At 43.1% G+C, this 144,179-nt stretch overlaps 1 protein-coding gene and 1 long non-coding RNA gene across 6 annotated transcripts in view; both read right to left on the bottom strand.

Annotated features, from left to right (window-relative positions):
• LOC138644879 (uncharacterized) overlaps positions 1–19,340 on the bottom strand; it is a 21,894-nt gene extending 2,554 nt beyond the window's left edge. Inside the window, exons 1-4 of the long non-coding RNA XR_011314677.1 lie at positions 18,952–19,340; positions 13,784–13,888; positions 2,430–2,543; positions 1–296 (exon numbers count right to left, since the gene is read on the bottom strand). The exon at positions 1–296 is cut by the window's left edge and continues 2,554 nt beyond it. This is a non-coding gene — a long non-coding RNA (uncharacterized lncRNA). The remainder of the gene's footprint in view (positions 297–2,429; positions 2,544–13,783; positions 13,889–18,951) is intronic.
• Positions 19,341–35,342: 16,002 nt separating this feature from the next.
• Positions 35,343–132,443, bottom strand: SYT16 (synaptotagmin 16). Of its 5 annotated transcripts, XM_069733745.1 has the most exons (8): positions 132,052–132,441; positions 79,655–79,834; positions 75,931–76,494; positions 55,555–55,767; positions 53,450–53,676; positions 49,377–49,811; positions 47,445–47,634; positions 35,343–39,201 (listed from the first exon to the last, which is right to left on the bottom strand). In XM_069733745.1, exons 3-8 carry the CDS (start codon positions 76,430–76,432, stop codon positions 38,888–38,890), a joined length of 1,881 nt encoding a protein of 626 aa, XP_069589846.1. In that variant the 5' UTR covers positions 76,433–76,494; positions 79,655–79,834; positions 132,052–132,441; the 3' UTR covers positions 35,343–38,887. The 5 variants fall into 5 exon arrangements, with proteins under 5 accessions (XP_069589846.1, XP_069589871.1, XP_069589855.1 ...); XM_069733770.1 differs by lacking the exon at positions 75,931–76,494 and having other exon boundaries at positions 132,052–132,443; XM_069733754.1 differs by lacking the exon at positions 55,555–55,767 and having other exon boundaries at positions 132,052–132,330.
• Positions 132,444–144,179: the final 11,736 nt, after the last annotated feature.

The following is a 144,179-nucleotide window of genomic DNA, read 5'->3' as shown; positions in this document are numbered from 1 at the left end:
ATAATATTTTCGGCAGCATAAGGCACAATATGATATGAGCACAACTCCTCGTAGTGCAGCGATTGGGAATAACAGCCCTTCACCATGAGCTTCACCCGTTTTCTAGCGTCTGTACTCCTGCTGCTGGGGCTGCCCTTATAGCAGTCATAGTTGTCTTTATCAGCTTCCAGGTGAATCTTCCTGAGCAAGTTATTGATCAGCACTGATCTCCTTAAGTAGATTTCTGGGTCTTCAAGAAAGCGAAGCTTTTCTAGAGACAGTTTGAGGATACAAGAGCGGTCTTCTGGTATCAGGTGCTGGAAAAATAAATATCAAATCAGCACAAATATACTGTAATAAGTAAATAACATTATCAATACCTCAACATAGCAGAAAATTGTCATTGACTTGTCCCAGTACCAGTGTCGGGTCCTACTCCCTTTTCCTGTGCCTGCCTCCCTTGGTTGTAGTTCACACTAAGTTTTATTGTTGTTCACATGTCCTGGCTCCAGTGCCAGGCCCTGCTTCGGTTTCCTATGATCGATTCCTTTTGTTGTAGTTCTGATCAGATTTCACTTTTGCTTACCTCTCTCGGCTCCAGCATCAGGCATTGCACACTTTTCCTATGGCCACCTCAATTTGTTGTTCTCACCAGGTTTTATTGTTGCTCACCTGTCCCGGCTCCAGTGCCAGGCCCTGCTTCGTTTTCCTATGATCGATTCTTTTTGTTGTAGTTCTGATAAGATTTCACTTTTGCTTACCTCTCTCGGCTCCAGCATCAGGCACTGCTCACTTTTCCTATGGCCACCTCCATTTGTTGTTCTCACCAGGTTCTATTGTTGCTCACCTGTCCTGGGTCCAGTGCCGGCCCTGCTTCGTTTTCCTATGATTGACTCCTTTTGTTTTTTGTTGTAGTTCTGATCAGATTTCACTTTTGCTTACCTCTCTTGGCTCCAGCATCGAGCACTGCTCACTTTTCCTATGGCCGCCTCTTTTTGTTGTTCTCACCAGTTTTTATTGTTGCTTACCTGTCCCAGCTTTAGCACCGGGCCTTGTTCTCTTTTTCTGCCTCCTTTTGTTGTAGTTCATGCCCGGTTTTACTGTTGCTCACCTGTCTCGGCTCCAGCACTGGTCCCTGATCCCTTTTCCTTTGGTTATCTCGCTTTGCTGTAGTTTGCCAGGTTACTTTGAAAAACTAGCGTAGACTACAGAAAAAAAAGGTGATCATAGCAAAAGGGCACAAAGCCTGCAGCTGGAGCTGGGACAGCTGAGAAACAGAAATGACATTAATGCTAAGTCGGCAGTAATTGCGCCCATTGTGGTATGATTGATGTAGATGGGTATCAGGTAAGAACATAAAATTTCATGCATACACAATTGTAGCCAGATGTGCTTCCTTCTACTTCATAGGTTCGTGGCACATCTTCTGCAAGCCTGGTGACGTACTGATGAGCTGACAGCTGCGGCAGAGCTGCCTACAGCACAGAAGAGCAAACCAATAGTCCACTATTAGAACATCCACTTAAGGCAGGAGTTACATGTCAGTGTTTCAGGGTCTGCATAATGACAGTGATCTACAGACCAGATGTGGGTTTCCTAACTGAATTCGACAGTCTCAAAGTCTTATATGAATCTGTTGAGTTTGGGTCAGTGAACCCATGATTGGACCATGCATTCCTATCCGTACTCAGACCATGAAACACTGGTGTCTGAATTTCACCTTAGCATGCATACACAGAACCAACCGTGTATACGCAAAATTTCAAGTGCCAATGAAATCATGGTCCATCTATCTCCATTTGCCTCAGAGACTTGGGGGAAGGTAATTCTGTACAAATTCAACAGAAAAAAAATGTGGCAAGCTCCACTGAATTCTGCATGTGGGAAGGTATATTCTCCTACAATCATTGTGTCTAGAAGAGAGTATCTCTAGAAATACAGAATACACTGAAGCCTATGCACTACAGTACAGGCTCTGTGTACACCGCTCTACTGTATGTAAGAGCCATAAGGCTTTATTCATATGTGCATTAATGTGTGAAGTGTGCTCCTTGTGAGTATAGCCTTAGGGCGCCTGCAGATGAGAGCAGCGAAAAATCATCTGAGTTTCATCTAGAAATGTCTTTTTCTAAGTTCGGTCAGATTTCATCCATGGGCAATCCATGTGTCCATTTTTTAAGTCCGCATGATGTCCATGTGCTTTTCACGTGTGATCCGTTTGCACTTGATGATCATTGCCGTTCTCACAGACAATGCAAAAAGTAGTAGACCGCATGTGCCACTAAACGCTCAAACAAATTCCTTCTGGCCCCAGTCTTGGGACCAGGAAAGAACTGGGAATGTTGGTCACCTATCTTGGAGATCAGTTGGATTCTTCTTTAATGCTTAGGGTTTATGATCAAGTGATGGGTGTTCCATTAAAATAATTTTTCTACCCTATGGGAACTTACTTTTGGAAAATACCCCTGGTAATCCTCATGTAAATTTTCTTCTTCTGCATATTTCCTCTTAAAGTAGGCTATTTTCGACGTTGTTGAAATGGATTTGTCTTTCTGGAGATGTGCCTGTCATGGAAATGGAAAACATTGTCAACGTAGTAAGGGAGTTCTCGGATAAAGATCAAAATGTACATACAGTTAGGGCCAGAAATATTTGGATAGTGACACAAGTTTTGTTATTTTAGCTGTTTACAAAAACATGTTCAGAAATACAATTATATATATAATATGGGCTGAAAGTGCACACTCCCAGCTGCAATATGATAGTTTCCACATCCAAATCGGAGAAAGGGTTTAGGAATCATAGCTCTGTAATGCATAGCGTCCTCTTTTTCAAGGGACCAAAAGTAATTGGACAATGGACTCTAAGGGCTGCAATTAACTCTGAAGGCGTCTCCCTCGTTAATCTGTAATCAATGAAGTAGTTAAAAGGTCAGGGGTGGATTCCAGGTGTGTGGTTTTGCATTTGGAAGCTGTTGCTGTGAGCAGACAACATGCGGTCAAAGGAACTCTCAATTGAGGTGAAGCAGAACATCCTGAGGCTGAAAAAAAAGAAAAAATCCATCAGAGAGATAGCAGACATGCTTGGAGTAGCAAAATCAACAGTTGGGTACATTCTGAGAAAAAAGGAATTGACTGGTGAGCTTGGGAACTCAAAAAGGCCTGGGCGTCCACGGATGACAACAGTGGTGGATGATCGCCGCATACTTAATTTGGTGAAGAAGAACCCGTTCACAAGATCAACTGAAGTCCAGAACACTCTCAGTGAAGTAGGTGTATCTGTCTCTAAGTCAACAGTAAAGAGAAGACTCCATGACAGTAAATACAAAGGGTTCACATCTAGATGCAAACCATTCATTAATACCAAAAATAGACAGGCCAGAGTTAAATTTGCAGAAAAACACCTCAAGAAGCCAGCTCAGTTCTGGAAAAGTATTCTATGGCAGATGAGACAAAGATCAACCTGTACCAGAATGATGGGAAGAAAAAAGTTTGGAGAAGAAAGGGAACGGCACATGATCCAAGGCACACCACATCCTCTGTAAAACATGGTGGAGGCAACGTGATGGCATGGGCATGCATGGCTTTCAATGGCACTGGGTCACTTGTGTTTATTGATGACATAAGAGCAGACAAGAGTAGCCGGATGAATTCTGAAGTGTACCGGGATATACTTTCAGCCCAGATTCAGCCAAATGCTGCAAAGTTGATTGGACGGCGCTTCATAGTACAGATGGACAATGACCCCAAGCATACAGCCAAAGCTACCCAGGAGTTCATGAGTGCCAAAAAGTGGAACATTCTGCAATGGCCAAGTCAATCTCCAGATCTAAACCCAATTGAGCATGCATTTCACTTGCTCAAATCCAGACTTAAGACGGAAAGACCCACAAACAAGCAAGACCTGAAGGCTGCGGCTGTAAAGGCCTGGCAAAGCATTAAGAAGGAGGAAACCCAGCGTTTGGTGATGTCCATGGGTTCCAGACTTAAGGCAGTGATTGCCTCCAAAGGATTTGCAACAAAATATTGAAAATAAAAATATTTTGTTTGGGTTATGTTTATTTGTCCAATTACTTTTGACCTCCTAAAATGTGGAGTGTTTGTAAAGAAATGTGTACAATTCCTACATTTTCTATCAGATATTTTTGTTCAACCCTTCAAATTAAACGTTACAATCTGCACTTGAATTCTGTTGTAGAGGTTTCATTTCAAATCCAATGTGGTGGCATGCAGAGCCCAAATCGCGAAAATTGTGTCACTGTCCAAATATTTCTGGCCCTAACTGTAAAAAACAACAATAATCTTTTGGATTAGTCAGTGGAGTACATGGAGGAAACATGGGTTGGACCCAAAGTAAGGATCAAACTGGGGCCTCCTTATTATCATCCAAGCATTGTCTGGAAAAAAAGCATAGTTGTTAAGATTGAAGGGTATCCAAGCAGTCAGACCTCCACTGACCACACATTAATAGCAAATGTTAAAGGTAACCTGTTGGCAAGATGAAACATGCTGACAGGTTCCCTTTAAGGACATACAACCACCAACTAAAAGAAGTCTCCCAAGAAACTCACTGCGGACCTCAAATGAAACCACTAGAGGTCCTCAAAAGCCAACAAAAGGGAAAAAACAGTCAAAAAAAGTCAAATAAAACAGAAAAGTACACATAATTGATGTTTGGAGAAGGTGAAAGGGAGTTAGAGATTTTTTAGTGGCTATATGGACTAGAAACACCACCACATGTCTCCGTGGACATTGTCCAACTGGGATAACCCCTTATAACCCTGTTTTATAGATGAACCCCCACAAGCTGAGATTTTAAAGATCTTGGATGCAATATCACCAAGTATTTGTTTCCCTCTTCCTGATGAGTGGTGTCCCAAGAGTCATGCTGCCATGATGCTAAAGTTCTTAGGAGTAGTCTAAGCGATGGGATGTGATGGTGTTGCGTTTGAGCTTCCTCTATGCATGTCCATTTATCAGGCATTCTTATCTTGTCTATTTTTTTGCATTTTTTCCTTCCATAAAGAGACTTTAACTTATTCTTTTTTTATCATTGTGTACAAGCACTTGCTAGAACATTCCACAGACTTTTACAAGATATCTTTATCTGATCCTAGGATGTCTATATAGTGACACCAAATCAGGTGTTTTTCAAGTGGAAGAAGACAAACTCTATCAAAAAAAAAAAGTCTACATATGAACAGCAGAGTATTATTATTGAAAAGAATAGGAAGAGTCTTTCAAGCATTTTTAGGTGGTTATTAGAGTGTATCCTCTCAAAAAAATAAAATTTAGTTTCAACATAGTCTTGAGTTTCCCCAAAATCGCAAGTTAGCCATGATCTATAGCAGGGGTCCCCAACTCCAGTCCTCAAGGCCCACCAACAGGTCATGTTTTCAGGATTTCCTTTGCATTGCACAGGTGATGCAATTATTACCTGGGCAAGACTAAGGAAATCCTGAAAACATGACATGTTGGTGGGCCTTGAGGACGGGAGTTGGGGACCCCTGATCTATAGGATAGGAGATAACTTGCTGACCGATGGAGGTCCAACAGCTGGAGCCCCAGCGGTCCTGAGATTGTGAATCTGCAGAGCCCCATCTTGAATGCAGCAGAGATATTCATGGCCAGAATCCAACTTTACTCCATTCACTCTCTATACTAGGAATGCCGAGAACGGCGAGTACAGAGCTCCATATTCCGGGAAGTCCTATAGACCATGCATGGTGCAGAGGTTGAACTTGGGCTTCTCTCCTTCACTCAAGACGAGACGGAACTCTGCAGAGCCTGATTCCCAGGATCTAGATCTCTGTTCTCAGTGTCCCTGGATGTCCCGACTCCCGGCAATCTGTCCCCACAGCAATCAACAATTTATTCCCTATGCTATATATGGGGTTTTCTCATATTCTGGCACTTGTGGTGTATGTGCAGTTAGCTGTCTTTCTGCCATGGATTGCGTGGGCATAGAGGCAGTTCCTGTGGAATCACCGTGACTTCACCAAACCTTTTAGTGCCTTCTGTCACTTATATTTTGCTTCATGTCACAAGAGGAACCTACGCAATATTAAGCAGGAGGCTTATTGTCATATTATATATTACATGAAATACAAAGAATATATACGGAGGACTTTACACACAGGTGGCTCCGCACTGGCGGTAAAACCCGAGATACTGCAAAAAAAAATATTGTATTTGCCAGAAGAAAAAAATCAATCTGTTGATTTTGGCTCTGGAATGGGACTTGGTTGAGAACCCACAGTTCAAGAGGAAAATCATGGCACTGCAAACAGTGTACACAGCGCAGAGGACCATCTGGTTTATGGAGCTCTCAGTTGTGTTACTATTAATATTACTATTGGGTGGGAGGTTGATGTGAGTTTTTCTTGCATACTTATCAAATTATTAACGTCAAATTACACTGTAAGGTTGTAAGAAAATAGCAGCTCTGACGTTAACTGGGAACTCCTGGAAACCTCCATTCTCTGGATAGATGGGGATCCCAGCAGAAATTCCCAGAATCAGTGACGTACTGCCAATGGTGGCAGGCCACACAGTTGCTATGGCCGTCATTGCACGTTCAACTGTATTGCATCCTGAATGCAGATAAAGTTGAAAGCAATGAGCAATCAGCGTGATGACATCACTACATGGCGCCCGTTGCGCTGAGATGTGCGGCGCTTCTACTGCTCGCTGCAAAGACTAGAGGGAACAAGGAGAAGTGCACTAATATGGAGGACTTTGGGGAGTGCATTATATTAATATGGAGCACTATGGGGAGTGCATTATACTAAATGGAGGACTATGGGGAGTGCATTATACTATATGGAGGACTATGGGGAGTGCATTATACTATATGGAGCACTATGGGGAGTGCATTATACTAATATGGAGCACTATGAGGAGTGCATTATACTAAATGGAGGACTATGGGGAGTGCATTATACTATATGGAGGACTATGGGGAGTGCATTATACAATATGTAGGACTATGGGGAGTGCATTATACAATATGGAGGACTATGGGGAGTGCATTATACTATATGGAGCACTATGGGGAGTGCATTATACTATATGGAGCACTATGGGGAGTGCATTATACTATATGGAGGACTATGGGGAGTGCATTATACTATATGGAGCACTATGGGGAGTGCATTATACTATATGGAGGACTATGTGGAGTGCATTATACTATATGGAGGACTATGGGGAGTGCATTACCCTATATAGAGGACTATAGGGAGTGCATTATACTGTATTGAGAAGTATAAGGAATGCATTATACTATACAGAGGACTATGGGGAGTGGATTATACAGTATGGAGGAGTATAAGGAGTGCATTTTACTACACGGAGGACTATGCAGAGTGCATTATACTGTACGGAGGTCTATGGGAGTGCATTATACTATATGGAGGACTAAGGCAGTGTATTATACTATACAGAGGACTATGGGGAGTGCATTATACTATATGAAGGACTATGGGGCCCGTTATACTAAATGGAGGTCTATGTGGGGGCCATTATAATAATTGCAGGACTATGTGGGAGCTTTTATACTTTATGGAGGTCTATGTGGGGGCCATTATGCTGTATGCAAGCAATTATGGGGTCCACCATACAGTGTGGAAAGCTGTGTGGAAGTCATTATACTGTTTGGAGGGCTTGTAGGGGCCAGTATACAGTGTGATGAGGTGTGGTGCCATTATACTGCATGTAAGTCCATTATACTACATGGAGGACTGTGTGGGGATCACAGTTCTTGGATCATACTGTATTGGGGTCACCATACAGTGTACAGGGTACACTAGGGTCATCATACTGTGCATGTGGAGGGTCCTGTGGAGGAATTCACTGTGGGGGTATTTTACAGTGTTTGTGGAGCACTTTTGTTCACATCATACTTTATGGGTGCAATGAAGGAATCTATACTTTATGGGTGCAATGAAGGAATCTAGGGCTTTAGTAGGAGGAAAATTAATTTGTAAAGGCTGCAAAGTTGTGAGATATGCTCTTCTTTGACCCCGCCAAAATTTTTAGAACATGTGCTAGGGGGCCCATGATTTCTATGTACGTCCCCGCCCTAAATTTATATATGCAGAGCCAGTATGGTCCATGCTATTTATTTATTAATTTTACTCCCTTATACAATGCAATTAATTCCACAGTGCTTTACATAAATTATTATCATCACTGTCCACATTGGGACTCATAACCTAATTTCCCTATCAGTATGTCTTCGGCGTGTGGGAGGAAACCCACGCCAACACGTGGAGAACATACAGGCTCCTGGCAGATGTTGTCCTTGGTGGGATTTGAACTCAAGACCCCAGCGCTGCAAGTGTTGTACAAATTGGCATAGAAGAAAGGAAGGCAATTTCTGAATTTCATGCAATGAGAAGGAATAGGCAGTGTTCCTAAATTAACTTATAAACATTGGCCAGGATAATTAGGGAATATCTCTCCTGGGGGTTGTGTGTTTACAGACACCTAGAAATACAGGATATTCTCATTGGGAAAGGCTATGTATCCAGGGTACAGGTTCAGCATTAGAGAAGAATTTGGTAGAATTAAAACCAGGCTAACTTGTAGATATTTACTATTACACAATGTATATGAACACATATTCTGATTCAAGAGATGATAATAGAATTGGAGAAAACCTGTTTCTAGTATATACTCCCTTAAAGGGACACTGTCACCTGAATTTGGAGGGAACAATCTTCAGCCATGGAGGCGGGGTTTTGGGGTTTTTGATTTACCCTTTCCTTACCCGCTGGCTGCATGCTAGCTGCAATATTGGAATGAAGTTCATTCTCTGTCCTCCATAGTACACGCCTGCGCAAGGAAAGATTGCCTTGTGCAGGCATGTACTACGGAGGACAGAGAATGAACTTCAATCCAATATTGCAGCCAGCATGCAGCCAGTGGGTAAGGAAAGGGTGAATCAAACACCCGAAAACTCCGCCCATATGACCCAAAACCAGTCCCGCCAAATTCAGGTGACAGTGTCCCTTTAAAGGAAACCTGTCATGTTGAAAATGGTATCGGCACTGCATGCCAGATGTAATAGGGCAGGTGAAGCTGGTATATATTTATAGGTAAAGACACAATATAACTTGTATTTTATTCACTCATATCCCTGGTGTATGCAGCATGTGAGTCCAGTGAGCGGTTCTGCTGAGTGGTTGACAGAGCTAGCTATCAATCACTACGAGGACCGACCACTGGACTCATATGCTCCAAAATACAGGGAATTTATTGAGTAAAATGCAAGTTAGGCCGGCGTCACACACAGCGTAAAACAATACGGTCCGTATATTACGGCCGTAATACGCTGAAAAGTCCCGAAAAAAGTGGTCCGTAGCTCCTCCGTAGGCAGGGTGTGTCAGCGTTTTTTGCGCATGGCATCCTCCGTATGTAATCCGTATGGCATCCGTACTGCGTGGTTTTCTCGCAGGCTAGCAAAACCAACATACCGCTATAGAAGTGATCCATGTGTCCCAAAAAGAAAAGAAAATATATATATACTGTCTATATATATATATATATATATATATATATATATATATATATATATATATATATATATATATATATGTCAGTAGACACATATATTAGAGAGAAAAGCCGGTAATTCAGTGCGGTGTACAGTAAAATCACACTGACAGCTTACAGTAGAATAGGTAGAATAAATGTGTACACAAAGAATAGGTATATATATATATATATATATATATATATATATATATGTCAGTGAGACACATATATGTATATATATTAATACTTATTCCAGCGCTATACAGCTTGAAAGCCGGTAATTCAATTACCGGCTTTTTCCTTCTCCTTCCTAAAACCCGACATGATTTGAGACATGGTTTACATACAGTAAACCATGTCTTCTCTCCATTTTTTTTGCAGATTCCACACTACTAATGTCAGTAGTGTGTATCTGCAAAATTTGGCCGTTCTAGCTCTTAAAATAAAGGGTTAAATGGCGGAAAAAATTGGCGTGGGCTCCCGCGCAATTTTCTCCGCCAGAGTAGTAAAGCCAGTGACTGAGGGCAGATATTAATAGCCTGGAGAGGGTCCACGGTTATTGGCCCCCCCCTGGCTAAAAATATCTGCCCCCAGCCACCCCAGAAAAGGCACATCTGGAAGATGCGCCTATTCTGGCACTTGGCCACTCTCTTCCCATTCCCGTGTAGCGGTGGGATATGGGGTAATGAAGGGTTAATGCCACCTTGCTATTGTAAGGTGACATTAAGCCTAATTAATAATGGAGAGGCGTCAATTATGACACCTATCCATTATTAATCCAATACTAGTAAAGGGTTAAATAAAACACAAACACATTTTTTAAAATTATTTTAATGAAATAAAAACAATGGTTGTTGCAGTATTTTATTCAACGCCCAATCCAGTCACTGAAGACCCTCGTTCTGTGAGTAAAAAAACATAATAAACCAACAATATACTTACCCTCCGCAGATCTGTAACGTCCAACGATGTAAATCCTTCTGAAGGGGTTAAAACATTTTGCAGCAAGGAGCTGTGCTAATGCAGGCTGCTCCTCGCTGCAAAACCCCAGGGAATGAGGCTAAAAATAGATCAATGATCTATATTTAGCTTCATTTGCGGTGAGGCGCCCTCTGCTGGCTGTTCATAGATCGTGGGAAATTACCTAGAAAGCTCCCTGGCTTTCTAGGTAATTTCCCACGATCTATGAACAGCCAGCAGAGGGCGCCTCACCGCAAATGAAGCTAAATATAGATCATTGATCTATTTTTAGCCTCATTCCCTGGGGTTTTGCAGCGAGGAGCAGCGTGCATTAGCACAGCTCCTTGCTGCAAAATGTTTTAACCCCTTCAGAAGGATTTACATCGTTGGACGTTACAGATCTGCGGAGGGTAAGTATATTGTTGGTTTATTATGTTTTTTTACTCACAGAACGAGGGTCTTCAGTGACTGGATTGGGCGTTGAATAAAATACTGCAACAACCATTGTTTTTATTTCATTAAAATAATTTTAAAAAATGTGTTTGTGTTTTATTTAACCCTTTACTAGTATTGGATTAATAATGGATAGGTGTCATAATTGACGCCTCTCCATTATTAATTAGGCTTAATGTCACCTTACAATAGCAAGGTGGCATTAACCCTTCATTACCCCATATCCCACCGCTACACGGGAATGGGAAGAGAGTGGCCAAGTGCCAGAATAGGCGCATCTTCCAGATGTGCCTTTTCTGGGGTGGCTGGGGGCAGATATTTTTAGCCAGGGGGGGGGCCAATAACCGTGGACCCTCTCCAGGCTATTAATATCTGCCCTCAGTCACTGGCTTTACTACTCTGGCGGAGAAAATTGCGCGGGAGCCCACGCCAATTTTTTCCGCCATTTAACCCTTTATTTTAAGAGCTAGAACGGCCAAATTTTGCAGATACACACTACTGACATTAGTAGTGTGGAATCTGCAAAAAAAATGGAGAGAAGACATGGTTTACTGTATGTAAACCATGTCTCAAATCATGTCGGGTTTTAGGAAGGAGAAGGAAAAAGCCGGTAATTGAATTACCGGCTTTCAAGCTGTCTAGCGCTGGAATAAATATTAATATATATACATATATGTGTCTAATGACATATATATATATATACCTATTCTATGTGTACACATTTATTCTACCTATTCTACTGTAAGCTGTCAGTGTGATTTTACTGTACACCGCACTGAATTACCGGCTTTTCTCTCTAACAGCGCTGCGTATTTCTCGCAAGTCACACTGCTTGTCCGTGTGTAATCCGTATTTTTCACGCTTCCATAGACTTTCATTGGCGTATTTCTTGCGCAGTACGGTGACAAACGCAGCATGCTGCGATTTTGTACGGCCGTAGAAAGCCGTATAATACTGATCAGTAAAATACGGCAAATAGGAGCAGGGGCATAGAGAATAATTGTGCCGTATTTTTTGCGAGTCTTACGGACGTAGATTCTGCGCTCTTACGTCCGTAAAACTCGCATGTGTGACGGCGGCCTTATACTAAATGCTTTCCCACAAACCCATATATCATTCTGCTCAGCTCTTCCTGCTCTATAACACGCTCTCTACAGATCAGATTGCATATACATTGGGACAGGTTTCCTTTAAGAAATGGTCCTACCAACATCGTGCTGAAGGTGAACCAATGTGCCAACTTATGGGCCCCTTTGATTCTTCAGCACTTCCTGGCCTCGTCAGAATCTGAGCTTAACGTATATCCACCTCTCAGCCCATTTCATGTTATTAACATGATTACTATAATATAAAGATGTTTATAGGACAGACCAAAGGTTTTCATATATTTAATCAATGCAAAATATTACTGCTCTAAAGAATTTTTTGAAATATTAAATGTACTTTAGTGTTGTGCTTTTTATTTTTGTTATATTTATTTATTTTACTCACTTATGTAGCGCCATTAATTCCGCAGCACTTTACAGACATTATCATCACTGTCCCCATTGGGGCTCACTATCTAGATTCCTCATCAGTATGTCTTTGGAATGTGGGAGGAAACCGGAGAACCCGGAGGAAACCCACGCAAACACAGGGAGAACATACAAACTCCTTGCAATGTCCTTGGTGGGATTAGAACCCAGGACCCCAGGGCTGCAAAGAGACAGTGCTAACCACTGAGCCACCGTGCTGTTATATAAAAACAATCTTGAAATCCTACAACATGTATAGTTAAAAACACAACCGAAACATAAAAAACACACATCAAGAAAAAACAATGAAAAAATTATAGAAAAAAAAAACCTCATGTAAAAACGCCAGCTATGGACAAGAAATCAATGGTGGGCCAATGGGAAGGCTGTTTTTGTTCTATATGGGATACATACACATGTATATATAAATACCCTAATTTTTCCTGCGGAGCAAAGGGATTTCAGGTCCCCCACAAGGGGCACGACAAAACAAATGCCGCAGCTTAAATTATTGAGCAGTTGGTGGTGGAGGGTCTTAAGATGTGGACCCTCACTGATCTACAGTACAAGTTAGGCCTCTTTCACACTTCAGTTATTTGGCGTCAGTCTAAAACCGCCATTTTCCTCAAATAAGTTAGCATGGGGGAAGATGTTACAAATATAAAGAGAAATTCCCTTCAACAGCCATTGATCTGTACATTTTATTGAAATCTAAGGCAAAATCTGATCTGAGTTGCACCTTTTTGCAGGGGCAAATTTTGCCCTGTAATACTCCAAAATATAGACGTTTTCCATGCATCATATTAGTGCTTGGCTGTATATGAAGTATTTTACAGACTGAAATTTTCCTCTTGAAGCCCTGAAATCATGGGAAACCTGTGATATATCCAGCCTCAGCTAGAGAAAATGTGGCTAGAATGTAATACGATGTTCTACACTGAATTGTATTCACTTATAATTTGGAAGAAAAATGCATCTTCGGATGAGCCTACAATGGACTTCTAGGGTTTTACCAGGTTTGATTCAGCCTCACAAATCATTGGATCTTTCTAATAATGATATATTGTATTAAAAAGATGTTTCTTCTTTCCTGGACCCCTAACAAAAAATCTACAACAGTTCCCCGACACCACCAACCATGTGGTAGAGGACGGAGTACCAGAAGGAAAGTGCGGCTGCTACCTCTGCACCCAATACACCTAGTAATATTTTCGAAAAATTGCCATTAATGGCAGTCTATAAAAGCGACTCCAATAATGCAGACGGATTCAGAATCTGACACACAGACGCTTTGCAGATCATTCCACGTGCAGGCGAGTAATGAAGCGAATGACCCACCTGAAAGTTACAGTTCACTCTGCAGCACGACAGGCACAGAAATCCTCAATGGTCCCTCTTAGCCATTTGCATCGACAGGTAAACATTTCTTTAAAAGCTCGCCTGCTGAGAATAAAAAAATGAGGTAACTGCAGATACTATATTAAACCAGATCGGAAAATGGTGATGCAACCGCCGCCATGTGACAGCAGGATAACAGCAATGAGCTGTGAAGCCGGTCCCTACCTGTGAACTAGCGTAGGTAATGACTGCTCAGTCACATGTGCGAATTATCACTGAAAACAACACTTACATTGGAATTATTACTTTAGTAGATCATCAGCTCAAAATAGCTCGAAATACCCATAAATGTATAAATTAAGAAGATCGGACAGCAAAAATAAACAAACTCCTATAATCAAATGTCCATTCTCACACCACTTCCCTGGTAGAGAAAGAGGAGGAACCTGAAACCTTTGAATTTTGCACCCCTCCTGATTTGTGGTTAGTGCTCCCGTGAGACCTCCTTATTATGAGGCCAGATGGGAACTTGTTTATTCATTGTATTTTCCTCTTCACTACTGAAACAAAAATGGCACATTTTGATTGGTTTCTAACAGAAGGAACCGCCCATGAGGAACAGGGAAAAGTCAACAAACCATCTTTTTCCTGTGAGGTTTGCTGTGGAGCTTCCTCCCGATTAATTTTACCACCCACCCCCTCATGAGATGAGGAGGAATAGGTACTAAGGTCGTATTTACTATAGACAGAGTGCTTGTGGCTGCTATAGGGGCCCCAGGAAAGTAGGAGCCCATGCAAATAGGTGGCATTTTAAGGATACTTAAAAAACCCATTCAAATAAATGGTTTCTGTAATTGAATATTTTATTTCCATTTCTATGCTCCTTAAACTGATCAAATAAATGAGAAACAAAAATGGACACGTGAACATAGCCTAACGAGTTGGACACCAAAGAAGGCTACTTTAGTGAAAGGAAAACTGGGCCTGGGAAACAGACATCCAATGTTAACGTATGTAATATGGCTACTTTTCACATTACCGCCAGTCTGTGTAGGAAAGAAAATCGCAGCTTGTGCGAGCATGGTCCGAATTACCGACCAAAATGCCGCGTGTAAATTGCAGGCGGCTCCTGCACCCGTCCGCAGTGTGAACTGACACATAGAATTGCAAGTGACGCCAGTCATGTCTCTATGTGCAGATGTCATCCATTTCTTACACATCAAGTATTAAAAAAATGTCCCCCGCCCAAAAAAAAAAAAAAGCTGTGCAGGCCCATAACTGATCCAAAAAATGGTAATCACTTGGGACACGTGAGCAGGTCCTTACTGGTGTCAGATTGCAGATTACATACACAGAGCTGTATAATAAGTGCGCTGCGTGTATTTATAGAGACGTTTTATTACACAGCCGGGTTTGCTTAGGTTCTAGCCATCCATGAACTTAGCAACCCCGGTGTGAACTGAATCTACCAGCAGCTGTGCAAATGACTGTATCTTGATAAAGCTCCATAGTCCAAGCGATAAAGTCCCAATGAATGGAAGAAGGCCCTGGTACAAATTTAACCCCTTAGTTCAGATAGTTCTAGCGCCCATAGTTTGTGTGTATGTACCATATATATATATATATATATATATATATACATATATATGTGTAATAAATATATATTTGCAAATTGTCTCTTCAGAGAAGAAGAGGACTAGAACTTTAGTGCCACCTATTGGAAGTAGCAATCCTAAAATCCAGTGTTGACCCTCTGACGAGCCTCGTCACATGACTTAGGATAATAGCCAAAACCAAATTTTCTATTTGCAGACACTGTGTTCCGGGGTACTGCCCCTCGTCAGTGCAAAGTGTGAGATGTGGTTTGGCTGGGATCGTTTCTCCTTGGGGAGAGTGACATGTCAAGCCTGAGGAGACGTCATTTCCCAGAGGAGCATTCCAAGGCTTAAAAGTCTCCTCACCTTGGCATGTCAAGCTTGACATATCACTCTCCTGCAAGGCTTTACTACATAAATGTGAAGACCAATTAATTCCTCGTAATCAAAGTTAAAGGGATATTACACAACTAAAATATAATACGTTATATAATGAAAATTTCTGTAATTTTCGGTAATATTTTGGATTTTCTGTAATCTGCCTTGGTATCAAATCATCACAGTATTTTTTTTTTAAAGATCTCTACCCACTGTCATTGAATGATGATTGTGTACTGACAGAGGATAAAAGTCTCTCCGGGTCATGTAATGGATGCACAGGCGCAGCACTTGTGAAACGATCTGAGGGCATTCATGATCATCGTTGCGATTTTGGGTCGCAATGCATGGACAACTGCTGTCACGCTCAGGTCTGTAGACGCGCGGCCACTCCATGCGTTCCAATCTGGGATTGGACTGACGATTACGGATGTCTGTAGGAGCCCTAAGGATACCTTCCCACAATGAGTTTTTGGTGAGTTTTTTTACACTGGGTATTTTCGAAAAAATCAAAGTAACCAATTTTACTCAATGAGTGCCGAAAATCTGCTACATCAAAAACTCACCAATAGTTGCTTTTTTTTTTTTAGGTTTTTTTTTTGCCTTTTGTATGCAAATTTTCAGCTGCGTATTACAGTACCAGCAAAGTCTGAGATTTCAGAAATCTCATGCACCTAGCTTCGTTTTTTTTTGTCATCAGTATTTTGTGCAATACCTTGTTTTTTTGCAAAATGCAGCATGTCACTTCTTTCGGCTTTGTTGAAAAAAACACTGCAAAAACACAGGTATCAGATTTTGCTGCTTTTTTGGTAGAATCAGATTTTTTTTTATGCACTAAGCTTTATCAGTATACACTAGAAACAATTGTACGCGGAAAAAAACGCAGCAAAAACGCAAGAAAAAGTAAGCAAAGCCTACTTTTTTGAAGCAAGTTTCTTCCTGCCTAAAGAGCAGGTTTTGCCTGCGGAAAAAAACGCATCAAAAAAGCAATGTGTGAACATAACGGTACAGTTCACTGAAAGGAGCGATGTGTATGCGTGATCATCACATGACCACAACAGATTTTTAAAGGGACACTGTCACCTGAATTTGGAGGGAACAATCTTTAGCCATGGAGGCGGGGTTTTTGGGTGTTTGATTCACCCTTTCCTTACCCGTTGGCTGCATGCTGGCTGCAATATTGGATTGAAGTTCATTCTCTGTCCTCCATAGTACACGCCTGTGCAAGGCAAGATTACCTTGTGCAGGCATGTAATACGGAGGACAGAGAATGAACTTCAATCCAATATTGCAGCCAGCATGCAGCCAGCGGGTAAGGAAAGGGTGAATCAAAAAACCCCAAACCCCGCCTCCATGGCTGAAGATTGTTCCCTCCAAATTCAGGTGACAGTGTCCCTTTAAGGGCTGCAAGCAGAGCTCTTGAAAGCTGAGGAAGTGATACTTACCCAATGATCCTACAGGTGAAGATACTGCTTTTCTGCACCAAAATACTCAATAGCAATCTGCTATTATTTTTGCTTTTTTTATGCACTTTTTTTCTTTCATGCAGTGTTTTTTTAATGCAGAAAAACAGGACTATAACATTAAAAATAAAATTACATTTTTTTCAGGCTCCTAATAGAAGCTTTTTTTGCTTGAACTGTTAAATGTTGAAGATCTTCTGAACACAAAAAATTAACAAAAAATGCAGTTTTATGGCATGTTGGATCAGGTTAGTTCATTGAAAAATTACTCAACACCCATCATGGCCAAATATGGATGAAGAAGTGGTAAAGGGCTGCCGCACCCCCCAGTACTGCTTAGACTGGCATGAAAAATCCGACTTGGTCAAACTCCCAGTGCCAACCCACTCTCGTTTTATAATGGGTATGGATAATTTTAGAGGATCATCCACAGGATTTGAGGACAGTCACTAATGTGCAAAGAGTCTGGGGGGAGATGCAGAGACTAGAAGTCACAGTGATCCATTCTGGGGGATTTGTAGCTATAACTGGAAGGCGCATGATCAGAGATCTCCCATTTAGGCATTTAGTTCAAACTGCCCGACTCCTTAGTTATTTCCAAAGATGGAAGAAAAGAAGAAAATTGGCCAGTCATATCCATTCTAGCAGACGGGAGCGACAATTAATAAGTGGAAAATCACAAATATGCTAAATACATTGGTAAAGGGCACCTATAACCATTTTTATGTACAGCTGCTGCAGAACATCTTTTTGTCGGAATAGGTTGGGGGGAGGTGAAAACTACTCAAGGAGAAACTTATACATTCTGCATCATTGCTAAAGGAAGGGGGAAAAGTCATATTATTATCAGTGGCAACTATTCTCCCACTGGTCATTAAATGTATGTGAACTTAAGAGAGAAATCGATGTTAATCACCTGCTGTCCATCTTCTGAAAATAAACCATATTAAATGGGGACATTAAAGAAGCTCTTCAGCAGCTGAACCAACGCTAACTGGAGGATAAAAGTAGCAAGGGCAACTACTCTTCCAAAAAAAGATTAAATATATGTGACATTTGATGCAGAATACCTGCTGTCCGTTGTAAGAAAGTAAGCATATTTAAATGGAGACATTAAAGAAGTTCTACAGCAGCTGTAACGGTACCTAAGTAAGGACTAAACTAAAGGTACTAAGAGACAGAATATTAGCAGGGGGCATTGGACAGCAATACTTCTTCCAAAGGGGATTCAAGCCAAGTGACATTTAAGTCAATTACCTGCTTTCTATCTTCTGAAAATAAGTCTGACTAAATGCGCTTTAAAGAAATTCTGCAGCAGCTGTAACAGTACTAAAGGAAGGGCGAAAGGCAGATTATTAGCAGGGGCAACTATTCTCCCACTGGGCATTAAAGATAAGTAACATTTGCATCAAACACCTGCTGTCCATCTTCTGAACATAAGAAAATGCCCTTAAAGAAGTTCTGCAGCAGACTTATTAGCGAGGGCACGTAATCTTCCAAAGGATATTAAGTATATGTGACATTAGACCACATCAACTACCTGCTGTCCACTTTCTGAAAATTGAATGGGGGCATTAAAGAAGTTCTGCAGCAGCTGTATTAGTGTAGACTTATTGCAGACCTGGACTATATTTATGATATAGATGGGCATCAATCAAACTGGGCACTTGCAATGGCCACACAAGTTAGGGGGCAGCAAGGAGTGGGAGTAGCAGTGCCCATGGGGCATTACCTGTTCTGTGGGCTCCTCTGCCAGCTCCTAGGAGACCCGTCCTCTCATCTCCCCAGCACTCACACGTGTCTCCTGGCTGCGATGCCTCCAGCTTCAGCCGCCGCTGCACGCTGTCTGCCCCTGCCAGCTGATTGGTCCAGGAGGAGGAGCTGCTGCTACAAGGTTGCTAAGCTGCGCTCATTCCAAGCGTTGCTAAGTAACGGTGACGCTCAGCGCATCCCAAGAGCATCTTCAGCAGCGAGGACCCGAGCGGTGGAGCAGGAGACATCATGCACATTGCCGTCAGATGCTGGGCTGCAGAAGAAACACATCCAGAAGAGCGTAGGAGGCGTTATCCCCAGAGGCTTAGAGGATTTGTCTTCTCTCACAAGATAGTCCCAGGTTTTGCCAAGTTTCACTTGTGTGCAGCCTTCACAGCTGCCTTATGGCTTCCAGAGCTCTCGGTGAGTCACAGCCCCGGTGTCAGGAGTCTGATCGTTTCTTTATACACATTGTTAGCGGCTGGGGACAGTGGAAGACTTGTCATTCCAAGGCAGAATGGGAGAAAAAGAGCAAAAACCTACACAAATATGTCACCGCGATGTCTGGGAAAAAAAGTACACTCCTAAAAGGGCTCCGAGCATGGAGTATGAAGAAAAGTATAGGATACACGTCTAATCATTGATAACAGGGCTTTCATTCCGTCCCATTGCTCCACAGTGTATAATATCCAACACCTCCCCCCCAGTGTATAACAACATCTGGCCTCTCACCCCCCGGTGTATAACATCCAGCCCCATTGCCCCCCGGTATATAACATCTGGCCACTCAACCCCCCCCTCCCCCCCCCCCCCCCCCCCGGTTTATAACATCCAGCCCCATTGCCCCCTGGTGTATAACATCTGGCCTCTCACCCCCCGGTATATACAGTGGGGCAAAAAAGTATTTAGTCAGTCAGCAATAGTGCAAGTTCCACCACTTAAAAAGATGAGAGGCGTCTGTAATTTACATCATAGGTAGACCTCAACTATGGGAGACAAACTGAGAAAAAAAAATCCAGAAAATCACATTGTCTGTTTTTTTAACATTTTATTTGCATATTATGGTGGAAAATAAGTATTTGGTCAGAAACAAAATTTCATCTCAATACTTTGTAATATATCCTTTGTTGGCAATGACAGAGGTCAAACGTTTTCTGTAAGTCTTCACAAGGTTGCCACACACTGTTGTTGGTATGTTGGCCCATTCCTCCATGCAGATCTCCTCTAGAGCAGTGATGTTTTTGGCTTTTCGCTTGGCAACACGGACTTTCAACTCCCTCCAAAGGTTTTCTATAGGGTTGAGATCTGGAGACTGGCTAGGCCACTCCAGGACCTTGAAATGCTTCTTACGAAGCCACTCCTTCGTTGCCCTGGCGGTGTGCTTTGGATCATTGTCATGTTGAAAGACCCAGCCACGTTTCATCTTCAATGCCCTTGCTGATGGAAGGAGGTTTGCACTCAAAATCTCACGATACATGGCCCCATTCATTCTTTCATGTACCCGGATCAGTCGTCCTGGCCCCTTTGCAGAGAAACAGCCCCAAAGCATGATGTTTCCACCACCATGCTTTACAGTAGGTATGGTGTTTGATGGATGCAACTCAGTATTCTTTTTCCTCCAAACACGACAAGTTGTGTTTCTACCAAACAGTTCCAGTTTGGTTTCATCAGACCATAGGACATTCTCCCAAAACTCCTCTGGATCATCCAAATGCTCTCTAGCAAACTTCAGACGGGCCCGGACATGTACTGGCTTAAGCAGTGGGACACGTCTGGCACTGCAGGATCTAAGTCCATGGTGGCGTAGTGTGTTACTTATGGTAGGCCTTGTTACATTGGTCCCAGCTCTCTGCAGTTCATTCACTAGGTCCCCCCGCGTGGTTCTGGGATTTTTGCTCACCGTTCTTGTGATCATTCTGACCAAACGGGGTGGGATTTTGCGTGGAGCCCCAGATCGAGGGAGATTATCAGTGGTCTTGTATGTCTTCCATTTTCTAATTATTGCTCCCACTGTTGATTTCTTCACTCCAAGCTGGTTGGCTATTGCAGATTCAGTCTTCCCAGCCTGGTGTAGGGCTACAATTTTGTTTCTGGTGTCCTTTGACAGCTCTTTGGTCTTCACCATAGTGGAGTTTGGAGTCAGACTGTTTGAGGGTGTGCACAGGTGTCTTTTTATACTGATAACAAGTTTAAACAGGTGCCATTACTACAGGTAATGAGTGGAGGAAAGAGGAGACTCTTAAAGAAGAAGTTACAGGTCTGTGAGAGCCAGAAATCTTGATTGTTTGTTTCTGACCAAATACTTATTTTCCACCATAATATGCAAAAAAAATGATAAAAAAAACAGACAATGTGATTTTCTGGATTTTTTTTTCTCGGTTTGTCTCCCATAGTTGAGGTCTACCTGTGATGTAAATTACAGACGCCTCTCATCTTTTTAAGTGGTGGAACTTGCACTATTGCTGACTGACTAAATACTTTTTTGCGCCACTGTAACATCCAGCCCCATTGCCCCCGGTATATAACATCTGGCCTCTCACCCCCCGGTGTATGACATCCAGCCCCATTGCCCTTCCCCCCCCCCCCCCCCCGTATATAACATTTGGCCTCTGACCCCTGGTGCATAATATCCAGCCCCATTGCCCCCCGGTATATAACATCTGGCCCCTCACCCCCCGGTATATAACATCCAGCGCCATTGCCCCCTGGTATATAACATCTGGCCCCTCACCCCCCGGTATATAACATCCAGCCCCATTGCACCCCAGTATATAACATCTGGCCCCTCACCCCCCGGTATATAACATCCAGCCCCATTGCCCCTCCGGTATAAAACATCTGGCCCCTCACAACCCCCCACCCGGTATATATGTGAAATCCTGCTGACAGATTCCCTTTAATTACCTCTGCATTGTATTCTGCAGCTGTGGGTGTAGGGAGCTGACTGTCAGACACAGCCAGGCTCCCCATAGATGTTTATTACCATCTTAGTCTTACTGATCGCTGTGTACACATTGCTAAGGCCAGTCTCACACGTTCAGATAATTCTGGTACCGGAAAAAATCGGTACCGGAATTATCCGTGTCCGTGTGCCCCTACGTTTCTGTGGCACATCAGTGTGGCACACGTGCAGCACACGTGTGCCGCCCGTGTGCCCACTGGGTACCACACGCACCGTGCTGGGTACCACACGTACCAGCATCTGGTGCTGAAGCCGCGATTCATATCTTCCCTGCAGCAGCGTTTGCTGTAGAGAAGATATGAATAATTGTGTTTAAAATAAAGATCTATGTGTCTACGTGTGTCAGTGGCTCCGAAACGTGAGGAAACTGTCACCTCACGTACCGCAGCCACTGACGTGTGAAACCGGCCTTAGACAGCGCTGTGAGTAAAGCAATTAGAAGTGCTAGAAGTGCTAATGGCTGCCTCCTCCAGACTGCAGAGACCCAAAGAAACTATACTCCCACAAAGTGACGCCACACCAGAATATTTCAAATCTGACTTCTTTTATTAAAATTTATAAATAACTTCTTAAAGTCAACTTCAATTTGTCAATTTTTCTCTTTTGGCTTAATAATTAAGGTCACAGCTTATAACCCGGCAACATTTTGCCAACCAAGCGGGTGTAGGGAGGTTTACTGCCCTCCGGACTCCCGGCGCAGGTATCTTCACCAACCTCATAACCACCCATTCCGCTGCTGCGACTAAAAGAAGAAACAAAAACATAACCACTCAAACAAAAGGGAGGGAGGGAGGGAGGGAGACAGGTCCGGGTGCAAGTGAGGGGATCCGGAAGGGCAGGAAGCAAAGCGCCGCCTCTTTTGAAGGGGGCCCCGCCCCCAAACCAAGCCCGGTCCCTTGGAGCTCAGCGACGTCACCCCGTGGGAGATCCGGTGAGAGCCATGCCGAGGCCCCGCAGTCAGGGGACATCGGCAATAGCCGTAGTGTCCCGCAGACTGCAGAGACCCAAAGAAACTATACTCCCACAAAGTGACGCCACGCCAGAATATTTCAAATCTGACTTCTTTTATTAAAATTTATAAATAACTTCTTAAAGTCAACTTCAATTTGTCAATTTTTCTCTTTTGGCTTAATAATTAAGGTCGCAGCTTATAACCCGGCAACATTTTGCCAACCAAGCGGGTGTAGGGAGATTTACTACCCTCCGGACTCACGGCTCAGGTATCTTCACCAACCTCATAACCACCCATTCCGCCACGGAGTAGCCCGTGACACGAGCTACGACCCACCCAACGAATGGAGCGCCTGAACTGCGCCCTCTCTAAGCCCATCCAGGAAGATGTCCTGACCCGCATCATTGAGATGCACCCCATCTGGCAATAGGAAACCGGAGTTATCTCCTTCTAACCGGTGGTGTCTCACCACCACACCGTTCTTGAATCTGATGAAGCGAGAAATTCTCTGGTTAAGCGTGCGTCTGGATCTTTCCATGGCTCCCAGTTCCCTGGCACCTCGCCAGACCAATCTAGGGATCATCTCGGACCACACCAAATGCATTACAGGAAAGAAGCCTGGAAGTTTGTCCAGATCGGATCTCATCAGGGTCAAAAGCTCAGCGAGAGGAAAAGAGGCCAAATCATTCCCACCAGCGTGGATAACCACCACTGTAGGCGAGGATGCTACTCTTGCGATTCGCACAATCTCCGGCAGGACTTGCGACCATGTTAGACCTCTTGTTCTGCGCCAGATGACGTCCATTCCTGTAAGGCCAAGCGAACGACCTCCTGGGCATAATTCCGCACGCCGTGCTGCCCAATATATATAAGAATGGCCCACCAGCCATATGCTGGGTCTAAAACCATCTGAAACCAGAGACAAACAGATGTTAGTAAATAAAAAACTCGAAACGGAAAGGACAGGATGGAGATCAACAATAGGGAAGACACCTACGAAAAGAAAAGCCACCTACTAGTGCATTCTAAGCGAAACTTATTGCAACACTAATTCCGGCCTGATATATCTAGTGAAACAGCGAGATCTCCATCTACCCACTCTCTGTATATCTGATTCAAACAGACCAGCCCTGGAGGCTTCTGTTGCTGCACCGATCCTAAATGAATGAGTACCGAATTCCGTTGCGGGCAAACCGAGAAACGTCAATGCCTGTCTAAGGATCGCTAGGAACTGACACGCAAACAGAGGGGAGCCGTTCTCATGGATGAATAATTGCAACCCGCTGCCCCTAATTTGCATGTAACTTCTAACCAATGATAGCGGGCAAATTGATCCCTTGATGGCAAAAAGGGGGAACCATACACCCCTGCTTTCTTGGTCGGTTTTGGATCTGCGCACCCTTACCCTCAGCCCGTCGTCACAGATCACCAGGTCTTCCAGCTGCAGGCCGCCTGCCCTGCAGCGGGACGAGGGGAGGATCTCGCTAACCCGCATAGCCCCAAAGAAAGCCAGGCTGAAAGCCGCTGAAATCAACGTAGCCTCGTACGTGGAGTCGCAAACCGAGCCCGATACCCTAACCAAATTGGACAGGAGAGTAAAAGAAATGGGCCTCCTTTGATCGCTGCGCGCGCTGGCCCGCCGCCAGCCTTTTAAAGCCTGTGAAACTAAAAAATGTTTGGTAGAATCCGGCCAACCGCGCAGCTTAAAATGAAACGCCACCCCCGAAATGCGATTGTGAGCCGCTGTTCCCGACACCCCCGAAGCCTGCAAGCGCGCCAAAAAGGCCAATGTAACCTGGAGTCTAAAACTATCAGAGCTACCTACCGGTTTTTCAGCTGCCACCAAACACCACTCATCCCATGCCTTACCGTATGCTTTCCATGTGGCAGGAGCGATGGAAGACCTTAGCAAAGGAATCAGCTCTCCAGGGCATCCCAAACCGAAAGCGGGCATCCCCGCGTTTGCTGCTGTTCCCACGGCTGCTGACCATACCGCATCTGTGAATCAGAACAAAGTTTAACATCCATAAAACCGACCTTTTCCGCACTCTGAGCGATCGCCTTTAACCATGTGTTGCTCTCCAAGCATTTTAACACTGTGAACCCGATGACCTTTATGACCGGCAACGAGGATGATGATAGAAAATTAAGGGCATGCGTGGCCTTGTCCGATTTCAGCCTAAAACACACACGTTTGTTGGCCAAAAACTGGCCCCAAAGCTCCATGGCAACCGCTAAGGGAAGCAGTTCCAGAAGCACCAAATCCTGAGTCCAGGCTCTGGTTACCCACGATTCGGGCCATGTGTCCGTGCACGTCTGTTCCCTAAAACTGACGCTGAAACCCACTGCATCCACTTTACCGAGCCTGAGCCCTAAGCTATCACTGTCACATTCATTTTCCAGAAAACATGTTCTCCCGTTGTAGGAAAAGAAAAAACGCTGCCATATGATCAGATCGCTGCGCAATTGCGGCGTGATCCTGATCCTGTGGTGGGGTTGTTTCACACCTTTCGTAGCCAAAATTAACCTGCGAGAGAAGATTCTGCCCATTGGCATTACTTTACAGGCAAAATTCAAGGATCCCAGGAGGGATTGCATTTGCACTAGTGTAACCTAACAGACCGATAGACATCCCGCAATTAGTTCTTGCAGTTTTGATATCTTGTCTTGGGGCAGCCTAAATTCCATAGCAACCGAGTCAATTTCGATTCCTAGGAACGTGATGACAGAGACGGGGCCGATGGTTTTCTCTGACGACAAGGGGACTCCAAAACAGGACATGACGTCCTTAAATTGGACCAGGGCATCGTGACACACCTCCGAATTAGCCGGACCTACAAATAAAAAGTCATCAAGGTAGTGCGTAATAGATGGCAAACGCGTAACCTTACGAGCTACCCACTCTAGAAATGTACTAAACATTTCAAAGTAATGGCAAGAAATTGAGCATCCCATAGGCAGGCATGTATCGAAGTAGTACTTGTCCTCGAACATGGCTCCTAACAGGTGATAGCAGTCCGGGTGAACCGGAAGCAGCCGGAATGCAGACTCAATATCTGATTTGGCCATGAGGGCGCCAGGTCCTGCTTTTCTAACCATTTCCACAGCTCTGTCGAAAGGTATGTATGTTACCGTGGTGTCATCTTCGGGAATACCATCGTTCACCGATCTGCCTTTTGGGTATGACAGATGGTGAATAAGACGGTACTTACCCGACTCCTTCTTATGGACAATGCCCAAAGGGGAAACTCGTAGGTTAAAAAAGGGGGGAGAATCAAACGGGCCTTGAAAGCGGCCTGCTCTAGTCTCTTTATTCAACTTGTCCTGTAAGATGGCCGGGAGTTCCCTGGCCGATTTTAAGTTCTTTGACAACTGGGGTTTTCTTGAAAAAATAAAAGGAATGAAAAAACCGAACGAAAAACCAAAACTTAGCTGAGCTGCAGCCGGTTTATTGGGGTATCTGGACAACCATGGTTCCATGCTTTTTACGCTCACCGGTGTCAGATGGCTCACCCCCCGCGGATGACTTGTTACTGACCGATTTTTGAGGGGTTTTTGAGCATTTTGATGCAGAGTGAGGTCCCCCACAAGCGGAACATTCGTGCTTATACTTACACAATCCGTAAAATTTGCAGTGGCCCTCGTTGAAGAGCCAACAAGTGCCTGGCCTACGTACGACTGCCGACCCAGCATTGCTGGCATTGCCGGCGGATGCCCCGGGAAAGGGCTGCATAGACTTCTGGGCCATCATCAGCCGCAGCCATGAATCGGTGGCTTTTGCCCCCCACCCCAAATGTGGATTGACAGCTAGCCTGCGGCGGAAATCCTCATCGTATTTCCACCAGGCCGAGCCACCATGGGACTTATATGAACTGTATATGCTGTCCATATAAATGAAAAGCTCTGAGCATCGTTCAGGGTGTTTCTCACCCATCACGCATCCTAGGACTGCAAAAGCCTGCAGCCAATTGTTGATAGTTTTGGCTACCTTTGGTTTTCTGTCATATACTCTCTCGCCTACCCGTCTCTCCTTATCCACCGAGTGTTGCTCTGTAGATATGAGGGACCAAATGTCTATGAATTCGTTCGCCCAAATTTGTTCCTTTACGGCAATATCTAGGTGTGACCCCAGGGGGGGACCCCACAAAAAAGCCCATCCTTGTAAATATCGGGGCGTGTGGGAGGTATTGTCTTAAGCTGCGCAGCGGGTTGCAACAGCTTGGGGTTTACGAAAATCCTGCCGCAGCCTGCGCTAACCGGGGCCGCATCTGCTATATTACCCGTAATTCCCCTATCAGTGCCCCAAGCACCAGTAAAGGCGTACTCACCGGGTTGTATACTGGGTTCTGAGCGACTCTGCTCCTGAGGTGCGTGGATGGTAGCACCTCGCTGCCCGATCCGTGAAGTGGACCTGCGTTCCGACGCATCGTGATGACGAGAACGACCAGATGAACTGCCCGAAGAGGATGGAGAGCGCCACCTTGACGCTCTAGACCGCCTGCTGCGACGGCTGGAACGGGACCTGTGGGAGCGTCTCCTGCTATCATAACGTTCCCTGCGCCTTTTTCTATGACGGCGGCCATGCCCGGATGACGACGACGATGACGCGCTGCGCGCGGAGCGGATACTCGCGCTCTGAACGCCGACCAAAGCCGAGGTGTCAGCACCCTGTATGGGGAGTCCCACACCGGTTGCCATCGGCGATATGCCTGCCGAGGCGTTCAGATGTTCCCCCACCCCCGACGCTAAGAGAGGTTGGGCTGTTTGACACCCCGCAGTAAGTTGGTGAGGTGTTGAAAAAATTACTGGGAATGCCGGGAAAGGGGACTCAATTCTCACCCCTGTGTGTCCAAACCCTGTCTGCTGTCCCATTATGGGGGCAGAATGCTCCTGTTGCTGGGCCGCTGTACCTAACTCCTGTCCCTTCCCAGTATTATTCCCACTCCCCCCCAAAGGCTGTAGAGTAGGAGAGAACAGATCCTGTGACTCCCCCGTCCCCTCGTTCTCCTGTGATGATGCAGAAGCCGCTGAGCCCTGAACCCCCCCATGCTAACTGCCCGAGACTCCTGTGCAGCTGGGGTGACTAAGTGCTGCTGCTGAACGTTCCCTCCCCAGGGGGTTAGAACCGACGAATGAGCGGAGCTGACCAACCCTTGTGTTCCCCCCTCCTGCCTCTGCCCGACTGCCGCCGTCGCGCTGTGCTGTCTGCCCACGTGAGAGGATGCGCGCGCGCTTGAGCCGCGTGCGCTCCTCTTTGAAATTACTGGCGGGCTCAGACGTGCCGGAGGCCGGGAGGCTCTGCCAGATCGCCGACCGACCGACGGCACCGCCTGGCTCGCTGCAGGGAGGGAGCCGCTCGCGGCCAGTAGCGCCGCTAGCCAACCACTACCCTCCCTGCCAATCTTCTCCCTCACCGCTTCCTGGAGCGGGTCCATTTTCCGGCAGCCCCAAGACAGGTCCGGGTGCAAGTGAGGGGATCCGGAAGGGCAGGAAGCAAAGCGCCGCCTCTTTTGAAGGGGGCCCCGCCCCCAAACCAAGCCCGGCCCCTTGGAGCTCAGCGACGTCACCCCGTGGGAGATCCGGTGAGAGCCATGCCGAGGCCCCGCAGTCAGGGGACATCGGCAATAGCCGTAGTGTCCCGCAGACGCAGAGGTCCTGTGATTGTTGGGTGGAGAGAGGGAACAGGAGCTACAGTTAGCGCTGCTATGCAGCAATGAGGATGAATTTCTCCTGTAACAGGGGCCAAACTACCAACAACAGTTATAGGGAAATTGGCTAAAAAATAAAAAGTATTTAATATCGCCTGTAATCGGTAAAAAAAATGTATGAGATAGAGTATGAAAATAAGAAAAAAATGATGTCCCACCTATCACAAAGAAGAATGCAAAAACTATTTGAATATCTGAACAAGAAAGAAATTATAGCTCTTTAACCCCTTAACGACCTATGACGTGTATACCTGTCATAGGTCTCCTCTCTCCCTTTTGACAAGCTGATCTGATCTGATCAGCTGTCACTTACCCCTAATATACGCAGGTAGAATCACGATCCACCCATGGCTGTTAACTAGTTAAATGCCGCTGTCAATCTCTGACAAAGGCACTTAACTCATGCAAATCAGATGCTTGTATTAGCACCGCCCATCAGCGTCCCATTATCATGGGGCGCCGATGGTTTGGTATGACAACCCAGGGTCTGCAGAAGAACCCTGCGGTTGTCATTGCTGAACTGTTATGAGCGCCACCCGGTGGTCGGAGCTCATAGCAGATGAACATTTTTATTACACAAAGCAGGACTGTAGCCCTGCTCTGTGTAGCACAAGAGATCAGATGATCACAGCTTCTAGTCTCCCATAGAGACTATTGAAAAAGTAAAAAAAAAGTTTTTAAAAATATTTAAAAATATAAAAGTTTAAATCTCTCCCCCCCCCCTTTTGCCCCAACCAAATAAAACAATTGGAAAAAAAAATGCATATTTGGTATCACCGCATCCATAATTGTCCGATCTATCAAGATCAAAAGAATCCGATTGGTAAACGGAGTAACAAGAAAAAAAATCAGAACGCCAGTTATGTTTTTTTGGTCTCTGCAACATTGCAATAAAATGCAATAACGGGCGATCAAAAGATCATATCTACACCAAGATGGTATCAATAAATACGTCAGCTCAGCACGCAAAAAATACGCCCTCACACAAACCCCAGATCATGAAAAATAGAGACGCTACAGGTCTCGGAAAATGGCGCCATTTCTTTTTTTTTTATTTACAAACTTTGGAATTTTTTTCACCACTTACATAAAATAGAACCTAAACATGTTTGGTGTCTGCGAACTCGTAATGACCTGGAGAATCATAATGGCAGGTCAGTTTAGCCTTTAGTGAACATGGTAAAAAAATTGTGTAATTGAACTGTGTTTGCAATTTCACCACACTTAGAATTTTCTTCACGTTTTCCAGTACACAATATGGTAAAAGCAATTGTGTAGTTCAAAAATACAACTCATCCCTCAAAAAACAAGCCCTCACATGGGCATAGTGACGGAAAAATAAAAAACGTTTGGCTCTGGAAAGGAGGGGAGCAAAAAAATGGAAATATCCCTGGTCGTTAAGGGGTTAAACTGGACGTATGAAAAATCCCCCAAAATGTGCCTGTGAGGAATTGGGGTAAATGTCCAGATCTTGATCTGATTAAGACACTCAAGCAATGCCTGTGGGTGTGCACGAGGACTAAGTGGTCAACCGATAGATATTTTTTGTTTTTTATGAATGATCATATTAATAACAATAATTCCTAAAGTTGTTAAACGTAGATGTGTATTGTCTGACTCTTCCTATCTAAAGATACTCTGAGTCCTAAACAAAGCTACAACACCAAGAAAGAAAAGTTGTGGATTTGTGGAAATCACAGGATGAATAGACATGTTAATGATATGCAAATGATGAGAAAATGGGAACAAATTTTTCAAAGCATCTCAATTTATTCAGTTTGGAGTATGAGCGCCATGTGCAGAAATCTCACAGTCTTGGGCAAATCATCAAGATCCACTGCTGGCTCACTGTTGTCGACCAATGACGTCTGTGAGGATCTGAGGTTGTGGGTAGTAATAATCACCTAGGCAGGTTAAAGGGAACCTGTCACCCCAAAATCGAAGGTGAGCTAAGCCCACCGGCATCAGGGGCTTATCTACAGCATTCTCTAATGCTGTAGATAAGCCCCGGATGTATCCTGAAAGATGAGAAAAAGAGGTTAGATTATACTGACCAAGGGGCTGTCCCTGTCCAGTTCTGGTCCGATGGGCGTCGCGGTCCGGTCCGGGGCCTCCAATCTTCTTAAGATGATGTCCTCTTCTTGTCTTCAGGCTGCAGCTCTGGCACAGGCGTACTGCAGTGCGCAGGTGCTGGGCCTCTCTGACCTTTCCCGGCGCCTGCGCACTGCAGTACTTTGCTCTGCCCTCAACAGGGCAGGCAAAGTATGCCTGCGCCGGAGCATGAAGACAAGAGGACGTCATCGTAAGAAGATAGGCGGCCCCGGACCGGACCACGACGCCTATCGGACCAGAACCAGACCAGGACCGCCCCTGGGTGAGTATAATCTAACCTATTTTTCTCATGTTTCAGGGGCTTATCTACAGCATTACAGAATACTGTACATAAGCCCCTGGTGCCGGTGGGCTTAGCTCACCTTCAATTTTGGGGGTGACAGGTTCCCTTTAATGATGCAGTTATTTAGTTCCCCTGACCCTTGTCAGGTGATACCCGCTGTCTCCCAACTTTTGGTTGGCTCATGGCTTTTGTATCTCGCACCAGTATAGTCTGTAGTCACAGTCCATACTCTTTCAGATGATGGATATCATGACCGTAGCACTTGTATTGAGCTCCAGCCAGCAGCACAACATATAGCACAGTACCAGCAAGTACACAGAATGATAGAAATGACATAGTCTCACCCCTCCTCTGGCACGGCACGCTGATGATTGGAACCTCTTCGATTCAGGGCATCCTACTATTCCCACCAGTAGCACCCCAGCACCCCGCTTTTGGAGGGAACCCACAAAGAGGAAGTAGCGGCAAGTTTAGGAGGCTGACCCAGCACAGTGAGGTATATCGCCAGGTGACCAAAGTGTCCCAACCTGGGTTCTCCAAACGTTTTTGTCTGTTCAAGGATGGGTATTGGAGCAGATCGCTATTCCACCATATGGAGCCATGGTTCCCTTGGGCTGTTCCTGAAGAGTCTCTACAGAGGGACTTCTCTTTTTTGTTGTTGCAGTTTCAATGTGGAGGAGTGTGTATACTACATCTGTGGATCTCTAGTCTGAATTGACATAAATGGTGATGTACCATAACTGTATAGGTGACAAAGTCCACCCAGCGCTCATTGCAATTTTTCAAATCGCTTATTCTTCATCGCAGGTTTGAAAACTTATCCAGCAGATCTGAGGCCAACATCACTAAAATGGCGCCACAGGTAAAGGAGGAGAGTACATGGTTTTTATTATCTTGCAAGTTGTCGTCTGGGTAGTGGACAACTCCTTTAAATTAAAAAATTGAAGAACATAAAAGTAGAAAAGAAAAAGATCTCTCTCAGAAATGGCTCCATTTTCACAGGCAGGTTGTGTCTGGTATTGCAGCTCATCTTTCCTCATTAGAGCAATGCTGAATGTTTTTTTTTTTCTTATTTTACGCAATCCCTATATTTCAGCTTTATCATATCACAACCTCTCCGTGTAACATACCGTAAAAGTGATGACGCTTGGGGACTCAGTCTTCTCATCCCCAGGGAATAAAGTGTAATCCTGAACTGTCAGTGCGTTGTACCACATCTTATAGCAGAGCAGGGCGCTGACACGGTTTATGCTATAAATTATAAAGTACCATATCTATTTGGTCCTCGAAAATGAGAAGGGGTGACAAGTGGTTTTAATGGTAACCATGGATACTGCTGTAAAAAAAAACGGCTAAAAACAAAGTCAGTCTGTGAATTAGTGATTATCTTATGACTCATACAAAGCCCTTGTACAATCCACCTAACCGTTACTGAGTGATAGGACGCAAAGCCATCACATAGCAGCAGTGCGTTCGGCTGCAGACAATCGCCCAGGCATCGCATCCCACTCCTTTTTTATTCTAGGTAGATAAAGATTTCCTATTGTTTGCTCAGTGTGATAAATGACTGGTCACTAGCTACAAGTGCTTCTCACAAAATTAAAATATAATCAAAAAGGTTGTTTATTTCAGGTCTTCAATACAAAAAGTGATTTACTTTTGTAAATGTTGATGATTATCTCTTACAGCCAAAGAAAGACCAAAAGTCATTATCTCAGTAAATTAGAATACTTTATAACACCAGCTTGAAAAATTACTTTTAAATCCGAAATGTTGGCCTACTGAAATGTATGTTCAGTAAATGCACTCAATATTTGGTCGGGGATCCTTTTGCATCAATTACTGCATCAATGCAGCGTGGCATGGAGGTGATCAGCCTGCGGCACTGCTGAGGTGTTATGGAAGCCCAGGTTGCTTTGAAAGCAGCCTTCAGCTCGTCTGCATTGTTTGGTCGGGTGTCTCTTCCTCTTCCTCTTGACAATTAAGGTCAGGCGAGTTTGCTGGCCAATCAAGCACAGTGATACTGTTGTTTATAAACCGTGTATTGATACTCTTAGCAGTGTGGACAGGTGCCAAGTCCTGCTGGAAAATGAAATCTCCATCTCCAAAAAACTTGTCGGCAAAATTTCCTAGTAGACAGCTGCGCTGACTTTTGTCTTGATAAAACACATAGGACCTACACCAACAGATGACATGGCTCCCCAAACCATCACTGATTGTGGAAACTTCACACTAGACCTCAAGCAGCTTGGATTGTGGCCTCTCCACTCTTCCTCCAGACTCTGGGACCTTGATTTCCGAATGAAATGCAAAATTTACTTTCATCTGAAAACAACACCTTGGACCACTGAGCAGTGAGCAACAGTCCAGTTCTTTTTCTCCTTGGCCCAGGTAAGACGCTTCTTGTCTATTGGTCATAATTGGCTTGACACAAGGAATGTGACACTTGTAGCCCATGTCCTGGATACGTCTGTGTGTGGTGGCTCTTGAAGCAATTACTCCTGCAGCAGTCCACTCCTTGTGAATCTCCCCCAAATTTTCGAATGGCCTTTTCTTAACAATTTATTCCAGGATGCATTTATCCTGGTTGCTTGTGCACCTTTTTCTACCACACTTTTTCCTTCCACTCAACTTTCCATTAATATGCTTGGATACAGCACACTGTCAACAGCCAGCTTCTTTAGCAATGAGCTTTTGTATTTTACCCTCCTTGTGGAGTGTGCCACTGACTGCCTTCTGGACATCTGTCCAGTCACTAGTCATCCCCATGATTTTGGAGCCAACTGAAACAGACCAAAAGACCTATATAAACTCCTAGGAATCCTTTGCAGTTCTTTTTTGTTATTATAATTTACTGAGATAATGACTTTTGGGTTTTCATTGGCTGTAAGCCACAATCATCAACATTAACAGAAGCAAACACTTGAAATAGATCACAATGTTTGTAATTACTCTATATAATATATGAGTTTCACTTTTTGTATTGAAGAACTGAAATAAATTAACTTTTTGATGCTATTCTAATTTAGTGAGAAGCACCTGTGTGATTTATTGGAGTTGGGTAGTTGTTGGTCGAACAAACCATATACTGAAGTCCTGAGTTGGCACTGCTATGTTGCATTTTTACGACTTTTACGACAAATTACCTTTTCTTTCCATTTTTCATTTGCGCTCTGAAACATCAAGTGACAAAAAGATATATGTATGAGAAATGAAAAGCTCAACTGTTTTCTTGTAGAAGCAGTGCCTCCTTTGTTCATAGGCTTTGCCTGGTATAGCAGATCAGCCTCATTCACATGACATTGATTTTGACAAGTAATGTGTTATTTACTTATCCTGGTTCCAGCACCGAGCATGGCAAAACTGTGTCCCATCTTTTACTCTGATAAAGTCATCCATCTGGGTAACTTAAACTTGATTCAGGTGGCATAATGTTGCCTGAGTATTCAGGTAGTTGGCATTACTGCCACAACACTGTACCACCACTGCTATCTCAACTCTACTATTTTGCTACATTGTAACTCCAGCACTGCTATACCTAGCACATCTGTATAACTCTGCTATTTCATGATTCTAGCACTGCGACATTAGCCCTTGCTGTACAACTCTGCTACACTTTAACACCATCAATGCTACATCAAGCATAAAACTTTGTAAAACTTTGCTTTTCTGTGGCTCGAGCACCTCTTCAAGAGCTTCCCTTGCAAGCTTAGTTCTGCTACACTTTTTTGCTGAATCAACTCTGCTACATCACTGTGCCAGCTCTGCAACTTTGACCTTCTGTTGCAAACACTCCTATGCTACACTGGTTCCTCCGTGCTGAGTCATCCCTGCTACATTGCTGTGCGACCTCTGCTAATTTAAGCCTCTGTTGCAATCTTGGCTCTACTACACAGGTTCTTCACTGCTGAGTTGAATCTGCTACATCAGTGTTCCAGCTCTGCTGCTATTGCTCCAGTTCAGATGCTCAAGCTGCCATTTTTCCAGCTATCCCACTGATCTTACCATTGTTACAACTAGATTGTCCTGTTGCATCTGCACCTCCTGTTCATGCTACATGAAAACTGCTCAAGGAGACCAAAGGCTTTGAGGATCCACCTTTCCAAGGTGAGACGTCATACTATGCCATTGAATAATAACACAGTACAGCATCGCCTTATGGATATATTCTCCATTAGAAACTATGGTGTGGCAAAATATCCATGATATTACTCCCAATAAAAGTTGGAAGAAAAAAATTATTTTATGAGTATTAAACACAACTTTGTACAGAGCCGTAATGGGCACGAAGTCCAATGCAAGAAGCCTAAACTGACCCATTGCTTTTTGATAATTTTTAGAAATAAAAAAACAATTGTGTAAAGCATATTTTTTATTGCTTTCCATGCAGCTTGAAAATATAGAATCCAGTCTAAATCAGTATCAAAGACATTCCAGGTCATTAAAAATACCGGCGTAGAGACAATGTTTGTTGCATGCAGTAATATACGCAGTGCTATCTAACTACTACATAACAGTGGCCGTTACAGATCTGATGTCACGAATTCATCAATGTGAACACGCCCCACTGATATCTCACTCCACCACTTATTACCCAGCGACTATTTCATACCAATATGGTTTTTGCTCTACGACATTTTCTGTGCAAATCAGGACAACATTGTGCTTTCTACTGTATATTACAGTGGTTTATCCTGGTTGTCTGCAAGAAAGGGACATAGCTTTAATTAAAGGGACATTACTCTAATGTAAAGGCTTTGGGGGCCTTTGACATAGGGAAAAGTGATGTACCTTTTAGCTCAATTATTTTCAGACTTCCTGACATGCAGTTTTCTACCTGATGTAAGTTTCAGATTTTTCACTTGTCGGAGTGTCTCTTCTAGTAATATAGGCTGGATGTATCCAGGATGCTCCAGCTGTTATATAGGCACAGCTTCTATCCTGTCATTTCCACTCCATGCACTTTCCTCCTTTCCTATAGACCATTTTCTTTGCCCTCCCTGAGATACTTTGCTGTGATCTCTAACATAAAGAGGAGGCAGGGGGAAAGCAAAGAGAAATGTCAGGAGGAGCTATGATGTTTTTGAAGTTTTGTAGATCACATGGCTAGAAATTTATAAGACTAAAGCACTCCCTAGTCTGGTTTCACATTAGCGTTTGTGTATGCAGCATAGGGTTGCGTACTTCTTACCTTCAGATCCGCATACATCCGCATCCGTCCTGCGTACCTACCTTTAACATTGTGTACGCAGGGACATGCGTGGTCATGTGTTGTATGCGGATGCGTCTTGATATGCCTGCCGAACACAACATGGATAAGGAACGCAACAAGGATCAGCAGTCTAAAATCGGACATCATCAGTCGGTAAACAGTCAGGGGGTCAGATACTCTGCAGCAGCAAAATAATAGATTTTTTTTATAAAGATTATTGAAAGAGTTGCTTACTTTTTCATTTATGAAGCAACTATACAAAAAAAGTCAGAACAAAGGTGTACACAGGGGTTAAGCAAGGTTACATAATATATGAATTATATATTTGGGGGGGGGGATAAAAAGTAAAATAAGAAATGTAAGCAGCTTTATCCTTGGAGCCACAAGCACCAACACGTCTGTGGACCAGCGGCCCCCTATAACAGGGTGTCCAGTTCACAACACCATGGCATGCCATGTATCAGTCACGTGCAGCACTTGCTAAGTCACTGCCAGTGATTGCCTGCAGCCTTTAGGTGACTGATAAATGGGACTTAATTTCTTCCCAAATCTTAGGGACAGTTTTGTATAATCCCACAATTCGCTTTTAAAGCCATGTTTTATAGGAGACAGATTTGCAAAGGATTTTTTTTAATACATTGCTGTTTGTACAAATCCCACTAGCAGTAAAATCTCTGGGCCAGTCAAGGTTATGCCAGTGATTGATCAGGTTCTGCCAATCTCAGGTCAATGAGTGTAAAACACCGACAAAATGATAGTTTCCCAGTTCCCAGCAATTGATCTTGTGCAAGCAGAAGAATAGAGTTGTCATTCTATTTGGAATGTATGTTCTATTGCTATGGTAACAGCATATTTGATACATTTGCTATATGTGCAACCTTTAGGTCAGTTTCTAAATTTTCCGGGAAGGTGACTGATGCGGATGCTTCACCTTTTGGACAGCTTTAATGATTGTTAGGGAATTGCATCAATATACATTTCTTAAAGGGAATATGTCATATTCAATCTGCAGGCAGCATGTTACAGAGCACGGAGAGCTGAGCAGATTGATATATGACTTTGTAGTAAAATATTTATTATAACTTGAACTTTGGTCCTTCTTTTCAATCTCTACTCTCTGAACTTTTAAGTCCAGTGGGCGGTCCTACCTAAAAAGTCACTCCACCCACTGGACTCTTTAAAGATAAAGTAAGCAATTATTTCAATTCATTGCAAGTTATACTGATTTCTTTCTCTATAAAACTATATATCATCTACTCTGCTCATCGTGCTTTGTAATATGGTACATGCATTTTCAAATTCCCCTTAACATCATGATTTTTTTTACATTGCACAACAATGTAATAATAACTCTGTAAGGATAAAGCCAGATAATCCAACATTACTCTTCAGTATCCATCAGAATACGGACACCATTCACAGCATTCTATATGATGTCACGGAAGTGCTGTCACAATGAGCTGATGGGTACTGCCCTTATGAAAGGGCAACTATGTAATCTATATGACGTCAGGTACCCACATAGCTGATGGGCTGCGTGCATAATTGGCAGGTATTGCGCATGTGCCCTATACATGCCAATTGTACGAGAATCCCAGCAATATATTGGGAAGCAACATCATCGGCACCGCGTCCGCTCAGCTCCTCATGCGGAAGTGAGTGGAGCCAAACAACACCTTTAAAGGGAATGTGTCAGTAGGATCAACCTTCCTAAGCCCTCTTGGTCATGTAGGTCATAAAAAGTTGAATAAAATGATACCTTGGTATCTGCAATCCAGTGTTTAATTCCAGAGAGGTCCACATTTTCATCAATATGTAAATAAGCTACCAAGATCTATGGGCCGGACATAGATCTCCCAGGCAATCTGTCTCCAAAGCTAATTTTAAATGAAAGGGGTCGTTACCAGTGTGAGACATGTACTAAATGACATTCTGCTCTCCTGGTCTACATGTCTCACACTGGTAACTTCCCCTTTTATTTATAATATGCTCTGGAGGCAGATTCTCGGGGAGATCTATGTCTGGCCCATAGATCTTAGTAGCTTATTTACATATTAAGAAAAACATGGATTTGTCTGGAATAAGCCATCGGATTGGAGATATCAAGATATAATTTTATTCAACTTTATAGGACTTACATGCCCATATACACAACTTAGGGGACATTATCCTACTGCCAGACTCTCTTCAAAGCATCCAAACTGGAGATTAACTTGAGGACCTCACTGGAAAACGGTCCTTCTTACCTATCCTAATTAATTAGCTATGAACCTAGTTGATGTGATTTGTTTCTCTGGGAAACGAGGCAGTTCTTTCTGGCAAATAGTTTTAAAAATGACATTGACAATTTAGTACACAGTATTATTTCTGCTATCATACTTTCAGAATCCTACACTTATTTATTGAGGACCTGTAACCCATCCAACAGGACCATCCTTAATTCCCCCTTTACAAAGGCCTATGGTTCAGTTCGCAGCAGATAATTAGTTCTTAATTTGGCATAGAACGTCAACAACTGGTCTGCCATATATTCGGGAGGACCTCTTGTGCTAATACAAAGTGCAAATTTTTTGTCATACATGTTCTCCCAAAAATATATCCAGCCTATTGACTTTTTATCCTATACCAATTTTTTCTTCTATAACTCTATTCTGTATGTTTGTAAGTTCTGATAATTCTGTAGTTCATTAGGCTTCCAGTAGAGTATGCCATCGACACACTTCTTGACCCTTTGACTCCTTCATTTCCAACCAATGACTTTGCTCTTCTTCTCCGCTGCTGTTTTGACCCAATGAAATCCAGCCAATCATTTCCTTTCTTTTGATGGTGCGCCGATTATATATGGAAATCATCAGAGTGACGTCAGTAAGCTGAAACAAAGCCACTTGAAAAATGAAGGTTTCTTTGTAGACTGGGTTTGGTTGGCCCCTTCGTATGGATGTTTTACAACGTGATAGTTCCTGGCCAACAGAACTTAACAGTGAGAGTTTTCCATAGGTATCTGCCGAGAGAATAATATATGTAGGTTAAGTTGCCATATAAAAGATTAAAGACTTAAAGCCATTGCAGAAGGCACTGCCCTCAGATGACATCCAAATGCATGTGCTCTAAAAGGGCATATGGAAATTGGTTGCCTTAAAGGGGTGTTCCCATCTCTAAGATCCTATCCCAATATGCAGCATATAATAATAATAATATTAGCAAATACCTCCAATTAGAAATGTAGTATAGTTTTTCTGATTCTCTATGTCTCTCTTCATGTGCAGGCATTGCAGGACCTTAGTTACCACCACTAATATAGTGACAGCTAGTTAGCTAGTGGTCGTAACCATGGATACATAAGGTCCTGCAATGCCTGCACATGAGGAAAGAAACCTAGTGAATCAGAATAACTATACTATATTTCTAACTGGAGGTATTCACTAACATTATTATTATTACTACACCTACTACATATTGGGATAGGATCTTGGAGATGGGAATACCCCTTAAATGGAACCTAAAGACTCTGTAAATTGTGATCTCCTAAGAATCTAAGTGGTCTTGAAATCTCTCCTAGCCTCTGCAGACTCTGCATATTGTGATATTCCCCATGGTAGACATCTAATAATCTCTATGATTTCTCCTCTCCTCTGCAGACTGCCTTGAGCCAATGGCATCCAGGAGCTATTTGCTGCAAGCAACTTTATCCTGAGCCACATAACAGCGGGCTATGTAGAGGAGTTACACAGACCCTACAGCAACAAAATGGCTAGTAACATCTTCTAAAGCTTTCCTTTTGTCTAACTGCTTATAGTTCTGAGATTATAAACCTGATTGGAAGGGGAATGAAGCATTGAGGTTAATAAAAGTAAAAACTAAATTTGAAGGTTTCAGGTGGAGTTACAATATAGTCCATGTCTTTGTATCTTCCGTGCTTTTAAAGTAGAAAGGGCGATCTTAAAGACATACGCATAAAACACCTGTCCTTTGTAACATCATTCCTGTCTATCTATAGTGCCAATGTTTTTTTCGTTGTTTTCATTTATCTTTTTCTATTTCAGTATGATGTGCAATATTGCACTGTGCCAAGAATTATGCACTGAAAGGAGTGTGAACACACTTCTATCTCACTTCCTGTGACACCTGTGATGAACAGTCTAAAAAGAATATTCGAGTATTCTAAGGGCACCACTAGAAAATAAAGCCGATGTAATCAGTAGTATTGATAAGGGCATATTATTCAGGGGCAGATATATACTTGTTATAAGGGCCCAAGAGGTAAGGGGGCCACTACCAGCACCAAATCAGGTGAAATTATGGATCATGGTGGGCTAATGGGCTGCTAAGAGCCTATATATTGTTTTTGCACAGGGGCTGTCGTCTGTCTGTTTCTGCTCCTGGCATTACTTATTATATTTTGCCGCAATACGCTCAGCATCACATGGAAAAATCCTTAAGAAAAAACATGTCCTTTTTGTTTGAAAATGATACTGGTTATTTCTCACTTTGTACATTTTGCTTCCTTTTAGGCTGGTTTCACATTAGCGTTTTAAAACGCAGCGTTTTAAACGCAAACGCATGTAGTGAAAAAAACGCGTTTAAACGCTACGTTTTTTTGACGCATGCGTTTTTGCATGTTTTAACACAAACGCGGCGTTTTGACACGTTTACATGCGTTTTTCCTGCGTTTGCGTTTTTGAAATGCATGATGAGAAGTGTGTGACAGCTGCCAATCATCAAAATCAACTAGAAAACCCACTATAAACAGAAATAGCTAGGGTTAGGGTTAGGGTTATGATCCCTAGTAACCCTAGGGATCCTAACCCTAACCCTAGGGATCCCAACCCTAACCCTAACCCTAGGGATCCTAACCCTAACCCTAGGGATCCTAACCCTAACCCTAACCCTATGGATCCTAACCCTAACCCTAGGGATCCTAACCCTAACCCTAACCCTAGGGATCCTAACCCTAACCCCTAGGGTTAGGGTTAGGGTTAGGATCCCTAGGGTTAGGATCCCTAGTAACCTTAGGGATCCTAACCCTAAGATTCCTAGTAACCCTAGGGATTCTAACCCTAACCCTAGGGATCCTAACCCTAACCCTAGGGATCCTAACCCTAACCCTAACCCTAGGGATCCTAACCCTAACCCTAGGGATCCTAACTCTAACCCTAACCCTAGGGATCCTAACCCTAACCCTAGGGATCCTATCCCTAACCCTAGGATCCCTAGTAACCTAAGGGATCCTAACCCTAACCCTAGGGATCCTAACCCTAACCCCTGGGGTTAGGGTTAGGATCCCTAGGGTTAGGGTTAGGGTTAGGATCCCTAGGGTTAGGGTTAGGGTTAGGATCCCTTAGGGTTACGGTTGGGGGTGGCTTATCAGTGTGTATTCTTGTGTTTTTCTATTAAAACGCATGCGTTTAAAAACGCATGCAAACGCATGTGCTTAAAAACGCATGCGTTTACATAGACATCAATACGTTTTTTTTGCCGCGAAAAAACGCCACTAGAAATTACTACATGTTGCATTTCTGCAACAAAACGCATGCATAGAAATGACGCATGCTTCGTCAAAACGCGGCAAAAACGCACGCAAAAAAATGCATGCGTTTTTTATGTTAAGTATAGAAAAAAAAACGCATGCTTTTTTTGCGCTAAAACGCAAAAAAAAAACCACAAATGTGAAACCAGCCTTAGGCCATGTTACCACGTGGTATAAATGTTTTTTTTAATTCAGTATTTTAGTGCCAAAAAAAACGCTGCAATGACCAGTTCAAGCAAAGTATATGTGGTTTCATAAAAACCCACTTTCCGATTAAACACACTGTGGACACAGTTGTTGTGCATTTTGGGTGTCATTTATTTTCTCTATGGGGAGCCTGAAAAAACACAGTTGCGTTTATAAGAAACAAAATCTCAGTGTTTCTTCCATTAAAAATGTATTTAAAAAATCTGCTGTAAATCGAAATCAAAAGACGCATTAAAAAAAAGTGGGGACAGCAAAAACACAGTTAGAGCAGATTGCTAATACGTATTTTGAGGCTAGCAGGAAAAAAAAAGCTGAGTTTTGCACATGGGAATGTGACACCCCAGGAGTTCGGTTGTCACAGTGGTATTGCCTTCCTCACGGGGATGATGATGCCATGCTTGGAAGCGAGGAAGGATCCCTTTAACAGGTAGCACATACACACAACACTGTTCTGACTTCAGGCCAGAAGGGGAAGCTCTGATCCAGTTTGTGGGTGGCTTCTCTATATATTCTGGCTGGAGGAGTTAGAGTTCAGTCTGTCAGAGAGGAGTGAGGAGTGGAAAGCTGGGGCCATGCAGACACGTGGTTCTGCAGCTACTGGAAAGAGAAGAGAGGAACAGAGCAGTCTGTGAGAGACTGCGAGGGGAGAAGAGGCAAAGGAGAGGAAAGATACTGGGAGTGGAGCTGCGAACAGGCTCACTCCAGAATCAGCACAAGTAACCGGAAGCTGGAATTCTGAGGTTGTGGGGGTAACTGTATGTCCCACAGCAGAAACCAGCGGGCAGGAGATTTCAAGTCACCTGTCCACCATTACATCCGAAGGCACATCAGCATATAGAGCTGGGAGTTGCCGCAACCAGGGACACCTGTAAAAAGGCTCAAGTTGCCTGCCATACGGATTAGTGTCCTACTTAAAGGGACAGAGAGAAAGTGAGGACCTTGTGTGAAGCCTTAAGCAGCAAGGGACTTAAACAACAGCTCAGTAAGGAAGGCTTCCAACCCCACCTGGCTAGGGGGATTCCGAATCGTTTCCAGGCTGGCCAGACCTCACCACCTGTGATCCGTACCCTGGACTGTGGCTGCATACCACCAGTAAAAGGTAAAGAGACTGTAACCTTGTGTCCTCCAATTCTTTCCGGCACTACACCGTCTGTCATCTTTGCCTTCTACACTGAGAGCCCTGGGAACTGAGCTCTACCTGTGGGGAACTATACCACCTCTGCTGCAATACCATCATCCCCAGAGAACCCCTTTAAGCAGCATCTGCCATCCCTGGCCGAATATCACAGGTGGCGTCACAAACTTTATTCTTTATTCATAACAACCCCTTTAAAGACCTTCCCTTTAACTTGAACGCCCAGGACCATAGACTGGGTCGCTGCCACCGTGACACATCCCTTTAAGAACCAGCCCGGTACTGAGTACCCCTCGGCCCTAGCAGGCGCTCCAGGAACATGGCCTTATGCTGTTTTATGTCTGAACTCTTTACAGAAAAATGTCAACCTTTTGCTATTTTTACTGTCAGAAATGGCCCCTTTGGAAGAGTCAGTCCACCCCGCAATATTGATGCCGATTTGGTTACATGTGAGTGCAGCACCCCAGGTGACTGGTTGCTGCAGTGATGTTGCTTTCCTTTTGGGGAAGGTAATGTCATGCTCAGAGGCAATGGAGTTCTCTTCACCAGGTAAGGCACCCACACACAACATATTCCAAATTCAGGCCAGGAGGGGGAGCTTAGGACCCGGATTCAGGGGAGCTTCCCTAAGCTATATGATCCTGACCTGGAGGAGGAGCTAGAGAGTTGGTCCAGGGAAACTGAAGTAGAAGGAAGTCTGAGAGAGCAGAAAGAGAGGCCTGGTAGCCACGAGAGAGCGGCAACCTCTGGAAGGAGTGAGAGAACCTGAGGGGTTGTTGTATGTAGAGGAGCTGGAGAGGAAAGGAGAGGAACAAGGCTCAGAGGGGATCTGTGACCGGGCACCCTCAGAGCTGATGCGCAGTACCGGGTACCGGGAGCCGAGGCTTTTGTGGGACTCTGAGACATAGAGCAGAACCGGAGGGCCGAGAACTGTATGTAATTGGCCCACACCACACCTGAGACGCAGCAGCACTTGAAGAGCCCGGGGCATGATAGAGTCCCTGTAAAAAGGCTCAAGCTGCCCATCATGCAGGTACCTGTCTCAGGACAGGGGGAATAGAGGACTCTGCAGAAAGCTTCAGGCAGCAGGGACTTCATATACAGCATGCACTAGTTGGAAAGGCTCACGGACCTCAACTAGGAAGGAGATTCTCCCATTGCCTCAGGCCGGACCACCACCACCCGTGCCTGGTAGCCTGGACTGTGGCCTGCCAACTACAATAAACCAGGTAAAGACTTACAAGTTGTGTCCTTTACTCATTTTACTGGCCTACACCATCATCGCCATACACCTTGGGACCCCTGGGGACCCCACTTCACCTGTGGGAAGCATTACCATCATTCCTATGACAACATCCCCCAGAGGACCCCTTTAATGCAGCGTCGGTGCCACTATTGACCGAACACCACAGGTGGCGTCACGATAGACTCATTTACAATATCCCTTTAAAGACCTTTCCCCTTTAATTGGACACCCAGGGCCACGGACCGGGTCGCAGCCACCGTGACATCCCCTTTAAGACCGGACCCGGTACCGAGTACCGAGCTGCCCTGGCAGGGCGATCCATGAGCCCAATTGGTGGTCATTTACTGACCTGGTTAGACAGGGCAACAAACATTCAGCGCCTCCTCTAGTAGCCACCTCTGTCCTCCTTCCCTGCTTCGTGTGGACGACGCGTCCTACGTTATCGTCATAAGTATGCGCAGGCATACTTTGATCTGGCCTGCTGAGAATAGACCAAAGTTCTTTAATGCGCAAGCGCCGACTTTATGTCATCGGTGCTCTATGGCTTCTCCCAGCGAATGCGCATTACAGTACTTTGCTGTGCAGAGCGAAGCGAACTACACCTGCGCAGGAGCAAAATTGGGGACAATGTGTAGATGACGCAGGCCACGTCATCCACATGAAGCACAGAAGGAGGATGGCGATGGCAATGAGAGAGGAGGTGCCGAAGCAAGACCAGAGACGAGCATCGGACCGGACCGCACCGAATGGGGAGATTAGCAAAGGTATTTGTTGGCTTTGAGGAAGAGGGGGTGAGACTTATAGGCATTAAAGATGGTGGCTGTAATTTATATTGGGAAAACCTGGTGACAGATGCCAACTGGGAGGTCAACGTACAGAACGTACAGATCTATTTTAATTGTAAACTGAGTCTACGATGGTTGATGATTTGCCAGTGAAAGCAATAACCAGCCAAGCTTTTGTCCTTTAGCAGCTACTGTAGAGAAAATGTAATAATACACATGCGTCCAGAAAAAAAAACCTATATAATATATATTTTTTCTTTTTTTTTTTTTACACTTTTTCCCCATGGAAGCCTTTACACCACTGCATGACTACACAGTAGCATTCTTTAGAGCTCTCCATTTTGGGTATATAAAAAACATATACCGTATATACTTGAGTATAAGCCGAGAATTTCAGCCCATTTTTTAGGCTGAAATTGCCTCTCTCAGCTCATACTTGAGTCATACCCAGGGGTCGGCAGGGGAGGGGGAGCTGGCACGGTCCCTGCACGTCCCTCGTTCTCTGGGCACTGTAATGAGCAGTACCATGTGACCGCTCAACACAGGAAGAACCTGCCGGCGCCCAGAGAACCAGGGACATGCAGGGACCGCGCCAGGTGCAGGTGAGTATAAAAAGGGGGGGGGGGCAGTGCGCGATATTCACCTCTCCTGGTTCCACTGCCGGGCTCCGTCTTCCGGGTCCTCTGCAGTGAGGTTCAGGTCAGAGGGGGCGATGATGTGATTAGTGAGCACGCCGCCCTCTGCCTGAACAGTCAGTGGTGGAACGCAGAAAGGTGACTATAACAAGTGCCAGGGGCCTGAGCAACGTGAGGTATGTGATTTTTTTTTTAATCGAAGCAACAGCATATGGGGCAAATGTCTGTATGGAGCATCTTATGGGGCCATAATCAACATTTGTGAAGCATTATACAGGGCAATTGTCTGTATGGAGCATCTTATGGGGCCATAATCAGCATTTCTGCAGCATTGTATGGGGCAAATGTCTGTATGGAGCATCTTATGGGGCCACAATCAGCATTTGTGGAGCATTATATGGGGCAAATGTGTCTATGGAGCATCTTATGGGGCCATAATCAGCATTTGTGGAGCATTATATGGGGCAAATGTGTCTATGGAGCATCTTATGGGGCCATAATCAGCATTTGTGGAGCATTATATGGGGCAAATGTCTGTATGGATCATCTTATGGGGCCATAATCAGCATTTGTGGAGCATTATATGGGGCAAAGGTCTGTACGGAGCATCTTATGGGGCCATAATCCACATTTGTGGAGCATTATATGGGGCAAATGTGTCTATGGAGCATCTTATGGGGCCATAATCAGCAGTTCTGCAGCATTGTATGGGGCAAATGTCTGTATGGAGCATCTTATGGGGCCATAATCAGCATTTCTGCAGCATTGTATGGGGCAAATGTCTGTATGGAGCATCTTATGGGGCCATAATCAGCATTCCTGCAGCATTGTATGGGGCAAATGTCTGTATGGGGCATCTTATGGGGCCATAATCAGCATTTGTGCAGCATTGTATGGGGCAAATGTCTGTATGGAGCATCTTATGGGGCCATAATCCACATTTGTGGAGCATTATATGGGGCAAATGTGTCTATTGAGCATCTTATGGGGCCATAATCAGCATTTCTGCAGCATTGTATGGGGCAAATGTCTGTATGGAGCATCTTATGGGGCCATAATCCACATTTGTGGAGCATTATATGGGGCAAATGTGTCTATTGAGCATCTTATGGGGCCATAATCAGCATTTCTGCAGCATTGTATGGGGCAAATGTCTGTATGGAGCATCTTATGGGGCCATAATCAGCATTTCTGCAGCATTGTATGGGGCAAATGTCTGTATGGAGCATCTTATGGGGTCATAATCAACATTTGTGCAGCATTATATGGGGCACATTTTAATATGGAGCATATTATGGGGCCCATCATGAACTGTATGGAGCATTATATGGGCTCCTGATTTAATATGGATATTCAAAAACACTTAACCTACTGATATCTCTATTAATTTTACTTTTATTGGTATATATTTTTACTTTTGACATTTACCGGTAGCTGCTGCATTTTCCACCCTAGGCTTATACTCGAGTCATTAAGTTTTCCCAGTTTTTTGTGGCAAAATCAGGGGTCTCGGCTTATACTCGGGTCGGCTTATACTCAAGTATATACGGTAATAGAATCATGTTGTGTACAGTTTTTAATGCTGGTCCTCTAAATGGGAAGCTGCCATTAAATACGGTATATTGGCCTTCAGATCTGTCTCTATTGGGTGAACGCCGTATCCTTTCAAGCACTGTTACATAATTGATATTAGCTGATCGTCTACTTACCAGGTGGTCTATTGATAGCGAGGTTCCGAAAATGACTACCTTTGATCATCTGTACAGAAAGCCGCCCTGTGGTTGCATTATATGATAACCCTACTAACAGCTCGGGCACCCCACCGTGCGACAGAGATTGGGAGGATGAGACGCTGTCGCTGTGAGAAATGGCCGAGAAACTCAGCTGGGAATCCCCGCTCTAGGAAGAAAAGAAGAAAGGGAGAGAAGATTTGTGGCATAATTAAAGGAAAAGTCACAAGAATGGTGGATATCTAATTTAAATATATCCAGTATATAGTTGTCCAACACTAGTCATTCTGCCCAATTACCATCACAACATGCAACCCCCCCCCTTCCAGCACAAAGGTTATAATATACAACCTACTTTACGTGACTACTACACTTCACTATAATTAAAGTGACAGTCTCTGTACAAATCCCTAGTTAGACCGCACATGGAGTACTGTGTCCAGTTTTGGGCACCGGTGCTCAGGAAGGATATAATGGAACTAGAGAGAGTACAAAGGAGGGCAACAAAATTAATAAAGGGGATGGGAGAACTACAATACCCAGATAGATTAGCGAAATTAGGATTATTTAGTCTAGAAAAAAGACGACTGAGGGGCGATCTAATAACCATGTATAAGTATATAAGGGGACAATACAAATATCTCGCTGAGGATCTGTTTATACCAAGGAAGGTGACGGGCACAAGGGGGCATTCTTTGCGTCTGGAGGAGAGAAGGTTTTTCCACCAACATAGAAGAGGATTCTTTACTGTTAGGGCAGTGAGAATCTGGAATTGCTTGCCTGAGGAGGTGGTGATGGCGAACTCAGTCGAGGGGTTCAAGAGAGGCCTGGATGTCTTCCTGGAGCAGAACAATATTGTATCATACAATTATTAGGTTCTGTAGAAGGACGTAGATCTGGGGATTTATTATGATGGAATATAGGCTGAACTGGATGGACAAATGTCTTTTTTCGGCCTTACTAACTATGTTACTATGTTACTATGTCTAGTCTGACAATTAAAATGTAAAAATATTGAGGTATTGAGAAAAAGATTAGTACATTTACCTGGTGCTACCCTTTTCATTTTTTTTTTTTTTTTTTTTTTTTGCACCAGTCCACTTGTTTCTGGACCCCTTTGTCTTTTCCAAACCTGGCCATAGTCCTTCAGCCACATCCGGAGTCTGAAATGCTATCTGTTCTCTGAATGGCCAGCACTGCATATAAAAGTACAGCTGGCCAATCAGAGAACAGGGGGTGTGTCCCAGACTACCAAGGACCCTGTAGTCTGAGAAGCAGTGCAGCCATGTTGAAGTGTTGAAGGGGAACCAGAAATCGGCAGATTGGCAACACAAAGAGTGAAAAATAGAGCAATGGGTATACAACATGTTTTTAATCATTTTCTGGATAATAATACATTTTTAGGTCAGACTATAAGTCTCCAATAATAAATTACTTCAGGCACTTATATTCAGAGAAAAGAGGGTACCCCATAGGGAAGATCACCATGGGCATTCATTGTAGTGCTGGACAGAAAGGCCATTTTATAAAACTGATATACCATAAAAGTCTCGCTTGTGGATATGCACCCCCTGTGACCACCCACCAACCTTAACAACATAGGTTTCCTTGTAATCAAACACCATTTTAATCAATGAGAGATACGGAAATAATTGCCACTCACTCATGTTTCTAAATCTCACCGATGTGGCCTCCTCTTAAGTCGAATGTTGCTGTGGCAAGCAGACGGGTATCTACAATAACATATTTGCTAACATATTGGGTGGTAAAATAGGAATGTTTAAGTTCTGCCAAAACCAGAATGGAATGACCACTTTTAGATAGGGTTTATTTAAATTGTGCCCCCTTTCAAAATATTCACTGGGATTATTTCCAAAAATTCAGGACTGTTTGCAGAACACCTTTACTTACACTTAAATTGCTCCTTGGTTCTAAGACCAATGTCTTTCTGATTTCCTCATCTGGCTTAACCTTTTTTAGTGAGAAGAGCTTTTCGCCCATCATTTTTTCGCGAATCCTCTTGTGTACAGCATACAAGCGGAAGCGCAGGGCATTGTTCGCTATTTCCTCCAGCTCCAGTTTATTGAATGTAAAGGTCTCATTAAAGACCGGCTGGGGACCTTTCTGGATCGCGGTCTTCCTTCTTTGCTTTTTGCTTGGTAGCAATACAACATGGACTTGCCAAGAGTTTACTCCACTCCGATCCTTATCTGGGACATCTTTGGCATCCATGATGGCTACAGTCAACTTCTGACTTGCAGCTTTGTAATAAAGTGCCACTTCCAGGTCTCCACATTTGGAAATTGGCACATGGATGATTGGAGAAGCAAGGTCATCCACTTGTTCCTGAAGGCAAAATAATGTTGTATTAAATGGGTAGTCAAGGATTAGGAAAACTTGGTTACTTTTGAGAAAAAAATTGATAGAGCAACATGTACTAGATACATATACTTGAACCAACAATGATTTCCAAAAATTAAGAATATATAGCTAGATGCTGGTTACCGCCCAAGCGCAATTTTATATAACTGGAAATCTCGAGTGATGCCAAAGGAGTTTGGGAGTTTTGTAAGTCAAATATGGTTTTTGAATTGATTGACTTTTTCTGTGACCACACCAGTCACTTTAAATTTGATTTACCCATTGAAGTAACATTTGACTACTTAAGGGGTTGTCTTTTCAGTAAAAATCACATTGAGTGTGTGGTTGTAGCTACAGGTACCCCCCGTTATACAACTGTCTTTAGAGTAAAGGGTCATGGCCATCCTCGCACTTCTCCTGAGGATGACAAAGGTGTAATACAATGGATAATGTTAGCGGCGTGCTCTGTCCCGAGCACCGGCTGAGGGGTGCCATGCGCTCAGTGACCATGACTATCACGCACGGGCGGAAGAGAGAAAGCCAAGTACCGGACATATGCTTGCAGCCCTCCCTGTCAGTTGCTGTCAGTCAAGTGCCCCGGCCTTGTTTGATTTGGTCGCACAGGTTTATGGACTAGGGGCTCAGCGGAAGGTACCTGAGACCGACAGCTGCCGCCAGAAGACCCTCTTTTAAAGGACCCCATTTGTGGACATTTTCCAGGCTGCTGCCGGCGTTGCAACCCCTGCGGAATCATCTGCGGAGGAGGACCATAAATGACACGATAAGTTTGAGAATTGGACTGCTGTTATTCTGTATTTGTTGCTCATTTAATTTCCCTTTTAACGATTCATCTCCCTGCAAGGAGTTTATTACTTTGTTAGATTTAACTGTTAAATTTGTTAACTCTTGCTCTGCCTCTTGTCTGTCACTACATCACGCAACATGCTTACAATGCTCTGCAGGTAAAAAAAATTTTTAAACATTGTATCTTTTTGGGGGGAGTGTGGCTAAAGGGAGAAAATGAAGTTTTTTTCTCCCTGGAGCCTCTCAATTACATTCATCGGAGTGGCGCTGGGCTGTGGGCTTCCCTGCTCCTTGCTTGGCAAGGAAGATGTCAGTAGAGGATTAGTTGGCTGATTACAGTGCGATTATAGTATATTCAGTACTGTTAACAACTCCGGCACCACCCTGATTTGTTATCAGGTGAGAACTCTAAAGAGCAACTGCTTTGATAGTGGACAAGGTATGATGAATTGATCCCAGACACATGGAAAGGGTAAAATTTGGGCACCATAATAAAGTCATGGTTTGATATTTGCTATGGAACCACCTCTCTTTTGCGTATGCCACTGTCTTCCAGTTCAGTTAGGCAGCAACCTCCTATAGAAGCTGTCATGGAGCTTCTCGTAGCAGTCATCCAGCTTTCTTTTCTTGATCTAGCAAAGGTATCCCATTATATTTACTTCCATTATTGTAACTGGAAAGTGGAGAAATTGTACATCCTCTTCCAGTATTCCTCCGGGGCATAAAATTACAATGTACAGTTCACGGAGGCACAAACAACTCTATTCTACGTCTATAAAGCACTTAGCAATTTGGCTTATATAATTACAATGCCAAAACAATTGAAGTGTATGCTAATGTAATATTATTCAAAATGTAAATGGGATAATCAGACCATTTGGCGCTCAATGCTATAATTATAGGTGGTGGGGGGTTTATTACGCAGCAGATAGGGGAAAATAATTCAATGGAGATGCAGAGCAGGAACAAGCGAGTCTTGATTAAAAACAATTTATAGGTAGATGATCATCTCCTCTCCTTGCTATTGAGTTGGAAAGTTTAACCAAGCACTGGATTAATGATGTAATGGTTTCCATGGATAATGGTTAACTTCACTAAAAGTAGACTAAATAGGATTATGTGTGAGCATGATCCGAGGGCAGGCTGTGCGGTAAATTGAAGATGGGGCGATGGTTCGTCTTCTGTAAGGGAAGTCCAGCTTAAAAGCTCATCTTTTCCAAGAAGACCTATCTGCCCTTTTTTCATGGTGTGCTATTCATAATGGATGAGATTACCTTAAATGAAATGAAAATAATACAGAGAAGCTCTGGATGGAAGAAGTGTAGAGAACGCAGTCAACAATCAAATGAGGCTGGATTAATGGATTAATGGCTTATATTGACTGGTTTTGTCCTTTTTTTTGTTTTTATTTTTTTTCATTTTTGCTTTTTTTTAATATTTTTATAGCTTCCGTCACAAGTAGTCCCTGTGCAAAAAAGTAAATGCTGCCCACACACATTACAGTAAAGTTGACCAAACCAGGAGGGCCAACTGACCATCGAATGTGTATGGAAACTCCCAACTCTCCCAATAGGGGATGAGAAAAATTGGCAATGTTGAACGACAAAGTCCAATTCTATTGATCCTGTGGGAGATAAGATGCCTCCAGACTTGGTTGGCAGGGACTTAAGGTCCCCATAAATGTAAGATTAACACTGGCCAAACCCAACAGGATCAGCAGTCTAAAGTGTATGGGGGGGCCCCAACAGATGATGTTGAGGGAGCTACGAATCCATCATGACTGATTTCAGACTACAAATCCATCTCTAAAGATGTTTCTCCCATAGAGAACACAGGAGAGCTCAGAAAGTTGGGAAAGATAGCTACCGACCAAACAATAATTCGGCCAACGGCTATCTAAAGTGTATAAGGCTTTACTCCTCTTTATGGTTAGCCAAGCGTGGGGGTTAAGAGAGAGACCTCTCTCTGATGAATGTGCCAGCAACTATATGAGGCACCATTCTCCTTACTACAGATCTGTAGGCACACGTGTGCCTTCAGATAATGTCTATATATGGCACTCTTGCATATTTTTTCAAGGGCAGAATCTTCATAATACGCCATCCAGTGAAATAAGACATGACTTTCTTTCAGAATCTTTTGTAGGGTTAAAAAAAACCAACATGCCTCCATATTAAATCAGAGTCATTCAGTAGTACGGTTGGGCTCACAGTCTTCTATAGGGGCTGCCTTAAAGGTTATTCCCAAATTAAAAGTTGTCTCTTATAAATTTGTGATTGGTGAGAGTCTGGTCACGGGTCCCCCCATCGTTGCCCACTGATTAGCAATGGAACTGCTGGAAAAAGCTAAGTGCTGTACCCAGCTATCTTTATAAGTCCCATAGACAATGGATGGCTCGCATGCACAGACACTGCGTCATTCTTGGGTTGGTGGGGGATCTAAGCAGTTGTACCACCACCGATTACAAAGTTATCACCTGTACTGTGGACAAGCAATATGTTTTAATGTTTATGTTTTTTTTCAGGTCTAGCTCCCAGTCCCTTAGATGTGTGGTCACCATTAAGTCTGCAAGAGCTGAGGTTGCTCTTATAGGGTGGTCTTTGGTTACGGTTCAAGGAAGAAAGTCCTGATTTCTATGATGTCCATATGCTCATATATGACATCTGTATAAAAAGAGCTTGTCTTAATGAGGCAATCAAAAACCATCCTATTCTTGTACTAACACCTCAGTACTTAAAGTAGTCTACTAGGTGGGTTAAAGAAATGTTATCATTGTGCATGGTCTTCCTTTACTTTACCATCCCGGATACAAGTCTTACCTCCTGACTCCAACCTGATGAGTTATCCGTAGCATCATGTTCCTCAAAGCCATCATTGCTGAAAGCAGTCTCCATCTCTTGACTTCCGTCTGTGACCTGACGACTACAGACGGATGCAGCCTCCTGTCTGGCGGCAGTTTGACTCCCACCAGCCACTGATGCTGGGGCAGAGTGTATGGATACATGATCGTCTCCGTTGTAGGACTGGTAACTAAGAATATCCAAATCTAAACAGAAGACATGACCAGAGCAATCAAATCTATTTTGTTCTCTTAGGCTTCACCAGATAATGGAATTTTTTGTACTAGGGGTCTAAAAACACAAATGTAAACTAAAGGCTGGCACAGTGATCAATACCTAGCTTTCACAAATTTTATTTTATTCATCGACATAGACCTAGTTGTATAAGGTCTTGTTTTTCATGAGACAAGTTGCAGTTTTGGATAGTGCCATTCATTTTTCCTTATTATAATGTACTCGAAAATTTAAAAAAATAAAAATTTCAAGTTTGGCAAAATGGTGAAAAAACAAAATTCCATTTATTTTTGAGTTTCCATTTTACAGCATTCATTGTTATGGTAAAATGATCTGGCAACATAATTTTTCAGGTCAATACAATTATGTTTTTTGGTGGAGAAAAAAATTAGGCATTTAAAATATTTTTTATCATCATTTTCTAAGATCCATTACTTTTTTTTAGTTTTCCTGTGATTGTTTTTTTATGTGGCTAGCTGACATTTTCATTGATACTATTTTGGAGTACATAATCCATTTTGAACACTTTCTTTCATTTTTCAGTGGAGTTACGGAAAATTAAAAATGGCAATTTCGATTAAAATTTATTTTTTTTACAGATTAGACTTTTGCAGAAGTGAAAATTAAAAATGTTTCTTTTCTCACTTTTTTAATGTCTGAATTTTATAAGGGAAAAGGGGGTGATTCAACTTTTTAATTTTTTTATTTATATTTTTTCAAAACTATTTTTTTCACAGATTACATTTTTCTATATTAGTTCCATTCTGGGACTCAAATTTAAGATTGTCTGATCGCATGTTCTATATACAGAAATACCACGGTATTGTCATATATATAGCAAATGTCCTGGTCTTCTGTGAAGCCCAGGTAAGCCAATCAGCGCTCCACGATCACATTGTGGGATGGCTGATAGGCGCCCGGGCAGGATCGCTGTACTTATATGCCGTTTCACTGTTTCCAGAAATTGACAGCAGCATTTTAGGGGATTAAGCAGCAGCAATCGGCACAAGCTCCAGTCGCTGCTGGTACCCGCTTATGTCTGTGGTAAGCTCAGTTCCTGAGTCTGCGTTCTATACACACTTGATATTGGGCTTATGGTACTATTATCCTTGGCAAAAAACTGAAATGTGCTACCCTACATTATGGGTTCTAGATACAAAGTTATAGTAGCTCAGCCTGTAATAAAAAATAAAATGAAAAAAAAAAAAGACACAACACCAACAGACCCAGTTATGGTCAAGGGGGTCAATGGTAACTGCTTGAAAATGGATATGGCATAGCTATTACAGCTTCGGAATAAATAAATCCGAATAAACGCCACGATGCTCAAGTATACAGAGCCTTTTGAAAGCAAATATGCAAATATATATAGAATATTATGTATATATACATGTTAATATATATATATATATATATATATATATATATATATATATATATATATAAAACAACATGTATATATTTTGCGTGAGTACATTAGATATAACAGTAAATAGGTTTTTGAATAAAAGAGCAAATAAATACTCTATAAACTGTAAACTCCAGCCATTACATTTACCACTAGAAATTCCCACAACATAAAAGCATTAAAAAAAAGACACAAATAAATACACAAATCACAAAAACTCAATAAATATGTAATAAAATATAGAGATATCAGAAATATAAGAAGCATAAAAAGAGGTGAAAGAACACACACTGAAAAAAAGATGGATAAAATAAGGTAACGGTGGTCAATGGGCACAAAGGAAAAAAAAAATAACGTGGGTTTTTTTTTTTGGTTCATGCTCCAAAAAATGTGAAAATGCTGCAGATTCAAAAGAAAAATACGTCAGTTTTCCGAGCAATACCTTCACATTCAGAGGCCTCTGTGCTCAGCTCCTCGTGGTTTGACAACAGGCGGCTGAACTTTTGCTTGCCTTCAGAGCCGGCCTGTGTTGCCTTTTCAGACACCATGGAGCGAAAGCTCTGAGAACGCGACACTGATATCTGAAACTGCTTAAACACTTCTTCATCACTGTCTGAAGATGTAGTTAGTTCGTCATCCTCCCCATAACTGTTCACTAGGAAAGATAAAATACAAAGTCTAGACTTTCCTTTTGGCCGAGTAATAACCTAGAACAGAGGTCCCCAACTCCAGTCCTCAAGGCCCACCAACAGGTCATGTTTTCAGGATTTCCTTAGTCTTGCCCAGGTAATAATTGCATCACCTGTGCAATGCAAAGGAAATCCTGAAAACATGACCTGTTGGTGGGCCTTGAGGACTGGAGTTGGGGACCTCTGACCTAGAAGACCTGCATCTCATGGGGTCCAAGCTACCTGCAGCCGAGGTACCCATGACCCTAGGGCTTCGCTTAGCACCTTGTGACCACATCAAATCTCACAGCTTGGTCTCTATTGGTTGCAGGAGCCTGATTTAGATAATTGTAGGGCTATTTTAGACAAGTAAATATATGTTTAGTTTCTAACCTATTGCCCTCCAGCTACCGCAAAGCCATTCCTCCTGCCACTGCCAAAAACATGCTGGGAAAACTAGGTCACAGAAGTTGGAGAGCAACATGTTGAAGACCAATGCCAGTAATTGTCATTTGGATCCCATAATGCACTGCACTCTGGTTATTGCTATAAATGGATTAGGAATTTCAAATAAATGCAATACCCAAAATATTCAAAAAAATGTAGATAATTTTGCACTTTTTTTTCTAGCACATGACTCTTCAGTAATCTGAAATCTACCGAACCAAAATATTGAGGAGAGAGTAACTGGCAAAGTACATGACAGAACGGAGAGCGTACCTTACGGGAAAGAGAATCTGAAGGAGAAAATACTTGAAGGGAAAGAGTACCAGACAGATCAAAGAGTACCCTACAGGAAAGGTAACCTGATTGAGGAGAGAGTTAATGACAGAAGGGAGGGAGTACCTTACAGAAAAAAGGGAACCTGATTGAGGAGTGAGTACCTGGCGGAAAGGAGAGAGAGTACCTTACGGGAAAGAGAACCTGACAACAGAGGAGACAGCACTTTAAAGTGAAAGAGAGTACCTGACAGATCAAAGAGTATCTTAATGGAAAGAGAACCAGACAGGAGAGAGTACCTTACGGGAAAGAGAACAGTACTTGAAGGGAAAGAGAGTACCTGACAGATCAAAGAGTACCTTCATGGAGAGAGAACCAGACAGGAGAGAGTACCTTATGGGAAAGAGAACAGTACTTGAAGGGAAAGAGAGTACCTGACAGATGAAAGAGTACCTTCATGGAGAGAGAACCAGACAGGAGAGAGTACCTGACAAAAAGGAGAGGCTACTAAACAAGAAAGAGGAGAGAGAACCTGAAAAAAGGGAGAGAGTACCTTAAGAGAAAAAGTACTTAACAGACTTTAGAGTACCTGAAGGGAGAAAGCACCTGACATGAAAGATTGCCAATATAGGTGAATATAAGCATATCCTTTCATGACTATCTGATAATCCTGCACATGATTAATTTGATCCTGTTAATAGACCCTCGTGGAAGGGTAGATTACCTGATGGGAAAGAGTACCTGACAGAGAATTAAGTGCCAAAAGGGAGAGCATACCTGACATGGTCACAGTTCCTTCTGGGAGAGAGTACCTGAGTTTTCCTTCTATTAGTACGTTACTATACCTTTTATATGACCATCTAATCCTCTGGCACACCTCTGATCCTGCTAATCCCAGATTAAAGGAATATATTTTGTTGTAAAATGGAGATCAATACTGTAAATTTGCTTTAATGGTTATTCTCTACAAAGGTGTGAAATAACCTCATATTGAGCAGTGAATGAAAACAGACATCTTCGCTGTAGAAGGCATCTACTTTATCAATCGGACCCATTACCACATGGATCCTAGAAGAACTAGTTTCCTCATTGAGGTGTGAAGCGCGACATGTTTCTAATTTATAGTTCCTAGTAAACTCATGAATGTTGATCCAGCCAAAAAAATCCATCAGAAATAAGAGAGAGAGAGAAAAAAATCAATATTTTGGTCCTTCTTTCCTCGCTGATATTCATTAATAGACTTTGGAGAACATTTTAGCCTCTTATGTCAATAAAAAAAAGGTTTTGCACAGCGCCTGAGCCAGAAGTGCCATTTTATGTCCTTGAATAGAAAAATGGGGGCACTTCAGAAAAGCCTGCGCTGGATAAAAGGCCGAGATCTGCTGCATATGGTTCTGCACCATGGCTGCAAAGAACTCAAGAAAAACATCCTGATAAAAGTCAACATTGGAAATGTAACGGGTTCAGCTCTTGATTACTGAATATGATGTACTTATTATCCAGACATCAAATCAGACTCCCGCTGGGACTGAAGTACCAGGACTGATGTGAAGAGGTTATACGGGACTTGTGCGTGCATAGTGGGACGCCATTATCTGGAGACCTCAAGAAAAACTCTGCGCTGTCCACAGGAAACCGATATTAGTGAATGTCATTTCAACACTGGGCCCCTACCAGCTCCCACCGCCACACTCATCTATGCTTGGTGCTTCCCTCTCCCCCATCCTCCATCTTTATGTGGGAATGGGGTCAGGGGCATTACTTCACCTAGGACAAAACTATGTCCCTTTTCTAGCTACCATGTTTTCCCAATAATAACACCGGGTTTTAGGTTACTTTTTTGCCCCAAAAAATGGGTTAGGAGTTATTTACAGTGGATGTCTTATTTTTTCTTTCCATCAATAGCAATCCACATTTACTTTTGAACAAAAATATTAAAATATAATCATGTCATCACATACACATGATTATACATACACATGATAATATACATACACTGCACATGCATACACATGATAATATACACACACTGCACATACATACACATGATTATACACATACTGCACATACATACACATGATTATACACATACTGCACATACATACATACACATGATTATACACATACTGCACATACATACATACACATGATTATACACATACTGCACATACATACATACACATGATTATACACATACTGCACATACATACATACACATGATTATACACATACTGCACATACATACACATGATTATACACATACTGCACAAACATACACATGATTATACACATACTGCACATACATACATACATATGATTATACACACACTGCACATACATACACATGATTATACACATACTGCACATACATACATACACATGATTATACACATACTGCACATACATACACATGATTATACACATACTGCACAAACATACACATGATTATACACATACTGCACATACATACATACATATGATTATACACACACTGCACATACATACACATGATTATACACATACTGCACATACATACATACACATGATTATACACATACTGCACATACATACATACACATGATTATACACACACTGCACATACATACACATGATTATACACATACTGCACATACATACATACACATGATTATACACATACTGCACATACATACACATGATTATACACACACTGCACATACATACACATGATTATACACATACTGCACATACATACACATGATTATACACACACTGCACATACATACACATGATTATACACATACTGCACATACATACACATGATTATACACAAACTGCACATACATACATACACATGATTATACACATACTGCACATACATACACATGATTATACACACACTGCACATACATACACATGATTATACACACACTGCACATACATACACATGATTATACACATACTGCACATACATACACATGATTATACACATACTGCACATACATACATACACATGATTATACACATACTGCACATACATACATACACATGATTATACACATACTGCACATACATACACATGATTATACACACACTGCACATACATACACATGATTATACACACACTGCACATACATACACATGATTATACACATACTGCACATACATACATACACATGATTATACACATACTGCACATACATACACATGATTATACACATACTGCACATACATACACATGATTATACACACACTGCACATACATACACATGATTATACACATACTGCACATACATACACATGATTATACACAAACTGCACATACATACATACACATGATTATACACACACTGCACATACATACACATGATTATACACATACTGCACATACATACACATGATTATACACATACTGCACATACATACACATGATTATACACACACTGCACATACATACACATGATTATACACATACTGCACATACATACACATGATTATACACAAACTGCACATACATACATACACATGATTATACACATACTGCACATACATACACATGATTATACACACACTGCACATACATACACATGATTATACACACACTGCACATACATACACATGATTATACACATACTGCACATACATACACATGATTATACACATACTGCACATACATACATACACATGATTATACACATACTGCACATACATACATACACATGATTATACACATACTGCACATACATACACATGATTATACACACACTGCACATACATACACATGATTATACACACACTGCACATACATACACATGATTATACACATACTGCACATACATACACATGATTATACACATACTGCACATACATACACATGATTATACACATACTGCACATACATACACATGATTATACACATACTGCACATACATACACATGATTATACACATACTGCACATACATACACATGATTATACACAAACTGCACATACATACATACACATGATTATACACACACTGCACATACATACACATGATTATACACATACTGCACATACATACACATGATTATACACACACTGCACATACATACACATGATTATACACATACTGCACATACATACATACACATGATTATACACATACTGCACATACATACACATGATTATACACATACTGCACATACATACACATGATTATACACACACTGCACATACATACACATGATTATACACATACTGCACATACATACACATGATTATACACATACTGCACATACATACATACACATGATTATACACATACTGCACATACATACATACACATGATTATACACATACTGCACATACATACACATGATTATACACACACTGCACATACATACACATGATTATACACACACTGCACATACATACACATGATTATACACATACTGCACATACATACATACACATGATTATACACATACTGCACATACATACACATGATTATACACATACTGCACAAACATACACATGATTATACACATACTGCACATACATACACATGATTATACACATACTGCACATACATACACATGATTATACACATACTGCACATACATACACATGATTGTACACACACTGCACATACATACATACACATGATTATATACATACTGCACATACATACACATGATTATACACATACTTCACATACATACACATGATTATACACATACTGCACATACATACACATGATTATACACATACTGCACATACATACACATGATTATACACACACTGCTCATACATACACATGATTATACACATACTGCACATACATACACATGATTATACACATACTGCACATACATACACATGATTATATACATACTGCACATACATACATATGATTATACACATACTGCACATACATACATATGATTATACACATACTTCACATACATACACATGATTATACACATACTGCACATACATACACATGATTATACACATACTGCACATACATACACATGATAATACACACACACTGCACATACATACACATGGTTATACACACACTGCACATACATACATATGATTATACACACACTGCACATACATACATACATATTATACACACAATGCACATACATACATACACATGATTATACACACATTGCACATACATACATACATACGTATGATTATACACACACTGCACATACATACACATGATTATACACACACACTGCACATACATACATACATGATTATACACACACACTGCACATACATACACATGGTTATACACGCACACTGCACATACATACATACATATGATTATACACACACTGCACATACATACATACATATGATTATACACACACTGCACATACATACATATGATTATACACACACTGCACATACATACATACATATGATTATACACACACTGCACATACATACACATGATTATACACACACTGCTCATACATACACATGATTATACACATACTGCACATACATACACATGATTATACACATACTGCACATACATACACATGATTATACACATACTGCACATAGATACACATGATTATACACATACTGCACATACATACATACATATGATTATACACACACTGCACATACATACACATGATTATACACATACTGCACATACATACATACACATGATTATACACATACTGCACATACATACATACACATGATTATACACACACTGCACATACATACACATGATTATACACATACTGCACATACATACATACACATGATTATACACATACTGCACATACATACACATGATTATACACACACTGCACATACATACACATGATTATACACATACTGCACATACATACACATTATTATACACACACTGCACATACATACACATGATTATACACACACTGCACATACATACACATGATTATACACATACTGCACATACATACACATGATTATACACAAACTGCACATACATACATACACATGATTATACACATACTGCACATACATACACATGATTATACACACACTGCACATACATACACATGATTATACACACACTGCACATACATACACATGATTATACACATACTGCACATACATACACATGATTATACACATACTGCACATACATACATACACATGATTATACACATACTGCACATACATACATACACATGATTATACACATACTGCACATACATACACATGATTATACACACACTGCACATACATACACATGATTATACACACACTGCACATACATACACATGATTATACACATACTGCACATACATACATACACATGATTATACACATACTGCACATACATACACATGATTATACACATACTGCACAAACATACACATGATTATACACATACTGCACATACATACACATGATTATACACATACTTACACATGATTGTACACACACTGCACATACATACACATGATTATATACATACTGCACATACATACATACACATGATTATACACATACTTCACATACATACACATGATTATACACATACTGCACATACATACACATGATTATACACATACTGCACATACATACACATGATTATACACACACTGCTCATACATACACATGATTATACACATACTGCACATACATACACATGATTATACACATACTGCACATACATACACATGATTGTACACACACTGCACATACATACACATGATTATATACATACTGCACATACATACACATGATTATACACATACTTCACATACATACACATGATTATACACATACTGCACATACATACACATGATTATACACATACTGCACATACATACACATGATTATACACATACTGCACATACATACACATGATAATACACACACACTGCACATACATACACATGGTTATACACACACTGCACATACATACATATGATTATACACACACTGCACATACATACATACATACATATTATACACACAATGCACATACATACATACACATGATTATACACACATTGCACATACATACATACATACGTATGATTATACACACTGCACATACATACACATGATTATACACACACACTGCACATACATACATACATACATGATTATACACACACACTGCACATACATACACATGGTTATACACGCACACTGCACATACATACATACATATGATTACACACACTGCACATACATACATACATATGATTATACACACACTGCACATACATACATATGATTATACACACACTGCACATACATACATACATATGATTATACACACACTGCACATACATACACATGATTATACACACACTGCTCATACATACACATGATTATACACATACTGCACATACATACACATGATTATACACACACTGCTCATACATACACATGATTATACACATACTGCACATACATACACATGATTATACACATACTGCACATACATACACATGATTATACACACACTGCACATACATACACATGATTATACACATACTGCACATACATACACATGATAATACACACACACTGCACATACATACACATGGTTATACACACACACTGCACATACATACATATGATTATACACACACTGCACATACATACATACATATTATACACACACTGCACATACATACATACACATGATTATACACACACTGCACATACATACATGCGTATGATTATACACACACTGCACATACATACACATGATTATACACACACACTGCACATACATACACATGGTTATACACGCACACTGCACATACATACACATGATTATACACACACTGCACATACATACATACATATGATTATACACACACTGCACATACATACATATGATTATACACACACTGCACATACATACATACATACATACATATGATTATACACACACTGCACATACATACACATGATTATACACACACTGCTCATACATACACATGATTATACACATACTGCACATACATACACATGATTATACACACACTGCTCATACATACACATGATTATACACATACTGCACATACATACACATGATTATACACACACTGCTCATACATACACATGATTATACACATACTGCACATACATACACATGATTATACACATACTGCACATACATACACATGATTATACACACACTGCACATACATACACATGATTATACACATACTGCACATACATACACATGATAATACACACACACTGCACATACATACACATGGTTATACACACACACTGCACATACATACATATGATTATACACACACTGCACATACATACATACATATTATACACACACTGCACATACATACATACACATGATTATACACACACTGCACATACATACATGCGTATGATTATACACACACTGCACATACATACACATGATTATACACACACACTGCACATACATACACATGGTTATACACGCACACTGCACATACATACACATGATTATACACACACTGCACATACATACATACATATGATTATACACACACTGCACATACATACATATGATTATACACACACTGCACATACATACATACATACATACATATGATTATACACACACTGCACATACATACACATGATTATACACACACTGCTCATACATACACATGATTATACACATACTGCACATACATACACATGATTATACACACACTGCTCATACATACACATGATTATACACATACTGCACATACATACACATGATTATACACATACTGCACATACATACACATGATTATACACACACTGCGCATACATACACATGATTATACACATACTGCACATACATACACATGATAATACACACACACTGCACATACATACACATGGTTATACACACACACTGCACATACATACATATGATTATACACACACTGCACATACATACATACATATTATACACACACTGCACATACATACATACACATGATTATACACACACTGCACATACATACATACGTATGATTATACACACACTGCACATACATACACATGATTATACACACACACTGCACATACATACATACATGATTATACACACACACACTGCACATACATACACATGGTTATACACGCACACTGCACATACATACACATGATTATACACACACTGCACATACATACATACATATGATTATACACACACTGCACAAACATACATACATATGATTATACACACACTGCACATACATACATATGATTATACACACACTGCACATACATACACATGATTATACACACACTGCTCATACATACACATGATTATACACACACTGCTCATACATACACATGATTATACACATACTGCACATACATACACATGATTGTACACACACTGCACATACATACACATGATAATACACACACACTGCACATACATACACATGATTATACACACACTGCACATACATACATACATATGATTATACACACACTGCACATACATACACATGGTTATACACACACACTGCACATACATACATATGATTATACACACACTGCTCATACATACACATGATTATACACATACTGCACATACATACACATGATTATACACACACTGCTCATACATACACATGATTATACACATACTGCACATACATACACATGATTATACACATACTGCACATACATACACATGATTATACACACACTGCACATACATACACATGATTATACACATACTGCACATACATACACATGATAATACACACACACTGCACATACATACACATGGTTATACACACACACTGCACATACATACATATGATTATACACACACTGCACATACATACATACATATTATACACACACTGCACATACATACATACACATGATTATACACACACTGCACATACATACATACGTATGATTATACACACACTGCACATACATACACATGATTATACACACACACTGCACATACATACATACATATGATTATACACACACTGCACATACATACATATGATTATACACACACTGCACATACATACATACATATGATTATACACACACTGCACATACATACACATGATTATACACACACACTGCACATACATACATACATGATTATACACACACACACTGCACATACATACACATGGTTATACACGCACACTGCACATACATACACATGATTATACACACACTGCACATACATACATACATATGATTATACACACACTGCACAAACATACATACATATGATTATACACACACTGCACATACATACATATGATTATACACACACTGCACATACATACACATGATTATACACACACTGCTCATACATACACATGATTATACACATACTGCACATACATACACATGATAATACACACACTGCACATACATACATACATATGATTATACACACACTGCACATACATACACATGATTATACACACACACTGCACATACATACATACATATGATTATACACACACTGCACATACATACACATGATTATACACACACACTGCACATACACATGTATATGCTGTAAGGGGTCGACTCACTTGGCTGCATGTAAAGGTAGACACAGGAACGCTTCTTGTGTAAGTCACCTGCTGGTTTATTATAGCACAACATAAACCATGGCAGCCTTTAACAAAATACAGTTAGGGCCAGAAATATTTGGACAGTGACACAATTTTCGCGAGTTGGGCTCTGCATGCCACCACATTGGATTTGAAATGAAACCTCTACAACAGAATTCAAGTGCAGATTGTAACGTTTAATTTGAAGGGTTGAACAAAAATATCTGATAGAAAATGTAGGAATTGTACACATTTCTTTACAAACACTCCACATTTTAGGAGGTCAAAAGTAATTGGACAAATAAACATAACCCAAACAAAATATTTTTATTTTCAATATTTTGTTGCAAATCCTTTGGAGGCAATCACTGCCTTAAGTCTGGAACCCATGGACATCACCAAACGCTGGGTTTCCTCCTTCTTAATGCTTTGCCAGGCCTTTACAGCCGCAGCCTTCAGGTCTTGCTTGTTTGTGGGTCTTTCCGTCTTAAGTCTGGATTTGAGCAAGTGAAATGCATGCTCAATTGGGTTTAGATCTGGAGATTGACTTGGCCATTGCAGAATGTTCCACTTTTTGGCACTCATGAACTCCTGGGTAGCTTTGGATGTATGCTTGGGGTCATTGTCCATCTGTACTATGAAGCGCCGTCCAATCAACTTTGCAGCATTTGGCTGAATCTGGGCTGAAAGTATATCCCGGTACACTTCAGAATTCATCCGGCTACTCTTGTCTGCTCTTATGTCATCAATAAACACAAGTGACCCAGTGCCATTGAAAGCCATGCATGCCCATGCCATCACGTTGCCTCCACCATGTTTTACAGAGGATGTGGTGTGCTTTGGATCATGTGCCGTTCCCTTTCTTCTCCAAACTTTTTTCTTCCCATCATTCTGGTACAGGTTGATCTTTGTCTCATCTGTCCATAGAATACTTTTCCAGAACTGAGCTGGCTTCTTGAGGTGTTTTTCTGCAAATTTAACTCTGGCTTGTCTATTTTTGGTATTGATGAATCGTTTGCATCTAGATGTGAACCCTTTGTATTTACTGTCATGGAGTCTTCTCTTTACTGTTGACTTAGAGACAGATACACCTACTTCACTGAGAGTTTTCTGGACTTCAGTTGATGTTGTGAACGGGATCTTCTTCACCAAATTAAGTATGCGGCGATCATCCACTACTGTTGTCATCCGTGGACGCCCAGGCCTTTTTGAGTTCCCAAGCTCACCAGTCAATTCCTTTTTTCTCAGAATGTACCCAACTGTTGATTTTGCTACTCCAAGCATGTCTGCTATCTCTCTGATGGATTTTTTCTTTTTTTTCAGCCTCAGGATGTTCTGCTTCACCTCAATTGAGAGTTCCTTTGACCGCATGTTGTCTGCTCACAGCAACAGCTTCCAAATGCAAAACCACACACCTGGAATCCACCCCTGACCTTTTAACTACTTCATTGATTACAGATTAACGAGGGAGACGCCTTCAGAGTTAATTGCAGCCCTTAGAGTCCATTGTCCAATTACTTTTGGTCCCTTGAAAAAGAGGACGCTATGCATTACAGAGCTATGATTCCTAAACCCTTTCTCCGATTTGGATGTGGAAACTATCATATTGCAGCTGGGAGTGTGCACTTTCAGCCCATATTATATATATAATTGTATTTCTGAACATGTTTTTGTAAACAGCTAAAATAACAAAACTTGTGTCACTGTCCAAATATTTCTGGCCCTAACTGTAAATGTGGCCATTCTGGCAAAACAAAAGATAAAGTAAGCAAAGTCCTTATGTTGGCGGGATTCACCCGCAGAGGACACTTCAAGTTTTCAGCTCCACCTGTAGCCACCTCCCCAAACATACAACCCAGAGAAAAAAACAGTGGCTGAAGATTTAAAGGGAACTTGTCATCCCCCCAGGCGTTTGTAACTAAAAGAGCCACCTTTTGCAGCAGTAATGCTGCATTCTGACAAGGTGGCTCTTTTAGATATTGGTGCTTTAACTGCCGAAATAATCCGTTTTGTAATTTGTCCTAAATACCTTTTGTTCAGTCCTGGAGGCAGGTCTTTCCACCCCTGCTGCAGACGCCTCACAGCCGTCACTCAAATCTTCTTGGCGCCGGGTGCCGCCTCCTCAGCGCTGTTTTGAAATGAGCCGGCACCTGCGCTCTTTTCTCCTGCCTTGGGCAGGCGCAGTGAGCGCTGCCCGTCTGTCCTCATATGCAGTCTCGTTGACTGCGCCTGTGCGGCCGCCCTGCCTGTGAATCCCAGCCCCGCAGTGTCTTCTTATTATTCATACTACAGGGCTGGGATTCACAGGCAGGGCGTCCGCACAGGCGCAGTCAGCTGGACTGTATATGAGGACAGACGGGCAGCGCTCACTGCGCCTGCCCAAGGCAGGAGAAAAGAGCGCAGGTGCCGGCTCATTTCAAAACAAACAGCGCTGAGGAGGCGGCGCCCGGCGCCAAGAAGACTTGAGTGACGGCTGTGTGGCGTCTGCAGCAGGGGGGAAAGACCTGCCTCCAGGACTGAACAAAAGGTATTTAGGACAAATTACAAAACGGATTATTTCGGCAGTTACAGCACCAATAACTAAAAGAGCCACCTTGTCAGAATGCAGCATTACTGCTGCACAAGGTGGCTCTTTTAGTTAAAAACGCCTGGGGGGGTGACAGGTTCCCTTTAACTCGCCAGCCACACTCCTGAGGTGGAGATATGGTGAGTAGGCTTCCTGCCCATCTCTCACCTACTCACTGGACGCTATGTTCTTGGTGTAGTTCGATGCTGGTCCTATGGGTCATGTTATGGCTTCTTATGAGATAAGATGTAGCAGTTGCTCTTGAGCCAGTGGATTCTCTGCCATATACGATCACATTAGTTTTATAATTATTACCAATTTTGCATTTGGACCCAGGATCTTTTAGTTAAACTTCAGGCCCCAGCCTTGTATACCCCTAGCTAGGGCAGAGGAGCTTGTTGGCACCCAGGCACTATCTAGTACCCCTGACACATACTGTCCCCATGTGTCATTTATTGGCTTCTCATAAGGAAATACATCAGAATGGTTCTCACCACTAGTGAGATCCTGGTGCAAAGAGTTTGATAAACCCTGTAATTGTGCAATTGTCAAGTTCATGAAACTTTTTCAAAAACTTTAGTCAACTGATCTTAATTCTGGAAACCCACCATGATGATTCCATCACTCACGAGGATGATTAAAGAGCGATTCCCATGATAGTAACTGATTGTCTAATGTTAGTAAATGACATTACGTAACAATTGTGGGGTCTGACAACCAGGACCTACATCGATGCTCATATTGAAGATACATCAGCACTGGTTAAAGGGAATCTGTTATCAGGGTTTTGCTATGTAATCTGACAGCAGCATAATGTAGGGACAGAGACCCTGATTCCAGTGATGTATCACTTAGTTTATTGTGTGCATCAGTTGTGATACAATTACTGTTTTCTCTGCTGCAGGTCAGCAGAGCTCAAATGCTGAGCTGTGTATAACCCCGCCCACACCACCGATTTGCTGCTTTCTTTGTACACTGTGCATAGGCAGACAGCTGCCAATGAGTGGAGGGGGGCGTGGATGGGCCAGAAGACATGAGACACCTAGTCCTGTCATGATAATTTCCTGATTTTATTGACAAATAACCACACAGGCTAGTAAGTAACACATCACTGACATCAGGGCCTCAGCCCCTACATTATGCTGCTCTCAGATTACATAGCAAAAAAAAAACTGACAGATTTTATTGAAGAGTTACAAGAATTGTGCTGGTTTGCAGTGGTCATATTTAGCTTAAAGCCAGACAAAAATGAAACCTTTATTCCCTATAGACAGGGATATCATATACTCCGATGTTGAGTTACACTTTGAAGCTTGTCCTATAATAGTAGATTGGATGAATACAGTCTTGGCAACAATGTTGTGTAGGCAGCTGAAAATCAAGGTTAGGAAAATGTACTCCCACACAAAAGGTACTGCTTCACCATATAAGAGAAGAATCAAAAAATGAGAGCACAACATCACAATCAGAGGGCCATCAATCATGCATACCGGTTGCTGAATTTGCCTTTTAACTGTTTCCTTATCTGTGAAACCCCCCACAAATAATAAGGTTTTATTATTCAGACTGTCTTTACTAGTTACAATTCACATTATATCAGTATTATTTGCTAGTGCCGCAGTATTAAGCACACATATATTACATAGTTACATCTTGTTTTTAGTTCTTCCTGAGCTAGCGGGTAGAGACTAGCTGCTACAATCAGCCAACATGGATTCCTGCTCTCCTGTCTCTGTAGCGGAAAGACAGAAACACAGCAGCAGCATGAAGGACATCATACAACAATACTGAGCGGTGTACCTGTGAATCCAGCTTTGGAGCAGGCTAAAACCACTGCTTGAAGCTGAGTGCTTTTCACTGCTCCCCCAACCCACCTCTTTTCTCCATAAAGTATAATAGAAGGAGTAACCTGACACCTCAGTGATCTGGCAGCCTGTCTTGCTCTGACCAAGATGGCCTTTAGCTGGTATCAGAGAGGATGTGGAGTCCAGGAGGTGGAGTTAGGGAGAGAAGTGGTTGCATAAGTGCAGAAAAAAAGCAGATTTTTCTGATAAAGATATATTGTAAAGTCTCTTATATTGCCTATGACAGTTTTAAGTTTATCTACAAATTGACTGGTATTAAATATTACAGGAGACGTGGGGTTTTTAGACATTTTATCCTATTTCTAATTCTTTCTATCAAGTATATTATGGGGTCATAACAAAATAAAAAAAGTACACTTATAAAGAGATTTCATAAAAAAATATTCAGTTGTTTTGTGTATAGAGCTCCTATGCAGACTTCTGTGTCTCCATGGATACAGACTACAAACAATCCCTGTGTAGTCTGATCCCACATTCCTCCTGCTACTGATTGGTAGGTTTTGTAGTGGACAGATGGAAAACAATATGACTAGAAGACCAGACTATACAAGATTTGTAATAGGTGATATATATTGTCGAAGTCCCAATTATAATATACTCGCATTAGTGTACACCACCAAAAAATACAATCAAATTGTTAGGGAAGGAAAAAAGATTGTAAAAATGTGAATAAAATATAAGTTTCATTGTTATATGACGTGCGTTCCGCCATTATTGTTGGCTTCTTCTAGGGGCCTGGAAGAAGCCAACAATAATGGCGAAACACTTGTCATATGGCAACAAAAATGACATTTTATTCACATTCTCACAATCTTTTCCCTTCCTTAATAATTTAATTATACAAAGTTTGCATGCTGTGACCATTGAAACACATAGGTCTGCATAAGAGCTGCATGCATACATGGTAGGATATTTTTTAGACAGTATGAACGACTGAGGAACTGATTCATTTCTGTAACTTCTATATAGAGGACAAACTCGAAGATCTAAATTGAAAAACAAAATCCCCATTTCGATCAATTAGAGTGAATATACCAGTCCGGAAAGTCATCTTTTGAGAGCGCCAGTTGTACCATATAATCAGTGCTGACCGGGTGAATAGGATCTATTTTTTCTGTTACGTCGCCATTGACAACCGTGTCTGCAATAAGACTCCAGAAGTGTTTCCATGGAAACAAAAAGCTTTCAACATATCATTCAATTCGTGGCAACTTATCTTACAAGCAGCCATTGTAAATAATGGAAAGTGGGTCAGTGAGTATGAAAGGTTTCTGGACAGAACGGTCTATTAAGCAACAGGAAATATGATTATTCTGTAAGGCAAAATATCATATGCAATGTAACCAGGAGAATATACATCCCTCATTAGATAATGGCAATTATGCCTCTTCAAGTAGCAACAGCAGGGAGATAAAATGGCTAACTATTATCCAATCCAAAATAAATCATTATTACAAGGAAACTTGTAATTATTTATATGAGCCTATTGGAGCATGTTGAAAATTGTAGTTTACTCAATTGCTGGACAGTTAAAGTTTTAAAGCAGATCAGTCACCGAGTCAGCAGATTTCACAATTACAACTACAAATATTAATGAATAAATATATTAGACCTGAGGGGGCTGGTGTAGTTACTTTGAAAACTCTTGTTAAATGGCTGCATAATCCTTTTTGAAAGTTTAAACTTAATCTCGTTCCACCTCACCTGATTAACAGGTTTGCGGTGTCCCTTTTCTCTGCTCCTGCTAAATCTCTGCCCACCTAGTATGATTGACAGCTTCTCACTGTCCCTTCCCCTGCCATTGATGAACCTGTGTCCACATAGCCTGATTTCAGCTACACAGCGTCACTTCTACCTGCTTCTGCTGAATCTCCCTCCACCTAGCTGGATTGATAGCTCCTCAATGTCCATGTTGCCTGCTTCTGCTGAATCTCCATCCACCTAGCTGGATTGATAGCTCCTCAATGTCTTTGCTGCCTGCTTCTGCTGAATCTCCATCCACCTAGCTGGGTTCATAGCTCCTCAATGTCCCTCCTACCTGCTTCTGCTGAATCTCAGCCACCTAGCTGGGTTCATAGCTCCTCAATGTCCCTCCTACCTGCTTCTGCTGAATCTCAGCCACCTAGCTGGGTTCATAGCTCCTCAATGTCCCTCCTACCTGCTTCTGCTGAATCTCAGCCACCTAGCTGGGTTCATAGCTCCTCAATGTCCCTCCTACCTGCTTCTGCTGAATCTCAGCCACCTAGCTGGGTTCATAGCTCCTCAATGTCCCTCCTACCTGCTTCTGCTGAATCTCAGCCACCTAGCTGGGTTCATAGCTCCTCAATGTCCCTCCTACCTGCTTCTGCTGAATCTCCAGCCACCTAGCTGGGTTGATAGCTCCTCAATGTCCCTCCTACCTGCTTCTGCTGAATCTCCATCCACCTAGCTGGGTTGATAGCTCCTCAATGTCCCTCCTACATGCTTCTGCTGAATCTCCATCCACCTAGCTGGGTTGATAGCTCCTCAATGTCCCTCCTACATGCTTCTGCTGAATCTCCAGCCACCTAGCTGGGTTGATAGCTCCTCAATGTCCCTCCTACCTGCTTCTGCTGAATCTCCATCCACCTAGCTGGGTTGATAGCTCCTCAATGTCCCTCCTACATGCTTCTGCTGAATCTACATCCACCTAGCTGGGTTGATAGCTCCTCAATGTCCCTCCTACATGCTTCTGCTGAATCTCCATCCACCTAGCTGGGTTGATAGCTCCTCAATGTCCCTCCTACATGCTTCTGCTGAATCTCCATCCACCTAGCTGGGTTGATGGCTCCTCAATGTCCCTCCTACATGCTTCTGCTGAATCTCCAGCCACCTAGCTGGGTTGATAGCTCCTCAATGTCCCTCCTACCTGCTTCTGCTGAATCCCCAGCCACCTAGCTGGGTTGATAGCTCCTCAATGACCCTGCTGCCTGCGTCCACTGAATCTCAGCCACCTAGCTGGGTTGATAGCTCCTCAATGTCCCTCCTACCTGCTTCTGCTGAATCCCCAGCCACCTAGCTGGGTTGATAGCTCCTCAATGTCCCTGCTGCCTGCGTCCACTGAATCTTCATCCACCTAGCTGGGTTCATAGCTCCTCAATGTCCCTCCTACATGCTTCTGCTGAATCTCCATCCACCTAGCTGGGGTGATAGCTCCTCAATGTCCCTCCTTCCTACTTTTGCTGAATCTCCAGCCACCTAGCTGGGTTGATAGCTCCTCAATGTCCCTGCTGCCTGCTTCTGCTGAATCTCCCTCAACCTAGCTGGATTGATGGCTCCTCAATGTCCATGTTGCCTGCTTCTACTGAATCTCCATCCACCTAGCTGGGTTGATAGCTCCTCAATGTCCCTCCTTCCTACTTTTGCTGAATCTCCATCCACCTAGCTGGGTTGACAGCTCCTCAATGTCCTCCCGGCCTTCTTATACTGAATCTCAACCATCTAGCCCAAATGACAGCTTCTTGGTATACATTCTCTCTGCTGCTGAACCTCTGCACACTTAGCCTGATGACAGCTCCTCAGTGCCTCTTCTCTGATGCTGATTCTTTGCCACCTAGCCTGATTGGCAGCTCTCCAGTGTCACTCCTCTCTGCTACTTCTGATTCTCCAACCACCTAGCCTTATTGGCAGCTCCTCAATGCTCCTCCTCCATGCTGAGATCTCACACTGCTTAGTAGAAGCTGCAGCTGAAAGTCTGGCTTGGTGGGTGGAGACTGAATGCTCTTGGACTAAAAGCCTATGGACCTATACACCACTGTGTGCCTCATGACCAGGACCCCAACTAATCTGCAGGGCAATTCAGTCTCTGTCACTTATACAAGAGAATAAAGCATAGATGCTCTATAATGAAATTTCTTACACATTTTGTAATTTATTCATTCCATTCTTTTTATTTAAAAAATATTCCCTTTTAAACCATTAACTTAAGTTACTTCAACTCTTTCTCAAAAAGCCTGATGGATGGGTCAAAACATTCTATCATTCTGCTATAGAATAGCATAGATTTACTGCCAGCTTTACCAAATAGCTTGGAGCAGAATGAAATGAATCCATCCGTTTGCAACAAGGAGCGCTAAAAGCCAGGGATCATTGGCTAGGAAACATTGGTCAGTTCATACATGTTAATTCTCTGAGATACATGCAGCTATATCAAGAAGGGTACCAAAGAATTGAAGCTATGAATAAAAATAGCAGATCCGTTTCCTGGCAATTATGGACTTTACAATGAAGCATTATCATGTGCTTTGAATCTGCAGCAGATAAACATTTTAAAGAGAATTATTTGTGACAAATTGCTTTCAGCGATGCATTAACTAGAACAATACATTTCATAACTTCCAAGGCAGACAACAAAGGTGTTAAAGATGTTGGGTAGAAGAAGAGTGACGAAGATCTTACCTGAGATGTTTCTTACCATTAATTGTTCCTACAGAACTAAAAGTTGGCGTTTCAAGGTCTCTCAAAAGAGTTTTTATTTCATTATTCACATATTCTTCATCTCCTGGGATTGAAGAGAGGGTCTCTAGCAGCAGGCTCTCCTCCTGGGTTGTAGGTGTTGACTTGGATGTCTCATAACGTGGCGCATCTTTGGAGACTTTCAATACTTCTGGACTGACTTGAAGTTCCTGTTCCAGGTTACTGGTGTCTTCTTCTTCAGACGTCCAGGACTCGGCATCTGAGTTGTGAACTAGTGGTGGGTTTTTACTCAAAAACTCTTCTTCAGGAAAGTCATCGAGGCTGGGATCATATTCATTTAGCTGTAGACGGTCATCCTTGATCGTTCTGGAGTTTGGTTTGGTTACATTTGTAGTTGGGTTGGTTGGGGCACCGGCGGTCAGGTGAACCGCTTCACACATGCGGGATATCCAAGAAGAAACCGGCTGGAAGAAATTCTGGCCAGCCATGTCTAAAACCATGACCAGAATTTGTTCATCGGGTTTTCAAGTCTTCTTGATCTCCACAATTTTAAATCCGTGAGCTACAGAATAAGCATTATTGAAATTAAGGTTCTTTCTGTCTTAGTAGATATCTATCATCACATCCTGCCATAGTTTACTTCTATTATATGTTGTAGAAAAATATCATATGTTTGCAATGTATTACCTAATCCTGGCCTTACACTTTACCTTGTTTTTGTAGATTAGAGTAAAACTACACAGGCGTTTTCATTTGATGGGTTTAATCCCTTTTATTTAAATGATTCTATGCTTACTTTTTCCTATATATTTTGTAAAGCCATGAGGATTTCTGGGAATACGGGGCAACCCATGGATCTCAAGATTGGGGTCCTGCGTAATGTCTCATCGACAATAAATAGGGAGCATTCAGGACCATCACTTCTTTCAAAGGGGGATTTAAAGGGATTTCTTTCAAAGGGGGATTTAAAGGGCTTGTATCATCTTCGAAGTACCCAGCTTCCCTGCCTCTTCTTGCTCGATTGGGGAATATTTCACTCCTGCTTGATTGACAGTTCAGACCAGTGGCATCATCGTGCCACTAGTGACTAGACCGAACTGTGTGCTCGATTCAATGCTTGAATATAAGACTGCTTTGCCTGTTCAACATCCGAGAAGAGCAGTGGCACTGAGCAGCGCTTACAATCTATAATGGAAAGAGCTTGTAAGCACTGGGCATGTTCGGCCACTGCTGCTAGATTGCAGCAGTGGCCAGTTTTCTTGCCGTTCTCGAAAACAGAGAGGATTTTTAACAAGTAAATTACAAAGTTACATTGTTTTACAAGCACATTATTTTACCCATGAAATAAAATGAGAATAACACTTTAAAGCCGGCCATGCACTGTCGGCTGAACGGTACTACATCTGACTGTTCAACCGACAGCCGACTCTCCCATACACAGGAGTGATCGTTTGTCCGAGAGCTCTAGTGTTCTCTATGAAAAAGCTGCCGACTGACATGGGGTGAACAATGCGATCAGCAGTCCAAAATCGGACATGAACAATCGCCATCTCCCCTGTCCATCAGTTGGCTGGTGCCCCCATACACATTAGATTGTCGGCAAACCCTTCAATATCAGCGGGTTCAGCAGACGTTAGTATGATGTGTATGGGGCCTTAAGAGCCTCATTCTCTAAATCAATGGGTGTCCCAGAAGTTGAACCCCCAGTGATCTGAGTAATCCTATGAGCAGTTGTTAGAAGTTGGGCTAACCCCTTTAAAAGTAATAAGTCACATGGAGAGGTGCCTGGTGGCTGCTTAATCCGCTCTCCCTATTGATACCACATGCACGCTCAACTGAACAGAGTGCGCATGCGTTTAAGAGGTCAGAAGGAATAGCTGTGGGCTGACCACTCGGTACACTAAGTGCATTATCAGCCTTAGTATATAGGATCCCTGGGGAACAATCTAATGGGGGGAAATGGGACAATTAGGGGCACTACCACAATTTTATTTATTTATTTATTTTAAAAAAAGGGATAGGAGACCCCACCACGACGAGAACCAGAACCCTGCCCAGCACATAGTCAAGAATACAAAAAATAAAGGACAAGACTCACTGCCTCTTGACGAAAGGACATTATGATGAAATACTTAAGACGCCACGACTGGAAGACAGCATAGACCTCAAGAGCCCCAGAAGTTGGAAAGCAACTTACTACAAGTGACACAGATTGTTAGTGACATGTACGATTCAATGACACAAGGCAGACAGACGGCAAAGAAATTCCCTGGTTGTTAAATCTGACACTTGTACGAAAGCCTCAAGCAGAGAAAACTAGATGTCAAGGAGATATCGAAGCGAGATCTGACAAAATCTTTATTTGATGAGACGATTCGTACAACAATATTGATGCAAAATAAACCAGATTCCATGGATTATCTTTTACTGCTTCTTAAAGGGAATCTGTCCCCAGTTGTTTGCCACTTAATCTGAGAACAGTAAAAATGTAGGGGCAGAGACCCTGATTCCAGTGATGTATCACTTACTGGGCTGCTTGCTGTAGTTTTGATAAAATAACGGTTTTATCAACAGGAGATTATAACTAGAAGACTAGCAAACTTGCTGTCAGGTAGTCCAGCCATGCCCCCACCACTGATTGGTAGATTTTTGTGCACACTGTGAATAGGCAGAAAGCTGCCAATAAGTGAAGAGGGCGGGGTTAGGAAGAGCTCAGCATTCAGAGAACTGCTAAATCTGCATCAGAGAAAACGGTGATTTTATAAAAATGACAGCAAGCAGCCCAATAAGAGATACATCGCTGGAATCAGAGTCTCTGCCATACATCATGCTGGTTTCAGATGGGATAGCAAAAACCTGGTGACAGGTTCATTTTAAAGGGGTATAGAATTAGAAACATGTGACTCTCCTTCTACAACAGTACCACACCTGTTCCCCAATGGGGCTCACAATATTTATACAATGCTGCATAATATGTTGGTGCTATATAAGCAACGAGAATAAATAAACTACGGCACAGCCCTGTTCACTTAAATGGAAGTGAGCTGCAGGGCCCGAAGCATCCCATAGCCAGATGTATTGCTATTTGGAAGGAAGACTAATATATACACATACAGATAGATAGATAGATAGATAGATAGATAGATAGATAGATAGATAGATAGATAGATAGATAATTAGCAGCTATCCTGTGGATAGGTGACGACTTTCTGAGATGAAACAAACAACCCCTTTAACTTGAGTAGTGTTATTTGGTCAGTTATTGGCTAGCTTTGCTAAATCAATGCTATCATTAGACGTTGAACAACCTACACCAAAATGACAACCATACCCAATGGATTGGTGAGACCTCCTCCTAACGTAACAGCCTACAAAAAGAGCAACGTATAATGCCATCTCCTTAACCTAGATTCAATAAATGTGAGCCATATATTTTCTAATTAGAGTAATTATAAAATGGAGAATAAAAGCCCTATGCCCAGGATCAGCATACACAAAGCACATATAGACGGTGTCCTACAGCGTGACCCACATATCAGAAAGCATGCAGAACACCAATGAGCTGGGGAGAACACGGGGAACTTGTTAGTAGATCGTTGTCACACACGATGTAACACTGTGACATTCGTTATCACATTGACCCCTCTTCTTCATATAGGAGACAACATGGATAAGAACCCACTAAAGTTTCCATTCTTCAATATCAGCAATGCAAAACTTACCAAGTCCCTGGAGAACTCCAGATTTTTCTTTAGGTCGTTTTCTCCTTCTACGTTGGTCCAAACATGGAAAATCCCCTATTTTCTCAAAGCACAGCTTCTTATTTATAAGGAGGAAAAGAATGGCCAGGAGAACTATGAATACACCCACAGCAGAGAGAAAACCAATGGCTTCCGGGGTGACTGGAAAACAAAAAAGAGTTGTTTATTAGTGAGGGAGAAGAGTTGGGAGACAGGAAAGTAATTATACCAAAATGTTGAGTTAATAGTCGCAATGATGCAGTCCTAAGGTGACCTGTCTGCATCGGGGCCATTGTAGCCATTTAGCTGGGTCCATAATGAGCGTATGACCAGATTTCATCCAGCTATGATTTCTAAAAAAAAAAGGGGGGAACAGACTTATTTAATTTTAGCTTCCAATTTGGCATCACCTGGTCACAGTGGAACCTACTAGTTTTCATAAAGTATATTGACATGGCATGACGTTAGTAATGTCAACGATCCAACCATCAATCCAAAAGATGACCTACATAATGGTTGCGATAACGATCACAAGATGTGTCCTATCTTTCTCCTTCCTAAAATTAGCATCTTAGCAAACTATCTTATATCTATGGCCAACCTAAAGGCAACCGGATCATGGTGACCTTGAAAACGATCTACCTGGAAATTGACCTGCACTGTAGATATTAACTCTGCAGCGAATTAACTTGTGCTGAAAAAAAGCAAGAATTTGTTGCAAATTGTCTCCATGGACTTCAAAGGAAAAATCAAAATCTGAAAATAAAGGCTATTATTGTGGATTTTGTTGCAGGTTATTTGTAGATCTTGTTGGCTTGTCCATCCCTGGTGGTCAGAGTGCAGAAACAGGCAAGGACCTGGCATGCATTACCATGGGAGTGGTCGAGAATTGAGAAAATTAATTTACTACTTTTTTATTGTGATTGATCCGCAATGACAATTCTGCTACTACAATGAATTTCCCTGCAGGTTTCTCCAGATTTTTTGAAACTTTTACAGCAAATTTCACACATTTTAATGTTTTCTTGGGCATGACATGGTTCCGTAGGATCTTAAAATTGCTTTACTGTAGTCTAGTACGGCAGCACACAGAGGCTTTGCCCAATGCACGGGACACCACCAGATTGACCACCAACAAGTGATCATATCAAGTTACAGCAGCATATCACATCTTCCAGAAACCAGAGATGATAAACAGACTACATGTCAAAGTGGCCATCAACTGTCAATCGTTGTTGGCCTAAAGATGCTCATTCACATTTTTGGCCAATGTATATGGGGGCCTCCAGATTCACCCCGATATTGGGGGAAAGAAGGATTTGAGCATTGGAATTCCAACGTCTGATCCTTTTGTTCTACATGTACAGTCATGGCCAAAAGTATTGACACCCCTGCAATTCTGTCAGATAATACTCAGTTTCTTCCTGAAAATGATTGCAATCACAAATTCTTTGTTATTATTATCTTCATTTAATTTGTCTTAAATGAAAAAACACAAAAGAGAATGAAGCAAAAAGCAAAACATTGATCATTTCACACAAAACTCCAAAAATTGGCCAGACAAAAGTATTGGCACCCTCAGCCTAATACTTGGTTGCAAAACCTTTAGCCAAAATAACTGCGACCAACCTCTTCCGGTAACCATCAATGAGTTTCTTACAATGCTCTGCTGGAATTTTAGGCCATTCTTCTTTGGCAAACTGCTCCAGGTCCCTGATATTTGAAGGGTGCCTTCTCCAAACTGCCATTTTTAGATCTCTCCACAGGTGTTCTATGGGATTCAGGTCTGGACTCATTGCTGGCCACGTTAGAAGTCTCCAGTGCTTTCTCTCAAACCATTTTCTAGTGCTTTTTGAAGTGTGTTTTGGGTCATTGTCCTGCTGGGAGACCCAGCTTTCTCACACTGGGCCCTACATTATGCTGCAAAATTTGTTGGTAGTCTCAGACTTCATAATGCCATGCACACGGTCAAGCAGTCCAGTGCCAGAGGCAGCAAAGCAACCCCAAAACATCAGGGAACCTACGCCATGTTTGACTGTAGGGACCGTGTTCTTTTCTTTGAATGCCTCTTTTTTTCTCCTGTAAACTCTATGTTGATGCCTTTGCCCAAAAAGCTCTACTTTTGTCTCATCTGAACAGAGAACATTCTTCCAAAACGTTTTAGGCTTTTTCAGGTAAGTTTTGGCAAACTCCAGCCTGGCTTTTTTATGTCTTGGGGTAAGAAGTGGGGTCTTCCTGGATCTCCTACCATACAGTCCCTTTTCATTCAGACGCCGACGGATAGTACGGGTTGACACTGTTGTACCCTCGGACTGCAGGGCAGCTTGAACTTGTTTGGATGTTAGTCGAGGTTCTTTATCCAACATCCGCACAATCTTGCGTTGAAATCTCTTGTCGATTTTTCTTTTCCGTCCACATCTAGGGAGGTTAACCACAGTGCCATGGGCTTTAAACTTCTAGATGACACTGCGCACTGTAGACACAGGAACATTCAGGTCTGTGGAGATTGACTTGTAGCCTTGAGATTGCTCATGCTTCCTCACAATTTGGTTTCTCAAGTCCTCAGACAGTTCTTTGGTCTTCTTTCTTTTCTCTTTTCTTTGCTCAATGTGGTACACACAAGGACACAGGACAGAGGTTGAGTCAACTTTAATCCATGTCAACTGGCTGAAAGTGTGATTTAGTTATTGCCAACACCTGTTAGGTGCCACAGGTAAGTTACAGGTGCTGTTAATAACACTAATTAGGGAAGCGTCACATGATTTTTTGAATGGTGCCAATACTTTTGTCCACTCCCTTTTTTATGTTTGGTGTGGAATTATATCTAATTTGGCTTTAGGACAATTCTTTTTGTGTTTTTTCATTTAAGACAAATTAAATGAAGATAATAATACCAAATAATTTGTGTTTGCAATCATTTTCAGGAAGAAAATGAGTATTATCTGACAGAATTGCAGGGGTGTCAATACTTTTAGCCATGACTGTAGATATGCCATCGACAGAGAAGTCTGGCAGTGACTCTCACAAAGAGCACATAGGAGCTCCCGGCCAGGTTGAGCTTGAGCGTTCCTGTGCTTGGTGGAAGAGCCCGGTCAATCGTTGTCCAACAGCCATCTAGATTTACAGGCTAGATTCAGTTAAACAAAAATGTGTGGGGCATGAGCAGCTAAATCCTTCTCTTTTTTGGACAAATGATCAGGCATATTAAATTTCAACAAGCCCCATTCTTTTAACATTAACACAGGTTAAACAATCACTAATAGCCAGTGTAACTCCCTACAGAACTAGACTCCATGTGGGGTAGAGTTTGATGGGCACAGTTACCGTAAATATTCACCCTAAATGATAACCATCCACAAAGACAAGGTACATGTAAAAGGGACCGTGGTGCAGCAGGCCCACTAACCAACAAAAACTGACTTGTGGGCTGCCTCTTTACATATCACCGACGTGTAATATGTAATTAGTTAACCAGTAAGTAAATCCTCCCGGGTCCTCAGCACTGGCCAATATCCACAGGTCAACACAGAACGCCTAGCGAAACCCTGTAGGCAAACAATCTAAAGATAACCAAGATCTCCCTCCTATAAACTGTGGGTGACGATTAAGATATGGTGAAAGCTGGATGTACTGCATGACCTCCAGATTTATAGAAAATGGGAATTATATACTTCCCGAAAATATGAACAGGGGCATAACTATGGTTGCATTAACACCCACACGCTGGTGCTTTGGGGGGGGTCCGAAAGCTGCCTCCGGGAGCAATAATAAAAGACCAGCGAGTGTTGGGTAGTTCTGCACCCAGTGTGCTTACACATGCCTTAAAGGGAATCTATCAGCATGATTTTACTACTACTGCAGCAATAAAAATGATACCTGCCACATCGGACTACTACAGGGCAGTTCTCCTTTTCATTGATGTACTAGAATCAATTCAAACACAGCGCTGGATTCAGCAGCAAAGTCATCCTGATGGGTTCTCTTTAAAAAGGATACAACTGACATTAATGGGTCTTCAGGGGAAGGGGGCTAGCAAACCCTTGCACTGTTAAAGGGATCATCTCGCCAAACAGTTCGATGTGGGCGACTATGCTCTGCTGAAATGTCAACAATGTCCAATGGTGGCGATTTCCCTTTAAATTCTATATGCTTGGCACTTAAAGAGTTATTTGTCAGCAAAGAAGGTGGCGGTGAAATGAGCACACAGATTGCATCAGAATCTGGCTCACCCCGATCCAATGACAAGTCACATGGGGATGTGTGTTTGCTTTGATTTTTAACACCTACAGCCGCTGCTATTAATTTATACCCGAGCTCTAAAACCACAAGTTACTAAGTTACTTTAGTCACAATGTGCCATCGGTGCAGACGCAGCATTAAGAAACTATTTTTGGGCAAAATACAAAAATACAGAACCCTTGAGATATTATCTATCTATCTATCTATCTATCTATGTGTATATTTACAGTTGTGTGAAAAGTGTTTGCCCCCTTCCTGATTTCATATTCTTTTGCATGTTCCAGATCACCAATCAAATGTAAATATTAGACAGAGATAACACAAGTAAACACAAATTGCATTTTTCAAATGAAGGTTTTTATTATTAAGGGAAAAAGAAATCCAATCCAGGCTTTAGGTACAAGTCTGCAGACACTCTGTGACTGCAGACTTGTAAATCCTCACTTCGTGCAATGTGCACACTGGCAGGAGTCGCCAGTGCTGGGAGCAGGCAGGCACTTGACCCTAAGTATGCGATTTGCCAACTAGACGTCATGTGCCAACTAGACATGTGCTGTTTTGCTCAATTCCTATCTATTGTGCGAGGCCTGACACGTCTAGTCAGGATGTGGCCAGAAGTATGCAAATTGCAGCGGAGAATCCTGGCAGCGCGCACTGTGAGGATTCACAAGTCTGCAGTCACAACGAGACTGTAGACTTGAGCCCCAAGCCTGGACATCCCCTTAAATCCTTTGTACTCTACAGGATTTCTGCAAGGCTGATTGTTTTTGGATTATGCAGAAAATGCTGCAGAATGATAAAACCGTTCAGATGACTATTTTTCTGAATCTGGTGTTGTTTTAACAATCTGGTCTTGGGCATTGTGTCATATTATTATGTTGATTTATCTAACTGTGGAATTCAGATTTGGACAACCCCTTCCCCATGTTGGCGCCAAATGCCCTAATGAGCCATTTTGCAAGGGTCCCAAACAAGCCATAAGGCATCTTGTGCCTGCAGGTTAGGTGGTAGCCCAATATTTGGTGCTCCATGCTCCACTCATATTGATGTTATACAATCCGCTGCAGTTTTTTCTGCCGTCTGCCTGTTTGTGCCCCCCCCTAGTCAAATAATTGTCTCCGCATCCTCACTTCATGCAAATGTTTAGTAGGAAATGACAAAATATTATGCCTTATTACCTTAATTAATTACACCTTCTATATGTGTGTGCAACAAGCTATTATTTTCCCACTGGTACAAAAGCCATTTTTTCATTACCGGATTATAATGATTGCACATGCAAAGAGCCTAAAGGGAGGGGCCGCTGCGTAGGCAGAAGTTCTTAAGGAAACCATACAGGGAAAGTAAGTCAGTGATTAGCAGCGAGGCTGGTTCAAATGTTCACACCCACTCGTACGCCCACACTTTGTGCTACATTGTATCCATTCTATCGGAATAGCTGGGCACAGAGGCATTCAGAACCATCTGCAACGCGCAGCGCCATCACTAATTATCACGTATCAAAGTGACAAAATAATCACTTAGGTGGCAACTGAGGTCCCACAAAGCCCTTTGTACGCAGAAACAGAAGGTTTGGAACGCTGTCATTTTTCCGTCGATGTGTAATATACATGGCACATTAATTTTTCAATCGCCAACGCAAGTTTTCAGTTATTATTCAAAGCACCGGGTTCTTACACAACTTCAAATTGACTGACAATGCAGTAATGAAGTCACTAAAGTAGTTTGGATTTCTCAAAGAAGTTCTTGTCATCTTCATAGTTGGATATTGTCAGATAGTCCTTGTAAAAATAAGCACTTTTGCAATTTACTGCTTATTAAAATTTGCAGCCGTTCTTGAGATATTAACACTTTTCTCTTGTTTACAGCTTGTTACCTAGGAAACTGACCACCGCTGCTGTGTGACTTGGAAGCGCTGTGCTGAAGCTGTCCAGGATTAGGGGGTAACCATGCGCTCCAGTTTTAAAACAGTGCTTACATGGTCAAAAGCAAAGCCCTAACAAGAGCACTGTGAATATTCTGCTGTCTAGCAGTGGTGGTCGGTCTCCAAGGCAATGAGCTGTAAACAAAAGAAAAGTGCTAATCTGTCTCATTTAAAATTGCTTGTAAATACAAGGAATTTACGGCTTTTCAAAATTGTCAGCTGTTCTTGAGATAGTAACAGTTTTCTTTTGTTTACAACTTATTGCCCTGGAGACCGACCACCGCTGCTAGTCAGCAGAATATACACAGTGCTTATTAGCTTTTTTCTTTGGCTCTTCAAAGCACTGTTTCAAAGCTGGAGGCCTCTGTTACCTCTTAATTCTGCCCAACTTCATTGTAGGGCTCACAATCTGGACAGCTGCAGTGGCCGGTCTCCTAGGTAACAAGCTCTAAACATAAGAGAAGTGATAATATCTCAAGAATGGCAGCAAATTTTAATAAGCAGTAAATTGCAAGATTGCTTGCGTTTACAAGGACTATCTGACAATATCCATTTATGGCAAAGGGAATAACCCATTTAAGTGTTGCCTTTCTATTGAAGTTATGCAGTATGCATAAAGACCTGGGTTCATGCAAAAAAAGTCTATATGGAAGTGCATGGAGGTTACATAGCGGCATGGCCTTCTGGCTCTGATGACTGCCATTAATAGTGAGACATTGTACCTGGAAACAATGCTTGTAAAAGAGATAACACCTCCATGTATATGCCATCCATTGGAGTATAGCATTATTTCAACAACAAAAAATCTGCTAGGCTACAGAGGTAAAGGCGCCATGCACTAGAATGAGGGTCCTACTTTGATTTGTGACATGGCTGCATTATAGCTCCATTTAAACATGTTGTGTTTTATACAAAGCAATATGGAGGGGGCTGTCACGGGTTTACCGTGACATAGAGGAGACAGAAGACCGCAGCGTCCGATTTCTCCTACTCCTGCACTGATTAGAAGCACTTCACCTTCTTATTAAACGGTGCAAATTTTGTTGGGCAGTGCAGGGGTTAATCTGCTCTGTTGAGAGCTCCTGGAACATTTAGGCTCTCAGCTGTGCACTGTTAGCCACTCCCATCACCTATATAAACTAGGCCCTGGCTAGCACTCATTGTCAGAGAGAGATAGCTTATGCTGCATGGCTGGAAATTGTTGTTGGGTTATTGTAGGAGAAGGCATTTGGTGGATTTATCTGTGACTGTTGCTAGGTTTTGAGTGTGTGATAATTCCCTTCCCTTCTCCTATTTTGGTTTTTACCCATCCTCCACTCCCTGGTGCATTCCTCTGTTATATGTGTGAGTATATTTGTATGTTTGGTATTTTTCGTTACTCCTGTTCATATTACCTTGTTAGTCATGTTGGTGTATTACGGTACACTACTACTCCCCTCTTCATTGGGTGGGGGAAGGGTACAGACTGAGGGAGGATTCAGGAGCTAAGGCAAGGTACGTGGCCCTGGCATCTTCACCATCAGAAGTAACCTGTGGAACAGGGCGAGCTAGGGCTTCCCTAGCGTTAGGGCCAGGGAAGGAGCCCCTGGTCCCAGGACACCTGGCAACAGAGTCTTGACATGGGCTTTTTTGTCAAATTTTACATGGGCCCAACAGAAAAAATGTGCCATGCTCCACTGTATGCCAAATTTACAATGGTATTCTCCCATAGAGGACTCGTATAGTCCAGTGGAGGCGCAATATGAGCCTATGGCAGGACACAGTCACAGTAATATGGATTTATATAACACATGATTATTAGTGGGGACTATTGGATAATCTAAATGATGGAACTGATATAAATATATATGTAATATATATATATATATATATATATACAGTATATTAGTCATTTTATATTTGTGAGATTATTCTTTCTCCCTTATCTTCTCAACACGACAAGCTGTGCGAGAAAATCTCAACCTACACAACACATTTATTCCTTTCCTACATGGGCAGACTGTCCACCACCCTTATTTAATCTGTTAATAGTTCCCCTCTAATATTTTATGCATCCAATCTAGCACACAAGCTAAGGGATGAGGGGTGCTGCTTAGTATTCACAGACGCGGCCGTCCAAATGAAGCGCCTGCCACGGTTATTTAGCCGATTGTCTGATTCTCTAAGTCTTTTGATTATACACGACAGGCTGATGGAAAGCTCTGATAATCGGCTGGCTCTACTTGGCTTCTTTTAGAACTTGTGTAGAAATAATTTGCCTCTGTGATAGGCACAAAATACCTTCATTGAGGTTCCCAAAGACATTTTTTTTTCATTGAAAGATTTCCAAATGATCACTTCTTACAGATCAGAAAGCCACAATGGAAGCATAGGTAGAGAACCTAACATTTTATCTACATAACCAGGCCAAAGCAGAGTGGCCCACCTAGGAGCCAACGCTTGGGGTTCATGCCCAGCCAGCCCCTATCAGCTACTGTCCTGAGTCATGGGTATACCCTGGTGTCTAAGTCATACTTCTCAACTTTTGAAAGCATATACAGTGGGGCAAAAAAGTATTTAGTCAGTCAGCAATAGTGCAAGTTCCACCACTTAAAAAGATGAGAGGTGTCTGTAATTTACATCATAGGTAGACCTCAACTATGGGAGACAAACTGAGAAAAAAAAATCCAGAAAATCATATTGTCTGTTTTTTTTATCATTTTTTTTTGCATATTATGGCGGAAAATAAGTATTTGGTCAGAAACAAACAATCAAGATTTCTGGCTCTCACAGACCTGTAACTTCTTCTTTAAGAGTCTCCTCTTTCCTCCACTCATTACCTGTAGTAATGGCACCTGTTTAAACTTGTTATCAGTATAAAAAGACACCTGTGCACACCCTCAAACAGTCTGACTCCAAACTCCACTATGGTGAAGACCAAAGAGCTGTCAAAGGACACCAGAAACAAAATTGTAGCCCTGCACCAGGCTGGGAAGACTGAATCTGCAATAGCCAACCAGCTTGGAGTGAAGAAATCAACAGTGGGAGCAATAATTAGAAAATGGAAGACATACAAGACCACTGATAATCTCCCTCGATCTGGGGCTCCACGCAAAATCCCACCCCGTGGGGTCAGAATGATCACAAGAACGGTGAGCAAAAATCCCAGAACCACGCGGGGGGACCTAGTGAATGAACTGCAGAGAGCTGGGACCAATGTAACAAGGCCTACAATAAGTAACACACTACGCCACCATGGACTCAGATCCTGCAGTGCCAGACGTGTCCCACTGCTTAAGCCAGTACATGTCCGGGCCCGTCTGAAGTTTGCTAGAGAGCATTTGGATGATCCAGAGGAGTTTTGGGAGAATGTCCTATGGTCTGATGAAACCAAACTGGAACTGTTTGGTAGAAACACAACTTGTCGTGTTTGGAGGAAAAAGAATACTGAGTTGCATCCATCAAACACCATACCTACTGTAAAGCATGGTGGTGGAAACATCATGCTTTGGGGCTGTTTCTCTGCAACGGGGCCAGGACGACTGATCCGGGTACATGAAAGAATGAATGGGGCCATGTATCGTGAGATTTTGAGTGCAAACCTCCTTCCATCAGCAAGGGCATTGAAGATGAAACGTGGCTGGGTCTTTCAACATGACAATGATCCAAAGCACACCGCCAGGGCAATGAAGGAGTGGTTTCGTAAGAAGCATTTCAAGGTCCTGGAGTGGCCTAGCCAGTCTCCAGATCTCAACCCTATAGAAAACCTTTGGAGGGAGTTGAAAGTCCGTGTTGCCAAGCGAAAAGCCAAAAACATCACTGCTCTAGAGGAGATCTGCATGGAGGAATGGGCCAACATACCAACAACAGTGTGTGGCAACCTTGTGAAGACTTACAGAAAACGTTTGACCTCTGTCATTGCCAATAAAGGATATATTACAAAGTACTGAGATGAAATTTTGTTTCTGACCAAATACTTATTTTCCACCATAATATGCAAATAAAATGTTAAAAAAAACAGACAATGTGATTTTCTGGATTTCTTTTTCTCAGTTTGTCTCCCATAGTTGAGGTCTACCTATGATGTAAATTACAGACGCCTCTCATCTTTTTAAGTGGTGGAACTTGCACTATTGCTGACTGACTAAATACTTTTTTGCCCCACTGTATCTATGAACAGAACTCAATCGCAATGAGCAAAACGCCTCAATGGTAGGTTGTGCCTGGGACCATGGCCGTTTTTTGAATCCACACCCCTTCATGTCTATTTCATGCCCCTCAATGCCCAAAGGAACCTTCCATAATTGCTGGCAAGTTCAGCGGAGTCCGAAGATTTGCTGCCACTTTTAGGAGTCCAGTCGAAGTTCCCTTATTTCAGAAGCCTCTCAGATGTTGTGTGAGTTGACAAATGTGAGCTAAGCACATGAACATAGTTGAATTTTGCCCTTCTACCATCATAAATTACAGGCAACCATGGACAATTATTTAGACTAAGAATGTTTCAGCTAATAAGGTCATTGACTTCTAATGGTGGAATATGTGGAAGGCTCAGCTAATGCACTGGAAAGAGACTGTCAGACCGAGTCAATTTAAGGGTATGTTCACACGTTCCTGATTTCCATCCTTTTTTTTTCAGGACTGTTTTTTAAAAAACTGCAGCTCTTGGCAGAAAACGCAGGTCCTTTTTTTGGTCCTTTTTTGTCCTTTTTTGATGCGTTTTTTGATCCTTTTTTTTATGCAGTTTTCTATGCAGAGTCTGTGTGTTTTCTAGGAAGTTTTTTAGGGTTAAAATGGCTGAAAAGACCCTAACCCTACCCCTAACCCTACCCCTAACCCTAACCCTACCCCTAACCCTAACCTTAGTGGAAAAAAAAAAAAATTCTTAATTTTTTTATTGTCCCTACCTATGGGGGTGACAAAGGGGGGGGGGGGGTGTCATTTACTATTTTTTTTTTATTTTGATCACTGAGATAGATTATATCTCAGTGATCAAAATGCACTTTGGAACGAATCTGCCGGCCGGCAGATTCGGCGGGCGCACTGCGCATGCGCCCGCCATTTTGCAAGATGGCGGCGCCCAGGGAGAAGACGGTCGGACGGACACCGGGACGCCGGGTAAGTATAAGGGGGGGAGATTAGGGCACGGGGGGGGCATCGGAGCACTGGGGGGGGCATCGGAGCACGGGGCGGTGGGATTGGAGCACGGGGGCGCGGGATCGGAGCACGGGGGGGGCAGCCACACTCCGCCCACGCACTTCCGCCCGCTTCCCCGCACTTCCTGCTGCTGCGGTTCTGCACCACAAACCGCAGTAAAACCCGCAGATATTTTTTTCATCTGCGGGTTTTACTGCGGGTTTGACCTCACAATGGAGGTCAATGGGTGCAGAACCGCTGCGGCTCCGAAAAAAGAAGTGACATGGTACTTCTTTTTTCCCGTAGCTATTCAGCGCGGCTTTTTTTTTTATTTTCCGCATTGTGGGCACAGCAGTTCCTGTTTTCCATAGGGTACAATGTAATGTACCCTGCATGGAAAACAGCTGCGGACCCGCAGCGGGAAAATCGCGGCAATTCCGCATGAAAAAAAGGATCGTGTGAACATGGCCTAATGCTTTTATTCGGCAGCTAACACCTGCTTCCCGTGTAGGCAATGGCACGTGGGTTTTAGAGATGGGATGAGGCCCACATCAAAAATGTTCGCAACGAGGCACCATTCTTAAACTAGCCCTGCCTGTGGAGACTATACACCACATACTAGAAATGATGCCTTCTGGAATGGTCCCCCTGTGTCTTGGGGCCACATTGTACCTCCATGAGCTGCCTTTTTGGAGAATATGACCATACTGGCCCGGGTGAAGGTAGGGGCTACACAGCGCCATTGGTTCCAACACTGGTCATGGGAGCAAAGATTCCTGTAGGCTGCTGACACTTTGTAGCACAATGGGGTTATGTTACGCTGTAGACAAAAAAAATCAAACTTTTTCTGACTTTTTGCATCTTGTGTAGCATCCCAGGTGTCCGGTTGCCACAGTGGCATTGCCTTCCTTGGGGGGGGGGGGGGTGATGCCATGCCTGGAAGCAAGAAGGGATCCCCTTAGCAGGTAACACAGCATGCAACACCTTTCCTGACTCCAGACCATAAGGGGGAGCTCTAACCCAGTTTTCAGGGGAACTTCCCTATGAGTTCTGGTCTGGAGGCAGGGTTAGTTAGTGTTAGTCAGAGAGCAGTGAAGGAAGAAGAGGCAAGAAGTGAAGAGAATCTGGGGGATTGGAGCTGCGACTGAGCTCACCCTAGGACTGAGTGCCAAAAACCGGACACCAGAGTCCGTGGTTGTGTGGGGACTGCAGACCCAACAACTGAATCCGGAGGACAGGAGATTGCAGGTCTCCTGGCCACAACTGACACCCTGAGGCACAGCAGCAAACGAGAGCCCGGAGTCACCACAATGGAGTGACACCAGGAACAGGCTCAAGCTACCTGCTGTGCAGGGAATGTTCTATTTTATGGACAGAGAGTAACAGGGACTTGAGGAGGGCTTATGGCATCAAGGACCTAGAGAGCAGCGCAGAGAGAAGGCCTCCAAATCCACCTGGCTAGGTGGATCCTGAAATGCTTCCAGGCTGCCCGGACCTCCATGATCACCAGTCACTAGTGCCCCGGACTGCAGCTATAATTACAGGTAATGAAACTACAGTCCTTTTGTCTTCCAATCATTCCTGCACCCCAATGTCCACAAACCCTCATAAACCCTGTTCTGGTAGCCCTGGGGACCCGCTCCATCTGTGGGGAACCAAACCATCTCAGCTGCAACACCACTGGCTCCAGCTGTCCCCAGCAGCGTCTGCCATCTATAGCCGAGTACCAAAGGTGGCGTCACAAACAATCCCCTTTACCTATATAAACTTTATTCCTTTTCATCTTCCATCCCCTTGAAATTGCTCACCCAGGGCCAAGGACCAGGTCACTACTGCCGTGACCGCCCCTTTAATATCCGCACGACCAGGTTCCGAGTACCCCATGGCCCTAGCAGGAGTTACACTTGCTTCATGCAGTCACGGTACTTTGCGGGTAACGACGTGACCCCAATCCCCTGCATTATGCCGTAAAGTGACAGCGGCATACAGGGGTCTTTGGTTGCCGCCAAAGTTGTACTGTAGCCCCCAGCACAAATGATTGTTTGTTTTTTAAGTCATCTGATGTATATTGCACCCTATAACATTTCGGATAATCGCCACAACATTAGTAATATCTAAATATGAAGTTCTGGCTTCTGCAAGGAAAAAAAAATACAAAATTGAGCCCAAAATCTTTTAAGTTTCTTATTATGACCATGAAATCCATATCTAATGATCAGGTGCCGATATAAAAACGGTACTTGCACAATTCTTTCCTAACTCTAAAAAGAAAGTCCTATAAATATCTAAGACTTACCAGTGGGATAATAAAGCGCCCAGTCTTACCTTGAACAGATACAAACCGAGCTATATGGGTTAAATGCTTCCAAAGTCATTTCATAGTTTTATGTTTCAGAATGAGCACAGCCATCGCCCCTTCCATTTCCCTTCCTTCCTGTGTAACAATTAGAGATTTCTCCGGACTCCTCCGCTGTAATGGCTGGGGAGTGGTACTGTCACACAAGTCACTGGTAATATTTGCATATGGGGTAGAAGAAGGCAATCACCAAAGGAATGTCAGCCAACAAGTGAGGCGCAGAACCGACCAAACAAGTTTTCTTCCTATTTCTACTTTAAGCCCTGAAGATAAAAGAATACCAGTCACTAATGTACAGTTATATGAAAAAGTTTGGGCACCCCTATTAATCTTAAGCTTAATGTTTTATAAAAATTTTGTTTGAATGCAGATTGCACATTTTCTGTTAGTACAATAAACCTCATTTCAAGGCAGAAACATTACTGTGTCCAACAGTTATTAGATATATGAAACTGAAATAGCTGTTGCAAAAAAAAAATTTTTTATAAAACATTAAGCTTAAAATTAATAGGGGTGCCCAAACTTTTTCATATAACTGTATATGCCGTAGGGTCAGATAGTCTTCTAGATCAATATGTGGAGTATTGCCTGTACTGTGTATTTATGCCATTACGGAAGAATTGCATTTGCTCCAACTTTGTACGTTCGATACAAAAAAATAGTGTCCAACTGGTGTCGTCCTGGTGAGCTAGTGTTGCAGGTAGGTGGCTGCTGGGCCATATTGGACCTCTAACTTGCACTACTCTAGCTGGACCAGTGCAATGGTCAGATCACTCTTTTTGATAAACTTTTGTTGGTAAAAAAGCAATACAAATTATGATAAATATATCCTAAGCGAGTCTGAAGGTAGGTGCTATACGGCGGCATTCGCCCCAACACAGGCCACGTGGGCCGTATGTCGCTGCCACCTTGCAGCATAATGCAAGTGATTGGGGTAACATTGTGCTTTACAAGGTACCGCAACAAGCCCCAGCTCTGATTAATACAGGAAGGTACGAAAGTATGCAGGACTGTAATGACATGAGAACAGGGGACTTGATTCCTCTCACCCCCTTTTTCTTAGCCTTGGCCCAGTATCCTCCTTTCCTCCTTCACTGTATGTAAACCATGTCTCATATCATGTCGGGTTTGGGAAGGAGATAGCAAAAGCCGGCAATTGAATTACCGGCTTTTAAGCTATCTAGCGCTGTATGATATATTAATATATATACATATGTGTGTCTCACTGACATATATATCTAATATATAAAGCTGAATGTGTGTGTGTGTGTGTGTGTGTGTGTGTGTGTGTGTGTGTGTGTGTGTGTGTGTGTGTGTGTGTGTGTGTGTGTGTGTGTGTGTGTCCGGGATTGGCATCTGCACAGTCACAGCTACAGCCACAAAATTTTGCACAGTCACATGTCTGGACCCTGAGAGCGTCATAGGCTATGTTGTGAGGCAAAATTTTAACCCCGCGCGTTCCAATTCACCAAACAATTTTGCCCCTATCAACATAATGGGGAAAAAGTGAAAGGAAAAGTGTTGGAGGCAAATTGACAGCTGCCAGATGTGAACAAGGGGGACTTAAAGAGTGAGAGCGATGGTGCCAAAGAGTATATACCGTACAGTTGCTAAGGTGGGGCCCTGACATGGGATACTCACCACACACGGGGATATGAACCCACACACAAAATGCGCCACACACTACCACGTGCTTGAACACATATACCACCCTCAGCACACATTTCACCATACATACACCAACCTCGCCACATAAAAGTCAAAACACAAAAGTCGCCGCTCAAAACTCGCCACGCGCAAAACACGCCACGTGCAAAACTAGGCTCACGCAAAACTCGCCACACGTGCAAAACTCACCTCATGGAAAACTCGCCACATGCGGAAAAAAGTTGCAACACATGCAAAAGTTACCTCACACAAAACTTGCACATACTCAAAACGCACCACACTTAAAACTCGCCACGCGCGAAACTTGCTGCACACAACTTGCTACACTAACCTGTCGCATGCAACTCGACACAAAAAGTTGCTACACGCATGTCACCACACAAAACTCATCTCACAAAAGTCGCTACATGCATGTAACTGAAACTCGCCCTAAAACACACACAAGTCTAGTATTATCCTTCAAAAATAAAAATCTGATTAATAAGCAGACAAACTACAAGAGCAACAACTGTACCATATAGGAAATACGGCAGCTGTCAGTCACATGACCTGTCTATTATGTGTATGTGTGAGCTATATATACTGCCAGGGGCAGGTCTTCCTGTTAGCTGGGGATTTATCAGGCTGCCAATTTAGCTTACAAATACTGAGGTAAACATACTGAGCAAATAACGTGTGAACGAGGTCTAATACAGGAGGAGATGACACACAGATATATACTATATACAGGAGGAGACGACATACAGATATATACTATATACAGGAGGAGATGACATACAGGTATATACTATATACAGGGGAGATGACACACATATATACTATATACAGGGGAGATGACACAGGTATATACTATATATAGGAGGAGATGACACACAGGTATATACTATATACAGGGGAGATGACACACAGGTATATACTATATACAGTAGGAAATGACACACTGGTATATACTATATACAGGGGAGATGACACACAGGTATATACTATATACAGGGGAGATGACACACAGGTATAAACTATATACAGGAGGAGATTGACACACAGGTATATACTATGTACAGGAGCAGATGACACACAGGTATATACTATATACTATATACAGGAGGAGATGACACACGTATATACTATATACAGGAGGAGATGACATACAGGTATATACTATATAAAAGAGGAGATGACACATAGGTATATACAGGAGGAGATGACATACAGCAGGTATATACTATATACAGGGGAGATGACATACAGGTATATACTATATACAGGAGATGACATACAGGTATATAGTATATACAGAAGAGATGACATACAGGTATATACTATATACAGGAGGAGATGACACACAGGTATATACAATATACAGGAGGAGATGACACACAGCAGGTATATACTATTTACAGGGGAGATGACATACAGGTATATACTATACACAGGAGATGACATACAGGTGTATACTATATATAAGGGAGATGACAAACATGTATATACTGAGGGGAAAATGAGAGGTGTGAGGTGAAAATGAGGGGTATGAGGTGAAAATGAAAATGTGTGAGTGCAAAATGAGAGGAGTGAGGGAAAATAGTGGAGTGATCGGAAAATGACAGATTTGAGGTCGAAATGACAAGTGTTAGGGGGGAATGAGAGGAGTGAGGGGGAAAATGAGAGGCGTGAGGGGGAAAATAAGAGGTGTAAGGGAGAAAATGAGAGATGTGAGGGGGAAAATGAGAGGCGTGATGGGAAAATAAGAGAAGTGAGGTGCTATAACTAACCACAGATATTTACTATGCCCAGGCAACGCCGGGCTCTTCAGCTAGTATATATATATACAGTGGGGCAAAAAAGTATTTAGTCAGTCAGCAATAGTGCAAGTTCCACCACTTAAAAAGATGAGAGGCGTCTGTAATTTACATCATAGGTAGACCTCAACTATGGGAGACAAACTGAGAAAAAAAAATCCAGAAAATCACATTGTCTGTTTTTTTAACATCTTATTTGCATATTATGGTGGAAAATAAGTATTTGGTCAGAAACAAACAATCAAGATTTCTGGCTCTCACAGACCTGTAACTTCTTCTTTAAGAGTCTCCTCTTTCCTCCACTCATTACCTGTAGTAATTGCACCTGTTTAAACTTGTTATCAGTATAAAAAGACACCTGTGCACACCCTCAAACAGTCTGACTCCAAACTCCACTATGGTGAAGACCAAAGAGCTGTCAAAGGACACCAGAAACAAAATTGTAGCCCTGCACCAGGCTGGGAAGACTGAATCTGCAATAGCCAACCAGCTTGGAGTGAAGAAATCAACAGTGGGAGCAATAATTAGAAAATGGAAGACATACAAGACCACTGATAATCTCCCTCGATCTGGGGCTCCACGCAAAATCCCACCCCGTGGGGTCAGAATGATCACAAGAACGGTGAGCAAAAATCCCAGAACCACGCGGGGGGACCTAGTGAATGAACTGCAGAGAGCTGTGACCAATGTAACAAGGCCTACCATAACTAACACACTACGCCACCATGGACTCAGATCCTGCAGTGCCCGACGTGTCCCACTGCTTAAGCCAGTACATGTCCGGGCCCGTCTGAAGTTTGCTAGAGAGCATTTGGATGATCCAGAGGAGTTTTGGGAGAATGTCCTATGATCTGATGAAACCAAACTGGAACTGTTTGGTAGAAACACAACTTGTCGTGTTTGGAGGAAAAAGAATGCTGAGTTGCATCCATCAAACACCATACCTACTGTAAAGCATGGTGGTGGAAACATCATGCTTTGGGGCTGTTTCTCTGCAAAGGGGCCAGGACGACTGATCCGGGTACATGAAAGAATGAATGGGGCCATGTATCGTGAGATTTTGAGTGCAAACCTCCTTCCATCAGCAAGGGCATTGAAGATGAAACGTGGCTGGGTCTTTCAACATGACAATGATCCAAAGCACACCGCCAGGGCAACGAAGGAGTGGCTTCGTAAGAAGCATTTCAAGGTCCTGGAGTGGCCTAGCCAGTCTCCAGATCTCAACCCTATAGAAAACCTTTGGAGGGAGTTGAAAGTCCGTGTTGCCAAGCGAAAAGCCAAAAACATCACTGCTCTAGAGGAGATCTGCATGGAGGAATGGGCCAACATACCAACAACAGTGTGTGGCAACCTTGTGAAGACTTACAGAAAACGTTTGACCTCTGTCATTGCCAACAAAGGATATATTACAAAGTATTGAGATGAAATTTTGTTTCTGACCAAATACTTATTTTCCACCATAATATGCAAATAAAATGTTAATAAAACAGACAATGTGATTTTCTGGATTTTTTTTTCTCAGTTTGTCTCCCATAGTTGAGATCTGCCTATGATGTAAATTACAGACGCCTCTCATCTTTTTAAGTGGTGGAACTTGCACTATTGCTGACTGACTAAATACTTTTTTGCCCCACTGTATATATATATATATATATATATATATATATATATATATATATAAATATATATATATATATATACCCCTATACTATGTGTAGACATTTATTTTATCTATTCTGGTCTAACCTGTCAGTGTGATTTTACTGTACACCGTACTGAATTACCGGCTTTTCTATAGAACACCGCTGCGTATTTCGCGCAAGTCAAACTGTTGGTCCGTGTGTAATCCGTATTTTTGTCGCCACCATTGACTTTCATTGGCAGATTTTTTTGAGCAATACGCTGACAAACGCAGCATGCTGCAATTTTCTACGCCCGTACAATACCGTATAATACAGATGTGTAAAATACGGCAGATAGGAGCTGCCCCATAGAAAATCATTGTACCGTATGCAATCCGTATTTTCTGCGCCTCTCATACGTCCATAAAACTCGCTAGTGTGACCCCGGCCTTACAGTGTAGCTTGGAGCATGAGACTGACCAATATGAGGAAAGGGGGGCATGATTGGGTCAAGGATAGTCGATGGCTGTATAATGGCGGGGCCAAAATTTTATGTGCAGTGTCATGAACTGCTTTCTCTGTAAATTTATGGCCTAAACTCTGGTGTTTGTTGCCTGCGATTAATAAGGTCGGCCCTGCGCATCCTCCCCATCTGCCGTAGGGCTTTATTGTTTTATTTCAATGCCAATATGTAAGAGGGATGTTTTACACAGGAACCTTTGCTCCCATCTTCTTCATCCTTTCACCGGAGGACCGTATTGAGTGGTCAGTTACCCTGACAACAGGCTGGCCTTCTACCACCGGCTATCACACATCGCCTAGCAACCATTCGCCTCAGGCAGCAGCCTCTCCTCCATAGCTCAGCACTAGGCCTGTTGCTAGGTCTCGAAGAAACATCTTTTTTTTCTTCATTTATCCTCGCTCATAGCTTTTGACTGTTTCTTTTGTCATTATATGCCACACTTATATATTATCGGTCACCTCGCTGTAAAATCACACGAGCGCTCATTGTAAATGACTATAAGCGGCCACATTTGATAGTCCAACTATAAAGTTGTCTCATTGCCTCCGAATGGCTCGTCCGGAAAGGCTGACTGCTGTTGTTCCCAACTCTTTAGCTTTCTTAAGAACAGTGGCATAACTTGAAGCTCATGGGCCCAAATGGAGAATCTCCAACAGGGCCCCCAACTACCCCTTAGCGATGACAGCTGTACATGTACGGCTGTATGGAGTGGGCTCAACATGGGTATCAGCTGTATTATACAGCCAGCACCCAACATTGACTGAAGTTAGCGCAAAACGCACTAGTTTAACCCTTTAAATGCCACTGACAAGTGTGACGGCTGTATTTAAAGTCATCAAGATGGCCCCTATCAATTCAAGGAGTGATGATCGGTTGCCATGGCAGCCAGGACAATTCTGAAGCCCCCCCCCCCCATGTCTGCCATACGTGATCTCTTATGAAGACCAGCCCGTGGCCAGGATTCATATGGGATCATCTGTTTCACAATACAGTGCAATATATATGGATCATGAGATCTCAAGTTCAAGTCCACAAAAATTATAAACATATATACCGTATATTTTTTTCAAAATAATAAATCAAAACTAATCAAACCCCCCCTACATTTATAAAGTTAGTATTGCTCTGTGAATAATGACCGAAAATCATAAAATCTAACAATAATTATCTTATACATCTGAGTCCTGCCTTAAATATATATATATATATATATATATATATATATATATATATATATATATATATATACAGTGGGGCAAAAAAGTATTTAGTCAGTCAGCAATAGTGCAAGTTCCACCACTTAAAAAGATGAGAGGCGTCTGTAATTTACATCATAGGTAGACCTCAACTATGGGAGACAAACTGAGAAAAAAAAATCCAGAAAATCACATTGTCTGTTTTTTTAACATTTTATTTGCATATTATGTTGGAAAATAAGTATTTGGTCAGAAACAAAATTTCATCTCAATACTTTGTAATATATCCTTTGTTGGCAATGACAGAGGTCAAACGTTTTCTGTAAGTCTTCACAAGGTTGCCACACACTGTTGTTGGTATGTTGGCCCATTCCTCCATGCAGATCTCCTCTAGAGCAGTGATGTTTTTGGCTTTTCGCTTGGCAACACGGACTTTCAACTCCCTCCAAAGGTTTTCTATAGGGTTGAGATCTGGAGACTGGCTAGGCCACTCCAGGACCTTGAAATGCTTCTTACAAAGCCACTCCTTCGTTGCCCTGGCGGTGTGCTTTGGATCATTGTCATGTTGAAAGACCCAGCCACGTTTCATCTTCAATGCCCTTGCTGATGGAAGGAGGTTTGCACTCAAAATCTCACGATACATGGCCCCATTCATTCTTTCATGTACCCGGATCAGTCGTCCTGGCCCCTTTGCAGAGAAACAGCCCCAAAGCATGATGTTTCCACCACCATGCTTTACAGTAGGTATGGTGTTTGATGGATGCAACTCAGTATTCTTTTTCCTCCAAACGCGATAAGTTGTGTTTCTACCAAACAGTTCCAGTTTGGTTTCATCAGACCATAGGACATTCTCCCAAAACTCCTCTGGATCATCCAAATGCTCTCTAGCAAACTTCAGACGGGCCCGGACATGTACTGGCTTAAGCAGTGGGACACGTCTGGCACTGCAGGATCTGAGTCCATGGTGGCGTAGTGTGTTACTTATGGTAGGCCTTGTTAGATTGGTCCCAGCTCTCTGCAGTTCATTCACTAGGTCCCCCCGCGTGGTTCTGGGATTTTTGCTCACCGTTCTTGTGATCATTCTGACCCCACGGGGTGGGATTTTGCGTGGAGCCCCAGATCGAGGGAGATTATCAGTGGTCTTGTATGTCTTCCATTTTCTAATTATTGCTCCCACTGTTGATTTCTTCACTCCAAGCTGGTTGGCTATTGCAGATTCAGTCTTCCCAGCCTGGTGCAGGGCTACAATTTTGTTTCTGGTGTCCTTTGACAGCTCTTTGGTCTTCACCATAGTGGAGTTTGGAGTCAGACTGTTTGAGGGTGTGCACAGGTGTCTTTTTATACTGATAACAAGTTTAAACAGGTGCCATTACTACAGGTAATGAGTGGAGGAAAGAGGAGACTCTTAAAGAAGAAGTTACAGGTCTGTGAGAGCCAGAAATCTTGATTGTTTGTTTCTGACCAAATACTTATTTTCCACCATAAAATGCAAAAAAAATGATAAAAAAACAGACAATGTGATTTTCTGGATTTTTTTTTCTCAGTTTGTCTCCCATAGTTGAGGTCTACCTATGATGTAAATTACAGACGCCTCCCATCTTTTTAAGTGGTGGAACTAGCACTATTGCTGACTGACTAAATACTTTTTTGCCCCACTGTATATATATATATATATATATATATATATATATATATATATATATATATATATATATATAACACTTAGAAGAAGAAAGAGAGCGGCACAGCCCTTGAAACAGAGAAAGAAGGTGGCACACAACGAATGTGTATAACAGTCCGAGAGATAGAGATGGAGGTGCAATCCACATGAAAAAAGTCCAAGAGAGATCCAACAAAAGAGAAAAAAGCAGATGCACTCACCAAATGCAGTTTCAAGCGTCCTTTATTTCAAGCGGTACATTCTTCACGGCACGGGGGAGTGGAGAGTGAACAAGGAGAGTGCGACAGGTGAGACGATGGCCGTTTCGCGCTACATCAGAGCGCTTCTACGGGTCCAGCTCCCCCGTGCCGTGAAGAATGTACCGCTTGAAATAAAGGACGCTTGAAACTGCATTTGGTGAGTGCATCTGCTTTTTTCTCTTTTGTTGGATAAATATATATAAGTTTAAATCCCCCACCCTGCTTCCTAAATGTAAATAGCAAAATGATTGAAGACCCTGATATAAGGGGTTTTCCACTTTTGGGTATGAGGACCCCAAGCATTTTAAGCTGCCTAAAATAACAAACAGTAGGAGCTTGCCCTGCTTAGGTCGAGGGCAGCTCCCAGCGCACAGACTATGGCTCTGTTCAAAAAGAGAGGGGTTTTTTCTTAGAAATTACAAGCGGAAACCACTTAAGGAATTGCTTCATTTATGGGTTTTGAAGCATTTTGGAATTTTGTTTTTTCCTTGAAGTTTTTTGTTTTGCAGCTTTTTCATTTGGCAGCACCTAATTTGGAGCAGATTTAATCATGAGCCGCTGCAAAGGAGTGGTAAGCAAATTTCATAAACCTTTCTCTGACGCAGAAATTGAGAGCTAAAAAAGCAAACTCTCCAAATCCTCCTGCAAATCTCAAAACTACACAAAAACTTTGACTTTCTGCTTTGAAAGCTCAGCAGAATGACCCCATGTGCATTTCACATTGTGTTTTGGCACCCGTTTGGTGGGTCCATCGGAGCTTGCATCCAAACACCCCGCAAAACGAGATTCGGACGTATGCGCCAACTGAGCCATAGACTATAATGGTGCCAACAGAGCAAACGTGCGCTCTGTTGTGCTTCACTCTTAGGAGTATACACCTACCGGAGGCGGACACTCAGATGTAGTAGACTGCTTCCGGGTGTCCTCCAGTAGGCATACACACCTGAAAATGAGGCTCGGTAGAGAGCGCACTCACTCTGTTGGAACCATTATAGTCTATCGCCCCGCTGGCACATACGTCTGAATCCTGTTTTGCGGGGGGGGGTTTGACGCAAGCCCCGACAGGACCCATGATTGAACATGTAACTAAACGCAATGTGAAAGCACCCTTTGCAAAAAAAGAACTCAAATAATCAACAAAGTGGGTTTCCCATAGAAATGGATAGGACAAGTTTCCTAACTGTTTTTGAAGCAGCTTTTGAGAACCATTTTGGATCGTATCCACTCCAAAAAACAAATCCTTGAAAACCATACGAGGTTATTATTACAAGAGGCATTTTTCCACCAAATCCACTTCACGGATAACTCTGTGTTTATGGTTTAGCCTTTGTTTTTTGTTTTTTTTGCAGCATCAATGGCGTCATTTCCCCTACAAAGAGTTAGCTATAAAGAATCAGCAGGTCACTTCTTTCAATCGATTCAGGGTTTCTAAACTCTCAAGTGGACAAAAGAAGTGAAATAAGACCTCTCTTGTGCACAGGACTGTCACTTTTACATTGCTGTACACTATGTTGATTTCTTACGGCTGTTTCACAGCGCTTTTTCAGGCGATTTCAAGGCAGAATCCACCTGAAAAAGACGCCATTTGCATACAAAACTCACACATGTCAGTCAATGGGTCCTGATGTCCCCTGACAGCACATGGATGCCATCGGTGCTGCCTCCGTATACCATACATTACTAACACATGAACACATATGGAGAAAAATGAGTAGCAATCAGCATTTCTAGGTGATGGCATCACAGGAAGAAGAGCTGCTTTTACAATATCTTGACCCACAGTTGTAAATATAGTGATGGAAATAAATATTTTGAGCTGTCATTTATCTAGTGTCTGACAGGTTAGTATGGACAAGCACCTCACTGGTGATGAATTATACCATGCAAGAGGGATACGGGCGAGAAACACTTAAAAAAAAGTCATCATTATTTTTTCACCAAAAAAGCAGTAAGGTCCTTTTTTAAAATTTCCACCTTATTGTAGGTCTCCCTAACTCAACTATGAATAACTTGAGAACCTTTAAAACAAAACAAGGACTTTTAGGGCTCATTTCCATTTGCAAGAAAAACAGACGAGTGCAATCTGATAAAAAAATCGGATTGCACTCGGACCAATGTTATTCAATGGGTGACATCTGATCTGCGATTTTTTTTCTCAGCTGAAATCGGACTGAGAAAAAAAATCGCAGCATGCTGCGTATTGCTGCGGTTCTCAGACGGGACTCGCCAATGTAAGTCAATGGGTACGAGAAAAAAAATCGCACAGCACTCGGACCATGCGTGGGAAAATATTCTGAAAAGTTCCCAGGCTCGAGTTCGTATAAGGACATCCAGCAGAGGGCGCATCACCGCAACTGAAGGTAACTACAGGTCATTGACCTACATTCCATTAATTCCCCGGGGTTTTACAGCCACGAGCACAGCTGCATTAGCAGAGCTCCTGGGTGTAAAATTAGTTAACCCCTTCAGATGGATTTACAGCGTGGGATGAGACTGATCATCGGAAGTTATGGGATCTTGTTGTTTTTTTATTTTACCTTTTTTACAGAGCGAGGGTCTTCAGGTGGATTAAGAGTCTAATAAAATATTACAACAAGCTGTGTCTTTATTTCATTACAAGACTTTGTAATAATGTGTGTGTTATGTTACCATTTCATACAATTGGATTAATAATGGATAGGTGTCACAATTGACGCCTCTCCATTATTAATCTGGCTTAATGTCACCTTACGTTAGCAAGGTGACATTAGCCCTTCATTACCTCATATCCCACCACTACACGGGAGTGGGAAGAGAGTGGCCAAGTGCCAGAATAGGCGCATCTTCCAGATGTGCCTTTTCTGGGGTGGCTGGGGGCAGATGTTTTTAGCCAGGGGGGGCCAATAACCGTGGACCCTCTCCAGGCTATTAATATCTGCCCTCAGTCACTGGTTTTACCACTCTGGCGGAGAAAATTGCGCATGAGCCGACGCCAATTTTTTCCGCGATTTAACCCTTAAATATAATAGCTAGAGCGCCCAAATTTTGCACATTCACACTACTAACATTAGTAGTGTGGAATATGCAAAAAAAAGGGGATATGAGATGGTTTACTGTATGTAAACCATGTCTCATATCATGTCGGGTTTGTGAAGGAGATAGGAAAAGCCGGCAATTGAATTACCGGCTGTAAAGCTATCTAGCGCTGCATTATATATATATATATATATATATATATATATATATATATATATATATATATATGTGTCTCCCTGACATATATATATATGTATATATACCTATTCTATGTGTCTATATCTACTCTAATCTAACCTGTCAGTGTGATTTTACTGTACTCTGCGCTGAATTACCGGCTTTTCAAAGGACAGCGGTGCGTTAAAATCGGACAGCAATACGGATGTCATACAGATGTTGCGATAAAAAAATCGCATGACACTCGCATGACAAATGCATACGTTACATCTGTTTTTTCGGTCCGTAAATGAGACCGTTTTTTTTCTCACAAGTGGAAAAGAGGCCTTACTCTTACTATCGTACTTGGCAGTGCCATTTTTGCTATTTGGTGCTGCCATCTAGTGGATCAAAGGAGGAATTGCCTGCAGTAAACAGGTTCTTGTACAACCGCTGATTTGCTGCGCATCCATCGCACCACCTGTTCACCTTCTGTGTGGGAGCTTTGTATTTAGTCTTGGCAGAGATAATCTACCCTAATTATTCACGTCCTTCACACCTATAATTGTGTTTCATCATCCTTTCATCATCTGTGTAACGCCAACTGTCATGTTGCTATTTTCGAAGGCGCAGCCTTGCTGTTGCCATGGAGCCCCCGGCATCGTCGACAGAGCCGAGGAAGGCCGAAGAAGAGCAGGGGAATAACAAGAGTTTTATAAATTAGGAAACCATCGTTGATATTACAGGAATGGGCCAATGGATCTCATGTTAATAATTTTAATGGCTCATCAATTTACCAGCACCATCTGTAGCCTATAAATTCTTTGCGACAGCCTCGAGGCACCACGCAGTTCTCACTTGGACAGATGACAAAAAAATTTTCCCAAAATTTTCCCAAAAATTAATTTATAGGTCCATTCCACCATGAGATGGGGCCACAACGGCCTTAGAGAGCAGGGCATAAAGATGCAGCGCCATCCAGGATGGCCGAAACAAGCCCCATACCCCATTTTGTACCTGACCTTTACCCAAAATAGTAAATCATCCATCAGGTAATGCAGATCTTGCTGATCGCTGGGGTCTAACCTCTGGGACCCCCAATGATAAAGAGAATGACACTCTAGAACCCTGAGGATAGGGCTCTTGGTGCATGCGCTAAAGTGTCCTTAGGCTCCTGTTAACCTGACAGAGCGTTTTGGTGGGCGGTGTTTGGTAATGGCTGGTTGTACATTACTTAGTATACCTTGGGTTTAGTGGTTGATGAATGGAACATAAAGAGAAAATGGAATGTGAGCAGAGCCTTACTTGTCACCATACGATTATATTATTGACGGCCCAATTAAAGGTCCTGAATGAAGCATGAGGTATCCAAAGGACAGCCCCGAATGGGAGCCTGCTGTATATAGGTGTGCACGGCTGTTATGCTTCTGTGGTGGCCACGTACAGCTGATTTGCCTCCTCCCTCATGTCTAGCTGACTATTACAAACCTTCAGTAGCATGCCTGCACTTTAACCACTGCACCTTAGTTATCCTAATTTGATTGCTGCCATATTTAGTAGCTTGGTTTTGCACCTCACAATATGGTTTTGTCTCTGCAAGTATTCTAAAGCATGTTTTGCACTAATATTGAATATTATTTAGCACTATGCACTTTAATGTTATTGATTGCTTGCTATCTCTATATCCAAAAACAATCTTATAACTATAGATTGTTCTCTTGTTTCTACAAGACTGGGGAGTCCACCACTCCTCTGTGGGTCATTTGCACTGCAGCTGTTCCATCCTGCATGTCCACATGTATATTTTTTCTCTCTGAACCCTGTTTATACAGGTACTATACAGATGATCAGGTTTTTAAATACATCAGATAGGGATTATATACATTAGATAGTACTGCTCTATTATGGGTATACCTTGGCGATTGGTGGAGCAGCTTAACATACTTTTTTTTGCAAAAAAAACGTATTAACTAAATACCCTGTATTTTTTTTTTTCATTTTTTTGACTAGCACTTGCTTATTTACTGTGACTTTTTTACAACAGAGTATTTTTGACCTCTCTGTGCGTTTTTGTGTCTTCAAGTTCTTTGGTGGTGTGAACAGGTTTCTACAGACTTGTGCACTATGCAAGTAGCCCATGTGTTTTTGGTTTTATAACTATAGATGTAGACAATTTGGCTGTGAGGAGCCACGAAGGCTTTTACATAGAGCCATAAGCTATATGGGCATTTAAATAGAGCTGTATGGAAAACTCTTTTCCTTATTTATGTGTCTATGCTTTATGAATGTTATATTGAATACCAAATTTGACTGACATATGAGTCCAAAAGCACTGTTTGCAAAGAGAATTATATTGAATTATATAACATTGATTAACATGCAAGAAAGCTTTGCTCCATATATAAGGTAGCCCTTTCTGAGGAACCTTAGAGAGAAAAAATTCTTTATATGCTCTGGGTATGTATCCATTTTTTGAATATGCTTATGGCATGGGTATAGTAATTCCTGTGTTCCCAGGTCCATATGTGTGTATTTATCCACTGAATCTTTTTAATCAGTTGTGTGCTAATATTTGTTAAATAAAAAATGTTTTGAATTTTTACGTGGCATGTGCTTCAGTTATTTGTAGGTAGTGTGTTATTTTGGAAACGCCATTTGTGACTAGGTCATTTCTTTTTGGTTATATGTCTCTGAAAGTTGTCTATATACTGGACAAAGATCTCCCTAAGAATCTGCCTCCTGAGCTTATGACAAATGATATGGGGCACTACCAGTGTGAGACATGTAAAGACAGACAGTCTGGTCTTGTAATCACACACAGCTTTGCAGTGAGGTCAGAACTAACACAGTACAACAGAGCCGAGATAGTACAGCACAAGTGAACTTTGTCTCATTGCACCCACTTACAGCAGCAGTTGTCCTCTCATAGTGTTGACAGCTCTGCTACAGATCTGTGCCTGATTATAACACAGTACAGCAGAGGGGACTATTGTTTCAATACAAGCACAGCAAGCACATTGGCAGTTGTCCTCCCAGCTCTACTGTACTGACCTTTCTCCATGCTGACTGCCTGTGAAATAGCACCTGGAGCACTACGAGAGGACAACTGCAGCTGCAAATGTTTTTGTAATGAGACAAACGTCAATTATGCTGTAGTGTGTCGGCTGTGCTGTGCTGCGTCAGCTGTGCTGTATTGTTCCAGCTGTGCTATACTGTGTCGGCTGTGGTGTACTGTGTCGGTTCTGCTGTACCGTATTGGCACTGCTGTATCAAGTCGTCTACTCTGCTTTACCATGTAGGCACTGCTGTATCATGTCAACTCTGCTGTACCGTGTCAGCTCTGCTGTACTGAGTTGGCACTGCTGTACCGTGTCAACTCTGCTGTACCGTGTCAGCTCCGCTGTACTGAGTTGGCACTGCTGTACCGTGTCAACTCTGCTGTACCGTGTCAGCTCCTCTGTACTGAGTTGGCACTGCTGTACCATGTCAACTCTGCTGTACCGTGTCAGCTCCGCTGTACTGAGTTGGCACTGCTGTACCATGTCAACTCTGCTGTATCATGTCAGCTCCTCTGTACTGAGTTGGCACTGCTGTACCGTGTCAACTCTGCTGTACCGTGTCAGCTCCTCTGTACTGAGTTGGCACTGCTGTACCATGTCAACTCTGCTGTACCGTGTCAGCTCCTCTGTACTGAGTTGGCACTGCTGTACCATGTCAACTCTGCTGTACCGTGTCAGCTCCGCTGTACTGAGTTGGCACTGCTGTACTATGTCAACTCTGCTGTACCGTGTCAGCTCCGCTGTACTGAGTTGGCACTGCTGTACTATGTCAACTCTGCTGTACCGTGTCAGCTCCGCTGTACTGAGTTGGCACTGCTGTACCGTGTCAACTCTGCTGTACCGTGTCAGCTCCTCTGTACTGAGTTGGCACTGCTGTACCATGTCAACTCTGCTGTACCATGTCAGCTCCTCTGTACTGAGTTGGCACTGCTGTACCATGTCAACTCTGCTGTACCGTGTCAGCTCCGCTGTACTGAGTTGGCACTGCTGTACTATGTCAACTCTGCTGTACCGTGTCAGCTCCGCTGTACTGAGTTGGCACTGCTGTACCATGTCAACTCTGCTGTACCGTGTCAGTTCCGCTGTACTGAGTTGGCACTGCTGTACCGTGTCAACTCTGCTGTACAGTGTCAGCTCCGCTGTACTGAGTTGGCACTGCTGTACCATGTCGATTCTGCTGTACGATGTAAGCTCTGCTGTACTATGTTGGCTCTGCTGTACTATGTTGGCTCTGCTGTACTGTGCCAGCTTTAATCTCACTGCAGAGCTGTTTTTGATTATGAGAGAAAAATGCCAGTCATTACATGTCTCACTCTGGAGGCAGATTCTCAGGGAGATCTATGTCTGGCCCATAGATCTTAACATCTCATTTACATATAAAAAAAATGTGGATTTCTCTGGAATAAGGAATCATTTTATTCAATTTTCTATGACCATATAGACGACTTAGGAGGGTCGATCCTACTGACAGATTCCCTTTTTAAAGACACGTTGTAGCTCTTCTTAATACCAGACAGGCAAGTGAGAGGTGCTGCTGACTAGGCAACCATCAGCTGCTGGGCAAGTTTTTTGCACCAGTCCTATTAATTAAAACAGGACATGTGCATGATAGAGGCTGATGCACCACAATACTCCTGATGCAGAAATGAGAGATATCCCTTTAAGTTACTGTAAAGGTTTAGCATCACTAAGATATCTATTTTTACTTGGGTGTGACTTTTATAGTTTCCATCATTTACCCCAGTGATGTGTCACTTATTGCTCTTTCAATAGAATAATGGTTTTATCAGCGGCAGATTATCACTCGTGCCTCCTAGTCCAACCATGCACCCTCCACTGACTAGCAACTTTCTGTCATTATACAGTACACACAGAAAGTGGCCAATCAGTGTTGTGGGCGGGGTTATACAGGGCAGAGCATTCTGGGCTCTGCTAGATCTGCAGCAGAAAAAACTGTGATTGTATCACAACTGGTGCACTCAGTAAATTAAGTGATACATTGCTGGTATCGGGGTCTCTGGCCCTACATTATGATGCTCTCAGATTACATAGCAAAAACCTGCTGACAGATTCCCTTTAACAAGCTACTTTTGGTCTCAACCAAACTTGCAGTGTATTCCCAACCTAATGGGTGTTGCTAATCCTAAATCACACCTGATCGCGCATAAAAAGAGCTGCAGGCAATATGGACAGCATCACAGTTAGGCTGCCGTCACACTAGCAGTATTTGGTCAGTATTTTACATCAGTATTTCTCAGCCAAAACCAGGAGTGGGTGATAAATGCAGAAGTGGTGCATATGTTTCTATTATACTTTTCCTATAATTGTTCCACTCCTGGTTTTGGCTTACAAATACTGATGTAAAATACTGACCACATACTGCGAGTGTGACGGCAGCCTTACAGTTAGATTTTGAGCAATACAATCAGTGATTTTTTTTTCAAAACTGCAGCAAGCAGCCCAGTAAATATCACACCACTGGAATCAGTGTCTCTGTCTCTACATTATGCCACTCTGATATATAAATCTATGAAAGTAAATGTAAAATGTAGCTTGAAAAATATATTAGGAAAATGCTTCAAATGCTTAAATAGCAACTCCTCAATCCTCCTTGATCCTGCTACGTTCTTGTTCTGTACACAGGCACGCAAGGCCGCGAGGTAGAGACCAATATTCTGGGAAATGCACAGTCCTGAGGAATGGAGCAGAATTTCTGGATCTGCCCAGACTTAGATGTACGTCTGCACTGCCAGCGGCGAAGAATCTGATGACCTTGTCACTTACTAGGATTGAGGCTTTTATCAAGCAAAATGCATCATTCCTCCAGCTCATTAGTGCTCGATCGCCTTCCTCTTAAAAGCTTTATGGTGTAAGTTATCGTCCCCGGGGCCTGATGACGTAAGGAGATGAAGTTCCTTTCCAAATCTCTCTATTAGGACTCATACTCTCTTGCGAGCAAAACAGATACAGTGGGGCAAAAAAGTATTTAGTCAGTCAGCAATAGTGCAAGTTCCACCACTTAAAAAGATGAGAGGCGTCTGTAATTTACATCATAGGTAGACCTCAACTATGGGAGACAAACTGAGAAAAAAAAATCCAGAAAATCACATTGTCTGTTTTTTTATCATTTTATTTGCATATTATGGTGGAAAATAAGTATTTGGTCAGAAACAAAATTTCATCTCAATACTTTGTAATATATCCTTTGTTGGCAATGACAGAGGTCAAACGTTTTCTGTAAGTCTTCACAAGGTTGCCACACACTGTTGTTGGTATGTTGGCCCATTCCTCCATGCAGATCTCCTCTAGAGCAGTGATGTTTTTGGCTTTTCGCTTGGCAACACGGACTTTCAACTCCCTCCAAAGGTTTTCTATAGGGTTGAGATCTGGAGACTGGCTAGGCCACTCCAGGACCTTGAAATGCTTCTTACGAAGCCACTCCTTCGTTGCCCTGGCGGTGTGCTTTGGATTATTGTCATGTTGAAAGACCCAGCCACGTTTCATCTTCAAAGCCCTTGCTGATGGAAGGAGGTTTGCACTCAAAATCTCACGATACATGGCCCCATTCATTCTTTCATGTACCCGGATCAGTCGTCCTGGCCCCTTTGCAGAGAAACAGCCCCAAAGCATGATGTTTCCACCACCATGCTTTACAGTAGGTATGGTGTTTGATGGTTGCAACTGAGTATTCTTTTTCCTCCAAACACGACAAGTTGTGTTTCTACCAAACAGTTCCAGTTTGGTTTCATCAGACCATTGTACATTCTCCCAAAACTCCTCTGGATCATCCAAATGCTCTCTAGCAAACTTCAGACGGGCCCGGACATGTACTGGCTTAAGCAGTGGGACATGTCTGGCACTGCAGGATCTGAGTCCATGGTGGCGTAGTGTGTTACTTATGGTAGGCCTTGTTACATTGGTCCAAGCTCTCTGCAGTTCATTCACTAGGTCCCCCCGCGTGGTTCTGGGATTTTTGCTCACCGTTCTTGTGATCATTCTGACCCCACGGGGTGGGATTTTGCGTGGAGCCCCAGATCGAGGGAGATTATCAGTGGTCTTGTATGTCTTCCATTTTCTAATTATTGCTCCCACTGTTGATTTCTTCACTCCAAGCTGGTTGGCTATTGCAGATTCAGTCTTCCCAGCCTGGTGCAGGGCTACAATTTTGTTTCTGGTGTTCTTTGACAGCTCTTTGGTCTTCACCATAGTGGAGTTTGGAGTCAGACTGTTTGAGGGTGTGCACAGGTGTCTTTTTATACTGATAACAAGTTTAAACAGGTGCCATTACTACAGGTAATGAGTGGAGGAAAGAGGAGACTCTTAAAGAAGAAGTTACAGGTCTGTGAGAGCCAGAAATCTTGATTGTTTGTTTCTGACCAAATACTTATTTTCCACCATAATATGCAAATAAAATGATAAAAAAACAGACAATGTGATTTTCTGGATTTTTTTTTCTCAGTTTGTCTCCCATAGTTGAGGTCTACCTATGATGTAAATTACAGACGCCTCTCATCTTTTTAAGTGGTGGAACTTGCACTATTGCTGACTGACTAAATACTTTTTTGCCCCACTGTATGTGCAATCCGATAAAAAATCAGATTGCACTCGGACCAATGTTATTCAGTAGGTGACATCTCATTTGTGATTTTTTTCTCAGCCGAAAGCGGACTGAGAAAAAAATTGCAGCACGCTGCGATTTGCTGCGAGTCTCAGACGAGACTTGCCAATGTGAGTCAATGGGTGCGAGAAAAAAACGCACGGAATACAGACCATCCGTTTTCCGTCTGTTTTTTACCATTCTGTGGCATAGAACACAGTAAATGGTCCTGTAAATGACTGTATAAAAATAGTTGCAGAGAAAAAAAAATGCATTATGGATGTCATACGGATGTAAAACGGATGGTGCGATTAAAAATCACATTGAACTCGCATGACAATCGCATAGTTTGCATCCAATTTTTTTCGGTCCATATTACGGACCGTTTTTTTCTCGCAAGTGGGTATAAGCCCCAAGATGTATGATATGAAGTTTTTTCTACTGATTCTGCAGCGGATCCTGCTCCAAAATCCACATCAAAAAATGCTTCATATATATATATATTTTTTATTTAAAAAAAAAGCTTGAGAGGGAAAAGATAAAGATGCCTATAGTGGACGTGGTGTTCTTTTCACCGTGTATTTTTGAGACTTATGCAATTAATCAATAGGAAGTTTATTTAAAGAGTTTCTCAAGAAATTGTCAATGTGGATTTTAAAGCAGAATCTGCCTCCAATTCCTTGCCAAAAAACGTATTTTGAACATAACCGCACGGGTCTTTTTGCTGAGCAGAAATTCCACGTTTTTGAGGAGCAAAAACTCAGTTTTTGAGGAGTTTTGAGAGTTGGAGTTTCCGCTCAGTTTCTGCTCCAAAACTTCCAGGAGAAAAAAAGAAACTGTGTGCGCACACCCTCCCTTCCTTCAAACATAATTATTGACCTATTAAAGAAAATCAGTTCATCATTTCTTGTTTTTTTGTTTTCAAAAGGAGTTGTCAGGGCTTCAAGTCTGTAGTCACTATGTGACTGCAGATTTATAAATCCTCACAGTACGCAACGTGCACACTGTCAGGATTCTCCGCTACCAGCGCTGGGAGGAGTCAAGAGCATGACCGCAAGAATGTGACTTGCATAAATGTGGTCATGAGCCAATTAGATGTGCTCGGCCTCGCTCAGTGCAAGTGAATTCAGCGAGGCAGGACACGTCTAGTCAGAATGTGGCAGGAAGCATACAAAGTGCACATGACCATGAACAGAGAATCCTGACAGCGCGCAGTGCACACGGTGTGAGAATCCACAAGTCTGCAGTCATATAGAGTGACTGCAGACTTCTACCCCAAGTTCGGACAACTACTTCAAGTCATTTATTTTGTCTTTTCTTTGTTTTTTTTTGTGCTGGTGGATTTTGCGTGAAAATGGAGCACAACAGCTTTTTACATTTTTTTTGCTTTTTTTTATACTCCTTTTTAGAGTAAAATGTCCCACAATCTTTGCAATAGCTGTAAAATGTTGCATGTTCGTCTTTAACCACGCAAAAAATATATCTGCACTCTGCCATTCATTAGATATCCGTCCGGGAAATAGTTGGATCAACTGACAACGTTTCCCCTTGATATTAGGGTGTGGCTGACATTGCCATTGCTGATTGGACACTGTTGGACTGTTCAGGGACACACCCCCAAGGAACCACAGAGAAGCAGCACAGAGCAGAGGGATCCAAAGCGGATCTCCAGCTAGAGATGAGGCCACGCATGTTGTGTCCCGGATTGATGCTTTTTGCAGGAGACATCTTCAACTAATTGTCTTCTGTCTGGAATTTTCTGGGCCATTAATAATATATAAGACGATCGCAGTAGTGGAGTTACATTTCTACTTTTACTACCAGTAAGTAACATTAGGATAACGTCTTCTGCGAGTTCCTTCCTTACAAATCACCGTCCATGTAACGCTCCGAGCTCTGCACCAAGCAGAAACCAAGATTTCCCCGACCAGCAGAAATGTTACAGAACGGAAAATATTTAGAAAATGTCCTAATGTTCTCCTGTCACTTTACTGCATTTTTTTAGCGCTGCTTTTTTTTTGCATAGAAAATCTACTGCTTTTAACTATCCAAGCAAAGTGGATGTGATTTCATGAAAACCCCTGCCTGCTCGGCGTGTAAAGACACCATTGAGCTGTGTGTTTTTTTTTGGGTGCTTTTTTCACCATGGGAGCCTGAAAAAACGCAGCTGTGCTGTTAAGTGCAGAATCAAAGCTTTTCTGTGCTAAACAAAATGCATAAAAAGCTGCACCAAAAAAACACTATTTTTTCTTCCCCATCTTCCAAAAGTCATAACTTTTTTATTCTTCTGTCCACTTAGCCGTATGAGGGCTTGCTTTTTGCCGGACGAATTGTACTTTTGAATTACACCCATCATTTTACCATATAGTGTACTGAAAAAAAGGGGGAAAAAAATTGTGAAAAATTGAAACTGTAAAAAAAAAAACGTTCAATTCCACAATTGTTTTTTGAGTTTTTTATTTAGCATGTTTACTATAAAGTAGAACTGGCCTGCTATTATGATTCCCCGGGTCAGTACGAGTATGCAGATACCACACATGTGTAGTTTTTTTATTTAAGTGGTAAAAAAAAAATCAGAAATTCGTTAAAAAATAAGATAAAATTAGGTTGTTTTGCCATTTTCCGAGACCCGTAACGTTTATTTTTCAGGACTGTGTGAGGGCTTATTTTCTGTGCCCTGAGGTGACGTTTTTATGGATACCGTTTTGGGTAGATACAATGTTTTTATCGCCTTTTGTTGCAATGTCGCGGCAGACAAAGAAAAATGTAATTCTAGCATTTCGATTTTTTTTTTCTCCTTACACCAATCTGATTAAATTATTATATATTTCCATAGATCAGACTTTTATGAATGCAGTGATACCAAATATGTGCATTTTTAGTTTTCTTATTGCATAAGTTTATTTTTTTAACACTTATTTAAAAAAAAAAAAATTCACTTTTTATTGGATTTCTTAAATGCTGGCTTTCACAGGGGGATCGCCATGACAAGCGTGGGGGTCTTCAGCAGACCCTCGGCTGTCATGGCAACCCATCTGTGTCCTGCAAATCACATTACTGGCGAACCAATGGAAGCGTGGAATGAGTCGACTGCATTATCTGCTTGGAAAAATGCAGGCTCGGTGTGTGAGCCTGCATCATAGGCAAGGATACAACATAATGTGTTTAGTAGTGATGAGCTAGTATACTCGTTGCTCAGGTGGTCTCCGAGTATTTGTTAGTGCTCGGAGATTTAGTTTTCGTAGCCTCAGCTGCATGACTTATGGCTGCTGGACAGCCTGAGTACATGTAGGGATTCCCTAGCAACCAGGCAACACCCACATGTACTCAGGCTGGCTAGCAGCTGTAAATCATGCTGCTACAATGATAAAAACTAAATCTCCGAGCACTTACAAATACTTGGAGACCACCCGAGCACACTCAGGAAAACCCGAGCAACGAGCATACTCGCTCATCACTAGTAATTACTGATGAGCGAATTGCATTGTTGCTTGGGTTTTCCCAAGCACGCTCGTGTGATCTCTGAGTATTTGTAATGCTCGGAGATTTCGTTTTTGTCGCCCCAGCTGCATGGTTTACCGGTGCTAGACAGGCTGAATACATGTGAGGAATGCCTGTTTGTTAGTGAATTCCCACATGTATTTAGGCTGTCCAGCAGCCGTAAATCATGCAGCTGAGGCTACGAAAACTAAATCTCCGAGCACTCACACAAGAGCTGAATGCACAGCAACACTGCTCAGTACAGGTACTCCATACTAAGCGTGTGCTACATAGAGGCAGAAGAGCAGAAATATCTTGTCTGTGTGTGCTTTGCATGGGAGACCTCATAGCAGCTAGTCTCCTCCCGATAGATCAGAAGAAACAACTGGCAATTAGGGAGACAACAGAGGGGAAAACTGGTGAAAAATGCAGGATGCAAGGAATGGCCAGATATAGCATTATTCCCCATGTGTACACACAACACATTGTGACAAGTCACCTGACACAACAGATACGTTTCACGGATTAAATCCCCTTCCTGATTGATGTCTGCACACTTTGCAGACAGGTTTGTTACAGTACGGCAGTATATGTTGGTGCTATCAGGAAAGGTTTGCATCTGTTCGGAGAATTTTTGATACTTGGCCATACTGCAGAAAACGTTCTCTGCATACTCCCTCTGTTCATCACATGGGCAGCTCATCAAGCTGTGTAATGTGTCCCAGAGTGCACCGTCCTATATCTGGGACACAGAGTCGTGCAGAAAAAAAATCTAATTATTTCAGACATTAATATTCGCTCACCATAGATTTGTAACTCGAACATCTGACGTTCGATGCTGAACGGCTCAAGGCAAAGGATTTAGTAACGATCAGTAGAGTAGCACAAGGATCAATCAGCAATGACTGGTTGTGTACATGGTGGGACTCTGGCCTCCAGGACCCCCACTTATCATTTAAGAGCCTGGACCTTTAGGGCCTTTGTTTGGCTTTGACCTATATGTGTATAACTGGCACCAAACCCATTGATTTCCATTGAGTAATGGTTTAGACTGGAAGTGCACAACCAATGATTTGTGCAAATCTGGGGTTTGCAAACTGACTGGGGAATCTCCAGAAGACAGCAATAGTTTCCCCCAATAGTGGTCCCCCATTGGGTTAGGGGAAGAAATGACTAATGCGGGAAAGAGTCTATATCCTGCTGCATGGGGTACTAGAATATCCGTATTTGTTGGCTGTATGATACTTTGGCTAACAACTATCTCCCCAAGTCAATGGGCAGAATGCTCCTGTGTTCTCTAAGAAAATTGGCTGCATCAAGAAGGGATTTTTTCTCCAGCAGTGCCACAAAGTGAAAATTTAGTCTTGCCCTGCAGTACTGATCTATAACCTCTATACAGTACCACTACAGCAGAACAAGGTTCAGTGGAGCCAAAATAAAAGCCATATGCAGTGCCAATAAGACTAAGCGGCAGGAAAAATTACACCCATGTTCACAATCTGTTTTTCAGCATTTTCAGGCTTTCATTTCAAGTCTGCAGTGACTATGTGACTGCAGAATTGTGAATCTTAACAGCAGACGCTGTGAAGATTTCCCAGTGCTGGTGCCAGAAGTGGGCGGTCATGTAACCGTAAGTATGTGATCTGCATACTTCAAGCCACATTCCGACTATATGTGTCTGTCCTCGCTCATTTCCCTTGTATTGAGAGAGGCCACACAAGTCTAGTTGGCACGTGACCACATGTATGCATGCTTGCGATCCTCCTAGCACAGCGTGCAGTGTGTGCACTGTGAGGATGCTTAAGTCTGCAGTCACGTAGAGTGACTGTAGACTTAAACCCCAAACCTGCACAACACCTTTAAGGCTTGTGCAGCGCCCCAGAGTCCTGGTTCGTTGCAGTAATGTTGTTCTTCCACCAGGGGGAGTGATGTTACGTCTGAAGGCAATGAAGGAGATCTGCTGTCCAGGTATCACAGCCACACACACACTTCACATGCCAGTCCACCAGGGGGAGCTAAGGTTTCTATCTATTAGGCCACTCCTCACATAGGGTTAAACTGTAGGGTTGGTTAGGAAGTTAGAGAGAGTGAGAGGGAGAGTCAAGGAGGAGAGTTCCTGGCTGGGGACTGACGAGGAAAGGTCTCCTGGTCGAGCTGGCTGGGGTGATCCCTGGTCAGATCCAGACTGAAGTCTGAGGAGGAAGGAAAGAAGGACACGGAGCTGCGCCTGCAACCCATGCGGCAGCATCCTAAGGAAGGACAAGAAAGGAATTGTGCTATAGTGAGTGAGAAAAGAAGTCATAGCAACAGGAGTGAAACATCAGTGGGAGACCAGCTAGAAGCAGGCTGCCTCCATCTGAATCGCAGATCCGGTGGCCAGAATACCGATGGAGTAAAGATCTCTATGCCATTACTTCAGAGACTGGCAGGGCAGTTAATTCCAAGTTGGCTCTCCGACCTTTATACCTAAGAAGACATAGTGGCAACTTGTGGGGGTCACGGCGTCTCTAGGGTCCCTATAAACAAGCCTCAAGCCATCAGTCATACGGGTTTTGTCCTATCCGTACCATCTGGGGGACAGAGAGGAGTAACAACAGTGAGGACCTTGTTAGCTTATGCAAGTAGGGACCTACTACGTTACTGAGCGCAAGGGGAAGGCTATTGAATTCTTCCTGAACAAGGGGACCCTGGATTTGCCTTCAGACCGGCTGGACTCTGCCTACCCTGTGGTCCCTACTCTGGACTGTGGATGCTGAAGCCTTCAGTAAAGGTAAAGAGACTGCAACCCTGTGTCCTCATTATTCACTGCGCCTTACATCATCCACTATCCCCCATCTACACTCTGGGAAGCCCTGGGGACATACTTCACCTGTGGGAAGGTACACCATCTAGCTGCCATAACATCACCCCAGCGGACCCCTAAGCAGCGTCAGTCACCCTGACCGAATACCACAGGTGGCGTCACGAACATTATCCTATAAACTGTCCACCTTATATTGGACGCCCCTCAAAGGGCCACGGATCGGGTCAGGCCACCGTGACATCCCATTCCCCGAACCGAGGGACCCGGTACTGAGTACCCCATTGCCCTTACCCTGGGGGCGATTCACTTTCATCCACTAAAGTGGTGATTTCCAACTCATGGCTCTCCATGTGGATGCTGGAGTTGTAGCTTTACAATACACGTGTCACAAGTGTGTCATGTTCTTCTGATAGATCTGCGGTTAGATCACTACGTATTGTGAATCATAGATCCTCCATTTAGTAAGTGTATTTGTGTCCTATATTAAATGAATTTGGTTTCCTTTGGTGCTGAAGAGGTTAACGACTCTTTCTATGCTGGTCAGAAACTTGCAGCTCCATTTTCAGCTGCTTGTGATCTGGCCATTACCTCTCTCTATAAAACCTGTCCAGACATTCTCTTCCTTGTCAGTGAAAGCTTTGCTTCCTAGCTCCTTGGAGATACTGTGCTGAACAGGAGTTCGTTGTTGCTTCTGGAGATTGTTGCGTTCTGGTTTTGGGTGTATGCTTCCCTCATTGTCCTATTCCCATTTGGTTGGTACATTCCTATCCTTCCCTATATACTGCTTTTCCTTTGGTGAGTGTTTCATGTTTGTTGCTTTGTTATCCTCATTTTGTCTTTGTCTCTTGTTTGCCTTATATTTCGGTTCCATGCCTCAGGGTGGGGGAGGGGACAGATCAGGGGTTAACAGGAGCATAGTAAGGTTGGAGACTCGGGCCTTTCTACCTTCAAGAGTACCCGTGGGACAGGGATAGTTAGGGTCCAAGTTGCAGGGACAGTTTTGAGGCCTTCCTTCCTTACCAAAGACCATCACAGCATTACAGCATGGAGAGTTACGAGTTGGAAAACACTAATCTACAGTGTAGATACAAAACAATCTAGTGTGACTGAACTGTTATAACCTTTGTGCTATGAACCTCTCCAGTATTCAATGAGTTAAACGATAATTGACATAATGTTAACCAGCAAGAGACAGATGCCCCGAGCCGGACACACAATGCCCGCACACATCTTGTCCACTAAGCACTGCAGCCCTAATGCATCCATCAGAAAAGTGCAAGAAATAAATAACAGTCAAATGAACCAAAACCGACACAAAGCTGTAATGTCTGATCAGTATCTCCCACTAATAACGTATCGCCCAGTGGAGGGGATATGAATGAGAACCTGTCACATTTTACAGATGTAGTTGTGGCAAACTAGAAGATGTCAACATGAAGGTCTGACCGGATGGAGAAAAAACTAAACAAATACAGTGTAGCATCCTCTTGTTAGGTATAGTGCCATAACTCATTACATGCTGCCCTGTCTTGCTATGTATAGTTCCATCTCTTATTGCTTGACGTCCTATTGTTGTGTATAGTGCTGTTCCGCATTACATAGTGCCCTCTCTTGTTGTATATAGGGCTGTCCTTCATTACCTGACGTCCTCCCTTGTAGCGTATAGTGCCATTCTTCAATACATAGCGTCCTCTCTTATTGTATACTAGATGGCAGCCCGATTCTAAAGAATCGGGAGTCTAGAATCCATATATACTTTATTTATTCAAATGTAAGAATAATACAATTAATAAATAATAGTAAGAAAGAACAAAAATAATAGGCAGTATATGGAGAAAACACCAAACAAAAGTTCAAAATTGGTGTGAAAATGTCACTGAACCACTTCACAACTAAATATATATAGTTTTGGTAAATGGTATTATCATTTTTTTGACGAAATTCGGCAGGAGCTTGAAGAGCAACGTCACTGGGCCCGCCTCCACGCAGTAGAAACTTGCTGTGAGGTAAAAATTCAAAAATCACAACAAAATGGCGGGCGGAGTGTGTCACAGTACGGCACGTTTCTGATTGGTCGCTCGCAGCAGGCGGCAACCAATCAGACACTGGACACTGTTGACGTCACTTATCTCCGGACATTAGCTCCGGACATTAGCTCCGGACATTAGCTCCGGACATTAGCTCCGGACAAAGCCACGGAAGTTGGCACAAATTGCAGGAAGTAGTATTCTAGGCAATTATATATTAGACTAGATGGCAGCCCGATTCTAAAGAATCGGGAGTCTAGAATCCATATATACTTTATTTATTCAAATGTAAGAATAATACAATTAATAAATAATAGTAAGAAAGAACAAAAAATGGCTGCACTCACCAGCTCTTGACAATTCTTGTTATTTAAGGTACAGTTACACAGGATCCATGTACATGCTTATGAGGGGAGGGATGAAAGACATCAGACGACAACTTTGCGTGTTGTGGCAAATGCCACAACAACGGTTCTTTGCTTAAGAACAATAATGTAAATAATAAATAATATGTATCAATAACTATGTATATTGGTATGTTCTATGACATTTTAAAATATTTCATTATTATGTGGAAAGGCTCTTAGTACCCATACTGGCGCATACTTGTGTGCCCATCAGGTATTAAATAGGCAGTTTATAGTGCAGAGAAATTGCTGGGCAATAATGGACAATGTCCTTATGTGGCAAATAATAGAGCAATATACCCAATGTGGCAAAGAAGAGGTTAATAAACGGCAGTCTCTCAGTATAACAGTCAGTGAATAATAGGCAGTATATGGAGAAAACACCAAACAAAAGTTCAAAATTGGTGTGAAAATGTCACTGAACCACTTCACAACTAAATATATATAGTTTTGGTAAATGGTATTATCATTTTTTTGACGAAATTCGGCAGGAGCTTGAAGAGCAACGTCACTGGGCCCGCCTCCACGCAGTAGAAACTTGCTGTGAGGTAAAAATTCAAAAATCACACCAAAATGGCGGGCGGAGTGTGTCACAGTACGGCACGTTTCTGATTGGTCGCTCGCAGCAGGCGGCAACCAATCAGACACTGGACACTGTTGACGTCACTTATCTCCGGACATTAGCTCCGGACATTAGCTCCGGACAGGAAGTTGGCACAAATTGCAGGAAGTAGTATTCTAGGCAATTATATATTAGATTGTGCAATCCCTCATTACATATCTGAGGATATGGCCGCTTACTAAAGACTCTAGGACAAATGGACATAGAGCGGAGCCTTTTTCCAGCACTGAGCACCGGTTTTGTTGTGTGCTGTATTTTATTAGTGATTTGCTTGCTCCTCAGTTCATCCTCAGAAATCAATGTTTACATTCAGTGACAGTGAAGGTACCTTCACACATAACGATTTCGTTAACAATATCGTTGCAACGTCACGCTTTTTGTGACGTAGCAACGATCCCGCTAACGATCTCGTTATGTGTGACGCCGGGGGACGTGACAGACATCGGAATGTGAGTATGTACTGTTTTTTTTTTTTTTGCTTTTACAATGGTAACCAGGATAAATATCTGGTTACTAAGCGGCCCTGCACTTAGTAACCCGATGTTTACCCTGGTTACCCGGGGACTTCGGCATGTGTGACAGCTCCCCAGCGACCACACAACGACTTACCAACGATCACGGCCAGGTCGTATCGCTGGTCGTGATCGTTGGTAAGTTGTTTAGTGTAACGGTACCTTAAGCAGAAGAAGAGGAACAGGCTAGATCTTATGTAAACCTAAGGACAGGAGACTGCTAAGGTTAAATGTAAAGCAATCATCCTATCAATCCATTGTTCTACCAGCCTAAAGGTACCCTTACACTAAACGACTTACCAATGATCACGACCAGCGATACGACCTGGCCGTGATCGTTGGTAAGTCGTTGTGTGGTCGCTGGGGAGCTGTCACACAGACAGCTCTCCAGCGACCAACGATCAGGGAAACGACTTCGGCATCGTTGAAACTGTCTTCAACTATGCCGAAGTCCCTGGGTAACCAGGGTAAACATCGGGTTACTAAGTGCAGGGCCGCGCTTAGTAACTCGATATTTATCCTGGTTACCATTGTGAAAGTAAAAAAAAAAAAACACTACATACTCACATTCCAATGCCTGTCACGTCTCGCGCCCTGACTGTGTCAGCGCAGGCCGTAAAGCAGAGCACAGCGGTGATGTCACCGTTGTGCTCTGCTTTACGGCCGGCGCTGACAGTCAGTGCAGGGAAGCTGACGGCGGGGGACGTGACAGACATCAGAATGTGAGTATGTACTGTGTTTTTTTTTTTTTTACTTTTACAATGGTAACCAGGGTAAATATCGGGTTACTAAGCGCGGCCCTGCGCTTAGTAACCCGATATTTACCCTGGTTACAAGTGAACACATCGCTGGATCGGCGTCACACACGCCGATCCAGCGATAACAGCGGGTGATCAGCGACCAAAAAAAGGTCCTGATCATTCCCCAACAACAAACGATCTCCCAGCAGGGGCCTGATCGTTGGTCGCTGTCACACATAACGAGATCGTTAGCAGGATCGTTGCCACGTCACATAAAGCGTGACGTTGCAACGATATCGTTAACGAAATTGTTATGTGTGAAGGTACCTTAAGCCCATTGTGTGGAAGGCGAAAGTAGACTCAGGGGATCCGTCACCACAGGGGGTCTCAAACCAGCCCCAGGTAATGGAATATGCTTTGTTCTGTGAGCTAAAGAAAATTGTTTAAAGGGGCAGGGATAACAAGGCACATGAATTGAATCAGGCAGCTGTTGGAGGGACTTTGAAGGTAGAGGATCCAAGCTAGCATGGATGGATGATCTATGGAGTTATGGAGATCGGTTGCTGGCTGGAGTTGTATCCATGAGCTACGATCGTGATATCCATCGTCTGGAGGAACATATGCTGTGACTGCACACTATACCGGCTGGATATACCAAAATCTGTGGGCCAACCAAAAGTTGGGAGACAGTGGGTGTCGCCTGGTATGGTGCCAGTGCAACTACCGATCTCAGATTGGGAACTTGAGGACTGAGGAGATTGTATGTTGGCCATCTACCTAGATTTGTTGTACAACCATGGATGTATGGAATAAAAAAAATAGTTGTATCATTAACATGCCTAGGTCATTTTTATAACCCACAACCTCAGATCCTCACGACATATGAGAAGGGAAAAGCTGGAAGACAAAGCAGAAATAGGGTTTCTGCTGGGTAGCAATACAAACAGAAATGCACAAAATGTGCTTACCTGATTCGGTTGTGTACACACAACCACTTATCGCACTTTACTGCTGCAGACCCACAAGGAGATGAATGCATAAAAAGGAGCAAATGGATTGTTCTGCGCTGCCGTAAAAGAATGGTGGATGCCAATCCAGTAGTAAGTGGTTTGTCAACGCATTTCAAAACATACAGCTTTTTCATTAGGACAAACACTATCTTTCTTATAGTGTCATCCCTCATTACATAATGTCTTCTATTATTGTGTATAGTGTCATCCTTCATTACATAGTGCCCTCTTTAATTGTGTATAGTGTCATCCCTCATTACATAGTGCCCTGTCTTGTGTATAGTATCATCCCTTATTACATAGTGTCCTATCTTATTGTGTATAGCGTTATCCCTTATTACATAGTGTCATCTTATTGTGTATCATGCCGTCCATCAGCTCATATCTTCCTTTTGTGTATAGCGCAGTCCCTCATTACATGGCTTCTTCTCTTGTTGTGCATAGTGACATCCCTAATTTCAAAGGGTCCTTTCTTCTGTAAAGCGCAGACCCTCATTACACACAACATTGTGCACAGATATCATGGATACAGACACTGCTAAAAAAAACAACACTGATGTAACTTGACCCATTATGGTCTGTATACCATACAGTTCTCTGATTTGCTTACATATGGTAGGTATGCAAAAAGAATAGATAGACACTGTAAGATCAGGAATTCTAAATACTTTTTTCTGGGCCTCATTAGACGGACCACGCTGGTGCCTGGGCCTAACCATTAGTGGCTCAAGGTTATAGCAAATAAAAGATACAGCTTACTTTATGCTTCTTGTTTCCTGAACTCTGTATAACATTACAATTAGTAAATTATGTTGCTAAATAGGAGATTTCTGCAGCCAGAAAAAAACACATGACAACTAGGGTTGATGGAATAGCTGCCTCAGGAGCCCGGATACCTGGAGCTCTCCCGATAATCAGGTGTCCGTCGCCGCAGCTGCATGTGTCACAGCTGTGTGACAGTCATGGAGAGCCTGTGTGTTGTAACTGTCACACAGCCGCAACACATGCAGCTGCGATGTCGGGCACCTGATTATCGGGAGCGCTCCAGGTACCCGGGCTCCTGAGGCAGCTATTCGGGAAGCAGTATAGTTATTTGGATAAGGAGGGATCCGAAGCTATACGCTCATGCCTAATGATAGCCCATAATCACAGCTGTCACTACTCTGCCAAGCTGAGCCTCAACAACAACTAGGGGACGCCGCCCAGATGAGAGCAGGCTTATAGACTGAGAAATACTGTGATCGAGAAATAGATAGAGGAGAGAGGACACTGATAGGTCCTGTAATAACAATAGATGGATATTACATAGAAGTAGCAGAGATCTTATCCCATAGCTAGATAATGACAGATCTTTGCTGCAGCACTACACATACACTACACATGCACACAGCTATACACATACATTACACATGTGCACAGCTATACACATATAGCACTACACATGCACACAGCTATACACAGACTACACATGCACACAACTATACACATACAGCACTACACATGCACACAACTATACACATACAGCACTACACATGCACACAACTATACATATACAGCACTACAAATACATTACACATGTGCACAGCTATACACATACACAACGCATGTACGTAGCTATACACATACACTACACAAAAGAAAAACTGAAATATCACATGGTCATAAGTATTCAGACCCTTTGCTCAGTATTGAGTAGAAGCACCCTTTTGAGCTAGTACAGCCATTAGCAGGGCCGGACTGGCCATCGGGCATTTCTGGCAAATGCCAGAAGGGCCGGTGGCAGTCGTGGGCTGCTCGCCAGCGCCGACTCGCCCCCCCGCCAGCGGCGCCGCATTCAACTATACCGACGTTTATGACGCCGGTACAGTTGAATGCAATGATGGAGGAGAGAGCTTCTGCTGTCGCTCCCTCTCCCATCATTCACCGCTCTGCCTCTGACACTGCAGGTGCGCGATGACGTCATATCATCGCGCACCTGCTGTGTGTCGGGCAGACTGCAGCCACTGAGACCGGAGCCGGGAGCAGCGCGGGCAGGAGGAGAGGTGAGGAGAGTGTTTTTTTTTTAAATATATCAATGAGTGATAACTGGATTGTGGGGCTATTGGGGGGGGGGGGCTGTATTACATTCTATTGGGGCTGTGCTGTATTACATTCTATGGTGGCTGGCTGCATTACATTCTATGAGGGCTGTGCTGTATTACATTCTATGGTGGCTGGCTGCATTACATTCTATGGGGGCTGTGCTGCATTACATTCTATGGGGGCTGTGCCGCATCACATTCTATGGGGGCTGGCTGTATTACATTCTATGGTGGCTGTGCTGTATTACATTCTATGGTGGCTAGCTGCATTACATTCTATGGGGGCTGTGCTGCATTACATTCTATGGGGGCTGTGCTGTATTACATTCTATGGGGGCTGTGCTGCATTACATTCTATGGGGGCTGTGCTGCATTACATTCTATGGGGGCTGGCTGCATTACATTCTATGGGGGGCTGTATTACATTCTATGTGGGAGGGCTGTATTACATTCTATGGCGGGCTGTATTACATTCTCTGGGTGCTACATTACATTCTATGGGGCTGTATTATATTCAATGGGGAGGTGGGCTGTATTACATTCTATGGGGTGCTGTATTATATTCTATGGAGGGGCTACATTATATTCTATGGGGGGCTGCATTATGCTCTATGAGGGCGCTACCATATATTATATATGCAGCGGCTGCATTATATTCTCTGGGGGGGTTACATTATACTCGGGGCTACAGTATATTCTGTGGACTGGCTGCATTATACTCTGGAGTGGCATCATTATACTATATGTGGGCTGCATTATACTGTATCGAGGACTATGGGGAATACATTATGCTATATGAAGAACTATGGGGTACATTATACTATGGGAAGTGAATTGTACTACATGGATGACAATGGCAGGGCATTATACTATATGGAGCACTATGAGGAATGTATTATACTATTTGGAGAACTGAGGAGTGTATTATACTATATGGAGAACTGTGGCAGTACATTATACAATATGGAGGACTGAGGAGTGTATTATACTATATGGAGGACGGTAGTAACAATACCGCTCTTCACAGTCGCCGAGCTCAGCACAAGACCCGGAATATCTGAAAAGCGGTGACATTACTGATGTCACCGCTCTTCAGAGTCACCGGGTCTCGTGCTGCGCAGCGGAACCAAAAGTGGCTGTAGGCAACGTTTATGGAGCATCAGAATAAGGTTCCATAGCCTTTCGTCATCTCATCCCTTCATTATCTACGAGATCCAGTTATGTAGGTGAAGTAGCGGCTTTTCTTGGTACTGCAACTAAAAGCAATAAATAGGACTGAGCTGTAATGCTGGATACAGCTGTAATTATATGTTATATAGTCGTGTTACACTCCCCTCACTTCTTGTAACCTACAAGTGTACAAAGACATTATACAGTCACCATGTGACAAGTGGGTCTGTGTAACTTCAAATGCCAGGGCTGAATTTTAGTCCCAGTCGAGCCCTGGCCATGAGTCTTCTTGGAAATGATGCAACAAATTTTGCACACCTGGATTTGGGGATCCTCTGCCATTCTTCCTTGCAGATCCTCTCCAGTTCTGTCAGGTTGGATGGTGAACGTTGGTGGACAGCCATTTTCAGGTCTCTCCAGCGATGCTCAATTGGGTTTAGGTCAGGGCTCTAGCTGGTCCAGTCAAGAATGGTCACAGAGTTGTTCTGAAGCCACTCCTTTGTTATTTTAGCTGTGTGTTTAGGGTCATTGTCCTGTTGGAAGGTGAACCTTTGGCCAAGTCTGAGGTCCAGAGCACCCTGGAAGAGGTTTTCATCCAGGATATCTCTGTACTTGGCCACATTCATGTTTCCTTCAATGGCAACCAGTCACGCTGTCTCTGCAGCTGAAAAACAGACCCATAGCATGATGCTGCCACCACCATGCTTCACTGTTGGGATTGTATTGGGCAGGTGATGAGCAGTGCCTGGTTTTCAACACAAATACCACTTAGAATTATCACCAAAAAGCTCTACCTTCGTCTCATCAGACCAGAGAATCTTATTTCTCATAGGCTGGGAGTCATTCATGTGTTTTTTTTATCAAACTCTATGTGGGCTTTCATATGTCTTGCACTGAGGAGAGGCTCCCGTCTGGCCCCTCTGCCACAAAGGCCCGACTGGTGGAGGGCTGCAGTGATAGTTGACTTTGTGTAGCTTTCTCCCATCTCCCTACTGCATCTGTGAAGCTAAGCCACAGTGATCTTGGGGTTCTTCTTTACCTCTCTAACCAAGGCTCTTCCCCCACAATTGCTCAGCTTGGCTGGATGGCCAGGTCTAGGAAGACTTCTGGTGGTCCCAAACTTCTTCCATTTAAGGATTATGGAGGCCACTGTGCTATTTGGAACCTTGAGTACTGCAGAAATTCTTTTGTAACCTTGGCCACATCTGTGACTTGCCACAATTCTGTCTCTGACCTCCTTGGCCACTTCCTTTGACCTCATGATTCTTGTTTGGTCTGACATGCACTGTGAGGTGTGAGGTCTTCTATAGACAGGTGTGTGCCTTTCCAAATCAAGTCCTATCAGTTTAATTAAACACAGCTGGACAATACACATGCACACAGCTGCGAAGGAAATAATTATTCGATCACCACTGACAAAGACACGAACAGTCTATAATTTTAAGGGTAGGTTAATTTTAACATTGAGAGATAGACAGTCATTTTGTATTTCTTCAATTTTATTACTATTGCATCAACAGTTGTCTCTTTCTCACCCAGCATCTTACTTATGGTTTTGGCGCCCATTCCAGCTTTGTGCAGGTCTATGATCTTGTCCATGACATCCTTAGAAAGCTGTTTGGTCTTGCCCATGTTGTAGAGGTTAGAGTGTGACTGATTGATTGAGTCTGTGGACAGGAGTCTTTTATAAAGGTGACTATGTAAGACAGCTGTCTTTAGTGCAGGTTGGTAGGGGATCAAATACTTATTTTTCACTGGAAAATGCTAATAAATTTATATAATTTATACAATATGATTTTCTGGATTTTATGTTTGATATTCTATCTCTCAATGTTAAAATTAACCTACCCTTAAAATTATAGACTGTTCATGTCTTTGTCAGTGGGCAAACATAACATCAGCAACGGATCAAATACTTATTTCCTCCACTGTATACACTACACATGTACGCAGTTATACACATACATTACACATACACACACTACACATGTATGCAGCTATACACATTCACTACACATACATTAAATATTCATACAGCTATACACATACATTACACATGTACACAGCTATACACAGACTACACATGGACGCGGCTATATACATACTCTACACATGGATGCAGCTATACACAGACTACACATGTATGAAGCTATACACATACACTACACATGTACACGGCTAGCTATACACACACTTGACGTGTACATGGCTATACACACTGCACATGTATGAAGCTATACACTACACATGTACGCAGCTATAAACACACTACACATGTATACAGCTATACACATACACTACACATGCGGCTAAACAGACTTCACATACACGGCTATACACACACTACACATGCACAAAGCTATACACACACACTACACATGTACGTAGCTATACACTACCCATGTACATGGCTAGCTATACACATACACTACACATGTACACTGCTATACACATACACTCGTCATACAGCACTACACATTCACTACACATGCACACAGCTATACACAGTACACATGTACGCAGCTATACACATACACTACATAGAGCACTACAATACACTACACATACATTAAACATTCATACAGCTATACACATATTACACAGCTATATACATACACTACATATGTAGGCAGCTAAACACAGTACATATGTACACGGCTATGCACACACAGAACACTACATACGCACACAGCTATACACATACACTACAAATCTATGCAGCTATACACATACACGACACATGTACGCAACTATACACACACTACACATGTACGCTACTATACACATACACTACACATGTACGCAACTATACACAAACACTACACATGTATGCAGCTATACACATACACCACACATGTATGCAGCTATTCACATACACTACACATGCACACAGCTATACACATACACTACACATGTAAACGGCTAGCTATACACATAAACTACACCTGTACGCAGCTGTACACATACACTACACATGTACACTGCTATACACATACACTACACATGTACGCAGCTATACACACACCACACATGCACACAGCTGTACACATACGGAGTTATACATACACATTACACATGTACACTGCTATACACATACACTACACATGTACGCAGCTATACACATACACTACACATGTACGCAGCTATACACACACTACACATGCACACAGCTGTACACATACACTACACATGTACGGAGTTATACATACACATTACACATGTACACTGCTATACACATTACACATGTACACTGCTATACACATACACTACACATGTATGCAGCTATACACATACACTACACATGTACGCAGCTATACACACACTACACATGCACACAGCTGTACACATACATTACACATGTACACTGCTATACACATACACTACACATCTACACTGCTATACACATACACTACACATGTATGCAGCTATACACACACTACACATGTACGCAGCTATACACATACACTACAAATGTACGCAGCTATACACACACTACACATGCACACAGCTGTACACACACTACACATGTACGGAGTTATACATACACATTACACATGCACACGGTTATACACACACTACACATGTATGCAGCTATACACATACACTACACATGTACGCAGCTATACACATACACTACACATGCATACAGCTGTACACATACACTACACATGTACGGAGTTATACATACACATTACACATGTACACTGCAATACACTACACATGTACGGAGTTACACATACACATTACACATGCACACGGTTATACACACACTACATATGTATGCAGCTATACACATAGACTACACATGCACACAGCTGTACACATACACATGTACGGAGTTATACATACACATTACACATGCACACGGTTATACACACACTACACATGTATGCAGCTATACACAGACTACACATGCACACAGCTGTACACATACACATGTACGGAGTTATACATGCACATTACACATGCACATGTGTTATACACACACTACACATGTATGCAGCTATACACATACACTACACATGTACGCAGCTATACACATACACTACACATGCACACAGCTGTACACATACACTACACATGTACGGAGTTATACATACACATTACACATGCACATGGTTATACACACACTACATATGTACGCAGCTATACACATACACTACACATGCACACAGTCATACACAGCAGTCACAGATTCCTCCTTCTTGTACTAACCTCCCCATCCTCTGCACAGGCTCCTATTGCAGATCTGCCAGGATGGGTTGGTACCCACTTACAAAATGTAAACAAAATGACTGCACCATCCCCTTGCCTGCCCGTCTCCCATCACAGGATTATACTCACTGTCTGTGGCCATGGTGCTTGGTGCAGAAGAAGCCCCCCTAGCCCAGCAGCAGCTGCGCGCAGTGAGGAGCAGGGAGGATGCTGAGAGGCTTCATGTTACACAGCCAGCACAGGGGAGCAGAGCTGATGGAGATTATGCAGCTGGCCTCATTGATGATGACCCATCACACACTACAGCTGCAGCTTCCTACTTCCAGTGAGGTGTTACTGCCCAGGGCTGAGCATTGCACTGCAGATCCAGAGCAGGGAATCACAGGAGTGCAGCAGCGGCTACTGATCAGTGATTGGCATCTGCCGACTGCCCCTCATCAGGACCACTGTCACAACACTTCTCAATGCTCCATCTCTGTCCGTCTGCGTGGTCGCACTGTGGCCATACAATGATTTGTCACACAAAACAACCGTTATAATCTATGTGACAATATCTGAAAAGCGATCAGGAGAATTTTGAAAGTGACGTATGAAGCGGAGCAGAAAATTGTGTTTGTTATACTTCTCTCATAATGACACATTCCCAGACTACAGCAACAGACTCTCAAACTGGTTACATGACCCCCACCACCCTGCAACATGAATACAGACCACAAATACCTAGATAAACCTGAACTAAAGCAGAGCCAAGATCAGACCTCTGCACTGACACAGACCATGATCCCCCACAACTAGTGCTGACCCAAGGTGATATCCCTAAACTAATATAGACCGCAGACCAGACCCCAAACTAACATAAACCGCAGACCACACCCCGAAATTAATATAGACAACAGACCCCTAAACTAATACACTTAAGCAACAGAATATAACTCCAAGTAAATCAAACTTCTGTGACATCAAACTGTCCACTTAGGAAGCAACACTGTTTGACAATCAATTTCACATGCTGTTGTGCAAATGGAATAGACAACAGATGGAAATTATTGGCAATTATCAAGACACACTCAAAGGAGTGGTTCTGCAGGTGGGGACCACAGACCACATCTCAGTACCAATGCTTTCTGGCTGATGTTTTGGTCACTTTTGAATGTTGGTTGTGCTTTCACACTCGTGGTAGCATGAGATGGACTCTACAACCCACACAAGTGGCTCAGGTACTGCAGCTCATCCAGGATGGCACATCAATGCAAGCTGTGGCAAGAAGGTTTGATGTCTGTCAGCGTAGTGTCCAGAGGCTGGAGGCGGTACCAGGAGACAGGCCAGTACACCAAGAGACGTGGAGGAGGCCGTAGGAGAGTACCAACCCAGCAGCAGGACCGCTACCTCAGCCTTTGTGCAAGGAGGAACAGGAGGAACACTGCCAGAGCCCTGCAAAATGACCTCCAGCAGGCCACAAATGTGCATGTGTCTGCACAAAGTTAGAAACCGACTCCATGAGGATGGTCTGAGTGCCCCATGTCCACAGATGGGGGTTGTGCTCACAGCCCAACACTGTGCAGGATGCTTGGCATTTGCCACAGAACACCAGGATTGGCAAATTCACCACTGGTGCCCTGTGCTCTTCATAGATGAAAGCAGGTTCACACTGAGCACATGTGACAGACATGACAGAGTCTGGAGACGCCATGGAGAGCGATCTGCTGCCTGCAACATCCTTCAGCTTGACCGGTTTGGCAGTAGGTCAGTAATGGTGTGGGGTAGCATTTCTTGGGAGGGCCGCACAGTCCTCCATGTACTCGCCAGAGGTAGCCTGACTGCCATTAGTTACCGGCAGGAGATCCTCAGACCCCTTGAGACCATATGCTGGTGCGGTTAGCCCTGGGTTCCTTAGGCTAGATTCACGTTGCGTTAGTGCAATCCGTTTAGCGGATATGCTAACGGATTGCGCTAACGCAATGTCCAAAAACAGGATTTTTGGTTGCTTACCGTAAAATCTGTTTCTCGGAGCCTCCATTGGGGGACACAGGAACCATGGGTGTATGCTGCTGCCACTAGGAGGCTGACATTATGCAAATAAAAAAGTTAGCTCCTCTGCAGTGTACACCCCACCGACTGGCATTATGCACTTCAGTTAGTGAGAAAGCAGTAGGAGAAAAATAATAAGGTTGAAACATATCCACAAACATGAGAACTGTAAACATGAGATCAGTCATAGAACACCGAACAACCGAAATTGAATAACATGGGAGGGTGCTGTGTCCCCCAATGGAGGCTCCGAGAAACAGATTTTACAGTAAGCAACCAAAAATCCTGTTTTCTCTATCGCCTCTCATTGGGGGACATAGGAACCATGGGACGTCCCAAAGTAGTCCCTGGGGTGGGAAAACAGACTTCCATCAGGTCAGAGGACTCACCACTGCCGCCTGCAGGATCCTTCTGCCTAAGCTGGCTACCGCCGAAGCATAGGTATGGATCTTGTAAAATTTGGCAAACGTGTGGATGGAAGACCAAGTTGCCGCATTGCAAAGCCGTAGGGCGGAAGCCCTGTGGTGCCCCACCCGGGAGGCGCTGACTGCCCGGGTAGAGTGAGCCTCCAACCCAGGAGGGACACTGTTCTTGACCCGGTAAGCCTCCAAAATTGCCGTTCTGATCCAGCGAGCAATAGTCGCCTTGGAAGCAGGCAGGCCTCTACGTGTACCATCAGGAATGACGAAAAGAGAATCAGTCTCCCGGAAAGCGGCCATTCTAGCCAGGTAGATCCTCACTGCCCTGACGAGGTCAAGCTTGTTCAACGATCGCTCCAGAGGATGAGTCGGAGCTGTACCAAAGGAAGGTAGAACGATGTCCTCGTTGAGGTGGAAGGTAGAAACCACCTTAGGAAGGAAGGAAGGCGGAAGCCTGTGGACCACCTTGTCTTGGTGAATGACCAAGAACAGAGGTCGGCAAGCGAGGGTCGCCAACCCGGAAACGCGGCGGATAGAAGTGATGGCCACAAGAAAGGCCACCTTCCAAGATAGAACTGACAGGGAAAACTCCCTGAGAGGCACAAAGGGGGAACCCCCCATAACGTCCGGCACAGGATTTAAATCCCATGAATCCACAGGGGCCCTGTACCGAGGGACAGCATGGGCTACTCCTTGAAGGAAGGTCTTAACATGTGGCCGAGAAGATAACGTCTTATGAAAACAGGATAGAGAGCGCAGAAACCTGGTCCTTTAGGGAACTAAGAGCAAGGCCCGAATCCAGTCCGCCTGAAGGAAGGCCAAAACGGAGGGCAGGGAAAAGAACATAGGAGAAACGCGATTGGACTCGTACCAATGGAAGTAAGCCTTCCAGGTACGATAGTAGATCCTGGAAGACGAAGGTTTCCGAGCCAAGTGTAAGCAATGGCCGGGCAAAAATAGACGCAACCGTTTCAAAGGCTGACTTCGCAAAGGAATCTATGACTCTATAGTTAGAATCTTTCAGAGATGCTCCGCCAGATAGCGGAAGGACCGTGTTGGAGGACCGAGTCCAATTAGCGGTGAGCTCCCGAGAAAAGGGATATAAAAACGCCAAGGCGCTTTCCTCTCTGAAAGCGACTGGTCGGATTCTCTTTTTCTCTCGTCAGAAAATCCTCTAATTCAGGGTGAGAAGCAAAGACCTTGGAAGGTGGCTTCGACCATCTAAACGAAACCGCCTGATCCGCGCGTTCCGTAGAGGAATCTTTGATGCCACAGGTCTGGTTGATTACTCCAATGAGGCCCTGAACCATATCACTCATGTTAGCGATTTGGTCAGAAAGCAGCTCCAAAACGTCCCTCTGAATGTGCATCCGAGAACACCTCGCCTGACTCGAGGGAGAGGACCGGGAAGAAACTGACCGCTGAAATGGGCCGTGAGGCAAGATGGAACGGGAAGAGGAGTCGGAACGGCGCTCCCGTATGGACCCCTTTAAGGCCTATCCTGGTAGGTTCAGACGTGGCTACCTGTGACCCGCTGGCTACCGCGGAGGTCTGCAAGGGCAACCTATAAAGAACGGACACCGGGGTCTGGGAAACCCTGGTGAGATCCGCCACAGATTGAGACAGAGAGGAAGCCCACCCTGGGATAGGGTCCTCACTCTCACTCGGGGCAGAGGGGGGAGCCCTGAATGATGTGGGATCGCTGCAGTCCTGACAGGTGGGAGAGGACTGACCTAAGGGGAACCTGCCCTTACAGGAGAGCACAAAAGGTGTCTGACTAAAGCAGAGGAAGGTTATGGATCTGCAGTGCAGAGCTACTCACGGCAGATATCCTGTGGATAGCTTCGGCTGTAGAGGATGGAGGAGGTCGTCAGGGAAGGCAGGTCCTGTAAGAAATCAACGCTGGGTCCACACGCCGGGAGTGGTGACTGTACAGCAGTGCAAAAAAACGTGTGCCTACAATCCTCCTGCTGAAAAGGAGGGCGCAAAGGTGTAAGGCCCCGCGCTCTGAAGTCCGCCGCACGAGCCAAGAAGCGCCGAAAGCAGCCGGCGCTGAAGCTGCACGATAGGGAGTACAAAGATGGCGCCGGCCACAGTCTGTACTGAGGCCAAGAGGAGTGAGCGGGGCTAAGCACCGGAGAGAAGAGGGGGGAAGACGCGGGAGAAAAGCCCACCGGAAAGAGGACGGGGGCGGAGCCATAACGCCGCACTAGGCCCCGACAGAAGCCGGGGCCTAAATTAGCCCCCGGTGGCCGGCGGGAATGGAAGACGCGGCGTGGAGGCCCCGTTGGAGAGAGCGGGGGGCAGAGGCACTGCGCCGCGTCTGTGCCGAGGCCAGGAGGAGTGGGCGGGGCTAAGCGCCAGAGAGAAGAAGGGGGAAGACGCGGGAGAAAGGCCCACTGAAAAGAGGATGGGCGAGGAGCCATAACACCGCACAAGGCCCCGACAGAAGCCGGGGCCTAAATTAGCCCCCGGAGCCCGGCGGGAAGGGTCCAGACTAGGCCCCGACCGAAGCCGGGGCCTGGATTAGAGCCTGGAGACCGCTGTGGGGGAGAGACGGCGTGGAGACCTTAAAAGCCCTGGCGCTACCGCCGCAATGAACCCCCTCTCTGGTGGACCCATACACCGCACAAGGGAAGCTGAAGAGAGATCCAGGGTGAGGTAAGAGCCCTGGACCCCCAAACTGTGGGACAGTGCCTTCCCCATAAAACAACCCCCGAGCCCTTAGATTGCTAGACAGGGGAGAAAATACTCACCTTTCTTCATCTGTATACTTACCCCCTTGAATGATCTGGGATGGGATGGGGAAAATACTCACCTCAAACATCCCACGTCGTTACTAACCTGAAGAGGAATGAGACGTCCAGGAGCTGATGGACGTCCTCCTCTCCGCAACAGACAGGCTCTGGTGGGCGAGTGGGTGGGGAACGGAGCCAGGACCGGACTTCTGAGCATGCTTTTGTGCTAGGATCTTGGTCCTGGAGAGGGATCTATGAGGATACGGGGTGGCAGTACACGCCGTACTCATAGTCCGTATTGTGGGACTATGTTATGATCAGATGGCCTTGGAGCAGCATGAAAACTTTCACTGGAGTAGGTGGTAACTATACTGACCGCAAACCCTGATCTTAACACCGCAACTAGAAGTAGCCGTGGGGTGTGCCTAACAAAACCTAGACACCTCGACACAGCCGGAGGACTAAATACCCTTTGTCAGGAATCCCCTGACCGCTGCCACCAATTTGTCACGATTCACACCGTGACCGTCACCCCTACGTCACAGGTTGGGGTGACTTTAGGCCAACAGACGGCTATCACATGTGCAGGGGGGCTTATCTTAGTTATCCCTCCACTGCTAACAATGTGATGAGAAAACACACACAAGGCTATTGACCTCTTAGTTTACAGCAGGGGCTAATTCTAGGTATCCCACTGCTTTCAATATACCACAAACTGCAGGGATTTATGTATATCCCGCTTACAGTGCCACTTAACACTTGCAGCTCTCTGGCGCCCCCCTTACTCTCAGGTCAGATTAGGTACTGCACCCTGGGTAATTAGTCGCCAGAAAGGCTGCCTGCTATGTACTGGCTATTGGGCACGCTGCAGCGACGCGATAAACTACTCCCACTTAGGCAGGAACAATAATTATCAACGCCGCAGTCGCTACATCAGCACCCCAAAAGCCTGCACACGGTATCGCCGCCACCAGCTTCGATTAAACGGGTCCGAAGCTAACCCAACACAACAGTAGCGCATTTCACTTCAGAAGACTTAGGGTACGGTTTAGAACAGGAGAACGAACTAATATTAAATATTATATTCCATAAAAATTAGGCAGTGCTTTATCAAAAATATTTTATAAAGATGTTACAAATGAGACAATTGCAAATATGTACACGGGTAATTATAACATAAAGGGAATAAAGGAGAAAAGATAACACTCACATGTTCAAAGCATGGCAGGCACCCAGGCTAGGGCAGTTTTCTATACGTCCCAGCTCATGGGATGTACTCAGCTCTTCCAGGAAAATAGGACAAGAAGAAGCTGGGGATGCCTGCCAGACACTTAAAACCTGAAGGCTGTGACATCACAGAAAGGCTGTCTTATCCTTACCCTCCTCTCTCTACATTCTGAGTACTTCAATCTTAAATTTATCTACTTGCTATAACTTCGCTACAAAACATGTCATAGTCATAACGAACCCATAATTCATCTCGGATTAACGTGAGCATTCTAATGAGATCAAATATGTCCTATCTGGGATACATATTTACCAAGAAAACCCTACTTCTTTACCAGATGGAGTTAGAATCCCGTGTTTTGGGGGATGGGGCGATACACCGAGTGAGAATACGAATATATATTTTCGTGGTCTTAACGTAAACCTGGTGCATACTATCGTACAAAACCCAAACAAAGAATCTTTCATTAATTTTGGAGCCATTTTTCCAGTTCCAGCTAGTGGAAGATTCTAACCTGGTCGTAAATACCGTTCGGCCATAAAACTTCTCTTCCCCCATACATTGGCAAAGCAGCTCTTGGCTGAGTGAAAGGGAAGGAATTTGAAGCTACACACTGCTGCAGCATCACTCCAAGAAGGGGGGCTTAGCCCACGCAGGCTAGCAAGAAAACTACTTATGATATTTCATACCATATCGTGACACCCCTATAGATGGATATAGGAATTCTACCTTGCCTCAGAGCAGAACCCCAAAGGATAGGCAGCCCCCCACAAATATTGACTGTGAGTAGTAGAGGAAAAGACACACGCAGGCAGGAAACAGGATTTAGCAAATGAGGCCACACTAGCTAAACAGGAAAGGATAGGACAGGATACTAAGCGGTTAGTATTAAAAATCCTTCCAAAAATATCCACAGCAGAAAATACAAAAACTCCATCTAACTAAAGATGTGAAGCGTATATCTGCAACTCCAGAGAATCCAACAAGACTGAGAAAACACTGACACAGTTTAAGCTGGACAAGAGAAAAACAAATGAATAGCACAGAATATAAGCACACTGCATGTGTGCCACAGAAAAAGAAACAGACACTTATCTTTGCTGAATTGGCAGCTAAGCAGGAGAAGCCAGAAAGTGATCCAACACTTCACAAGAAACATTGACAACTGGCAAGGACTAAAGAATCCTGCACACCTAAATATCCCAGTCAGAACTGCAATCAGCAGATACACCTGGCCAGAACTGCGACTCAGACAACTGCATTCCCACCTACAACCACTGGAGGGAACCCAAAAGCAGAATTCACAACAGTACCCCCATCCCCCTTGAAGAGGGGTCACCGAACCCTCACCAGGGCCCCCCAGGACGATCAGGATGAGCCAGATGAAAGGCATGGACCAAATCAGCAGCATGGACATCAGAGGCAAAAACCCAAGAATTATCCTCCTGGCCATAACCCTTCCATTTGACAAGGTACTGAAGCCTCCGCCTCGAACAACGAGAATCCAAAATCTTCTCAACCACATACTCCAACTCTCCATCAACCAACACAGGGGCCGGAGGATCAACAGAGGGAACAACGGGCATCACATATTTCCGCAAGAAAGATCTATGGAAGACATTATGGATAGCAAAAGAGGCCGGAAGCGCCAAACGAAAAGACACCGGATTAATAATCTCAGAAATCTTATGAGGACCAATAAACCGAGGCTTAAATTTAGGGGAAGAAACCTTCATACGAACATGACGGGAAGACAACCAGACCAGATCCCCAACCCGAAGCCGGGAACCAACACACCGACGACGGTTAGCAAAACGTTGAGCCTCCTCCTGAGACAACACCAAATTGTCCACCACATGAGCCCAAATCTGCTGCAACCTGTCAACCACAGAATCCACACCAGGACAGTCAGAAGGCTCAACCAGCCCAGAAGAAAAACGAGGATGAAAACCAAAATTACAAAAGAAAGGCGAAACCAAAGTAGCCGAACTAGCCCGATTATTAAGGGCAAACTCGGCCAATGGCAAGAAGGCCACCCAATCATCCTGATCAGCAGGCACAAAGCATCTCAAATAAGTCTCCAAAGTCTGATTAGTTCGCTCGGTCTGGCCATTTGTCTGAGGATAAAATGCAGAAGAAAAAGACAAATCAATGCCCAGCCTAGCACAAAAGGCCCGCCAAAACCTAGAAACAAACTGGGAACCTCTGTCGGACACAATATTCTCCGGAATACCATGCAAACGAACCACATGCTGAAAAAACAACGGAACCAAATCTGAAGAGGAAGGCAATTTAGGCAAAGGCACCAAATGAACCATCTTAGAGAACCGGTCACAAACAACCCAGATAACAGACATCTTCTGGGAGACCGGAAGATCAGAAATAAAATCCATCGAAATATGCGTCCAGGGCCTCTCAGGGACTGGCAATGGCAAAAGCAACCCACTAGCACGGGAACAACAAGGCTTGGCCCGCGCACAAGTCCCACAGGACTGCACAAAAAAAACGCACATCACGCGACAAAGAAGGCCACCAAAAGGACCTACCAACCAAGTCTCTGGTACCAAAAATGCCAGGATGACCAGCCAACACGGAACAGTGAACCTCAGAAATCACTCTACTAGTCCATCTGTCAGGAACAAACAGTTTCCCCACAGGACAGCCGTCAGGTTTGTCAGCCTGAAATTCCTGAAGAACCCGTCGTAAATCAGGGGAAATGGCAGAAAGGACCACCCTTTCTTTCAGAATACCGACCGGTTCTAAGAACTCAGGAGAATCAGGCAAAAAACTCCTAGAGAGGGCATCAGCCTTAATATTCTTAGAACCCGGAAGGTACGAGACTACGAAATCAAAACAGGAAAAAAACAAGGACCATCGAGCCTGTCTAGGATTCAGCCATTTGGCAGACTCGAGGTAAATCAGATTCTTATGATCGGTCAAGACCACAATACGGTGCTTAGCTCCCTCAAGCCAATGTCGCCACTCCTCAAATGCCCACTTCATAGCCAACAACTCCCGATTGCTGACATCATAATTGCGTTCAGCAGGCGAAAACTTATGGGAAAAGAAGGCACACGGTTTCATTAAGGAACCAACAGGATCCCTCAGAGACAAAACGGCCCCTGCCCCAATCTCAGAAGCGTCAACATCAACCTGAAACGGAAGAGAAACATCCGGTTGGCGCAACACCGGAGCAGAAGTAAATCGACGTTTAAGCTCCTGAAAGGCGGAGACAGCCGCAGAGGACCAATTCGCCACATCAGCGCCTTTCTCCGTCAAATCAGTCAAGGGTTTAACCACGCTGGAAAAATTAGCAATGAAACGGTGATAAAAATTTGCAAAACCCAAAAATTTCTGAAGGCTCTTCACGGATGTGGGCTGAATCCAATCATGAATGGCCTGAACCTTAACCGGATCCATCTCTATAGATGAGGGAGAAAAAATAAAGCCCAAAAAAGAAACCTTCTGCACCCCAAAGAGACACTTAGACCCTTTCACAAACAAAGCATTGTCACGAAGGATCTGAAATACCATCCTGACCTGTTGCACATGAGACTCCCAATCATCGGAAAAAATCAAAATATCGTCCAAATATACAATCAAGAATTTATCAAGATAAGTCCGGAAGATATCATGCATGAAGGACTGAAAAACAGATGGAGCATTAGAGAGTCCGAATGGCATCACAAGGTATTCAAAATGGCCTTCGGGCGTGTTAAACGCAGTTTTCCATTCATCACCCTGCTTAATACGAACAAGATTATATGCCCCCCAAAGGTCAATCTTCGTAAACCAACTAGCTCCCTTAATCCTAGCAAACAAATCGGGAAGCAAAGGTAAAGGGTATTGAAACTTGACCGTGATCTTATTCAAGAGGCGATAATCAATACAGGGTCTCAAGGAACCATCTTTTTTAGCAACAAAAAAGAACCCCGCTCCCAATGGTGAAGAAGATGGTCGAATATGCCCTTTCTCCAAAGACTCCTTAATATAGCTCCGCATAGCGGTATGTTCAGGCACAGACAAATTGAAAAGTCGACCCTTAGGAAACTTACAGCCTGGAATTAAGTCAATAGCACAATCGCAGTCCCTGTGCGGTGGAAGGAAACTGGACTTGGGCTCATCGAATACATCCTGAAAATTAGACAAAAACTCTGGAATTTCAGAAGAGGAAGATGAGGAGATTGACTTCAAAGGAACATCATTATGAACCCCCTGACAACCCCAACTAGTCACAGACATGGACTTCCAATCCAACACAGGATTATGTACCTGCAACCATGGAAAACCCAGCACGATAGCGTCATGCAAATTATGCAACACCAGAAATCGACAATCTTCCTGATGGGCTGGCACCATGCGCATGGTCACCTGTGTCCAAAACTGGGGCATATTTTTAGCCAAGGATGTAGCATCAATGCCCCTTAAAGGAATAGGGATCTGCAAAGGCTGCAAGGGAAAACCACAACGCTTGGCAAATTCAAAGTCCATTAAGTTCAAGGCGGCGCCTGAATCCACAAACGCCATGACAGAAAATGATGACAATGAGCAGATCAAGGACACAGATAACAAAAATTTAGGTTGTAAAGTACTGATGGTAATTGAACTGGCGATCCTCTGTCCGCTTAGGACAGACAGAAATGACATGAGAAGCGTTGCCACAATAATAACACAACCTATTCTGACGTCTGAAACCTTGTCGTTCCGTTCTAGACAGAATCCTATCACACTGCATTGGCTCAGGAATTTGCTCTGAGGATAACTCCACAGCGCGCACAGTTCTGCGCTCCCGCAAGCGCCGGTCAATCTGAATGGCCAGAGACATAGAATCACTCAGACCGGAAGGCGTGGGAAACCCCACCATAACATCTTTAACGGATTCAGAAAGACCCGTTCTGAAAATTACCGCCAAAGCATCATTATTCCATTTAGTCAACACCGACCATTTTCTGAATTTCTGACAATACAATTCTGCCGCCTCTTGACCCGGAGACAGGGCCAACAAGGTCTTTTCAGCTTGATCCACAGAATTAGGTTCATCATATAACAATCCCAAGGCCTGAAAAAAGGAGTCTACATCAAGCAAAGCCGGATTCCCAGATTCCAGGGAAAATGCCCAATCCTGCGGGTCGCCACGCAGCAGGGAGATGTCGATTTTAACCTGCTGAATGGAATCACCGGAGGATCGAGGTCTCAAAGCAAAAAAACAGTTTACAGTTGTTTTTAAAACTCAAAAATTTGGACCTGTCACCAAAAAACAAATCAGGAGTAGGAATTTTCGGTTCTAAAACAGGAGTCTGAACAATATAATCAGAAATACCCTGTACCCTAGCAGCAAGCTGGTCTACACGAGAAGCTAATTCCTGAACATTCATGCTAGCACAAAGCTCTTCAGCCACCCAGAGATAAAGAGGGAGAAGACAAAGTAGACTGAAGAAAAAAAAATGGCTCAAGACCTTTCTTCCCTTCTTCTGAGATACATTTAACTCATTATTGGCCAGTTGTACTGTTATGATCAGGTGGCCTTGGAGCAGCATGAAAACTTTCACTGGAGTAGGTGGTAACTATACTGACCGCAAACCCTGATCTTAACACCGCAACTAGAAGTAGCCGTGGGGTGTGCCTAACAAAACCTAGACACCTCGACACAGCCGGAGGACTAAATACCCCTATAGATGGAAATAGGAATTCTACCTTGCCTCAGAGCAGAACCCCAAAGGATAGGCAGCCCCCCACAAATATTGACTGTGAGTAGTAGAGGAAAAGACACACGCAGGCAGGAAACAGGATTTAGCAAATGAGGCCACACTAGCTAAACAGGAAAGGATAGGACAGGATACTAAG

Source organism: Ranitomeya imitator, chromosome 1, assembly GCF_032444005.1.
Source record: "Ranitomeya imitator isolate aRanImi1 chromosome 1, aRanImi1.pri, whole genome shotgun sequence".
Classification (NCBI taxonomy): Eukaryota; Metazoa; Chordata; class Amphibia; order Anura; family Dendrobatidae; genus Ranitomeya; species Ranitomeya imitator.
The sequence above is the reverse complement of the archived record's forward strand: the minus strand, read 5'-3'. Positions and strand labels throughout refer to the sequence as shown.

Bases quoted from the DNA above. Each gene is read 5' to 3' on its own strand.
- SYT16 (XM_069733745.1), bottom strand. From the start codon at position 76,432: ATGGTTTTAGACATGGCTGGCCAGAATTTCTTCCAGCCGGTTTCTTCT. The intron at 53,677-55,554 runs GTATTGCTCGGA...TCTTCTGTTTAG, and splicing joins AGAGGCCTCTGAATGTGAAG to ATTTGGATATTCTTAGTTAC. The intron at 39,202-47,444 runs GTAAGTAGACGA...TTCTCTCGGCAG, and splicing joins CGCTATCAATAGACCACCTG to ATACCTATGGAAAACTCTCA.